Source organism: Pteronotus mesoamericanus, unplaced genomic scaffold (genome assembly GCF_021234165.1).
Source record: "Pteronotus mesoamericanus isolate MK-2021 breed Mesoamerican mustached bat unplaced genomic scaffold, CSHL_Meso_final scaffold_165, whole genome shotgun sequence".
Lineage (NCBI taxonomy): Eukaryota > Metazoa > Chordata > Mammalia > Chiroptera > Mormoopidae > Pteronotus > Pteronotus mesoamericanus.
Window position 1 is genome coordinate 115,670 of NW_026555307.1, and position 143,090 is coordinate 258,759.

The 143,090-nt window shown below is 49.2% G+C and overlaps 1 protein-coding gene across 1 annotated transcript; it reads left to right on the forward strand.

Moving 5' to 3' along the window:
- The first annotated feature begins 33,672 nt into the window (after positions 1–33,672).
- On the forward strand, positions 33,673–95,752 carry CRISPLD2 (cysteine rich secretory protein LCCL domain containing 2). Its single transcript, XM_054588815.1, has 15 exons — positions 33,673–33,798; positions 52,256–52,571; positions 55,657–55,775; positions 58,423–58,555; positions 59,010–59,125; positions 64,840–64,940; positions 70,616–70,750; positions 72,405–72,465; positions 75,268–75,334; positions 75,799–75,929; positions 76,965–77,008; positions 78,492–78,564; positions 80,941–81,016; positions 87,526–87,659; positions 95,698–95,752. The coding sequence occupies exons 2-15, from the start codon at positions 52,332–52,334 to the stop codon at positions 95,750–95,752; spliced, it is 1,485 nt and encodes a 494-aa protein (XP_054444790.1). The 5' UTR covers positions 33,673–33,798; positions 52,256–52,331.
- The last annotated feature ends 47,338 nt before the right edge of the window (positions 95,753–143,090 follow it).

Sequence of the window (143,090 nt, forward strand, 5' to 3'; positions counted from 1 at the left end):
GTTCCAGATGGAATGCCTTCCACGGGGATTGAGCAAGAGGCCAAAGGACACTGCTGTTGGTGCACCAACACAAGGCTTCTAAATCTTAAAACACATCCAGTGTGTTTAGGTGAAAAGTGTTTTCCTCAGGGATCTTTCAGGGGTCTCTACATTATCTTTAAATTGTCACGGCCAAAATACATTGGAAATGACTGAGATATTGAGAAACTTCCTTTGAAAGAGCTCTTAAGTCCCAAACATCATAGAGATTCAATCCAATGGGACGTTCCGGTGTCTTGGTCAATATGTACCTGTAGTAATACTGATCCACCCTTGAGTTGCTGTCACCGGTGGTACGCCTGGACTTTTTAATTCCATCATGCGGTAGCCAGCAGAGGGCTCCACTATTACTCTGCATGTGAGTATGCCAGGTTTGAAAGGTGAAAGCTAGCTTCGTTTGAAAGAGTGCCTGCATAACCCCATACCACCTAACGACTCCAGTTGTATTTATGGCAGATGTAGCTTCCCCATTTTGCTGGATCAGCGCACCCTGATCAGCAGACAGAAGAGCCTGATTGAGGAAGGGACAGACTATATAGCAAGAAGATGCCAGCCTGGGATTAAGAATTACCTGCATTTGGTCCCTGGAGTGAATAACTGGCCCATGGATAGAGAATCAGATCATTCTAGTAAATCCAGCATTTTCTAGGGTCCCAAGTGAATTGGCTTATCTAGGTTATCTGTTCTTGAGATTTTGAACTCACTGTTTAGTATTCTGTGCTGCAGTGTTTAGGGTTTTGTTTGTTTAGGGTTTTGTTTGTTTTTTTGTAAGTTCCATAGACTATTTCTCTGGCTTTCAGTCATTTACACAATAGAACTTTGCCCATTAACAACTTGGTGTTGGTGATACAAATTTAGTGATTTTTCTTCATTAGCATTTGATGTATCTTTATAGATGACTCTTAAACTAATGTGAATGCTGAGTTATTGTCAGAAGTATGTTACAAGGAGATTTTTCTTTAATGTGTCAATTATTTCAAGACTTGGAAGTTCTCTTACAGGGAAGAATGTAATGAGTACAGTATCTTGTTTGCCCGATAGCCAAGAAAGTGCATGAGCCACTATGGATTCTGTTCAGAATTAAAAATGGTGGTCATTTCATTGTCCTATCTGAATAGCCATAGCATTGTGCTTTCATTTCTCAGTGTAGTCACATCACCCTGATCTAATCGGGTGTCCAGCCCGCAGGCAGCTCAGGATGACTGTGAATGCAGCCCAACACAAAATCGCAAATTTACTTAAAACATCATGAGATTTTTTGTGATTAGGTGTTGCAATGTATTTAATGTGTGGCCCAAGACAAATCTCATTCCAGTGTGGCCCAGGGACACCAAAAGGTTAGACACCTCTGAATGTGTGTTGGACATGAGCAGGAACTTTATAATCAGAAAATGCAATTTCATAGGCTCTCATAGGCTACTTGTGCTTGACCAGGCCAACTGGTTAGAAAACTTGAGATTGCTGTCAAAATCGGTTGCTTTGAATGAACCAAATAAACCAGTGAGTTTGATGTTGCACCGCTGTCAGCTAACGTGCATGAATCAGTGGTCATCAGTTAGGCCTGTAGGACTCCCTTAGCCTGATGACGTGTCTTAGTCCATCAAGGGAAGACAGAAGACCCAAGGCTTTTCCAGCATTTCTCTAACCCAACAAAACGATCTAGTTGACTTTCCCAGGGAGGGCAGGGTATCCATTACACCAATTTCCTGAGGGTCGTGGACTTAGAAAACATTAGACAAAATCTGAGTGTTTTAAAAATAGTTCCTATCTGGCAAGGCCACACATTAACAGGCAACTCCACATGCAACGCTGTTTTTCCTTTAAATTCAATCACAGCAAATTGTCAAGCAGGCATGCTTTTTTTCTCAGCAAATTTTCTCTTGCTTCCTGGGATTTTTTTTTTAAAGATTTTATGTATTTATTTTTAGAGAAAGGGGAGGAGAAAGAGAAGGAGAAAAACTCACCGTGCGGTTGACTCTCATGCTCCCCCAACCTGGGACCTGGCTCACAACCCAGGCATGTGCCCTGACTGCGAATCGAACCGGCGACCCTTGGGTTTGCAGGACAGCGCTCCACCCACAGCAAGGGTGGAATTTTTTTTTTTTAAGTGTCGTTATTCATCTGGTTTGCCCATTCCCGTGTTATTTCTACCTTTTGGAGAAGATTTTATTTGCTTGAAAAATGAAATTCACTCCATAGCCAGGCTTCACCTTGTGGTGATGTTTGTTCTTTTACGGAATGAACAAATGCTTGGTCCCCTTTTCTGATCTTTCTCCTTCCTCACCCCCTGCTCCCACCAGAAAGGGTATATTGTTTTGGTTAACAAGTATGGATTTCTTTAATAGAATTTAAATTGTAAATTTATTCCTCAGCTGTACTTGCACTTCGGTTCACACGTTTGGTTGTGTCTCCTGCTGTGCGCTGATCATAATTAGGGGTAATTTGCTAGGTGCGGACTGGCTCCGCATTTTATCAGGTGGTCTTGATGGGAAGTCAGCTTTTAAATCACTGTTTGCATTAAAGGAATGACCCAACCATGGCGATGGCACGTGGGAAGTATTTTTTTTTTTGACTCGGGTTTCACATGGATGCAAGTCTAAGGAGGCTTCCTTTTTTTTTTTTTTTTTGCAAACTCTGTTTTGAAATAGATTCCCACTTAAGTACTTGCTTTTAGTCTTACTATTTATTGGGAAAGTATTGTTTGTTTTCCAATATTCCCAACAAGAAATATTAAGCTAGCTTTGTTTAGTCTACTGCATCAAACCGATAAAATAAACGTGTTTATGCATTTGAAGAGTTCCTGGATAGACTTTCTGTGCATTTGGGAACTGGATACACCTCAACTCTACTTTCTGTTTGTTGTTGTTGTTTCTCTTAACATCTCTCTTCCTCCGGAGTGTGTGTTGTTCTGTTTCATGTTGTCGGCCGTCTGCATGGCTTTCAAAGTGCGGGTGGCCCTGGGATTAAGGGTTTGGGTCTGGTGAACCTGACCTTGGGTGTCCCACCTGCTCTTCAAAGAAAGCAAACCTCTTCACATGTTTTATTTTGGGATTCTCTATTTGATTTAAGAAAAAAATCATTGCTTTAAAAAAAAAGATTGAAAATCTCTTGTGTAAGAAGATATGGATTTATTTCCTGATCTGAGAATTGGCTCTTTATCCTCATTCATTCCCTGTTTTCACCAGTGGGGCTGGCTCTGGACTCTTGGAGCTGTTGATATGTGTGGCTCTTTTATCGGGCAACCCCTTGTTACTGCTGCTTAAGCAGCCTCTGTGGCAGCGCTGGACCCACTCTCCTGCCTGCTTTGTCACGGAGCGGCGCGCTCCCTGCGCCTCTGCTTCCCGGCGATGACCCACCCTCCACATTCGAGGGCAGCAAGGGGGTCCTCCTAGTGGGTAATGCAGGCACATGAGGTTTATTCTGTGTTTGAAAAAAGGTGTTGATTAACTTTGCAGTGAGTGACATTGCCTTTCTAGGAAGACATCCCGTGTCCTGTGGCTTCGGGTGCTCCCTGCCACCGTGGGGGCCCTGCCTCCCGCTGAGAGAAGCACAGACTCCAGTGGCGCCCTCCACGGGGGCTTGTGACCTGGAGCATGTCTATGGGTGCTGGGACCAGCGACTCACAGCAGCGTCCTCAGCGGCCACTCTTAGGGTGCTCCTGCTTGCCACCTCCCTCCCCTCCCCGGGACAGAGGGACATAGTTCTTGCTGTGGCTTAGCACTCGGCATGTATTCTTTTTAAGGTGTTCACAGTGGCTAAGACATAGGGCTTCCTACAGACCAGTTCTAGAGGCTTTTGGCCCTGGACAGCCCTTGAGTACCTTCTCCATACAGCATGCTGCTGGGGAGTTGGCGCCAGCTTTGGTCTGCTCGGAGGCTGGATGCTGCTGTGCGCAGGCGCTCACCCTGCATCCCCGCGGCCTGCCTTCTTGCCGCATTCAGTTACTGGTGCTGGGGAGTAAACTGGAATGGCAGACAGAGGCTGACGGTATTAACAGAGAGCCAGACAGGGAGAATCTGGATGAACTCTCAATGCTTGTAGCACTAAAACAAAAACAACGGAATGGTGAAATGATTAAAAACGGCGTGCAGAAGCCACAGCAGCCGGTGTTCCAAACTCTCCCTGCAGTCATCAGCCACGTGACCTTGGAGAGGTGGCCCAGCGTCCGTGAAATGGCTGGAGGTGGCATTGCCACACTGGATTCAGGACAGGATTAGGCAAGATAACAGGTGTGATCTGTTAGTGCAATGTTGAGGCTCAGTGAGCCCTGGAAACGGGCAGACCCTGCTGTCATCATGGCAGCTGGGGCCTCTTTCCGGGCAACGCGCCTTTTGAATTTCCATCTTTTACCTGCCTTGATCTTTGACCTTGCTTGTCTATCTCCTCATTTGAATCCCTGCCATTTTGTTAGTTCTGGATGTCTCTGTTCAATTCAGACAGCTGGGCTTCGTTTCTGGCCTGGTCAGGGCCCATCAGTAGAGAGCTGTCTGGTGCTGGCCGGACTTCCGCTAAAACGTGGGTGGGTCCGGGCCGTGGGCAACGTCCTCCAGGGCGGCCCCAGGCGCGATCCTGAGTAGCTTGATGGAAAAGTTCACTGCTCCCCCTGTCTTCTTGGTTCAGCACGCAGCCAAGGGCTGTGCGCACACGCCTTGTATTTTCTGTTACTGCTCTTCCTTACAGCTCTAATGGAACTTTTATTAAAAACTAAAATTCACCAGTGCACAGGACAAACCAGTCAAACACTGGTCCAACCTAAGATTTGCATCTAACCTAAGATTTGGAGCAGCCTAAGATTTGTTTTCAAAGAAAGAAAAATATAAATATAACAAACAACTTAAAATTATGCTTTAATTCTGTATCGTGACCAGTTAAGGGCACAGAAGGGGCGAGGCTGTGGGATGGTAAAGGAGATGGAGGAGGAGAGGGAGGGACGTGGCTGGGGAGTGCCCTGGTATAGCCTGGTGCTCGGGCAGCAGTAATACAAAGTACAAACCGAGATGGCGTCCATGCACTAGGCTGGCCTTTCTCGCCTCCCGCCGCTGAATGACTTTGTTAACACTAACTCCCTAATCTCTACAGAGTAGTTGCATCTCTTCTGGAAACAAAGTTTACTCTGCAATTCTGAAGGTCTCAGTTACTTAGATATGGTTTGCATTTCAGAAATTCACTGTGGAAATTTGGGGTTGTCCGTCTGGGCTGTGATGCTCACAGGCTGGCTGGTTGCCTTACTTCTCTGGTTAAGTCCCCAGTGCTTGAAGGCTGCACTGTCCACCCACATTTGCGCTGACTTCTGAGTCTTGTTCTCCTGAAACCAAATCTCTTTCAGTGTTTTGGTTGTGTGAGTCCTAATGGCGGCAGTACATAATATGAATCAAAGGGAAAATAAAATTCCCTGGAAAAAAAAATAGCATAAGTGGGCGGAGGGTTCTTTACGGCTTGGCTCACAGCCTCAGAGCTCACTCTTCCTGGAGCCACAGCCACAGCAAGATGTCCTCGCAGGGTCTGGCCAGGGTAGTCACTTCGACGCAGTCCTGGATGGTATTGTCACCGCTCAGAACTTCAGCACGAGCCAGCTCACCTCCTGGCCCGCTGAGCAGGGGACCCACTGGGTCTTTGAACACCCCGCAGTGCTAACACCCCGGAAGGTTTGTGGCTGATTGAGCAAGAAGCAGTGGGCTGGGGCCTGCCCCTTTTCGCGGAAATGATGAGCTCTCTGAGTTGGAGGTATCAGGGCAATAAAACCTGGGGGTGGGCTGGGACTGTAAATTCTAGATGCCGTGTGCTCTCGCTTGCTGCGACGGCAGTGGTTTGGAAAATATTGTGAAAGAATGAAGTGGCTACCATGAGTCTGCACGTTCATATGGTTCACATTTGACTTGGAATACCCCAAAACCAAACCCTTTAATTTCCCTTGAGTAAAAGTGATACATTGACTAAAATGTCTCGTTCTTAAGTGGGAGTCGCGGCAGGGATGATGATATAAAACACTTAGTTGGGAGCCATGTGCTGAAGTGCAGGGCTGGATTTGGATTCAGGGGTGGAGGTGTAACTTGACGAAGCGCACGAATCGTAAATGTTCAGTGGGTTTTGCGTAGTTACACACCCATGTAAATGTATAGGGCATCTCCAGCACTCGGAGCCCCCCAAGCTGCCTCCCTGTCACTACCCCCATCTCAACACCAGTACCTGGCATCGATTACACATCAGTTTCTCGCCCTCAGCACTGGGGACATCGGGGGCCAGTAATTCTACGTGTTCGGGGGTGTTCTGTGCACTGTGGGATGTTAGGAGCATCCTGGCCTTGACCCACTGGATGCTGGTAGCACTCCCTGTCCAACTGTGACAACCAAAAATGACTCCATACATTGCAAATGTCTTCTGGGAGACAGAGTCACTACTGGTTGAGAACCAGTGCCGTAGGTCATTTTGACTGTTTGCATATAAATGGCACCATACAGGATGCACTCTTATTTTTCACAAAGCATTATTTCTCTGAAGTTCATCCACATGGTGACTTGTCCCCGTAGTTTGTTCTTTTTCATTGCTGAGTAGAATTTTATTATATGAATAGACTGCGGTGTATTGATGCGGCGAGTCTGTCATTTGAGGTGCATAAAGCTATGAAGGTTCTCCTGCTTGTCTTCTGGTGCACGGGTGCACTTGTTTCTCTTGGGTGCACTGTAGCAGACACTCACACACTTGTCCAAAGTAGCTGTACCGGTTTCCACTCCCGCCAGCCAGGGGCGGGGATGCCAGCCGTGGGGCTCTGGCCGGGACTTTAAATGCACTGCAGGATGAATGCCGTCCTGATGTGTCCAAGTGACTTTGTATTGGAATTCACAAGAGTGGGATTCAAGCTCACAGAAACTCACCTAGAGTTTGACAGTTGTAATAACAGTGTATCTACAAATAAATTATTCTCAAAATGATAAATCTCACCAGCTGGTCAGTCTCACGGCTCCACTTGTCATAGTTCAGAATGATTTAAAGCCCTTTTCTTCCTGATTACCATTTATTAAATGTCAGGCAGGTAGCATTGAGTCTTTGCGCAATATCTTCCTAATCCTCGCCAGAATCTTAGGAGGGACAGGCTTGGTCCCATTTATAAACAAGGAAAGTGAAGCTTAGCTAGTAGTTGTTGGCAAAATCCCCATGTTTTATCCACCGTGGCACAATCCTCTCTCCCCTAATTTCCTCCCATCTTCACAAACTCTGTGAGATACACAGGACCTGCTGCCCATGTTTTCTGGAGGCGGCCGGCGTGCGTGACAGGTGCATCGGGTAGGAATCCCCATCCTGGCCTCCAGGTCCCGCCCTCTGGCTTGCCGCCGCCCCTCACCTGCTGCCCAGCAGGAAGGCTACTCAGTGCATCTCAGGCCTGAAGCTTTATCCGAGCTGCCAGCTGCTGATTCATCCCGCGGCTCCCCGTTCATTTCAGTCACACACGTGCCCCCTTGAGTCCAGTTCCCAGAGCCCAGGGCAGAAAAAGCTGAAAGCAAATACCGTTATCCAAAATACCACCTGGGGTTGCCTCTGTAGGTTGTTTATTTTTTTTTCTTTCAGTCTTTCTATTTGTGTATTTCAATTTTTCCTACCATGGGCATTTTTTATTTTCTAACTCTAGAAATATGTTCTCCCCTGTGACTCCCAGGCTTGGTACTGCTACCCCAGGGTCGCTGCTGGCACCTCTCCCACTCCCTACCAAGGGTCCCAGGGTCTCAAGGCCCACAGCGTGGTCATGTTGAAACTCAAGGAAGGGGCCTATCTTGATTCCAGTAACTGGGGGACTTATCTGCCAAGTCTGTTCCCTCTTGGCTTCAAGTACTGGTTTGAGAATGTGAGATTCAGTTGCATGCACCCAAAATGCAAGTATCTGATTCCATTTTTAAAATACAGAGAGTGCAAGCTGCTGTGGCATCGTGCGCCATTCTATTGGGATGAGTTCATCACAGACAGATCCTAAACCTTAGGATTAAATTCTCTTAAATATGTACGGGTTTCCAACTTCTGGGAAAATACGCCTGGGAAAAATGTCTTTGGGGTTTCATCAAACACTTGGCAAATAATCTGAAAACATTTTCCTAAACCTTGACTGGTTCCAGCCTGAATCCTAATGGATACTTAATAACTATGTCTATAGGGACATTCTCAGTCTGTTTTTATTGCCGTAAATAACGAAGGAGACCCCTCTCTGTGCTGAGAATTTATACTGTGCAAGTGGGGATCTCCAGTAACACTGCTCCGGCCAATCTGGCTCCACCATCACCTTTTTCCCCCCTTTCAGAAATACTTGCCCCAAGTTTGCTATTAATGTTCACCAGAATCAGAGCATGGGTCAAATTCAAAGTGTATTTATTCATTCCTTAGACCGTTATTGAGCGTCGACTCAGTGCCAGGTTTTTCTTATAGTTGCAGGGAGATCAAAAATGAAAGGAGATGAGGATTTTGACAACCTCAGTGGAGTCCACGTCAGTGGGAGAAAGCAGGACCCGGGTACAGGAATAATGTGAGTGCTTGAGGTACAGAACATACCAAATAATACATACAATTCACACACAAGTTTTGTTAGATTTATACTTAAGTATTTTATTTGGTGGGAGCTATTGTAACCAGCATTTTTTAAAAAAAGATTTTGTTTATTTACTTTTAGAGAGGGGGGAAGGGAGAGAGACAAAGAGAAGGAGAGACATCAATGTGTGAGAGATACATGGATTGGTTGCCTCTCACACACCCCCAACCAGGGATCTGGCCCACAACCCAAGCATGTGCCCTGACTGGGAATCGAACCTTCAGCCCTTTGGTTTGCAGGCCGTCACTCAGTCCACTGAGCCACACCAGCCAGGGATGAAACCGGTATGATTTTTAAATTTTCAGTTATTAATTATTTATTGCTAGTAGATAAAAATATGATTGATTTTTATACGTTGACCTTGTATTCTGAGACCTTGTTAAACTCATTATTTCTGTAAGCTGCTTTTATAGGTTCCTTAAGATTTTCTACATAGACAGTGATGTATGCAAATAGGGACAGTACTATTTCAGTCCTGCTGCCTATAATTTCTTTTTCTTGCAACATTTCACTCTCAGTAAAATATGGTGTTGGAATGGTAAGAGTGTATATATTTGCATAGTTTCTGATCCTAAGGGAAGGCATTCGGTCTCGCACCATTAAATAGAATGCTAGCTGTGGAATTTTTATAGATATGCTTTATCAGATTAAAGAAGTTCCCTTCTCTCACTTTTTGAGAGTTTTTATCATGAATGGATACTGACTTTTGTCAAATGTTTTTTCTGTACCAATTAACATGATCTTTTTTTTTTTGGTGGGTGACACTGATTCATTTTTTTTTTAATACTCCGTCAGCCTTACATTCCTGGGATAGACTCCATTTAGACATGGTATAATGGTTTTAAAATAGTGCTGGACTCAATTTGCTAACATTTGTTGACAATTTTTGGGTCCGTGTTTGTGATGCACTCTGGTCTGTACAACTTTCTTGTACTATCTTCGTGTGGTTTGGATCTCAGAAGGACACCGGCCTCAGAAAATGAATCGGCAAGTGCTCCCTTCTCTTTAATTTTCTGAGAGACACTGTGTGGAATTGGTGTTATTTCTTCTTTAAAGTATTTGGTAGAATTCACTAGTGAAACCACCTGGGCCTGAGGATTTGGGGGGTACAGGAGGGTGATGTTTAATTGTAAATTCAATTTCTTTAATAGTTAGAGGACTCTAGGACAGTCTTGTTCATCTAAATTACAGAGTTTGTGTGCACAGAGCTGCTCAAGTGTTCCCTCATTGCCCTTTCATGTTTGTGTGGGCTCTCTCTGGTGACAACTCCTTTTTATTCCAGATAGTGGTCATTTGTGTCCTCTCTGTCAGTTTGCTAGAGGTTTGTCAAATTATATTGGTCTTTTTTGGAGTACAGGATGATGCTCCAGCCAACTGAGCCACCTGGCCAGGGCTTATATTGGTCTTTTTAAAGGACCACCTTCTGGTTTCATTGATTTCCTTTATTTTTCTGTTTTCAGTGTCACTGATTTTTGTTTTTTATTATTTCCTTTCTTCTCCCTGCTTTGGGTTTATTTTGCTCTTATTTTTCTTGGTTCTCAAAGTGGGATTGTGGATTAAGATTTAATTGGAGGCCCCGTCTGGGTGGCTTAGTTGGTTGGAGCATCATCCCATATACCAACAGGTTGCGGGTTTGATCCCTGGTCAGGGCTCGTCCGAGAGACAACCAATTGATGTTTCTCTGTCACAACAACATGTCTCTCTCTCTCTCTCTCTCTCTCTCTCAAGCACTCAAGCTTGTACAAGGATTTGAACCCAGGCTCACGTTTATGGTGTGTTTTAACCAGAATAAATTGAAAAATAAAATTCCAAAGACACAGCATCCAGGTAAACACTGGGGCCTGGCTTATCTTTCAATGATGTGCTTTTGGAATCTCAGTCTTCTGCTGATCGCAACTTTCCTAATGAGGAAGCAGCAGATCAGCCAGTGTGTCAGCCAAGATTCTTCGCAGAGACACATGAAGAGGCTAATAGTCAGTGCTCTCCCAGATGACTTTAATTTATTGGTGGGAAATGTTAGCAAAGAACAGTAACCCTTGAAAACTTTGTATGTTTGTGGTGTTCTGTTTTGATTAAGAATTCTGGGAAGCCGGAGAGGTCTTTCTGCGTAGAGAGCTGCCATTTCCCTGCCAAAGTTGGCTCCGTCTACAAATGGAGCAAGAGCACGTCACTCACGGGGACTTTATGACCTTCTCTTCCGCTGACCTGTTCCCGTCCCGGTCAGCAGGCCTGACTCAGAAGTCCGAATTCCTGTCCCTTCCTTAGGGCTTGTGAGTGGAGTCCCCCAGCTCCCCAGCATTTTGATGAATCTCAGAAACAGGCCACAGTGGGGCTGCCCTACGGCCCCGTTCAGGCCGTGGGGGGACGCCCAAAACACGTCATCCCTGTCAGTTGCTGGCACAGCTGCAAGAGGTAGACTCGGTGGTGGTTTTCAGTTAAGAAACAGTTACCAACACGCCTCTGTCGGCCCTCAGTTCATATTGAGGACAGACCATTTGGCTACAGGTGTGGACTATTTAACAGGTACTTTTCTCCTGCTCCAAGTTCAGGATGTCCTGTTCTTTCAAGTCCCCTGGCGGCCACTGTCCCTCACTTAACAGTGCCTTAGAGGTTGGGAGAAGCTGCTGGCTTACAAGTGCTGGGCAGCCCCTCCTCTCTGCTCAACAGGAGTCTCCGCCAGTGGCTTTTCCTTCCTCCCTACTGCCCTTCCTCCTTCCTTTTTGCCTTCCTCTTCCCTCTCATATTTCTTTTCATTTTCTTGTTTTGCACATTTTCCCCTAACATCATACATGCTCACTCGAAACATTTTTGTTAGGCAAAAAACAGGGGGAAAAAACCCATCATCTCATCACTCACATTTGTGCATATTTCTCTTTGGCCTCTTAATATTTTTTCTTCATATGTTTAGGATTGTATCTTTGGAATGATGCTGCTTGCCTCGGTTTTTGCTCAGTATATTTCCCCAGGCCATGGGAAACATCATCACTTTTAGTGGTTGATCTAGAGATTTCCATGTGCATCTTTAACTTAGCACAACCTACTTAGAGTGAATATTCAATTATTTCAGGAAAATTAAGGGCCCTTGCAACATATATGCCCATTTACCCCTCCCCATACTTAATGCTGTTATAGTCACATATGTCATTCCTATGCACATTGTAATCCCAGCAACTCAGTATTACGCTATTTGCTTTTAAAAAAATCCAATTTATCAATTTGTCCTTTTACAGAGTGTGCTTTTGACATTGTTTTCTTTTTTAAGCCTCACCCGAGGACATGCTTACTGATTTTACAGAGAGGGGAAGGGAGGGAGAAAGAGAGGGAGAAAAACATCAGTTGGTTGCCTCTTTCCCGTGCCCCCACAGGAGACTGGACCCACAACCCACACATGTGCCCTGACCGGGAATTGAACCGGTGACACTTTGCCTTGTGGCATGATGCCCAGCCGGTTGAACCATACCAGTCAGAACAGATGTAGACTTTTATAAGTGCTCATTATTATGTTGAGGTTGTTTTCTTTTATTTCTAGTTTACTGAGAGTTTTTATTGTGTTTGAATGTTGAAGTTTGTCAAATGCTTAATCTATTGAAATGATCATGTGATTTTTCTTCTTTAGTCTATTGTTGTCATGAATTACATTGATTGACTTTAATAAGTCTTTAACTTGGAATGATTTTAGATTTTACAGAAAAATTGGAAGATAGTCCAGAGAGTCCCACTATGCTCTTTGGATTATAATCCAATGCTGTATAATTTTGTTGTTCATACCATTGCAGCTTCGGTCATGAAGTCTTTGCGATTGCTTCTGCGCGCCTTGTGGACACGCCCCTGTCCTTTTTTCTCCTTCCTGACACTACAGCATGTTCCAGGCTCAGCTTCTTTTTCCCTCTCCCAGCCACAGAATCCACCATTTCTCCAAGGAGCCCTGATTCCTTTCATTGGAGAATGGGATATGGAATGCTAGGTCTGGGCGCTAGGAGGGCTCTTTTTCCATATTGCTGGATTTGGTTCGCTAATATTTTGCTAAGGATTTTCACAGCTATTATGTAAGTTACTGGTCTGTAGTATGCTTTTTTCCTTGTAATCCCTTTACCTGGTTTTGGTATCAGGTAATACTGGCTTCATAAATTAGTTGAGAAATGTTTCTTCCTCTTGTGTCTTCTGGAAGGGTTGGTGTTAGAATTTGTATGATTTCTTCCCTACAGGTTTTGTTGAATTTATCAGTGAGCCCTGACTTTTCTTTATAGAAATGGTTTTAATTGCAAACTCAATTGCTCTAAGTGCCACAGGACTATTTAGATTATCTGTTTCTTAAGTGAGCTTTGGTAGTTTGGTCTTTCAGGGAATTTGTTCATTTCATCTAAGCTGTCACATTTATTGTCATAAAATTGTTCACATTATTTTCTTAGTATCCTTTTAATGTTTTTAGGCTCTCTGGTAATATTCTGTCTTTCACTACATCGGTCTGTCTTTTCACTTTTTACCTTGATTAGGCTAGGTAGAAATGTATCCATTTTATTGAGATTTTCAAAGAACCAGCTTTTCGCTCTTTTGGTTTTCCCTATTATAATTTTGTTTTCAATTTCATTCAACTTCATGAATATTATTTCCTTTTTTTCTTACTCTAAATTTAATTTGCTCTTCTTTTCCTAGTTTTATAAGGTTGAAGTTTAGATAATTTACTCCAGACCTTTTTCTCAAAATATAAGCATTTAATGTCAGTTTCTTCCTAAGTGCTGCTTTAGTTGCTTGTCACAAATTTTTACATGTTGTTTTAATTTTCATTCAGTTAAAATAATTTACATTGTCCTTTATGATTTCTTCATTGACCCATGAATTAATTTTCAAGTGTTGGGAGATTTTAAAGATTTTTAACCTGATTTTTTAAAAAATTTTAATTCCATTGTGGTCAAAGAACATATTTTATAAAATTTCAATCTTTTAATATTTGTTGAGATACAGATTTTGAGATAGATTATGATCTACTTCAGTGAATATTTTATGTTCTCAATGACGTGTGTCTGCTGTGTTTGGGTGGAGTATTCTCAAAACGTTAATTAGATTGGTTGCGTGGTAACTTTGTTCAAGCTTTTTATACCTTTCTGTTTTCTGTCTACTTCGTCTATCAGTTAGTGCAAGAGGAGTATTGAAATTCTAACTATGATTTGGATTTATCTATTTTACCTTTTAGTTCTGTAAGTTTTTGCTTTATGTGTTTTAAAGGTCTATTATTTGGCACATACACATTTAGGAATTTTATATATTCTTGATGAATTGGCCTTTTTATCATTATGGTAAGTTTCTCTTTATCTTTGGAAATATTCCTTGTTTTGAAGTCTACTTTTTCTGGTACTAATATCACCACTACAGCTTTCTTTTGATCCGTGTATGTTGGATGGTATATGTTTTCCCACCCTTTTACTTTTAACATATCTATACCTTTGTATCTAAGATAGTTGGGCTTTGCTTTTTTATACCATCTGACAATCTCTGCATTTTAATTGGAGTTTTTAGACCATTAACATTTAATATGAACATCAGGATAGCTGGGTTAAGATCTATTATTTTGCTAGTTGTTTTTAATTTTCCTTATCTCTTCTTTGTTTTCCCCCATTTTGCTTGTCTTCTTTTAGATTAATTACACAGCTTGCCTTGTCACTGGAAAGGGACGGGGACCAAGGTGGATCTGACCTGGCACTGTCTAGGATGTGTGGGTTCTTGACTTCATGCAGGAAGGATGTCATGACATGAGTCCAGGTGATTTTGAGAGGATGTTTATCAAAGCTGGGGACAGGGAAACAAAGGAAGGTCTTAGGAGGGAAGAAGCAAGATCAGAGCAACAGAGGTGAGCCAAGGCAGAGCAGCCTCGGCCCTGTGGAGACATGAGGAAGAGTCAAGCTCAGGCAAGGCTGCCTTGCCCTTTAGAAAAAAAGTCACAGAGGCAGAGAAGTGAGTCAGCAGGGCTGCGTGGACTCAGGAAACAAGGGAGGGCCCTCGGAGACAAGTTCAGGGGGTTATCCCCAGACGAGCTGCTGCTGCCCATTGCTCCCCTGGTTGCAAGTCTCCTGAGAACCTCTAAAGCTTAGGAGAACGAATGCAAAGATACATGCCCGAGGAAAGAAGGAGGTCAAAGATGTGGGCATACTCAAGAGAGTGTACATCCTTTATCTTAGGGTTTTTATGTTTTCTAAAAGCAAGAATTTTAGGGGAGGTTTCAGGGGAGGATCTCAGTACAATGTCCATCAGCTTTCCAGGTGAGTTTTTTAATATGATGACTCACCAAAATAAACGTATAGGGTCAGGGTCATTACCTGGTCAGTTTCACCTGCCAAGAATGTTACTGAAGAGGGACTGGAACCAAGGTGGGTCAGCCCCAGCACGGTCTGGAATGTGTAAACCACTTGCTCCTAATGCTCTTGGTTAGGGAAGATATGACCTTGTGGTTCATTTTCTGGCTGTAAATTGCTCAGCTTTTTAAACATGTCTGTCTTCCTCATTCCGCTTGTCAAGGAATTTTCCTAGCTTTTTATTCTCCTGCCTCAGTCTGATTCCAGTTTATCTTTATTATTTGCTTGCAGGTATTTAAAACATGAAAATTTCATTAGGGATGTATAGAAAGTAGAGGTTTTTCCTAAAATAATGGCAGCAATCATGAGACGACTGGTTAAGGAAAAGGTCAAGAATAATAATGCATCTGAATGTTCCTCTGTTTACCATTAGGAGACAGAATAAACCTACACCAGAGACCAAGTACAGTTCATTTCCTAAGATCATAATTGTGTTGTCTATGATTTGAATCATCAAAGGAGTAAAGTAGCAAGTTCTAGAAATTTGGGAGGAATGAGGTAATGGGCGTCAAGCCCAGCCATCTGGAATGATGCGCTCACCTCTACTCCCCTTTCCTATGGCTCTCCTTCCTTCTCTCATGCTAAGCCTCTCGCTCCGGAGCTGCATGTTTCACGCTCCAAAACTTTCCTAGCCAAAGGACACCTCCCTTTAGTGTTTTCCAGTTTAGTGTTTTCCGGGGAGTGAGACATGGCTTCTGTCTTATAGATGCTTGTCATAAAAAGAAGTGATGAAACCATTGTAACAGTTAACTATTGCCACAGCGATACTGAGTCATGCACCACCTATAACTTGTTCCCGTGTCTGCAAGTCAGCTGGGGGTGAGGGGAGTGGGAATACCTGGTCTATGCCAGGTCCAGCTGGGCTGGCCTCCAAGCTGCAGCTTGTTTCCAATTCTACTCCCCGCATCTTCATTCTGTGCCCAGTCTTCTAAGTATGACCTGGCCATGGCAGAAGCTTATTGGTCAATGCCAGTCACATGTCTAAAGTCAAGAGGTAGGAAGTATTCTCTGTGCACCATGAGGCCATGGGAAGCCCCAAGGCCATTGAGCATAGAGTGGTCTTCTAGCAGAGCACCAGTCCAGCAGCACTGGGAACAATAATTCAATTTACCTCATTCATTTTGACAGGTGAATAAAGTAATTTGCATGATAAATGCAAAAAGTAAGGAAGCAAATGATGCAGCTAAGGAAGACAGAGATATAAGCAAACATGACCAGGAAACCACACATCTCATAGGGGGCAGCATTTGTTCTGGGTCTTGAAAAGTGGGGGTGCAGTTCCCCAGATAGAGGAGGTAGAGCATGTGCAAAGGCCCAGGGGCACAGAAGGCCCCTGTGAGCTCAGGGGACAGTGAGGCCAACACACAGGGTTGGGGGGGCAAGAGTTGGGGGCAAAAGAGGAACTGACCCCAGAAAGTAGCCTGTAATGAAGCTAATGAGGTGTCTTGGTGAGGCTTGTGTTTTCACATGATAATTTTGGCTTCAAAGTGGAAAACAGAGAGTAGGCACAACAATGACTATCATTTGTAGGTTTTTAAGTAGGCACTTGTCCCTTAATACGACTAATTACATTTGAATCTCACAAGAACCTCTTGAGATAGGTATTGTTTTTTAACATAAAAATAAGTGCGTTTTTATGTATTTTGAGACATTTCTCCACTGGTGGAGCTTGTTGAGCTGGAGGCTTGAATGTGCTCTCCTGTAGGGGAAGGGAGGGTCAAGAGCAACCCTAAGCATGCTGGGCGATTCTAATAATGTGAGATCCTAGAACTGGCAAGGCAGAGCAGGCGCGGGGAGCTGCATGGGAAGGAGCGCGGGCTGACCCGGGAGGGGTATGAGGAGGTGGAAACATTCTATAGAGTGACTGTGGTTAAGCTGGTGCAGATGTTTGTCAGAGCTCACAAGGCTGTGTGTACTTTATTGTATATAAAGTCGACCAACCACGATAAGGTTGATTTAAAAAAAAAACCTCTGAAGCCTCCTGCTGGTGAGAGTGGGTCAGTGGGGGTGCCGTTAGTCAATGGAAGAGGGTTGTGTTTTTACAACACATGTATATGTTTTCCTCTTGTATTTTGGGGTATGTGACCTTTCCCTTATTTGCCTGGCGGGGACTAGGAGCGCTTAGCAAAAGCTAAGCAAGAATGAAGGAGTTCACCCTGGCTGGTGTGGTGGTGTTGGTTGGAGCATTGTCCCATAAACCAAAAAGTCACAGATCGATTCCCAGTCAGGGCATGTGCCTAGATTGAAGGTTTGGTCCCCAGTTAGGGCTTGTATGAGAGGCAACCTATCGATATTTCTCTTCCTCTCTCTCTCCTTTCCCCTCTCTCTCAAATTAATGAGCATGTCCTTGGGTAAGGGCTAAAAAGAAGAATAAGAAGCAGGAGTTCAATTTTGGCTCTGAGAGTTCATATTGAGATGATAGTCCAAAAGATAAAAAGGGTTCTCTAAATTCCCTTAGCTCTCAGGTATGCATCAAAAGTCAGGCCTGTTGTACTTGACCTTCGAACTGATTATCAGCCAGAGGGGAAATAAAATGTGGTACTTCATGAAAGGGGCATCCGTGCAACACAAGAAGGCAGGAAATGCTTTCGTCCCAGCTCCAGCCGGGTAAGGGAGAGATGGACATTAAAGAGAGATGGGGAGGGGCAATTTGCCCTGAGCTGACCCCACCGCCATCCTGGAGGGAGCGGAAGGCTGAAACGAAGGGGCTAAGAGCCACCCCCGAGTGCAATATGGAGGGAAGACCCATGCACGGTGCTCCAGTTCCAATGTGGGTGGCACGGAAGCCCAGGCTGCTGGCGTGGCCTGGTTAGGAGACAATGACCCGAGGGAGCCCAAGCTTGATGTAGAGTGTTGGATGGGAGCCACTAAAATGACATGTCCAAGTGCTGACGCCCAGAAGCGGTGACTGTGACCTTGTCAGGGAAAACATTCTGTAGATGTGATCGGGTAGCAGATCTCAAGACAAATCATCTTGGGTGACCTGGGTGGGTTCTAAATGCAATGCCAAGCATCCTTACACGAAGAGGAGAAGGTCATACAGGGACGGAGGCAGAGATTGGGGTGACACAGCCGCAAGGAACGCCTGGAGCCCCCAGCAGCTGGAAGAGGCAGGAAGGATTTTGCCCTAGGCCCTTTGGAGGGGAGCGGCCCTGCTGACACTTTAATGTCAGATTTCAGGTCTCCAGAACCGGGAGAAAGTAAGTTCCTGTTGTCTTAAAACCCCGGTTTGTGGTCATTTGTTACGGCAGCCCTAGGAAACTAACTTTGGCTCCTGTGTCTTGTAAAAGGATCTGGGGAGTGGGGTGGGCTCCCCTCCGTAGCAAAGCCACGCAGATCCTAAACTTTCCTCCATGCCAGATGGCATCTTAGGAAGGAGAGAGTAGAGGAAGACACAGCTGTGAGAGGCTCCAGAGGGACATCCGGGGACTAGCGACCTGAGACTTTTCAAATGTACAGAGATGATGTCAAGAGAGAAACCAAGACACTGCTTATTGTCAAGTTTTAGTGAAGTATGGCTCCCCACACCACCTTCCAACCACCCAGTTACAGAAAACCAACGCACATCCCCAAGTAGGCATGGGAGGAAAGGTAGCTGCAGTCTGTGCAAATGAGACATGCTCGCAGGAGGAGCCCGGGAAGCGCTAGGATGCCCTGGGCTCTCTGCCCGCGGCCTCAGCCACTTTCGAGTGTGGCCTGGTCAGATACTCTGCAGGCGTCTCTGGGATCCCCGGATCGGTGGCGGGACAGCTGCTGCCCACCAGGGCGCGGCAGGCTCTGAGGGCACTGGGGATGCTGTGACGGCCACTCGGGCTGAAATATCCACCGAAAGGGCCCTGCGTGGACCCCCAGACCTCACAGTCTGAGACTGGCCACTGTCCAGATTTGTGCATCTGGAAAGTGTTACTTGATCACTCGAAAAATAATCAGAGCGAACCCAGGGCAATTCTGGTAAAGAGGTTCGAATGAGGGGCCTCTCGAAGCCAGATGACTCAGGGCTGTGCTGAGAGCTGTGTGGTCTGTGAGCCGGCGGCTGCTTGGAAGTATTCATGCGCTCTGTCTGATTCACAGTGGTTTCCCTGTGAGGGGCAGTGCCGGGGCCTTTTCGCAAACACAGCTAGTCATGGATCCTTGGTAGTGTCCTGTGGCTGCTATAACAAGTGACCACAACCTTAGCGGCTTAACATAAATTTACTATCTTACCGTGCTGGAGGTGAGAAGTCCAAAAATGGGTCTCACTGGGTTAAAATCAAGGTGTCAGCAGGGCTAGTTCTGTCTAGAGGTTCCAGGAGAGAATAAAGGCATTTCTTTGTCTTTTTCAGCTTCTAGAGCAGGGGTCCCCGACCCCTGGGCCACAGATCAGCACCAGTCTGCGGCCTGTTAGGAACCCCGCCAAGAGCAGAGCTCACCTGAGCTCTGCCTCGCATCTGCCTCCCACCCAGCCCCATCCACAGTGGGTGGGCGAATCTCTGCCCTCCGTCCCCAGTGAGCGAGGGAAGCTCACCTGGGCTCTGCCTCCCGTCCACCCCCCGGCCCAACACCATAACCTTCCACAAAACCGGCCCCTGGTGCCAAAAATGTCAGGGACCACTGTCCTGGAGGCCATCTGCTTTCCTTGGCTCACACCCCCTTCCTCTGTCTCCAGTGTGCGTCACTCCAGCCTCTGCTTCCATTGTCACATCTCCTGACTCTGACCCCTTTGTCTCCCTTTTTTAAGGACCCTTGTGATCACATTGGCCCCTCGGATAATTCAGGATCATAGCCTCATTTCAAGATCCTTAAACACATTAGCAAAGTCCCTTTTACAATGTATAGTGGATTGAATAGTGTCCCCCCAAAACTCATGTCCACTTGGACCCTCAGAATGTGACCTTATTTGGAAATAGGGTCTTGCCCTGGCTGCTGTGGCTCAGTGGATTGAGTGCTGGCCTGCCAACCAAATGGTCACTGGTTCGATTCCCAGCCAGAGCACATGCCTGGGTTGTGGGCCCGGTCCCCACTGCGGGGCTCATGAGAGGCAACCACACATTGATGTTTCCCTCCCTCTCTTTCTCCCTCTCTTCCCCTCTAAAAATAAATAAATCACATCTTTTTTTAAAAAGGATAGAGGTCTTTGTAGATGTAATAAAGCTGATGTCACGCTGGATTGGTTTGGGCCGTAATCTAATCACTGGTGTCTTTGTGAGGAGAGGGAAATTTGGGCACAGAGACACAGGGAGGAGGGCCATGCAAAGGCAGAGGCAGAGACTGAAGTGATCCGGCCACAATCCAAGAAATGCCAATGATTGCCAGCAGCTCCTGGGAACTGAGAGGCAGACATGGATCCAATTCTTTCCTACAGCCTTCAGAGGGAGTGAGGCCCTGTCGCCTCCCTGATTTTGCACTTCTGGCTCCCAGAACTGTAAGAATATAAGTCTCTGTCGTGTTAAGCCACCCCATTTGTGATCCTTCGTTACAGCTTCCCTAGGCAGCTAATGTACCAAATGCCGTTGTAGGCATTAGGACGGGGGGACATTGTTCAGCTGACTTCCCTGGGGGAAAATGTCCATGCTGGGAGGACCTGGAGTGCTGGAGACTGGGATGTGGGAGGAGGCCTGGCTGGGGCTCCGAATCCCAGCTCACCTCTTAGCTGTGCGCACATGGGGAGGTAGGGCAGCCCCTCTGGGCCTCAGCTCCTTCCCCATGGAGAGAGGGACAAAAAGAACACACACCCCTGCGGAAAGGATTGCCCGAGGATTGCCCGCAAGACCATGTGGGCTTGGCATTCTGTAAGTTCTTATTCAATAACTATGGAGTGAGCGCCAGGAGTGTCTGGTGGGCTCGGGGCTGGAGGCTCATTGTGGTCCTCGGGGAAAGGAAACAGTTCCCTGTCCTGAGATGACAAAGCAGGAGCTGAGTAAGGTCAGTGCAGATTTCCAGCTCTGGGTGCGGAGCGCGGAGGCAGCCCTCAGCCTGAGCTGCTGGGAAGCTGCACCTGCTTGCTCGGGTTGCCATGACACATACCGCGGACCGCAGGCCTTGACGGAGAGAGAGTTTTCTTACTGTTCTAGAGATTACAAGTCCAGGATCAAAATGTCAGCAGGGTTGGTTTCTTCTGAGGCTTCTGTCTGTAGGCAGACGTTTTGTCCCTGTGTCCCCACATGGTCTTCCCTCTGTGCATATCTGCGTCCCAATCTCTTATAAGGATTAGAACTCACCTTGATGACTTCATTTTCCCTTAATCACCTTTTGAAACACCTATCTCCAACTATAGCCACATTCTGAGGTGCTGATGGTTAGGACTTCAACACAGGGCTTTGGGGGACGCCATTTAGCCCATGACAGCAGTATGAAGTGTTCTCAGAATTTTTCACTGGACTGTTGGCTGTTTGGAGGGAAATGTATGGCTTTCTCTCTCTGACAAGATTTATTGTTACACGATATGATCTGTTAGTCTTTGCTGTGGAACAAAGCACCCCGAACTGTAGCGGCTTCAAACAGTGACAATGTACTATTCTCATGGTCTCCGGGAGGCGATCTGGGGGGTCCCTCTGTGGTCTCGCCAGGGCTCACTCATGCAGCTGCGGGTGACTGACAGCTTTACTGGGGCTGAGGGTGCAAGGCTGCTCGCTCATGCCTGGCAGCTGGTGCTGGCTGTCAGCTCAGGCGCCATGGTTTGCCCCCAGGCGTCCCCTCGTCCTCCAGGAGGGTGGACTTGGTTTCTCTACAGCGTCTCGTCTCTGGGTCTGAGAGAATGAGGGAAGAAGCTGCAGACCTCTTGAGTCCCAAGCTTGGAACAGGTCACTTCCACCATCATCTGTTGGCCAAAGCAACTCACATGGCCAACCCAGGGACACAGGGGCGGAGAAATAGACTCCACCTCTTGATAAGATGAGGGGCAGAGTCACAATAGGGACTTGCAATAGGGCAAGAACAGAGAGGCAGGATTCACTGGGAGCCGTCATCATGATTTACCATGTTGTCATTACTCTGTTGAAGAGACATTTTTAGCTTTGGCTTAGGTTGAAAGCAGGACCCAGTGAACAATAGATCCCAATTATTCAATGGATGACAATGCTCTGGAGTATGTGCACACAAGATGAGATCATTCTTGCAATTGTTCCCAGGTCAAAGCACCCGCTAGGACTTGCATGTCTACAGGTCTCATGAATTCACTTGCTCACCCAACCAAAGCCTGCCAATGATTCCAGCAGGCCTGTCTTCCATTAGGGGCCAATATTGCCTATTTAACAGGAACACTGATGTTACCCCATCATTTGAAAATTAACATCTCTGTTTTTCTTGGTTTACTCAAGAAGAAAGACAGAGCCCTGGCATGTTCTACTTAACAGATCACTAGGTATCAATGACTTTTGTTGTCGCCACTGTTGAGCAGTTTCTTGGGGGTCAGAGAGGACTTTTCCCCAGTCAGCAAACACTTGGTGAGCACCTGCTGTGTGCCCAGCACTGACATAAAAACAAGGAACTGGTTGATCGTACCTCTTCCGGTTACCTTTTGCTGCCCAAGAAGCCACCCCAAAATTTAGTGGCTTAGAACAGTAGCAATGATTTCTTTTGCTCACGTATCAGCTGGGTCTGGAGGACCCATTCTGGGTGGCTCGCTCTCATAACTGCAGACTGCTGCTGGCTGTTGACTCCTCTCCACAGGGCATCTTGGGCTTCCTCCCGGCATGGTGGTGGGCTTCCAAGAACAAGTGTTCAAGAGGAAGAAGTGGAAGCTGCCAGTATCTTAAGGCCTAGCACAGTGTCACTTCCGCTATATTCTTGGTCGTGCAGTTCAAAGTCAAGAGAATAGCGTCTTCCCAAAATTCATGTCCACCTGGAACCTCCGAATGTGTCCTTATTTGAAAATAGTGCCTTGTAGATAAAATATATTAAGATGAAGTCACATGGGATTAGGGGCCATCCTGATTCAACATGACTGGTGTCCCTATAATGAGGAGGACTCAGGAACAGATCAGAAGCGGCAAGAGACAGCAAGGATCCTCCCCTGAAGCTGCAGAGGGTACTGTGAAGGAACAGATTTCTGTTGTGTTAGCCCCGCAGTTTGTGGTCAATGGTTCCGGCAACCCCAGGACACTGATACTTTCATTTGCTCTGCTTTTCCAACTTTGACCACAGACTACTTATTTGATAGCTTGCTGGGGTGGAGGTCATAAGGGAGGGTGTGCCCCCTCACCACCACCGTCATGTTTATCAGGGACAGTATTTACAGAAAGAGGAGAGGTGACAACTTGGAGAACAAAGGTAGAAGGGATGATACCGACTAAGAATTCTCAACACTTAACTTGTCTACTACAACAGCACTACGAGATGGGTCTGCTATTATCCCCATTCTACAGAGGAAGAGCCTGAGGGGCAGAGAAGTCAAGGCACCTGTCCAAAGTCTCAAGCCAGGAAGTGATGGAGCTTAGATTCAAGGCCCAGCAGGGGACCTGGAAGCTCAGTGACAAGAGGAGATGCGTGAGGGCCCCTCCACAGCCGGAGGGGGGTTGGTGCTGTGATGCCCTTGCTGGGGGTTAGGAGGGGGCCAGTTTCCATCCTGCAAGTCTTCCTCTCCTCCAGGCTGGCCTGGAAGGGTCTGGCTCACACCCAGGGGAACACCACCTGGCGGAGAGGCTTGGTTTCTTCCCAGGCTGACAGAAGGTTTAGAATCTTTTGGAAAAACCACACCCTGGGTGTGAAACCCGAGGCCCTGCCTTGTCTGGAAAAGCCCAGTTATCACCCAGGGAGAAAGCAATCACCCTGGTAGCATTTGCCAAAAGAGCTGAATTTTCTGAGGAATTCCCAGTCATGACCATCAGCGTTCTGACTCTTCTGCTTCGTTATGGGAGAGCGGCGAGGGGGCAGAAGACCTGGCGAGAGCGGGAACGCAGGCATGTTTCAGACATGGGTTTGGCTGTTCCGGGCTCATGACTTCAAAGAGTGAGAGCAAGGAGTCTCATGAAATTGTGAAATGGAATCTCTCCGTTTTTGTAAAGATACAATCATACTTCCATTTTATTATCTCCCCCCCCCCCCCGCCAAAATGAAGAGGTGCCAGATGGATGATTCAAAGGAAAGAAAAAATTTTTAATCTAACATCAGACTTCTTTTCACTTTTAAAGATGTCATCAGGATTAGCTACTATGAAGAGCAAAGACTACACCTGTTGTTTCCACATAAATAGGGGTAGAAATTTACTTCTCTTTTATGTAAAAGAAGTCTGATCTGGGTAGTGGGCCTGCTATAGAGACCTACAGTGTCATGGACTTGGGTGCCAACATTTATGCCTTCTCTTCCCAACCTCATGGTTCTAGATGGCTGCTGTACCCCAGCCATCACACCTATATTGCAGGCAGGAATGAAGAAGGAGAACGATGAAAGGCAAATATCCCCCATCCTTTAGGGTGACTTCCTTGAACCTAAACCTAGCTCCCTGGCTGACATGTAGTTCTATGGACAGGAGAAGCTACAAAGCAGGCTGGGGAGTATAATGTTTTAGCTGAGTGACACATACTCAATTAGAATTCAAGGATCTTTCTGTTTTTAAGAAAGATAAGAGATAAGGTATCAGGAGGCAACTTGAACAACCGGTGCCACTGCTGGAGAATTTTGTGGCAAAAGGAATCTAGAACTGAGATGGGGAATTGGAAAGCTGACATTATTGTCCCGGGGTGGCCACAAACTGTGTCACCCCAGGTGTTGATGATTTGACATCACTTTTTATAAACTTTCCCTTGGCTGAGGAGGAAGGATTTGTCAGAGCATTCCAGGATAATTGTTTACATTTCAAAGCCATAAAAGCATTTTCATCCCAAGTCTTGTGACAACCAGCTCCCTGAATGTTCTAGTATTTCATAACCAAAGAATTCAGTAGGATACCCTCCTGACCACCCCGTCCCCTCTGCAGGTGTCCCTCACTAGGCAAAAGCTCACAATTAGAATCCAAGACTTGAACAGATTCAGAGAGAGGAGGGGAGAGAGAGAGAGAGAGGTGCATTGGACCTATTATCATTTAAAAAACAAATAACAATATTGTTCAAATCTCAGGTTTTGGAGTCTGCTGGGATCACATCCTCTTGCTGTACCTCTTGCTGTGCAACCAATCCTTGCTTATCTGTGTGGACCTCAGTTTTCTTCTTGGTGTAATGGGGATACAATAGATCCCACCTCACAGCATTGGCATAAGGCTGGAATGCAGGATTCTTGAGTGCTCAATAGATAATGTTCCTAATTCCCTCCGGAGAGCGCAGGGCTCACCCAGGTGCCAAGAAGAAGGGAGCTGTTCTGGGGCTATGACCGACCATTCTTTTTTGGTGCCAGGAGCTCTCCCCCCAAAAGCTGGGTGAGCAAAGCTGGGCATGCATTCCAGCTCCCCACCTCAGGCCACCCTCCCCGTGGATGCCCACTATTTGGAAGGCTTGCCTTTTGGGAGCCCCCAACTCTCATCCTCCAGGTTAAAGTCTGCCTTGCTTCGCAGGCTTCACTCAAGGCTCTCACCTCTCCACTATGGCCCCTGCTTGCACACAACCGCGGTTGACGCTTCTGGTCTTTGCATGTGCTGCCCCCTGCCTAGAGAGCCCTGACCTGCCCCCCGCTCTTTCATTCTTTTGTCTACCCCCCCTTGGATGTCTAGGTCCATCCATCTTGGCTGTCTCTCTGCCTACCCCACTTTCCTCGGGGCATCTGCCACCGTTCTGATCACAGGCTCCTGCTGCCCTGGCCACTCGTGAGCCAGGCTAGCCCATCCTGAGGTCCCATTTCCCACCCACAGGTCTGTGGCAATGGCTGGGTGTTTTGCTTTGGGTTCCCCCCAACAGCCTCTGAGATAGGATGCGAGTGCAGGTAGTTTCTTGGAGGAGATGATCCCAGGAAATACCAGGAGGAGTGTGAGGAAGTGAGACGGAGACAGGAAGGAGTCTAACGAATGGCTCTTGGCCAGCTAACGTTGTGACCCATGGAGCATAATCCTGGGGGTCTCTGGGAGCCAGAGCTGTCCTGCCTGAGAGGTGAGGCAGCTGGGGTGTCTGTACTGCGGTTCTTACTAAGTTATTGGTGGGTGCTGCTCTGAGGGGTGGAATTCCACATCGACTTTGGCCTGCCATGAACCCTTGTGCCCAGAATAAACTCTGAGGCAAAGGAGTGCGCCTGCTGGCAGCTGAAGCCCAGCTGGCACATACCATGGCCATCATGGTCACACGACCAGGACGGGGCATGATGACATCTGCCAGAGTGGGTATGTGGCCTCTCAGGCCAATCATGTCTTTCCCTGGGATTTTATTTCTGTTTGCAGCCAGGTGGAAGGTGCCGGCCTGTTGGGTCAGAGTTGGACAGGGTTGATTTGTAGCTGCCGGCTGCCACCTTCTCTACCTCGTGGAGTAACAGGAGGGAGCCGGGCCAAGCCAGAGAGGAGCAGGGAAGTCAGGGGAGAGGGAGGAGGAAGACATGACAATCTTGCTTGAGGTCCTGGACCCAGGTGTGCCTCAAGTTCCTCTCTCGACTTCCCACTTATAGAAACTGATGCATTACCTTTTTTTTTTTTCCTTCAGTCCATCCTAGTTAAGTTTCTGTAACAAGCAACAAAAGAGTCCTAGTTAATGCACTGGCCCTGCATCACATCATCTGTGACGTCTCTGTCACCCCTGGGTCCAGACCCCCGCCCATCCCCTGGGCTCCTTGGAACCCTCTAGATGCCTCCATTATTGCACTCGGCACAGAGGCCTGCCCTGATCATTCACCCAGGGCTCCTGCATTACGAGCCTTGTCTCCTGTCTGCCTTATTCATCTCTTTTTCCCTGAATGCCTGGTCCAAACAAAGTCCTCAGTAAATGTCATCAAATAAAATAATAAATGAACTCCAGCATTCATTTATTTAAAAAAGAAATCTATTTGCATTTGTTGCTTGTGTAATTTCTTGTAGGGTGGCTCAAGTGGGACAAATTTGCTATTCAGTGTTGAATGAAGAATTCCTTTCATTTGCCCTGAACTACCCCTCTCAAACTTTAAGGGGATGCCCATCATATTCTGGGATTCGGTGTCCAGTTTTCCTGCATGAGTTAGCGCTTTTATATAGCTAAATGACCCCACAGCTAAGCCTTGGCTTTTCAAACTCTTCTTGTAAAAAGCCCTCCTGTCTTCATGTGGCTATTTAGACTTCATCAGTTCTTTCTTAATATTCTCCTATGATTGTGAGCATGTTCCGTGACATGTAGTAGATAATCAATAAATATTCAATGGACAGATGAATGAATGCACAGGTATCCCAGGGGAATAGAGGGACTCGGGGGACCCTCTCCTCAAACTTCAGGGCCCTTGTCTTAGTTTTGATTCCCAGAAACAGACCCTGACCCGAGGATTTGAGGGCGGGCAGTACGTTTGAGAGATGCAAGGAACAGAGAAAAGAGGTGGGTTTGTGAGACTGACTAGAATGGAGAAGGAACTTGATAAATTTGCATCATTAAGCCAGCTACCCTGTGGGCAGCTAGAGAATTCTGGGGGGGTGGAGGTAGAGGGAAACACCCACCTCTGAAGCTTTTCCGCTGAGAGAATGGGACCTGGGATATTTATATCTCCAACCCTATTAGCCATTGTTAGCCAATGGCCCAGGGGCTATTACATTCTAGGCACTTTAGGGCCTCCATGCTTGTGGGCTAAATGGGCTCAGACAGCTCCGGGGCAGCCCTCCTCGGATGCCGGTGGGGCTTTTGGAAGTCAAGTGGGCGTGCACCAAAATGGTTGGGGATTCCAGGGACAGGAGCGGGACACTGGTAAAGTCGGCTTCAGCCTTTTAAGTGGAGTTTTTTACCCCAAGCTACTGTCCCCCTGAATCCTAGGTCTTTTTCTGGCTTTATCCACACTCTTTGCTGTGCATCATCCCCAATCCTCTGACCTTTGGCTGTCCCTCTGCCCAGCTTACAGTGCCTCACTGTCAAGTTCACGTTGCCTCGCAGTGTCCCCTCGGGCTCCTTTGATTGACCACGGGTAGACATCTGCTCCTTACAGGGCCAATTAGATTCTCTTGTTAGGAAGTTGGAACTGGGATACGGTTGGGCACAGCTTGAACTGGTCCCAGCAACAAGGGAGATGTGAACTCCAGTTTGTTGGAATGGTCACGTGTTCCGCAGGGAATGAGGCCTGGCTGCGGAGTTCTCCGGAAGGGACCCCTGTACTGAGTGGGGAAAAAATACGTGGTCCCGCCAGGATGCCTGGCGCCCTTCCAGGACTAATTCTAGTTCTCTGAGGGTCTTGACTGTTCTTAGGTTCCACAATAACCCAGTATCCTACCAAGAAGCCCCCTCCTCTGCTTGCACTAACTTGCGTGTATTTTTGTTTCTCGCAACTTCAGTCCATCAATATCTCGCCCCAGATCTGCCCTCCAGCAGGTCCTGCACTGCCCCCAAGAGTTGCCCTCCGGTAGAAGATGTGGAACACACTCCCGTACGGGACAGGGGCCCGACCCTGAGCGGGCCTGCCCAGGGCCTGCTGTAGTATGTGGGTTCTTGACTTTGTGTGGGAAAGATTTCACAACATGAGTCCAGGTGACTGTGAGGATCCATTTATTAAAGCTGGGGACAGTGACACAAGGACAGGCTTAGCATAGAGGAAGCAACAGGAGAGCCTAGGCTGGGCTGCTTTCGCTCACTGGGAAGTCAGAGAAAAGGGGACTCTGGGGACAGGTCCAGGGGATCAGCCTGGGACAAGCTGCCAGCTGCCATTGCCTTAGAGTTTAGGAGACATGTGCCTGTGGGGAAGGAAGTGGGGGGAGAAGAAGGGAAAGGGAATGGCAGCTGCTCCCAGACGGAGAGCACGAGAGCTGTGTCCTTTGTCTTGAGGCTTTTCTCTCTGTGGGCAGGAATGTTAGAGGAGGTCTCAGGGGAGGGTTGCCTCATTTTTCCAGGTGTGCCCTTTCAGGGTTGTGGTCTCCACTGATTGGTCAGTGACAGGAAAGGGTTTTTTTTTTTAATCATTGCAATTGGTTCTGGCTTTACCCACTTGGTTTTGCTGCTTTTCTGAGCCTGGAGCTGAGATACAGCTGAGGCCTAGATGTTACCTCAAGGAAGGAAAGGCCACAGGAGAAAAGGTTACCCTGGGGGTGCGGCCTTTGTTTTCCGCATTTCCCCCGCTGTCAGGCTCTCCGCGCCTTCCGCCTGGTGACCATCTGCCACCTGGCTGTAAACTGCTCGGCCAGCGGTTCGCCTATCTGTCTCAGTTTTTCTACTCCACTTGCCAAGGAATTTTCCTAGCTTCTTACTATCCTGTCTCAACCCTTATACCCTTCCTTTCCAATAAGTTAAGCAAATCCATCCCACTGAGACCCTGAAGGACCACACGGGTTGGCATCTGTCAACTCAGAGTTGTCACCATCTTTCTTTTCCTTTTGGTTCTTTCTAAGCCATGCCCATCACGAAATGGTGTCCCCATGTCTCCTTGGCTCAAATTGTTAGTGGTCTTTAATGCTGATTTGAGTCTTAGTGACATTCTGCAGCTGCTGAATGGGTGTGTCAGGAGCAATCGAGAAGCTGAAACTCCCCGGCCTTGGCTCTTGATGTCCATCCAGCTCAAGACTCCAATGAAAACAAGTGGTGTGAGTTCAAGACCCATCAGCCCTATGACAACCACATTGAGATAGGAAAGAAAGACCTTGGTCTTTGCTTTGAATGATTAGACCTTCAGACCAGCTGGTGCCACCGCACCATTCTGCACTCGTGTGTGGTCCTGCTGTCAGCCCGCCTCGGCCCCGAGAGAGCAGTTGGGCAGAGGTGTGGAGCGTCTCCAGGATATAGTGACCAGGCCCATGAGTTCCATTGTTCAGGTTGGGCTTCATTAACGTTCTTCAGAAGGACCTTTTCCTTTGTCTCAAACTCTCCATTACTTAACTTCTGCCTGGGTATCCAACAGGGTCCTTTGCTGGGATTTCTAAGTATATCATGGCCGGTGCCTTCCCACAAGGACTCTGGCTCCATCTTGGTCCTTTCCTATCCAGGACCTCCCAGAAGCCGATGTTGCCCACGACACACCATCTTATTCAAAGTCAAGTGTTAATTCTTGGAAAAGTTTTGGAAATCTGAGATTACACAATGATGGAAAAGTTGATCAAAGTTAAGCTTTTCTGTCTGTTGTCTCTACTAGCAATAATATTCACTAATACTTGCTATGTGCAAGTATTATTCTAATTATTTCATATATATTAACCACTTACTATTTTAATAATAGTAAAACTATTACTATTTTTTCTGCCCCAGGGGAGAGAGAGGCCACTGTCCTCACTTCCATGTTATGGATGGGGAGCGGAACAGAAGGCCAACAGCTTGGGAGCGGAGGAGCCAGGACTGGAATCCCGCCTGACTGGTTCCAGGCAATGGCACCAACCAGCAAGCCGCTGGCTCAGTCTCTCCCTTGGGTGGTCCAGCCCGGGAGGCAGTCGTAGCTCAGAGAGGTCAGGTCACTGAACAAAGACACACAGCTGGTGCCTGGTGGCCTTAGGATTCAAACTCACCTGCCTAGATGCAAACGGGGTTCTCCTTCCACTGGGGTAACTTAGCCACCTATGAAGGACAAATTGTTTTCTACTGAGTACTCAGTACCAGACACTGACCTATGTGTTTTTACATATCTTGTCTGCAAATTCTTTGGTCTCCACTGTTGAGAAGTGTGCTCCATGTCCTCTCTCCTTGACCCTAGGTAGACTCTGTGATTTGACCAAGAGTATGGCAGAGTGATGCTCCATGACTTCCAATGACAGTCTATAAAAGGTCATGCACCTTCTGCCTGTTCTTTTGGGAGGCCTGCTCTGGGGGAAATAACAAGTCTGGCTGCCCTGAAACTGTCTTCCTTGAAAGGCCACGTGGAGGCTCTTGAGCCAACAGCCCCAGAGAGCTCCCACCACGTGGGTGAACCCGCTTGGATGTCCGGCTCAGTCCAGCCTACAGATGTCTGCAGCCCCAGCCAACATCTGACTGTATCCACGTGACAGACCCCCAGGGAGGAACCATCCAACTGGACCTGTTGCAGATGCCTGACCTACAAAATTATGAGCAAAATAGAGTGGTTGGTTGAAGCCACTGTGTTTTGGGATACTGTCTTACACAGTAGTTAGTAACTGTAACATTCCATTTGAGAAATGTTAGCCGAACTGGGCTACTGAAGAGAAATATGAAATAGCTCAGAAATGCCCAATGGGTTCACATTGTGGCAAAGCTGAACTCCCTAATCCCTTCTGGTCAGCTGGTTTAGAGACCAAGGTCATAAGCTCTGGGCTTGGACTGCCTGAGTTGGAGTCTCAGCCCCATCGCTTAGTAGCTGAGTGACCCCGGACAAGTACTTTCACTTACCTGAGCCTCAGTTTCCCCATCTGTGAAACAAGGTCAACAATAGCCCCTTCCCTCATTGGGTTCCCTGGGAGGTTCACAGGCTGATGCCAGTGAAGCCTGAGGTACAGCACCTGGCACCTGTACGTGTTTGCTGGAAGTCAGCAGGCAGGGGGGTGGGACACAGATGCCAGGCAAGGGAGGCTCAGTGAGGTAGACAAGAAGCAGTGGGGCAGGTGAGGAGAAAAGCACAGATGGAAGGAAAGGAGAAACTGAGGGAGAAGAGAGGGTGAGGGTTTGGGAGTTTCTGTTGTGTGCAGGGTGCTGGGGCAGTGGCTGCCAGGCCAGACAGTAGTTGGGAGCCCGGATGGGGAATGACATTGTTAAGGTGCCCTCAAGTGGCAGCTCTGCCAACGATGCCCCTGGAATGCTTGGGCTCGGAAGAGTGTCCGCAGAGCTATCCTGGATCAGCAAGGAGCCTCAAGAGTTGCCATAAAAAGCATCATTAAGGAGGTGGAGTTCTGAGTTAGAGCTGTGAGTGTTTTAATGTTAACCACGGCCACCCCCACTCACATGCTGGGCCAGGAGAAATTCCTTCCTGTGCAGCTTTCCTTCCCCTCTGCCAGGCTGGGCACCCAGTTTATTCCACTGTACCCAAGGTGTAATGGTACACAAGGTGGTGGCCGCTGAGTGGGCAAGAGCATGAGTTCAAATCCCAGTTCCTCCACTCAGGAGCTGTGTGGCCTGGAGAAAGCTACTTACACTCTCTCTGCCCTGTTTCCTAATGGTTACAGCATCAGTCCCAGAGGATTATGGCAGGTGAACAGGATGATGCGTGTGAGGCTGGGTACCCGAGAGGCATCTGTTAATAATTACAAGTCTTCTCCATTTGGGTTTGTCCTTTGTCAAAGTGAGGACTGTTGTTCTGGAACAAATTGGTTCACCTTTGAATACCTCTGTGCTTGGAACAGAGCCCACTACATAGGTGCTTAATAATATTGAACATGAATGAATGTTGAGCTGAGAATGATACTTCAAAAACAGAGAGGAGAGAAAAGCAAAATAAATGAAAAAAGGTAAAAGAGAATGTCTACAGTTGAGCTGCACCAAAATCTTGGGAAAGAGTTTCTGGCTTTCTGAATCCATGCTCCACTCCACTGAGGGATCATCTTCTCTCACCCCTGCCCTATGGCTTCTCCATCTTTATTCCCTCCTGTGTTCTTACGGGTCTGGGTATCCCAGGCCCTGAGATCCCAGAGGGGGCTTGTCCCAGCCTGCTCACCACTGCATAGCACAGGGTCTGATGCAGAGTGATTCAGTGGGAGTGTGTGAAGGAATAAGGGATGAATGAGCTGACTCCTATGTCTTCATGCAGTGGGAAGACAGGCTCCTCCTGCAAGTGCAGGCACATAGTAGGTCCACATTATGTGATTGGATGGGGAGCACAGGGAGTCCTTTAGCTCCTCCAGCCTTGGTTTCTTCACCTACCGACATGGTCCTTGGGCTTACATGTTTCAAAGGCTATTTTTTCTGGCTCTTAATTGATTTGTCGTGGATGCTAAATGCCTGCGGGCAAAATGTAGTAAAAGCAAGGTTTGAACCTCTGCTGCTGCCCACTGGCTATGGGGACTCTCTTCTACAGGCCTTAGTTCTCCAGTCTGTGAAATGGGATTATTTCCATCTCATTGGATTGGATGGTGAAGGTAAAGACACTTAGCCTGGATCCTGGGGGGTTTTACGGCCCTCATCCAGTATCATCTCCTAGTCTTCATTTCTTCATTTGCACATTGGGAAAAGAAAAAGAGGGAGGAAAGGAGGGGGAGAGAAAGGGAGGGGAAAGAGAAAGAGGAGAAGAAGCAGAAGGAGGAGGAGGAGGAAGAGGAGGAAGAGGAAGGGGAGAGATTAAGTCAGGTGACAAGAGTGAAGTTTTCTACCCATGTGCCGAGGGTGAAAATAAATTTAGCAAGTGCGTATTCTGTGCCACAGTTTACTTAGCCCACACTCCCTTCCCGATTTTATTTCCTTCAATCCCCGGAGGACACCTCCCTATTCCCATTTTCCAGTTGAACCTCAGAGAGACAGGGTGTTTGCTAAGTTTGCAAACCCCTGGTGGAAAGTACTTGGCACCACGCTACTTGCCTAGTAAGCGCTCAATGGAACTGATACTTTTATGGTCACGATGAGGAAACTGAGTGCGTCTTCTGCTCAAACTGAGTCAGTAGGAAGCGGGTGGTCCTGGCCGCTCGCGGGGCTCGCAGACCGGGGCAGGGAGGGGCGAGCCTGAGAGGGGCGGGTCCTGAGGGGCGGGGCGGAACGAGGGCCTTGACTGAGCGGCCCTATCAGCTCCGCCGGCCCCGGGGGGGCGTGGCCTCTGGGCTGAGGGGGGAGCGTACAAGAAGAGGCGCACCAAGCCCCGGGATCCACTGCTTCCTTGGGCGGCACGGTTGTCTTGTGTCCTGCGATCGTCCTGTCCCACTGAGCTCGCGCTGCCGTTGCCACCGCCGCCACCGCTGCACAACGCGGGAGACACCAGCGAGCTGGTGATTGGAGCTCTGTAAGTGTGACTTAGATTCCTTTACTCTCTCCGAGCTTTGATCCTTTCCCGTAATCTCCGAGGAGTTGAAGTAACCAGGGCTGATGCCAGCTCTTAGGGCTTACTGTGTGCAAGCACTAAACCGAGAGCTACCTGCTCCTCAGAACCTGGCTCAGCGGCTGACCAATTCACAGCTGGAGAAACTGAGGCTCATCGAGGGCAAGTGAATTGCTCAGGACCACAGCAAGGGAGGAAGGGTGCCGGGACTCAAAGCCAGTCTGACTGCAGATCCGTGCTCTTGGAGGCTGTGTACTTTTGCCTTCCTGTGCAGTTTGCTAGCGTCTGTTGTGTGGATGTGGCATGAGTTTCAATGTGTCTACCCGCATGTGGATGGTGGTTCATTTGCAACAAACCTGTAAGGTAGCCTTCCTCTTCCCATATTTCAGATGAAGACACTGGGAGTTAGGCAGGTGAAGTGAGTTGTCCAGGCAGAACTCGGGCTGGACCCAGCTCTGTCTGTCTCCAAACCTCCAGATGGCCAGGGATTTGTCCAGGCTTGGGGCACCAGCGTTCTTAAAGGTTCGGGAATATGTTCCTGGTATCTTCAACCAGAGTGGACATCTGTATAAATTCCTTGTGTGGAAAGAGTTGTGCTGGGAGCTGAGGGCTTGGTTCTGCAGTCCTGGCGAGATGGGCTGCCCTTGTATGGGGCAGACCCAGAATCTCCCTTGCCAAGTGCTAGGAGGGTGGACAGGCTGGAAAGAGCTTAGCTGATACTTGCTGATTGAAGTCTGTCCTGAATTGGACATCTTTTAGCCAAAAGGTGAGTTGCTGCTCAAGAGAAGCAGCTGGAGGCCTGTGCAAATGCCCGGCTTGCCTTGCAACCTAGAATAGGTTTCTGAGTTTTCACTGTGAGCATTTCGGCCCATTATTCTGTCAGAATAGGGTGGGCTGCTGTTCCCAGCTGAGTCAGGGCATTTAGGGTCTAGAGTCTGACAGGTGAAAGACTAGGGTCCTGTGGAAAAAGACGAGGGGCAGCCCCCTTTCCCAAATAGACTGAGAAGAGACGTTCCAAGGGTTCTTTGTGTTTTGTGCACCTGCTTTTCTGCTTCTAATTCTGGCTGTTTCTACATGGGGGAAGAGCAGAAATTGTGGGAGTTGTACTGCTGGTATGGCAGGTATGAGGCCTCTGCCATGCACTTTACCTACATTATTATCCCTAAAACACACCTGGGCAGCAGGCCTCTTGATCCCCATTTCAAAGAGGTGACGTGCATGTCAAGGCCCCCTAACTGGTGTGCCATGCTGTCACCCCCGGTCTGTCTGGCTGCAGACCCTGCATTTAACCGCTAAGCCCTTTAGACAATTCTCTGACAAATACTAACTTCACCTCTGGAACTGACCTTTGCGCAAGGTGTTGTTTTGTCTGAGAGGGGCTCCGGGTAAAACTGCTGTCCACTGAGTTGATCCCAAGCCCCAAGTCCCGGACCGTGTACCCTGGGACGAGGGTAAATAGGGCCCGTTTCATTTTTACAGAGTCTCTTAAGATGTAGGGGTTGGGATAGTAATAATAACATTTATAATCACACCAGCCTGACATTTACCCAGCACTTCCTACGGGCAGTGATGCCCAGGGTTTTACATGGATGACTTCACTGACGTTTTTTATGGGACGGGTACTAGCCCGTCCTTCTTTTTACAAGGAGGAAATTTGAGGCTTGGAGTGATGAAGGCATGTACCCGGCATGACAGCCAGGGCCGGGGAGAGCTGCCCTCCTGGCAGGGTCCTGTCCCAGATCCTGGAAGAAAGTGCTCATGCAATGGCAAGCCACTTAACTGTCACGGCAGAGCTTGCTACTCGTCTCATACCACATGGGAATCTAGGTCCCTGGCCTGGGTTAGGGGTGGATCTGGAAAGGGGAGGCACTGACCGGGGGCTTGGGCTCCACTCTGCCGGCAGGTAGTGGTATTAAGGCAGGGAGCCCTGGCCCAGGACCCAGGCTAATGCTGGCTCCCAAAACCCTGCTTGCAGCCTGGAGAGAGGGCTGGCTGGCTGGGGGCAGGAACGGAGCCCCTGCAGAAGAGCACGGGGCCTCTGAGGGACCCCACACTTCATCTCCCGCAAAGACCCCACGTTGGCTGTTGGGTGTCTGGCCTTAAGTCAGTTGCCTTTAGTCAGTTGCATTTCAAAACTGGCTTTCGGAGGCAGGACCCCCAACACTGACCTCTTCAGCCTTGTGGGAGCTGGAACATTTCTCTTCCCTGTCACCAGTGTAATTTACTACGTAGGGGAGGTGCCTCTGTGTCTGCTTACTCCCGACCTAGGAGGCTTTTTTCCCCCTCTTTTTTCTTTTGCAAACTCACTGGTTTTTGATCAGTCCCAGATGTGCAAACCCAGCATCACTCAAAGGGGCTGATGGCTTGTCAAGAAAGGAAACTACAACACAGGCACCATTTTGTTTCCTTTTCAGTTCATTGAGCTGACTGCTTCTCAGGCCTTCATGGGGTGGCTGTTCAGGGCCCCTCGTAAGGTCCTAGATGGGGCACACTCTGTTCTGGGCCAGGGAGGGTTGGGTGGTGGGTAGGGCCGGCCATGGCCCCCGTTTTTTTCTTGGATAAAAAAGGTTTTCTGTGGTAAAATATGCATTAACATAACACTGATCATTTTAACCATTTAAACGTGTACAGTTCAGTGGTGTTTAGCACATTCACAGTGTTATGCACCCGTCACCACCATCTAAGTCCAGGACGTTTCATCCTCCCAAAAGGAAGCTCCAGCCCCGTTGTAAGTCACTCTCCTTTTTCTCCTCCCCCAGCCTCTGGCAACTATGAATCCACCTTCTGTCTCTATGGATTCACTATTCTTGACACTTCATAAGAACAGAATCATACATATATGGCCTTTTGCACCGGCTTCTTCCATTTGGTGCAATGTTTGCCAGGTTCATCCGTGTTGTAGCGTGTGTCAGTGCTTCATTCCTTTTGATGGTTCTGTAATATTCTGTTGTGTGGATGGACCACATTTCACTTATCCATTCTTCCCTTGATGGAAGTTTGGATGTTTCCGCATTCTGGCTATTGTGAATAATGCTGCCATTAACATTTGTGTACACATTTTGGGTCTGTACCAGGAGTAGAATTACCAGGTCACATTAAGGTATTAAGGAACCGTGTGCTCTTCTCTTGACTTCCTCCTTAAAGAAGCATCAAGTCGGGTCATCTCATTGCAGAATTGGCCAAGGCCCTCTGCCATGCACGCAGGGAAATCTGGCATCTGAGTGTTTGGGGGGAGGTGTTGGCATTCCACCCAGGGTCACAGCAGCAACTGACAGAATCCTGTCTGAGACATTGCCCTGGGGGAGCTGTGCTTTGTACCCCCGTCTGTGCGACTGTGGGCACTCACAGGCAGACACCCCTCTTTCAAGGTTGTGAGGACAGTTTCTCGTGGTTCAGCCTGAAGCTGTCTCAAGTGCTATGTCAGCTCAGACAGAACCACAGGTTCAGGGGGAAAAGGAGAGGATTATGCAACTCCTGGGCCATCATTTAAAAAATATTATAAATTATGAAACATTTCAGTCTGATTTTCTGGAATGTGCCCCATTATGAGCGCAGAGTGACACCATCTCAGCAGGAAAAAGAATCGAGTTTCTGTTTCACTCGCCGTCCAGTGGCCCTGGAATTGACCCTGGCCCCAACAAGTTCTCTGGGGTTGGACAAAACCCACCCGGAGCTCTCTAGGAGTGGCTGCTGGCATCCAGCTGGCGTCCGCTGGGACTGACTTGAGAAGAGCCTGAGGAATCTTCCTAGGGCAAAGAGGCAGCATTCTCTGGCAGGGAAAGGGGATGGGGGTGGGGCGTTGGTGAGGGTGCACAAAGCGGAGGCACCATGTGTGTGTGCAAAGGCCCAGAGGTAGGAAGGGGCCTGGCACTCAGTGGAGAAAGGCAAGAAAGTCCTGTGTGGGGGGAGCTTAAGGGTCAGATGCAGGAAGAACAAGGGTCTGCCGTGCAGATGGGGTGACTGTACTGAGTTTGGCTTCCCTGCTACGGGCTGCGGGGCATAGGAGTGTAACAGGGTGGTGTTTTTGCTTGAGAACAGGTCACTGTGGAATGAGCAGTGGCCCCCGAATTGTGGGGAGCCCTTCCCTGCTGGGCTCATAGGTGACTGAGTGGCAGCACAGACCCAGCAGCAAAGCTCACCAATCCAGAAGCTGTTCCTTCCTGCCTCTGCCTACAGCAAGGCCAGCGTTTCAGGTGGTACGGTCAGTCCCTAATGCTTCTCCTGCACCCCACCCCCGGCTCCCTCACAACAAAGAGAGCACTTTCTACAACAAAGTCTCTGCCTAGTTTCAGGGCCCAGCTGGGAGGTCCTCGCTTGGTTCTGTTTTCATTGTGTTTAATTCTATTCAGGTTTCTGTTCAAGGTGGAAATGATCAAGTTCTCAAATGGTGGTGATGGAAAGTTATCCCTTATAAGTAAATTTCTTTGAATCCTCAGACTGGGCCAACTTGACCAAAAATACAAAATATGTGCTAATACAAGTAGATGGTGAAGCTGGACAACATTGGGAGGGGAGGGTGCCAAGGACTGAAGTTTGGGAAATGCTGGGTTAAGGTGGGGAATGAGGAGATTTGAGCGGCTGTTACAGTCTGGAGCAGTGGTTCTCCAAGTGGGGCTTCACTCAGACTGGGGAGGGTGCACAGCAGCGCCTGGGAACTCAGTAGAAATGCGGACTCTCAGGCCCCTTCCCAGACTTCCAGAATCAGAAGCTGTGGGAGCGGGGCTGGCGATCTGTTTTAGTGAGGCTTCCCGCACTTTCTGGTACAGACTCAAGCATGAGACCTACTGCCTTAGAAAGCCAATGAAGACTTGCCCTGGGGCCCGGTGCAGGTGGGTGGGTAGATGGGAAGCTGTGTAGAAGGTTTTGTTTACAGGACCTGGTGTGACCAGAGAGAGGCCAAAGGGCAAGAATGAGGTGAGAGGCTCAGGAGCCAACATGACTGCAAGAGTCAGAAGCCACTTGAGAAAAAGCTGTTGGCATGTCCATGAGTCTGTCTTCTGGAAGAATGTCCAGCTTGTTGACACCCATGCCCTGGGCCAGAGCAAGTGTCCGGAGGATTCCAGCACCTTCCTTCAGAGCACGTTGAGTGTCCCCGTATGCCCGGGAGCTCGTGAAGGACATCTGTGTGTGACCCTGAAACATCCCCTTGGAAAAAAATGAGTTGTTTTCAGGATAACATTTAAAATATATCTGCATGTATGTGTATTATCTGCTACCATCCCCTGTCTCCCTCCTGCCCCAAACTGGCTCCCAACACAGCCAGTCTGTTCTCTGGGGGAGAAGCTCTGGGCTGCTGAAAACGCTGTTTTATTCCCAAAAACCTTCAAGACCTGGGCTTCCCTGGGACTGGAGATATTTTCAGCCTTGGCATCGTTGGACAAAGTGCCCTCTCAGACGTGGGATGAACTGGGCCCTGTCTGGGAGAGCCGGTGTCTGGTCCAAGTGGGAGGCCCCAGCCAGCCGCAGGGCTTTATCTGGGCTCCGACGCGAAAGTTCACTTTGAAGCGCTGTCCGCGGCCAGGCTCCTGGCTTGTCTTAGTCCTGAGGCTGCTGGGGAGAGCCCTGGAGGGTTTTCTCTTGCCCGATGGGGCTCTCTTGCAGCCACTCATGCTTCTCCTGGTCTATCCTTCAAACAGAAGCCAGAGAGCTTTCAAAAGATTTGTTGCTTTTTGTTTTTTTACATTTTATTAAAGTTTTACACACTAGAAGGGACTGATCACTCATTCGTGTACTGGCAGGTAAATTTTTCCCGAATGCATAGGTGCATGCTAGGACCCCCAGGTCAAGCTGCAGGGCCTGACCAGTCTCCCCTGGGGCCTCTCTCTCCCATTCCCCACCCCCAAAATGGGCAACCATTTCCGGACTTCTGATAGCATAGATTGCTCTTTTCTGGTTTTGAACTTTACATAAACACCACCGTGCATGTTCAGTCCCTGGAGTCTGGCTTCTCTAGTTGAGTGTTGCGTCTGTGAGCTTTGTCTACCCCTTGCACGCAGACGGGCTTTCAAAGCATCAGCCACCTACTGCCACTAGTTTCATCCCCCGCACACATGCTTGTTTTCTCTTTTAGAATAAAATCACGACTCTGCCGTGGCCTCCAAGGCCCCTCACCACCTCGTCCTACCTGCCTCTGTGACCCTATTTCTCCCTCTTTCTACCGGCTTTGCGCCTGTTGGGGGTCATGCTGGGACAGTGACTCCCTCTAAGCCTTTGTCCTTACTGGTCCTGCTGCCTCGCGCTTCCTTCCCTTGCCATCTCAGCGGGACTCCGCTGCCCACCCTGGCCACAGCGGTCCCTCCCCCGACCTCTGCTCAACTTCCCCATCCTATTCCCAGGGCTGCTTTCCTCCTGCCTTTTGTCTTTACCCAGTTGCTGCTATGTCTCGTCCCCTTCCCAAGATCGGACTGTCTTGTTCCCTTGCATGTCCCAAGGACTCCGTGGCCACTCGAGGATTTGCCCTGGGGATTTTCATCGGCAAAGCAGTGTGGAGATTCCATAGCCTGGGTCTATAGAATTTCTGATCTGGTGTCTTTGAGCTTGATTCAAAACTAGGGGTTGTCATGCATCCTAACAGATACCTCCCAGTACCAGTAAATCATGCAATTCAGGCAGGAGGCTGGCCCAGGTGCTGCCAGCCGTGAAGCCTGGAGCAGAGATGACCTGGGATGCCTGAATTCACCCAGGAGGACGAGGGAAAGAAACAGCCATTAAACACCGCTAGGTCCTAGGACTCTGCTGCTGGGCTTTTTAGAACCACTAATTTTGTAATCTTCACATATTCCCTCCTTCATCCCTGGGAGAAATTCAAGGCTTCATTGTGCCCATTAGGAATTGGACACCCTGAGGGGTAAAGTGTCCTGTGCACCTTTACATGGTGGTGTCAGGATTTGAACCCTGGTCTGACCCAATGCCCATGCTTTTCCACACGCCTTCTGGCAGTCCTTGATGTCTTGGCCTTTGGAGATGGCAGTTTCCTGCCGTTCATCTAAAGCTTTGCTGAGAGCATTGTTCCCGAGGAGACATCCATACATTTGTAAGAAAAGAGAAAAGGGGCCCCAGGAGTTATGTGCTGGGTATTTTTTTTAAATTAAAAAAAAATATATCCTTGCCTGAGGATAGGTTTATTGATTTTAGAGAGAGAGAGAGAGAGAGAGAGAAACATCATTCGGTTGCCTCTCATACCTGCCCTGATCAGGGTCAAACCCGAAACCTAGGTATGTGCCCTGACCAGTGATCAAACCTGCAATCTTTTGGTGTATGAGACGGTGCTCCAGCCAACTGAGCGAAACTGGCCAGGGCTGTGCTGGGAATTCTAAGCCCAAATTAATTTATTATCCAGTTACTTAAGAGAAGCTTCTTCGATATGTTCTCTTGGCTTGCAGTGAATGCATCTGGTTTTAGTTCTTTTTATTGCACAAAGTAAATTAAGTATCTGTTGAATGAGCTTTCTTCTTTTTGTCCGGAATTTTGTATATTCTTCATGCAGTATTTAAAAAATTGAATGAGTTTGTATATTATCCTTGTTCAGTATATATCCTGTAAGGGCACACCTTCTGCCAAGGCCACAGGAGGACGGAAGGTGCCATGGGGAGGGTGTTTCTCGTAAGCCGAGTGGACTGCTGGGCGGCTGTCCTTGGTTGCGGGGAATCCAAGGTACCTGTTTCCTCCCTGTCCAGCCCTAATCCCGCAGAGAAGGGTTTAAGGAAAACCGAGGAGATCGCCTGCCACCCCACCCCCGGGTGTCTGGTACTGAACCAGACGCTCTTCCTGAGAGGTTCTCCCCAGTCCTGGGATCTGCCCAAAACATGCCTGCTGGGGAGTCCTCTTCCCTCCTCCCATCCGCCACTCCATTCCTGGAATTTCTGGGTGGTTTGTGGGTATGTCTCTGATCTGTGCTTGGCCTTACTCATACGTCGACTTCTTCTTTGTGCTTCTGAGGAAGGGCAGAGCTCAAGGCACACTCATCTTAGCTGCTGTCCTGTGGGTGGGGTGTCTCCCTGAGCAAGCCTGGCTGACATGGGGCTGGAAGCCAGAAAAGCCCTGACGTTTTGAGGAGCCATGGCCTGGACGAGCCAGGATCGCTAAGCAGACGGAGTGTGGCAGATGCACCGGCACTGTCCACAGGCCTTCTGTGTGACTATGAGCAAGTTGCTTATCCATTTTGAGCCTCAGTCTCCTCATCTGTACAATAGGGCTCATAACTGCAGTGGCCCCATTAGTCTGTGGAGAGGATGAAGGTGGGACGCCGGCAGTAGAGGCCAGCTGTTTCGTCCACACTCATCGTGCTTTGGACGGGTTATTGGTGACGGTGGAAAGTGCCAGCCAGTGGTGTGCCGGAGTCAGCTCCCTAGTTAAAGTTTCAGAAAGATCGTGAGCCAGTTAAATACACCCAAAATTAAACATTGAATTATATAAATTTACAGTTAAATAAGTCATATTTAAAACATTCAAGACTTATCATACCGTAATTTTTTACTACCCTTTCTATTATTTCTGCTCTTGAGGTTATTAGTGTGCTAGTACAAGACTTCCCAGAAACCCCATGTTCAGTACCTCATGTTGCACGCTTAAAATTGGCCACGGTGGGAATATTTATACCAGGGCAATTGGCAAATGTTATGAATAAGGATGGGTTTAAAAAAAATTTTTTTTTAGTGTTGGTTGTTAAACATTTACCAGCACACCGCTGATTCTGGCCCTCAAGAGGCACATGGTATAGCTGGCAAGGCAAATGGTATGAACAGATGCAGTGCAGGCTGGTGAGTTCTAGGACATCCAGGGGCCAGTTTGTTCAGCTGAGACTGAGTTCTGGAAGGAGATAGTGCTCCATGAGCCGTGGCATCTGAGCTGGGTCATTGTCAGCACTGTGAATTACCACATACATCTGTACAGATTGTTCCTGGCCTGTAGTCAGCAGACATGACATCTTGGCACCTTCTTCCCTATAAGGTGGGAAAAAGTGGCCACGGTTCAAGCTATGTGCTGAATGAAGTGTGTTTTATTTTATTTTTTAATACATTTTATTGATTATGCTATTACAGTTGCCCTAATTTATCCCCTTTTGCCCCTCTCCACCCGGAACCCCCCATTCCCTCCAGAAATCCCCCCCTTGGTTTATGTCCATAGGTTATGCATGTAAGTACTTTGGCTACCCCATTTCCTATACTTTTATTAGGATCCCCCAGTCTTCTGTGTCTACCAATTTGCACTTCTTAATCCCTGCACGTTTTCTCCCCTCTCCTCCTTCCTCCTCCCAACTGATAACCCTCCAAATGCTCTCCATATCTATAATTCTGTTTCTGTTCTACTTGTTTGCTTGATTTGTTTTTTAGATTTAGTTGTTGATAGTTGTGAATTTGTCATCATTTTAATGTTCATAGTTTTGATCTCTCTCTTTTTTAAAAAAAAAAATAAGTCCCTTTAGCATTTCATGTAATAATGGCTTGGTGATGATGAGCTCCTTTAGCTTTACCTTGTCTGGGAAGCACTTTATCTGCCCTTTGATTCTAAATGATAGCTTTGCTGGGTAGAGTTACCTTGGTTGTAGGTCCTTGCTTTTCATCACTGTGAATACTTCTTGCCAGTCTCTTCTTGCCTGCAAAGTTTCTTTTAAGAAATCAGCTGACAGTCTTATGGGGACTGCTTTGTAGTTAACTCTCTGTTTTTCTGTTGCTGCTTTTAAAATTCTCCCTTTATCTTTAACCTTTGGCATTTTAATTATGATGTGTCATGATGGGGTCCTCTTTGCGTCTATCTTGTTTGGGACTCTGTGCTTCCTGGACTTGTATGTCTATTTCCTTCACCAAATTAGGGAAGTTTTCTTTCATTATTTTTTCAAATAAATTTTCAATATCCATGTCTCCCTGGCTCTGCATCTCCATCCCTGCTACCTGTCTGCATGAATGTGACTTCTTTAATTCCTTGGTTGTTGGATTTCCACACAGCTCAATTTTCTGACAATTCTGGGTGGTAGTTGTTTTGCAGTTTAGTTGTAATTTTTGCTGTGGTTGTGCAAGGAGGCAAACCATGTTTACCTATGCCTCCATCTTCTCTTCTCCTTCTGGCATCCCTATGATTCAAAACTCTATGCTTGAAGTTGTCCCAGAAGTTCCTTAGCCTATCCTTAATTTTTTGGATTCTTTTTTCTTGTTGCTGTTCTGATTCAATCTGTTTTCTTCCTTATGTTCCAAATCATTGATTTGATTCTAGCTTCATCCCCTTCACTGTTGATTCCCTGTAAATTTTCTTCTTTTCACTTAGTGTAACCTTCACTTCTGCCTGGGTCTTTTTTATGTTGTTGAAGTACCCCATGAGTTGCTTGGGCATCCTAATAACCAGTGTTTTGAACTCTGCATCTGACAGACTGCTTATCTCCATTTTGTTTAGTTCTTTTTCTGGAGTTCTGTTCTGTTCTTTCATTTGGGCCATATTTCTTTGTCTCCTAATTTTGGCAGCTTCCCTGTGTTTATTTCTATGTATTTGGTAGAACTGTTTTGACTCCCTGTCTTAGTAGCGTGGCCTATTGCAGAAAAGCACATGGGTAAGTTGGGTGGGGCAGAGCCTTAGGTGATCAATCACCAGGGTGGGGCAACCTGTGTGAACTAGCATGATGAAGTCTCTGATATGGTGTCACCACTCTGTGGCTCCCTGTAGGGGAGGGCTCAGAAAAGGAATTATGGCTGCTGCCTGACCTCTGGAGTTTTTTTAGGAAGGAAGCTGTCTCCTAGCACTTGCCCTGATGCCAGACACTTCAGTTTCTCCCCATATGCCATTGGTGTCCTTTCAGCTGTTGCTCCTGTGCTGGAGCCCAGACGGAGTGAGTCTGTGTAAGTTCTAAGTCCATTATGGGCCCTTTGGGAGGAGATGCCTGAGAATCCCACAGTTTCTTCCATTGCCCTACCTCCACTGATTTTCACAGCCAGAAGTTATGGGGGCTTACCTTCCTAGCACTGGAACCCTAAGCGGTGTGGTCTGGTGTGGGGCTGGGATACCTCACTCCCAAGATATCCCTTGCTCCCCAGGTATCCCTCCCAATTCTTATCTACCACACATGGGTGTGGGACCACCCATTCCATGCCTCCCTGTCTCCACATCTCCACCCCTCCTACCCCTCTACATGAATGTGACTTCTTTAATTCCTTGGTTGTCGGATTTCCACACAGCTCAATTTTCTGACAATTCTGGGTGGTAGTTGTTTTGTAGTTTAGTTGTAATTTTTGCTGTGGTTGTGCAAGGGGGCAAGCTGTGTCTACCTATGCCTCCATCTTGACCAGAATTCCCTAAAGTGTGTTTTAAATTTAGGAGCGGGTTCTTCCTTCTCCTCTCAAGAATTAGACATTTATTAGGAATTTTAAAAGTTAGGTCTCATCTCAAGGCAGAGTTGGGACTTTGAAATAATGTGGTGAAGAGAGAAGAGTCTTTTCCACTTCATTCCCCATTATTAATGCCAGCCTTCTAAAAATCTCTTGAAACAATACATCTTTGGGCCAGTTAGCAGCAGCAACATTATATAATAACTAATACTATTTAGCTGTACACTACATAGCTAACATGGTCACGTTTATTCCCTCCTTCATTCCTCACTTCACAGGCCATCCCTGGACCCTCATGTGCCCCGCCCCTGGCCCAGACTGGGCAGATTAATCCTGCCTCATTGGAGGTGAAGACTCAGCTGAAGAGTCACTACCTCCCTGAAGCCTTCTGGGGCTTCATCATGCCTTTAGCTCTGCTGGTCTTATTTGCCAATGTCTGACAAGTGCTATAATTCCCCTCTACCTTATAGATGCTTACATTGGAGCCCAGAAGAAGCTACATGCCATGTCCAAGGTCATACAGCGGTCATAAGTGCGGGGCAGTGTCAGAAATTGAACCCAGGTTTCTGTTCCCTGAGAGCCCAAGCTTCAGGCCGTAATGAAGAAGCCAACATCACGTGTATTCTTTATACTGCTCTTCTGATCTAGGGAGGCGGAGGAAAGCCACACATCCATTCCATAAATATTTATTGAACACCAACTTGGCAGACACTGGTGATTCAGCTGTGAATGAGCCCGACAGGTCTGCAGGTGTGGATAAGCACTGCCCCAGAGTTGAGTCTTAAGCAAGGAGAGGGAATTAATCTGCCTAGCCTGAGCCAGCAGGGGGGCGGGATGGGGTAAGTCGGGTTCATAGGATGAGCTGTGGGAACAGCATGTGCAAAAGCAGATAGTTTGGCACAGTCTCGAAGCCGATGGCTGACAGGCTCAGTCCTAAGATTCATCTTTCTGGCAGACTTTCCTAAACACAGGCAAAGGCAAGCCGGGCGAGGTGACGCATCGAACTTAAACAAACCGTGTTCCCTTTCTCTCCCTTGCTCCTGAGGGTTGAGTTTGGTGGTGACATTGCCCAGGAGGTGACCATCAGGGAGACCCCTTGTTAGATTGGGAACAGGAAGATCTGCTGACCCCCTATGGACCCACAGAGCCTTGGCCAGGGGAGGGGGTGGTTACAGCAGATTGAAAGTTCCTCAAGCTTTCAGAGAGCTTGATGTCAAATGTTGGTTCCACAAGCTGCACAAACTCATAAATACCAGGCAGTGTCTCCTGGACTGAGTTTTATTCTCTGTAAAATGGGGCTGAAAGCAACCACCTCCCTGGCAGAGATCGACGCCCCTGGAAGCTTCGGCCATGCTGCAGGCATGGGACTCCTGTGATCTTCACTCGCCAGGCTTGGGTTCCCCTGCTGACCCCGCGGTTTGAAAGCCTTGTTGGTCCCTTCCCACCTCTCCTGTGGCCTGGTGTAAGACCTCTCTGGCTTTACTGTATCTGTGGTCTGCCTAATCATGCCCGCAGATCTGTTGGGCTTGGTTTTGCAACTTTGGCAAAGAAGAACATCTTTCAGAGAGCATTTCTCCCATATTGTAGAGACGTTCACGGCAGATGTTTCAAGCTGTTGGTAAGAGGCCAGGGGTGGCAGAGAGCTGAAGAGGGCTTCTCTAGAAAATGCCTTTGGGGGTGCCTGCCTCTTAAACTACTTTAGGAACCCTAGGAGAATTGAGGGGTAAGAGCGTAGAGACAAAGAGTGTGGCCCTCACTGTCTGGGCGTGAAGTGTGAGCTTCTCCAAGATGTTGGGAAAACAGCCAGGACCCCAGCAGCTGGAGGATGCTCTGCAGAGAGCTCCCATCAACGCCAGGGGTCAGAGGTTAGCTGGTCACATTTGAGTCAAAGGCACATTGGCAGAGGGGGATTGGAGGGGTGTCAAGCCCAATAACAGGGGTGCATTTTGGTGAAATGTCACCATGATGTAAAGGTTTCAGTCCTCTAGGGCTGGCACATTGGTGCCTTTTCATCAACAGAGCCACCATCTGACCCCAGGAGGCCAGTGCCTCAGCTCCACCAAGCCCAGCAGTCTTACCAGGAGGCAGAGCAGGGCAAAGAGGATTGCAGAGAGAGATGGGGTTGTTGGTGGCCGAAGCTTCCAGGGGCGTTGATCTCTGCCAGGGAGGTGGTTGCTTTCAGCCCCATTTTACAGAGAATAAAACTCAGTCCAGGAGACACTGCCTGGTATTTGTGAGTTTGTGCAGCTAGTGGAACCAACATTTGACATCCCTCCCCTGCACAGGTGGTGACAGGAAATCCATGGGGTGGCAGTAAAAAAGGGCTGTTAGGTCAGATAAAGCTGTATTCTATCGCCGGGTGGAACCTTGTGTGGGTTTCTTAAACAACAGAGGCCTCAGTATCCTCATCTGTAAAATGGGTTAGTGAAACCCGAACCTCTGCGTCATTGGGAGGTGAATTGAGAAATGCAGTGACTGGTACACAGTAGGCTTCCCACAGAATAAGCCCCCTGCCAGCCTTCCTGGAGGGAGCATGTACTTGTCATTGGAAATCTCTAGGCAGCCTTGGACAGTGTGTATGTCTCATTTGCAAAAATTTTTTTTTAATTGTAAATAGAAAAATGACTGAAGTCCTTTCGTCCTGAATTCTGATTGAGCTGTTTGGACGGCAGAGGCTGAATGGTTGAAACAGGCCCGGGGTGCTGGTATTGCCCATGAGGTGGGCCCCGGCCAGCGGGCTTGTTGCTTTGACGGAGCACCAACTGCCACTGCCGGAGGAGCCGTATCCTTGCCTCAGCCTCCTAATTTGCCTCTCTGTTTCCACCTCGCCTCCTTCCAGGTAGTGCCCAGAGGGATATTTGAAACAGATCCTCTTCACCCACTTATCTGATGCACATATCAGTGTGGTAGGGCTACCATAACCAAGGACCACAGACTGGGTGGCTTAAAGAAGAAACAGTTCCTGCCTCGCGGCTATGGAGACTGACAGTCTGAGATCGAGGTGTCTGCAGGGCTGGTTCCTTCTAAGGCCTCTCTCCTTGGCTTGCAGACAGCTGTCTGTCCCTGTGTCCTCACATGGTGTTCCTTCTGTGTGTGTCTCTGTCCTAATCTCTGCTTCTTATAAGGACACCAGTTGTATTGGATTAGGGCCCACCCCAATGACCTCGTTTAACTTATTCACACCCTTAAAAGCCTGATCTCCAAATACAGTCACATTCTGGGATGCTTGGGGTTGGGGCTTCCACATATGAATTTGGGAGAGACTCAAGCCAGCCCAGAACCCTGTGCTGGTTCCCCTGTGCCAGTACCATGCTGGGCTCTGGGAGCGCAGACGGGAGTGAGATGCAAGCCCTGCTATCACTCTGATTATACTGAAATCTTCAGTGCTCCCCTGCTGCCTAAACTTAGCAGGAGCATCAAGATCTGGGCCTTACCCTGCTCCAGCACGGATCCCCAGGCACCCTGAGTGCCAGTCAGGCCAACCCACCTTCAGACCTAACGGTACACTGGACATGCCACCCAGCATGGTGCCACAAATGGCGTGACCCAGGGCACGTCTGCGTTTCCCAGGCCAGCGACCGGCGCAGAGCGGAAGAGGCTTGAAGAAACTCTTTCTCTTCTCTCCTTTCACCATTTTCTTCCAATGGGAAGTTCCAGGAAACCCCATAGTTCTCCCAACTCTAAAACTCTTGCCAAGACTTTAGCAGTTCTCTTTGGAACCTTCCAGGGAAGGCATTGCCCTGGAGTGTGGGGCCCCTTTCATACTCAAAGTGAAGGTGGCTTCAGTTCGGAATAAGGTCACACTTGTTCAGGGGAGCATGCCAGAGAATGCACTTGGGACGTGCAGTTGTTTCATTGTCCTTTCACATGTTGGCATTTTGCTTTGTTTTAAAGTGGGCAAGTCCAAAGGACAGGCTGCCTCTACCACGTAGGTCCAGTCTTGGAGGGCGCCCTCTTTGGCTGCAACTTTGAAGTTTCTGCCAACTCAGCCTGTCTATCTACCTAAAGTGAACAGAAGCAGACACTTGCATATTCGTTTGAGATTTTAGTAGAAGTAACATGTTAAAGATAAAGATGAAGTCCCTCACTTTCTCCTTCCCAGTTCCAATGCCCTCACCCCGGAGGTTCTGATTCAGTCCTGGGTTTACCATGCAAACAACACACACACACACACACACACACACACACGTATTCTAACACAAAGATACAGACATGTGTATATGTATGTGTATATAATATATGTATATATCATATACATATAGATGTTTGTATATGTACATATACATGGTTGTATGATGGTTGTAAGATGGTTGTATGTACATATACATGCATATCTAAAATATGATTTATATGTTAAAAAGTTTATGTAAATAATACAATTAGCATAATATTCTACAACTTGCTTTTTAACCCAACGTGGTATTTGAGTTTTATACTGACACTCACATAGCCCTAGCTCATTCCTTTTTACCTGCTGTATAATATTCTACCTCATGGCTACCCCACAATTTATTTACTGATTACCACTATTGATAGCCATTTGAGCTGTGCCCATTGGCAGTTTAAACCAAACTCAGGTCTTAGTCTAGCTGAGCCAAAGTTGAGTTATATAAGCAATTCACGTTTCCTGTTTGCGGGTGCCCTGCCCTGCCAGCTGCTTTAACGTAGAGCAAAGCAAATCGAGCGTGGTCATGATGCCAGAGAGGATGCTTGGTGATGTCGGTCACCGCTTACTTTGTCTCAAATCTCAATGCAGCGTCAGTGCGTTTTGGCATCTCCTTCAGCCTGGCCTTCTGCAGCTGGGAAATGTTCTTATATGGTGGTGTGACTAACCTGAGAGAGAAGTCAGGGACCCTGAGGAGTTCTGCTTGACTGGTTTGATTCCCAGTGGGGCAAGTAGCACGCACAAGTCCTCCCTGCAGTGCCTGGGGCTCTGCCCCAAAGGAAACTCCTTGGGAGGGAAGCCACATGGGGCTCATGCCAAAGGGAGCCTGCTCTCCCCCCTCTGGGTGGCGGTTATTTTTATCTGAAGCTCGGGCTCGGTCAGGACCCTGGAGAGTTTCCAGGGTCGGAGATGGAAACTGCCTCTTTCCCATAGCTCCTAGGCTCTGCCCTGCCTCCTGGGACTCCCAGCTCTGCTTGTTCAGGCGGCTCATCCCCTCCTTGTCGCACTCTGTGTCTTGCCCCTGATGGTACCCTCCCCTGCTGCCATCTTTTGGTCCCAGCCAGCTTGACTGGCGAGCACTAGGTATCACTAATGTGGGTGAAGACCAGAGAAGCCTTGTTGAAAGGATCAAGCCTCTCAGGGTTCTGAGGGGGTCAGCACACAGGCATGGCTGCCGCCCTTCCCACCCAGAGAGCCCCCTCCTCCAGCTCCCTGGGATGTCTTAAGTCATCCCTGTCCCACTGGGTGGGGGGCTGTGGCTTTTCTTACCTGTCTCCCCAGAGTCTAACACAAAACCAGTGCCCAATAAAGGCCAACGGGTGACTCACCAACTCTCCCTTGGGAGAAAAGCAGAGCTGAGAGATGTAAATGAACACACACAAGCCCTGCCAGGTGACAACCAGGAGGAGGGCCACAGTGGGTGGCGCTTTCGTGGAGCTGAGACCCCCCGTCACAGCCAGGTTCCAGTCCCAGCATCTGTACTCACTCGTCCCGCAGCCTCAGGCCTGTGGCAGCACCGCTCCAGGCCTCGGCTCCCGCATGTGTAAAGCGGGAGAGATGACAAACAGGCCCCGGGGTTGTCCTGGGATTCGAAATGATGTGAACGATGTGACTGGTCCACGGAGATGCCTAGGAAGGATTTTTAGAAAGAACAAAAGGCGCAATGGAAATTCACCTAATATCAGCCCTTGGAAATCTCAAGTTAGTTTGTGTATTCGAAGACTAACGCAGCTCTTCCTCAGATGGGTGCCCGGGAAGAACGTTGAGTGAGAGGATTATTTGGGGAAAGGACTTGTAGAGCAAAGGCAAGGAAGGGCCATCAGGATCCTTGACAGGTAATGCAAGTGGGAGAGCTTTCTTTCCTGCAGTCGGCACCAGGGGGGTCTCTGAGATGGGGAATCCCCACTGATACGACCCCACAGCTCTGACAAGTGGCAGAGCTGGGGTTCCAGAAATGCACTAGGGGAAGTGCGGCTCCAAGGTGAGGCTGTGAAGGTCTAGGAGTCTCAGCCCGCCCTCTTCTGTCCCCTCGCACTGCTGCTGGCTTTGTCAACCAACAGTAAGTAACCATCCTGATGTGTCCCTTGGGTGCTGATTGCCCATGTGAACCACTGACTAAGTAGCCAAAATGGTAACCCCTGCCGGTGTCTGGGGCAGGCTCGCCATCAGACAGAAGCTGGGGAAGCGGGGTCACGTGCTTGGTTGTTGAGTGTGTTTGCCAGGCAGGCTCGAGGACGAGGCTGGGGTACACAGCACCCTTAGGAGGTCTTCCTTCTTTCCACTGTCACTTCTCCGAGGATCAAGTGGACAGGGCTGAGCATGCAGCTGGGTCCCTGGCTGGGTCTGGTGACACGCTGGAGTATGTGACGACTGTGTGGGCGGTGCCGATGGCAGGGCGGTGCCGATGGCAGGGCTGTGAGGAGAGGGGCATTGTGCAGCGATGGGTCTGGGGAAGGATGCCTGTTGACCACACGGGGTACCCTGGGTCTTATTTCAAGGGGACAAGGAAGTTGGCTACTAACGTTTGTTCAGGGCACATCCTTCGGTGATGTGAAATGACCTTATCAATCTCCTTTGGGAGCAGGAGACAGAACTTAACTCAGGCCGTGGACCCACCTGAGTCCTGAATGAGTAGAAATACTGACTCAAAATGACAAAACCAGTCATGAGAGACTGGTGATGAGAGAACGTGGGTCCAGGAGAGACCGTGCCAGGATGTCCTATGCGGAGTCCGGGCAGTTTGCCTCACTGGAAACGCTTCACTTGAATCCCAGCTCCCCTTCTTCCTGTCTGTGGGACTTTGGTTACTGAGCCCCTGTGAGCCTCAGTTTCCACGTCTGCAGAGTGGGGAAAATGTTACCTATTCTGTTCACTGCCCAAGCCGACTTTGGAGCTGGTTTAACGCTGGCTGACATTTCCCCCGCTGCCCTCTGCTTCTTTTCAGAGCGCCCGAGCACCCAGCTCTGCCCCAGGAGCCCAGGCTGCCGCGTCACTCCAATTCTTGCTGCCAGAGAGGAGCCATGAGCTGTGTCCTGAATGGCCTCATCCCCTTGGGGCTGGTGCTGCTGGTCTGTGAGGCCCAAGGCTTTTTCCTGCCCAACGTCACACACTTAGAGAAGCTGCTCAGCAAATACCAGCAAGACGAGCCCCACTCCCGGGCCCGCAGGGCGATCCCCAGGTCGGACCAGGAGGAGATCCTCATGCTTCACAATAAACTGCGGGGCCAAGTGTACCCCCCGGCCTCCAACATGGAGTCCATGGTGAGTGCTGGCATCCCCACCCGGGGGCAGGAGGCCTGCGCTCCGCCTGTTCTGTCCCCCGTCGCTGGGTGTGCGGCAGGCCTGGGGTCTTGGATAGCGGAGGGCCCCTTGCCTCTATTCCCGATCCCCCATTAAAACAGCCCCCATGAGCTCCCCAGCAGAAGCTGCCTCGTGGCCAGCCCCACGTGGCACTTCTCTGGAGGTCAGCTCACGAAGCCGCCCTGGGCTTCCACCAGGCCCCCCGGAAGGCGGAGGGGGAGGGTCCCAGGGCTGGGCTCTGCCGCCTCCTAGCTGTGCGACCTGGACATCAGGCAATCTGAGCCTCAGACTTGAGAATCCCGTCCTGTCATGGTTCCCGTGACAATTGAGCACAGACCTCACATCTGGGGCTGTGGTGTTACTATGGTTACTGTGCCAGCTTGGTCTTCATCCAGCCCTTCAACTGCACCTTCTCTGTCTGTGAAGCGAGTATGGCTGAATCTGTGAGACAAGGTGTGTCTGTTGGAAAGGAAAAGGCACAGAAGGGACAGTGGCAGGTGGGGTCCCCTCTGAATCCGGAGGAATCCCTCTTAGGAACAGAGGATTTCCCAGCCCTGATTAATGTGACAGCCTCAGCCCTGGGGGGAGGGGTTGCCCCCCACCTTGCCCTTATCCGGCTCCTTCTGAATCCTGCTGTCATGTTATGCTTCCTAACTCTCCACTTTCTTCCAGCCTTTCCGCTGCTCAGGAGCCTCCAGGGCCCTCTGTGCCCAGGACGACGCCCAGGTGCTGCTTGCCTGGCATCCGAGGCTTCTAGCAGGAGCCCTGCCTGTCTTCGCGCTTGTTTCCTTCCCTCCCCTTGGCCAGACAGGTCTGCTGGGTGTCCCCTGAAGATGCCGTGTGTGGACAGCCACCTCCCCCTTGGCCCTGAGAGCACTTTCCCGCTGCCGCTTTCCTCGTCCAGCTCCCCTGCAGCCCTGCCCCCGGGGCCACGCTCCTCTCCGTCCCCCGGATTCAGCTGTCGCTTTTCCTGTTGTCCTGGCATGGGTAGCGCTCATGGCTGGGGACCGCCCCATGTGTCTCCAAACCCTTCGCTGTCCCTGTCTGTGCCCACACTGGGTGGCCTGTCACCAGCTGTAGGGCAGATGAATGGGCCACCCACCTGGGCAGAGTCCTGCGAGTTAGGCTTTGGGAATTTGTGACAAAATGTTCCTTTTTCCCCTCAAGAAAATTGTCCAGGCATCTATTCTAAAGGGGCTGTGCTAATTCTAGGACGAATAACGGGCAGCCTTCCAAAATGCATGGGGCAGCTTATGGAGACCTTTTCAGGGTTAAAGTTGTAGGCAATTAGGGCAGATTTCTTTGCAACTTTGGAAACAGGCTTCTTCCTCATCTTCCCCTGGACCTGTTGGTTTGGCCTCGGGAAAGGACGCTCCGTACCTCCCTCTGCACGGTCACCCTCACCCTGTGCCCTTCCCACCCCGAGGCCTGAGTGGTGCCCACCAGGGAGCAGGTATTTTGCTCAGCCTGAAGCTTACGGAACCCCAAACCCCCAGGGGTCTGGCTGCCCCCACCTCTGTTGGAACAGGCTGGGTTTCTGCTGGGCTATTCCTGGTGGCACTGAACTTATTTAGTGGTTGTATGAAAGGCTTGGGGCAAGTGAAGGGAGCTTAGATAGGCAGCTGGCAAGCTGGGGCCTCATGAACAGCCTGCGACAAACCTGTGGACTTCTCTTTGTTTACTTCATGGTATTTCAGGATTAGAGTTGGGATCTGGGTCCTTAGGTCTAAATAACCTGCCTGTCAGGGAAACAAGCCTTCAGGGCCATTGCCAGGGACGCCTCCATGCAGGGCCATTCGGTAGGGGGGGCGGTCAAGGCTCAGCCCCTCCACCCCAGCATCTGAGGCCCAGTGTGGACCCCTCCTCACCCAGTTCAGGCTGTGCTCAGACCTTGGAGAGAGATCCTAGGCAGCAGTAGCCCAGGGCTTGGTGGCTACTGAAGGTGGGGTGCCGTCCGCGGGGGCATGAGTCTGAGCACACCCACCAGGTCCACTGCGACTCAGTGGGAGGTCATGAGGGGTGTGGAGCAAGTCCCCAGGGGCTCTGCCCTTGGGCAGGACTTGCCCAGGGATGTCGAGGAATCTTGGTTATCTTGGCTGGAAGGAGGCAGCAGGACAGGAGGAGGAGAAGGAAGCAGGCAGCGTCGTGACAGTCCGTACTGGGGTCTCACAGTTGGTTTAAGCAGCCTCCTGTCCCGGACAGGTCTCAGGGCCCTGCCCAGGCAGCCTGTCACTGGGCACCTGCTGTGTGCCAGGGGCTGGGCTACTCAGAGCGGGGGACGGCCCCTGCCTGCCTGTGAGCCGGAGCATCTGCCCGATGACTCTGGGAGGAGGCGTCGCAGCAGCTGGTTTGCAGGCAGCTCCGCGGGCTGCTTGGCGTCTGTTCCTCCGCAGAAGAGAAATGACCCCGCTTGCTTTGTTCTCTCTCTGTGTTCTTTCCTGAGGAGTTACGTGTGTTCCCCAGGCCAGCTGGGAGGCAGGACCGGCTGCAGAGCCTGTCTTCAGGTTCTTTGGCCAGGCCCCCTGCCCGGCCCCTGATTTAGCGTGAGCCTGACGCCACTGGGGAGCAGGGCTGGGCAAGTCGAAAGCATTTCTTGCTACCTTTAAAAAAAAAAATAATGGTAAAATATACACAACATAAAATGTACCATCCTAACCATTTTTAAATACACAGTTCAGTCGCATTAAGTGCACGCACAGTGGTGTGTCACCATTGCCACCATCCGTCTCCAGGACCTATTTACCCTCCCATCTCACAGGTGAAGAGACTGAGGCTGAGGGACGAGGGGCTTGCCCATGGTCACCGGCAAGTCAGAGGTGGAGCAGGAGCTCTGAGGGCAGCCTTGGAACCAGGCTCCTCCGAGTTCTTCGCTGACCTGCCACTTCCCACTTGCTGAGTTAGGGACTCAGTCGTGGCATGCACCGATGTGCTGCAGAAGCTGAAACCAGCCCCTGGGTTTACCAGGAGCCACAGTGGGAGGCGACAGCATTTTGGTTCTTTGACCCATCCTTGACGCTGAAGGTGCTCGTTTCTCCGCCCCCTGCAGACCTGGGATGAAGAGCTGGCGAGGTCGGCGGCAGCCTGGGCCCACGAGTGCATCTGGGAGCATGGACCCACCAACCTGCTGGTGTCCATTGGGCAGAACCTGGGCGTCCACTGGGGCAGGTAAGAGCTGCGTGGTTTCCCCACTCCCCACCCCCCACTTTCTTGTGAACTGGCCACCAAGGCTGAGCACCTACTGTGTGCCGGACTTGGTGCTTGCTGCCCATTATCGCATTTAGCCCTCATGATCACCCACTAAGAAAGAGAAACCTCCCATGTCGTTTACGGGTGGGGAAACTGAGGCCCTGTGCCCAAGAACACTTCTGAGTAATTGGCAAAATGGATGTGAGCCTGGCTGTCAACTCCAGACACTGATGATCGGACTCGGGGGTTTCTAGGCTATGAGTTTTCCATTCCGTCTCCTTGAAAGGGTCCATGAGCCAGTTGCAGCTGGCCGGGAGGGAGGTGGCTGGGCGAGCCAGGAACATGGGAACGTTTGCTCCTGTAGTGGCGGATCAGTACTCTCTTCTCCGTCCCAGTACATCTGGGTTCTGTTCCTTTAAGGCATAGCTAGGTTCCACCTCGTGGGCTGGTACCTGTCACTTCCCCTTCTTGCCTGGCTGTGGAGGGCTCGTGCACATGACTAAACCTCCGAGGCTTCCCGGCCTGGCAGCGCCTTTGTCCCCTTGTTCATAGGAGGCACTTGACAATGGTCAGTTAAATGTCATTCCCTGGCCTTCCCCAAAGGAAACTGGGCCGCATACCCATGCAGCCAGCCTGGCTGAAAGTCCTCTCCATCCTGGGGGCTGGTTTCATCAGAGGAAGTAGAGAAGATGTCTTTTGACCAATTAAGACTAACTGAATCTCAGTCAACGTGCTGTGCCTACAACTCCTCTGAATCTGGATCCAGGGGTGTCTCGGGGTCAACTTTCATCTTGTCCTTTCCATCGAAAAGTTGGACTGGACTTGAAATATCCCGTCGAAATACAGGTCAGGCTTTGCTTGACTCTAACCCAGATATCTCCCCGCTCTTAACATTCTGGAGCTGAATTTAGCCACAGGCAGCTACACCTCCCTTTAGGACAGTTCCTTTTCAGGACCAAACCTGAGCAGGCGTCACAATGGATCTAGAGAGACATGAATTCATGGAAGTAAATCAACACAATATTGTTTTCCTCTGATGAATTCTACTTTTTATAAAATCAGTCTACGACAGCATGAAATAGAACTGTCTACGGGGGAAGAAATCCATCATTCCACTGTCCTAGTTCCCTCCTTCCATTTTCTGGGCTCCTGTGTAGCATTTGGCTGTAGGCCGGCATATTTTTACGTAGTTGTAACTGTGGCCAGCACAGCTTTTAATTCATTTTTCTCCTTCTCATACAATACCAGATAATTTTTCTATTACATAGTCATCATGGTCATCATCTCGTAAAGGCTGCTTATGGGCTATGAAGTGGACAGGCCAAAATGTAGTCATTCCATTCTTGTAGCTTTCTTTTCCTGTTGTTGTTGGCTCGTTTGAATTATTTTATTAGGATAACTCTGAGGAGTGGCATTGATAGGACACCGAGGTGAACACTTCTAACTTGCTCTCCCAAAGAGCCCCCTACTCACAAGGCCACGGCGGCTTCCACCTGGCCCAAGGCTCTGGAGACAGACCGGGTGATGGGGGTCCTTCTGCTCTGGAGCTCGGTGGCTGTGTGTTTCTTTCACCAGGCCGGCTCCAGGAAAACAGGCCATTTCCCTGGCCACGTCACTGACCACTGCCATTCGCTCTGGCTCTGACAGTAATTGTTACAAGACCTCTAAGTGCCCATCTCACCGCAGCGCTCTTAGAAATGGCCAGTCCCCTGCGCCTCCTTTCTCTTTATTGAAACCGCTTTGTTTACACTTACTGGTGATGGCGACCTGGGATTTGCATTCAGTTTATTTTCTTTCCTAAGAAAATAACCAGCGCCAGCCTGGCGGATGCGGCCCAAGCGAGGGGCCGCGGCCACCAACGATGATGACCGGGGGCCCTCCTCACTGCTGGGGCAAGGGAGGCTCAGTAAGAAATCCTGAATAGGAAGTTTTCAAAAGGGCTTGCATACCTGACTGCAGAGCTCTGCACACCTACAGGTTTCTGTGTCCTGAATGAGTTTTCTGCACTGCATTCCAGTCTCTGGGTTCCCCCAGGCAGCCCAGGGACAAAGCCAGTCCTAACCACTTATTGGTGGGTGATGGGGGCCCATCTGCCTGGCCCCCTTAGCCAGCTGCTTCCCAGCTTCCAGATCCTCCCCTGCCACTGGAGGGGGGAGCGGGTGTCCCGTCTGTGCATCACCAGTTCAACTATTTACTCAATATTTTTTCCTACATTGACTGTAAATGAATTCATGTCTTAAATCATTTTGTCTTAAACAATAATAACACCTTTGAAATATGGGGCTCCTGAGCTGCATATATTTTCCTAAATGTATATGAAAATAAACATGTAATTCTTAACATAAAAAATGAGTCATTGGGGGTCAGGTAAAAGTTTCCTGAACACACAGGTGGCACGTGGGCCACCAAAGGGACACTCCTGGAACCCAGGACTCCAGGGATGCCCAGGAAAGCTCCTCACCAATTTGGGTCATAAGCATTTTTAATAGGCATTAGGTGGGATTTGGGGCTATTGTCTCAGAGGGAGCCCCTCCTCCAGTCTATCCCCTTGATGGTAGCGCCAGCTGTGGTCTCCATCGCTGGGTGTGTGGTGGCCAGAACATAACAAGCCGATCTGTCCCTACAGGTATCGCTCTCCCGGGTTCCACGTGCAGTCCTGGTATGACGAGGTGAAGGACTACACCTACCCCTATCCCCATGAGTGCAACCCCTGGTGTCCAGAGAGGTGCTCCGGGACCATGTGCACCCACTACACACAGGTACACTGGCGGAATGGGCCTTGAACTCAGTCCAGCACCCCCACACCCAGTCCCTCACTGGCCCTGCAGGATTGTTGCCTGATAGGAAAACCTCTACTGCCATTGCCTTAATTTTTTTTTCTTTAACTTGGTGCTATTCAAAGTATAGCTGGTGGATCAAGTGGCTTTGTGACTGATTCACAACTAGAACACTGAGACTAATCTCTAGAAACTTATATGGCACTTGTACACACTGGGGCATTTTCCTAGTGTGTAGTTTGTTTGTTCAGTTTTTTTTTGTTTTGTTTATTTTTAAACAAATGTATAGATCTTCAGTGGGTTGGGAGAAAATCTGGCCCTTCAGCCCTTTACCACATACGCCTTTAACACCAGCACCGGAAAGATCCAGGCCAGATGATGTCACCCTGATGTGCCTTGCCCCTTGAGTTCTGACGCAGGAATGTTGTCTTTTCAGATAGTTTGGGCCACCACCAACAAGGTTGGCTGTGCTGTGAACACCTGCCAGAGGATGAACGTCTGGGGAGACATTTGGGAGAATGCTGTCTATCTTGTCTGCAATTACTCTCCAAAGTAAGAACAAGTTGCCATGGTTGTATGGGTTGGGATGTTTTTGCCAGCTGTGGAGGACCCAACTAAACCTGTCTGAAACAGTGAGTCTCTTCATTATTCACATAACAAGGAGTCTAGAGGTTGGTGCATCTGGGTGGGTTTACTAGATCAGTAGTGTCAACCTGGACTCAGGTTCCTTTCATCTTCCTGCTGTACTATCCTCTCCTCATGGTCTCAAGATGGCTGCCAAGCACTGCGTGTCATGTCTTCCCAAGCAGCAGGAAAGAGAATGGTAGAAAAGAGCTCTCTCCTTAGGTCTTTCTCACCCCTGGACCACTTTCTCCTTATGTCATTGGCTAGAACAAGACCACTTGCAGACACAGGATTGCCCCGTTTGGTTTTGACCAATGGAATTTCCCCGGTTGCCTTTGCAAATCTCCTCTGGGACCACCCGAACAAATCAGGAGTAGCAATAGCGGTTGACTGGGCAACAAGTGAAGTCTGTCATAGTGATATTATTTTTTTCTCTCTGAAAATATGCAGCAGATAGCATTCTAGAAAACAAGTATTCACATTAGACTGAGTTTTTGCATCTTTATATGTCCCTCTCTCCGAAGGGATCACATCAAGTCTTTAGGGCATAGCCCCCTCTTCCTCCTTACACAGCCTGGTGCCCTCAGTGCATCCCTTATCCCTTTACTCACTCACCCCCGTTGCTCTTCAGACAAACGCGTGCCCGTTCTCGCAGAACTGCTCATTGGATTTGTGGCCTGTGGTTTGCACGAAGGCTTTCATCCGAGCACCATGCCCTGCACGTTGCGGGCCCTTGAGGTGTATTTGCTCAGTGACTGAATAAAATGGGAATGACCTCATTTATTTGGTTTGGGTCATGAGTGGCTGTGAGAAGGCCCGATGAAGGGGAATTGCTGAGCTTGGGAGGAAAATGCAACTCTCCATCCACCGTCTGGCATGCCTGTGGCGGCAGAGTCTCAGCAGCCCGCAGAGAGGAGGGGGATCACGTCACTGATGGGGAGAGACACAGCCCGTGGAAGAGCAATAAACTGGCCCGTCGTTGGTGGACTTCCTGGCAGAGTGGCAGGTGGGGAGTAAGGAATAATTCAATTTGACTCTTTGTATAAAAAATGCACTAGAGCCCTGGCTAGTGCGGCTCAGTGGATTGAGTCCTGGCCTGGGGACCCAAAGGCCACAAGTTTGATTCTCAGTCAGGGCACATGTCTGGGTTGCAGGCTAGGTCCCCAGTTGGGACAATGCGAGAGAGGCCACCAATCAATGTTATCTCTTGCACAGTGCTGTTTCTCTCCTGCTCTTTCCCCATCCCTTCCCCTCTCTCTAAAAGTAAATCAATAAAATCTTTAGAAAAATACACGAGAAGACCCTATCAAAAATACAATCCTTCCTTTCTATAGCCCCGACTGCCTTTCTTGAAAAAGGAATAACCTATGACAGTAAAATACACTAATCTTAAGTATACAGCTTGATAAATTTTCACATCTCTATACATGTATTTGTCTGCTCAGGCTGCCATAACAAAATATCAGAAACTGGGCACTTAAACAACAGACATTTATTTCTCACAGTTCTAGAGGCTGGAAGTCACAGGTTAAGTTTCAGCAGGGCCCGTTTCTAATGAGGACTCTCTTCCTGGCTTGTAGATGGCTGCCTTTTCCTTGTATCCTTACCTGGTACATGCACTCAGTGGGGGTGGGGAGGGCAAGTGAGAGAGAGACAGAGAGAGCTCATTAGTGTCTCTTCTTATAAAGGCACTAATCCCATCCAGGGCCCCACCCTTTTGGCCACATTCAACCTACATTAATTACATCCTTAGAGGTCCTATCCCCACGTATAGCCATAAAGGGGGTTAGGGCTTTAGCATATGAATTTTAGGGCACACACAATTCAGTCCGTACAGTATATATATATACCCACATAACTACCACTGAGGTCAAGATAAGAATGTTTCCAGTGCCCCAGGACACCCCTCAGAAATGGCCAGTATTCTGACATCTCTCCTCATCTACCAGTCTGTCTGTTTTAGACCCTCATATGAACGGACCGGACAGATATGCCCTCCTATGCCCAACATCTTCCCCTCAACACTGTGCCTATGAGACTTATCTGCAGTACTGTGTGTTTGATGGGCCTTGTATTCTATTGTGTGTGTACCATGGCCTCATCTTCAAATGCCTGAGCCCCTGGCCTGGCAGCAGGCAGAGGCTGAGAGGGTGGGTCCCAGGGCAGTGTCTGGGCTCACATCCTTTTGGGTGGGTCTTGTACCTTGAAGACCTTGTGCATTAGGAGAGGACACTTACTTCAAGGGGCTGTTGAGGGAGTAAAGGGACTGTTTGTGTACAGGACTTGGGTGCAGAGCCCGCCCCCCAGCGGGCCCTGCGCACCCACTAACCTGAGTGTTGTTATTCCCGGACCGTCAGAGGTGCGGTTGGCCTTTGAGGAAATACGGAACCCCTGACAGGCCGGCGAGCTCAGCGTGGGGGCGCTGATGAACCCCGCTGGGGGCCCAAATTGTCTGAAGAAAATTACTGAGTCCAACCCAGCAACAGGACAGGCCCTGAGGCCCTCAGTCTGCCTGGCGGTGGGCCATCTGGGAGAGTCATTCCAAAGGCCCCCGTGAGGCCTCTGTGAGGCCCTCTCTGACCTTGCACGTCCAAGCGGAGGTGGTCCGCTGAGCGGGGTCTGCGGCAGGGTTAGGACGCTGTCATTTGTCATCCGTGGTGGGCGAGGGTCGAAGTGATGAACATATTATAATGGGCCGCCGCCCTCCATTGCCAAGCCCGACACCCATACAGCCCCGGGAGATGCCATCCTGCTATTTTGAGCCAGAGGTTACACAGAGAGGGCGTTTTTTGCAGTTTGTCTTCTGGCCAACACTAGCAGGGCCCCTCCCAGGCCTTCCTGGAAAGCTGTCAGAAGCATCACCCAGACACGCTTCTTGGTTTAGGAGGTGCTCAGAGTGTGTGACCTCCACCCTGGGCTGGGCCCTGGCCTGGGGCGTCCACACAGTCACTCACTCACTTCATCCTTACAGCAGCCTCCTGTCGTTACCCCCGTTACAGAGCAACGGGCTCAGGGCTGGGGATGTTGGGGTCCCCCAGCTGGCAGGGCTGGGGTCCACTCAGCTGGAGGAGGCAGGGCCAAAGGTGGCCCAGCAGAGAGGCCCAGAAACCTTTCCTGGGTGAACAAGTGAGTGACTGGGTGACCATGAAGGAAATTTCGTTTTGTTTCCTTCCATTCTTCCCTCCCTCCCTCCCTCCCTCCTTTTTTCTTTCTTTCGACTTGTTCTTTATTTTAAAAGACATTTGTCAATTTTCAGTATCTAAATAGTTGCACCGTGGGTTTCTTTCTCCCAATCGGCCTTCAAAGAGACCACACTAAAGGAGAGCGCATCTGAAGGCAGTAAGTGGCAGGACCCGCACCTAACAGACATCACAGGCACCTCACCAGTAGGGGGGCACCGGGAAAGGAGAGAGACTCAGAGACCAGTGCCCCCGCCAGCCCAGGCTGCAGGGAGCTGTCACAGCCAGGCAGGGCGGCCGGTGTGCCCCAACCCCTAAGAAGCAAAGTTTCAAAATAATATACAATTTGAAAGCAGTTTTGTACATGAACTATTCCAGATTTCTCCAGCACTAACTGAAACAGCACAATGAGATGGCACTTTCAGAGACAGCAGCTTCCGACCCAGAAAAGGGTGACGAGATGATTTCCTATGGCGAAATCAGTGGCAAAAACACAATCTTCGTTCTCTCAAGGAGGCAGGAGAGCAAATAACTGGTCACTTCAGCAAGGGGCACATGATCCATTCTGTGAACCAGAGAGAAAGGGGTTAGAGATGGGACAGGGATTTGGCCTCAGGCAGAGATGCCTCACCATTTTAATTTGTTCAGTCACTTTAAAAAAAAAATTATAGTATTGTTTATGCTATTAGAGTTGTCCCAATTCTCCCCCCGTGCCCCCTTTCACCTGGTACCCCGCTTCCCTTCAGCAATTCCCCGGACCTTAGTTCGTTTCCGTGGGTGCATATAAGTTCTTTGGCTTCTCCATCTCCTGGACCATTCTTAACCTCCCCCTGTCTGTTTTGTTCCTACCAAGTGTGCTTCTTAGTCCCTGCACCTTTCCCCCATCCCCCTCCCCACTCCCAGCCGGCAACCCTCCAAATGATCTCCATACCTATGATTCTGTTCCTGTTCTCGTTGTTTGCTTAGTTTGTTTTTATTTTTTTAGACTCAGTTGTTGATAGTTGTGAGTTTATTGTCATTTTAATGTTCATAGTTTTGATCTTTTTCTTGGATAAGTCTCTTTCACATTTCATGTAATAAGGGCTTGGTAATGGTGAACTCTTTTAGCTTTACCTTGTCTGAGAAGCACTTTATCTGCCCTTTCATTCTAAATGATAATTTTGCCGGATAGCGTAATCTTGGTTGTAAGTCCTTGTTTTTCATCACTTTGAATATTTCTTGTCAGTCTCTCCTTGCCTGAAAAGTTTCTTTTGAGAAAGCAGCGGACAGTCTTACGGGAACTCCTTTGTAGTTAGCTCTCTGCTTTTCTCTTGCTGCTTTTAAGATTTTCTCTTTATCTTTAATCTCTCACATTCTAATCATGATGTGTCTTGGTGTTTGGTCCCTTCTGATTTTAAAAAAATTACATAAAAATATACCTTAAAGCTGAAACCCGAACACCTTTTTTTTTTTTTTTTTTTTTTTTGCACTAACTCCTCCTGTAATTGCCTTTCTGGTTTGACTGGTACTCTGCACAGAGTAATAGTTCCCCATCATGGAGCCTTTCCCTGGCTCTGTTTGGGTCTCAGCGAGGCAGGCCCGCACCTCCTTCCCTCCTCTATGGAGAAAGCAATATAGATCAAGCTGAACAATTACCTCATGAAGGAAGTTTCTAGAACAAATTACAGAGCCTGGTCCTTGGTCACTGATGGCTCCAGTTTGTGTTGCTAAAGACCCAGGTGCTGGGAGGACTTGGGGATTCCACTCACCACCTGCTCCCTAGCCCCTGGGGAAATCTCGCCGAGTAGCCTCCAGTGTTCCTGCGCTGGGAACATCAGAGGGAGGCGGATGGTGCCCGGGGTGCCTGAAGGGACCTTAGTCCCAGCCCTAAGGGCAGAATGTGGTCAGGGGCCTTGAGCCCCACAGCGGGGGTTCAGATCTCACAGTGTGACCTCAGGCAAGCCGCGCAGGCTCTCAGAGCCTCAGTTTCTTCTTGTGCAAACAGATTGCATTCCAGCACGTCCGTCCTGGGGTGTTGGAAAGGTAGAGTGAGCTGGGCGGGTATGTGGGCCACACTTTCTAAACATGAGGTGCTCCCTGAACACACTGACTCTTACTCATTGGAGAAGCTTAAAAGGGGGATCCTGGGAGCTTTCCACACAAAGGCATTGGGGCCGGGGAGGAGGTGGACCGTATCCAGGGCCGTGCGACGGGGCAGCAGGAGGAAATGTGGGGCCAGTGGGGTGTTGCACATGCACGAGAGTGACGGGAGTGGACGCGCAGCTCTCAGTGGGGTTCGCCTCAAATCCTTTAGCCTCTCAGTGCTCAGGAGGCGCCCCGGGCAGCTCCTCTTTCCCTTCACGTGACACCCACCTTCCCCCACTCCATGACTGTGTTTGGCCCTGAGTGGGACCTGGAGAGGCATGACCCTGGGCCCCTGAGTGGCGGCCCATCCTGACAGTGGCGTTTCTGGTCTGTCTTCAGGGGGAACTGGATTGGAGAGGCCCCGTACAAAACCGGCCGGCCCTGCTCCGAGTGCCCGCCCAGCTACGGAGGTGGCTGCAGGAACAACTTGTGTTACCGAGGTAGGAAATGACTTCACAGAACAGCTTACACAAACCACAGACTGGGAGACGTGAACGAGGGAGTCCACGGGCCCCTCCCCAGCCCTGCTCCAGTCACCCTGAAGCTCCCCGCCTCCCTCCCTCCTTCTCTCCACCTGCGCATGAGGAGACTTGGGTCCAACCCCCAGTTCCCTGGGGGCCCGCGACCCCCCTGCGATGTCCCCTCAGTGAGCATCTCCCGTGGTCAGATTCGGAGCCCGACTGTGACCACAGCATCCACTCAGACCTGTGCCTGTCCCTGTTGGTTGGTGCTCACAGTTGGATATAAAACAGGCAACAAACAAGGAATTAAAAACCGACGACTGAACTGTGATGTTCAGGTGAGCTCCAGCATAGGCAGGGTTGTTTCCCAAGGGTGTCCTTCCCATCCTTGTCCCCCCACTGGCCACCCACGCACATTCCCATCTTGTCCATCCTTCGCCTGGCTTGCCATAAACATTTATGTTTCCCTTCCGGCAAACCTGGAGCCTTCAAAAGCTGTGCAATTTCCAGCTCCTCCCCCATTTGTTTATCATGGCCACTCAGACTGTTTCCACTCTCCCGCTACTATAAACAATGCACGTTTTTCGTGCCTAAAGCATTTCTCACATTTTAATATTTCTTCGGGCTCCGTCCCAGAAGAGGCACAGCTGGGCCAAAGGGACCATCTGTGCTTTGCAGTTAAGATGAGTTTTTTTCACGTGGCTCCATCCACAGGCCTTGTGATGGCTCAGAGGGGCCTTTCAGGAGGGCTGGGCACACAGGAGAGAGCCACCCTCTGTGCCGGGCCCTCCTGAAGGAAGGGGCGTGGGGTCAGTCCCATGGGCTCTGGGGCGAAGAAGGAGGTGGGTGAGGGGGGGTTCCCCGACCCTCTCAGGGGCCCAGGTGCTCTGTTGCTCTGGCCGGCTCTTCACTGCTGATTCTGCCCATTGGGGAAGGTGGGGGGGCAGGAAAGTGACAAACGAGGTTTCGAGGCTGGCACTCAAACCGCAAGTTCGCTCTACCCATCAGCAAAGTGGGCATGGTAACACCATTCTTTCACAACACCTCTCAGGCTGAAATGAGAGTCCATGCATTGGGTACGAATGTATTGAGCACCTACTGTGTGCTGGGATGTTGCTGGGTGATATCAGTGGGGATAACTTCGGGAGCCAGACAGCAATGGACCTGCCCCCATGAAACTGAGGTCCAGCCAGTGGGGTCCTGGCCACGGGGATTGATGTGCATCTTCCAAGGGAGGTGACTGGGTGCCACAGAGTTTATGGCAGGAACATTGGCTGCTGTCTAACGGGGTCAGAGAAGGGCTCCCTGAGTAGTTGCCCTTAAGGAAGAAGACGTAGCCTAGTAATGGGAGAAGGGAAAGGTGTTCCTGGCGGGGGAACAGCATGTGCCAAGGCCTGGAGGCATGAGGCAGCATGGTCGTGGAAGGAAGACAGAAAACCCTGCACGGATGTGGGGACGCTGGCAGTGCCTGCCATGCGGTGGGGCTCTGTAAGTGTTTGTTAAACAGAATTTCTCCCGCTTCCCCATTTCCTCTCAGCCACGCCCCTCCCCCCTCCCCACATGCCTGTCTTGTGTGAACTGTTCCCTGATGTGCCCCCTCTGATTCCTGGATTTGTGAGACAAGCGTGGGTCTTAGAGGCTGACACAGCTGCTTTGAGAATATCGGCCCTGCCACATTCCAGCAGCGGGACCCTGAGCAGGTCACTGCATCTCCCTGAGCCTCAGCCTTCCTGTCTGAGAAGAGGAGTAATTGTGACAACCCTCGGAGGCGTGGAGGGACTAAGAGAAGAATGTGCCCCGGCAGATGTGGCTCGGCTGTTTGGAGCATCGTCCCACAACTGAAAGTTGGCGGGTTGATTCCTGTCAGGGCACATGCATGGGTTGCAGGTTCAATCCCCAGCTGGGGTGCATACGGGAGGCAACTGATCACTGTTTCTCTCTCACATCCATGTTTTTCTCCCTCCCTCCTTCCCTTCCCCTCTCTCTTAAATCAATAAGCATGATTTTAAAGTTACAATAAAAAAGAGATGAAAGCAGGTTGAGGTCAAACTCAGGCAGGTCCCATCTTCATCGTCCTATTCAGACATGTCCTGTGGCTGCATCCTGCCACCCAGAGGAGTCACATCTCTGTCAGACCTGGAGACTCTGAGGGAAGGATGCCCACGAGGGTTCCTGTGGAGTCTCCTGTCGTGAAGGGTCTCTGCGCACGCGTGGCCCAGAGCCGCCCGATTCAAGCAGAACAGGGTTATCTTCACCGTCCGTCACGGGCTGTGTCCGCAGGCACGGCACTTGCCTTCTTTGAGCTTCAGTTTTCCCATCTGTAGCAGTGGTAGCATAGTCCTGTAAATTTCAGTCAAAGCAAAGCAGAGAGATGCTATTTGCATTTGCTTCTCAAAGATGAATTGATGCACACCTCTGCAAGGGGACCCCTTTGTACCTTTACAGCATGTACGCCCATCCCCCTCCAAAGTCTGTGGACCAGAGGCGGAAACCCCTGCCTCCCGCTCTCCCACAGGGAAAGCAATGAGAAGGGTGTAAGTTGCTAGCACAGCAACCTACGTGCACATAGTCAGTGCTTTGTAAACACAGCTGGTTAGCTCCTTGAAGTGGGTGGTATGGTTGCATTCATATCTGCATGGGGTCCTTCATCACCTGGTAGGGAATGTTGGCCCTCTCCCAGCCTGGGGGTCTCACACATCTCCAGATGCCCTCTCCTCCTTGGAAACACAGCTCTTGTGCCACATCTCCTCCAGGAAGCCTTCCCTGACTACACAGACAGGCAGCGAACCTGCCTTCCTGCTCTTACTGCAACCAAACTCTCCTTGTACCTTGACCACCTGTAGTTAACAACTGCTGGTTCACTCCAGGGCCTCCAGGGGCATGGAGCAAGTGTGCCCTGCTGGAGGCAGATGTCATCTCAGTACGCATACCCCCGAAACCCACAGAGTCGTTTTCCAAGAACAAATGCAGGCAAAGATACCTTTGATTCTGGTTTACCCACACCAATGAAGCCTCTGTACTTGTTTCTTTATTTTTGGTGGAAAATATCCAGCTTCACTTGGCAGGCGTGCCAATTTTCTTAGCTAACCAGGAAGAAAGTCTCCCGCAAAGTGACTGATCTACATAAACTACTTACTGGGCATGCATAGTGGGGCCTAAACCTATAATGGAGATGGAGCAGGGGTAAGATAGGCTACGGGAGAGGTTTGCGTCCCTGCAGCCAGGCCAGGTGTGGTGATAAAGGGCATGGGCTTCGGGGAAAGGCAATTTGACTCTCAGCTCTGTGACCTTGGGCAAGTCGCATAGCCTCTCTGAGCCTTAGTTTCTCTGTCTGAAATGAGGTTTATGTTGTCTTAAGGGACCTCAGGGCAATAAGAGGATATTGCGGGAGTGTGCTGGGGGAGGTCCGTGTTCAGAAAACATTGGCTGTGAACTCTGCTACCTCTTATAGACCAGATGGGAATCTGCAGAATGGTGTAAGCAATGCTCTGTGCTCCAAGACCCCTAGTTCGGCACCGGGTGGTACACGCAGTAACCTTGCTGTGAACTCGGGCATGGAATTTCCCCAGGCCTGCACCGGTCCGCACAGGGGATCTTAATTAGGATGTGCTCAAACAGAGCCGGTCCTCTGAGCAAGCATTCCACTTTTCATGTGTGTGTCTGAGGGCGAGGACTGTCTGCCCATTTTCTTAAATAGTGAGCCCTCAAATGCTTTAGACTGCTTCACCAAACTATATTCGGCTAAATAAAGCCACGATTATGAGGTATAAAAATCCTAAAGGCCAGTGGAAGAAAACCCGGCTTATTCCAGAGACAGCTCTGGCTTTCAGCGAAGGGCAAACCTGAGTAGCCACACTGACGGGAAGGCAGACCAGAGGCGGCTCCTCATGCCAAATGGCATTGCAAACCTGGTGTCTTCATAAAGATTTCACCTAATGGTGTTTGGCTACAGATGATGCTTTCAGAATTACCTTCCTAAATGTCTTTAAACTGCACTGGGAATATGTACTTTTTTCCCCCAAAGAAATCCAAAGTCGGGATTCTGTGGGGGTTTTGATTCTCTTTCATTCAGCAAATTTTGTTGAGCAACTAGTACGTGCTGGGAGCTGGGTGTCCAGCGAGCTGTGAAACAGTCTGACTCCGGGGCGCGGGGAACAGGCGATGGGCGGGAGAGGCAGGTGCTCATGAAATCACAGCTGTGAGCGAGCTGCCCAGAAGCGGCGCCGGAGTCCGTGAGCTCTGGTAGACCAGACCTGGGGGCTCAAGACTGCAGCTCATCTCCCAGCTCAAAGCTCATCCTTTCTCTCGGGACTGGGTTCGCCTGGGGTGGTGGCTATGCAGAAGGGAATTGGCCCCATGAAACAGAGGCAAAGAATTCTAGCCTCGAAAAGCACTGGAGAACCACTTATCTGCCCTTCATTTGGATGTTTGTCGTGTATAGACAAGACAAACTTGGTCTGCCCTTTGGAGAAAAGAGATCATTGCTCTTAAAGAGAAGCTGAAAAAAGGCTGCGGGATTGGTAAACACTTGATGGGACTTGAATTTTAATCCAATGACACAGAGAGGACAAGATAGTGCTTCATTCCTCCTCCTTGAAGCCATGCTTACCCAAACGCATCTGTCGTTTCTCTCATTGAGGACGAGCGGGCGGCAGGGATTTCCAGGTCTGGCCCACAGATATCTGCGGGGTGCGGGGGTGCGGGCTGTCAAGGCGCCAAGGCGACCCCCGCGGAGGTGTGCTTTAATTCATCTTTGAGAAGGCCACTCAAGCCAATGAAAATAGCAGCTCTCTGCTTTGCTTTGGCTGAAATTTATAGTTTGGTATCCTAGTGGCCTGATTACAGATTCTGGTCAGCAGTTAAAAGTTGTCTTGTGTGATGAAAGCTGGAAGATAAATGAACTGATGTTTATAAGAAATGCCATTTGTTTGGTTAATTAAAGTATTTTTAAATATGGAGGTCATGATGTCATGATCGTTGGAGAAATAATAATATTTGGGTAGGGAAAAGATTAGGACCCAATGAACATTTTTTTAAAACCAGGAGTTGGGTCTCTCTGGCTCATTCTACATGATGGGTCCAGCGTTACTGGGTAGCAAAACTTCAGTGCAGAGAAAGGAGCTGAATTTGGCTAAGTGATCATGACTCACAGGGGTAGAGAAGGGAGCAGGATGTGCTGGTGATGAGGGGCTGTGTGACTCGAGGCCATTGACGTGAGTCTTTGTGTGTCACGTTGGGCATGTAAATGAGGAAGACCCCTCTCCCAGTGAAAACTCAGGGCCAGAGAGACCTCGGGGAGGCAGCTGTGGTTTGGGGTCAGAGGATGTACTTCCTTGGGCAACTGACGGTGCAGGAGGACGTGGAACAAGGAAACATTATGATAACCTGGGTGTGGGGGTGCTGGGCCTTCTCGCCCTGGCCGGCCCAGCTGCTCCTGGGTCCAGAGCACACAGAGCCAGCAGAGCCCGTCCCTCTCATCTTGGCTGGTAGAATTCCACCTGGCCAGGTCCGTTCTGAAATACCGCTGAAATGATTCTTTGTCAAACTAAACCTCAAACAGGCTTAGTTTCCAAGATTTTCTTTTTTTTTTTGCAAAGTACATTTTTGTTGAATCTCAGCATTTATTTATTTTTTCCTCCGTCTTCACTATGAAGAAGAGACTTATGACCAAAAACCTGAGACGGACGAGATGAATGAGGTGGAGACAGCTCTGGTTCCTGAAGAGAAACATGACTGGGTCCAGCCCAGGGTGGTCAGACCGAAGAAAACGTCTGCTGTGAACTACATGAGTGAGTCGGGCTCCGTCTCTGCCCTCGGTCACCCAGACAGCCACCCCTGAAAGGGGCAGTTTTCTTTGGGGTAGGTGGAGGAGGGGAGCCGGTGGGTCGAGAGGTCTCCAAATCCACAGACAGCAGGAGCAGGCTGGTTTGCAGCTCGCAAGAGCGCAACTCTAAGACATTTCTTTTAAAAAGTGATATTTTTGAGTCACTTTAAAAGTGAGATTTATGAGCTGTGCTTGAGTGACACTTTACCCTGAGACAGGTATTTTAAGGTCAGACCTTATCCTTTCAAAGAAAACCGGGGCTGAAATTGGGTTGCACTTGGGAGCACTGAGCTGCCCAAGGGAGAGGACAGAACATGCAGGGTGCGGGCTGTCTCCTGTGAGCTGCAGTCCTTCTTCACCACGTCACTTGACTCTCTGAGACGTGATTTGCTCATCCATTAAATGGGACAATCATACGACCTTGCTCTGGGGATTATTTGCGGTGCTGTGGGCCCCCTGTGTCAGCGGAGGGCTCCCTGTGCTTTGAGATCGTTGGGCTGCCTCAAACAGCCCCCTTGGGCGGGGGCTGAATGTTTTCCCCAGACATCTGGAAGTCCCCAGAAGATGCTCAAGCTAACCTGTTGTGCTTTCCCCTCCCCTGGTTCCCAGGGCCCCTCACCTCCCAAGGCTTTTCTTCTTTCTTCTCTCTCCGCCCTGGCTAGAGCCCAGCGTTCTGATTTCCCCGACACTGCGGCTGGGCACTTGTGTACACGGCGCCTTCACTGCAAGTTTGGGGCCCTTTCTTACAGACATGGCAACAGGCGCGGCTGACTGCCTGCGGTTCTGGTTCTCTTTGATTCTCCCCTGAGCCTTAAACAGCGTGAAACTGGACTCACCCCTGAGTAGGCCCTCCTTGTGCCTGTTTTGCTCAGAAACCATCCCCTATTTTTTCAGCTACTCTCTCCCCCAGCCCCACCAGTCACTCTATCTTCTTGGGCTTCAAGTGCCTTTTCCCCAGTCTTTCTGCCCGTTTAACCATCCTGTGGCTTCTTGGACCAGGAAATATGGTGGTGCTCTTTTCTGTCCAGAAGTTTGAAACAGTTCCAGTGGGTTTTTTTTAATAATGTAAAATTATAATAGAAGTCTTTTTTGTCGAACCGTAATTCTACTCCAAGATTTCGATATGTCCCTATAAAATAAACAGTGAAAACAAAAGCTCAGTAAAGTCACCTTGGCTATGGGGTGGACCACACAGGTGGAAATACCTGGGTCCTCACTTCCCAGGCTGGATAAGGCTTCTGAGGCCTGTTCTCTAGATCCCTGAGGGTCTAGAGGGCACTTAGTGTGTGCCAGACTCCTTTCCAAGGTTACATGTACTTTCTCATTTAATGCTCACAGGAACAGTACTCACTATATTTATGTCCATTATTCACATGAAGAAATTAAACTTCAGAGGGGAAGTAACATGTCCAATGCCACATGACTATTATAAAGTGGCAGACGTGGAATTCGAACCTTAACCCCTGAAGCCTGCAGCCATTGGGCAGTGTTTCTGCTCTTATATGGAATGGGTTCCAGAATGTTCCAGAAAGTTCCTCAGAGTGGGGGGTGAGGTTTTCTACTGCATGTTCATCCTCTGGATTCTTGCAGTGATGTACATTTCTGCATTTCTCTCCTAGCCCAAGTTGTCAGGTGTGACACCAAGATGAAGGACAAATGCAAAGGGTCCACGTGCAACAGGTAAGGCCTGGGCTGGATCCCTCCCTCACCACTCCCGACAGCCCTTTGAAGCACCTGCTGGGGGTTTTGGGTCACGTCATGATCAGTCAGTTCATGGCCACCAAAGCAAGCTGGGTAGAAACTCAGAAAAAAAAAATGATATTCTCTACTTTTAGCAACAACAGTGTGCACCAAAGTTAGAGTGGGGAGGTAACTCATCTTGCTGTGTGCCATAAATTAGACTGACCAGAGTTCCCACTGAATGCCACCCTTTATTAAGATCTTGGTACAGACAGATGACCCATTTCTGTCAACCTAGACCAGAGTTTCTCAGCCTTGGCACGGCTGACACTTGGGGCCAGGCAGTCCTTTGTTGTGGATCACTGTTCTGTACAGTGTAGGAAGTTGAACAGCATCCCTGGCCTCTACCCATTAGGTGCCAGGAGCATCTCCCTAGTTGTAATCACCAAAAATGTCCAGAAATTGCCAATGTCCCCTCAGGGTTAAGATCACCCCTAAATGATAACCTTTGACCTAGAGGGTTGGCCCTGGGTCTTCTCCTGCCTGGATATATATTGCTGTTAAGTGTTTCATCCCTTGTGGGGAGGAAATGTTCAGATTACAGATGCTCTGTGTTATTGTTTCAAAAGGAATTTCCAAGTGGTAGAAGTGCCACATGGACACACAGCAGAAGTGCTGCAGATGTGAAGATCTCCACCAATGTTTTTGTGCAGCTGGGGACTCCACTCCACCCTCTGCGTGGGAGTCCCGGGGTGGCCCGGAGCTCTGTGCAGGGAGGACTACGGCCAGGGCGCTGTTAGGACACATGTGGGCCGGCCACGCCCTGGCCACGGGGGGACACAGCGAGCCTGCTGCGGAATCTGAGTACATCAGCTTCCTGATGGGCCCCGTGGAGGGAGAGCCTCTGCCAGTGTAGCCCATGTAGTTGAATGAATTCATCTAGCTGATGGAGCCATTGGGTATTGTCCACTGGGATGTTGAAGAATGTCTGCCAAGAAGGAGTTTGGTTTTGGCAATGCAGCTGCTGGGCTGCGCTTTCTGGCAGTGAATGGCCAACAGGTGCAGCAGCCTCATGCAGAACCTCAGGCTCATGGTAGGAAAACCACTGTCATTGGTAGAGGAATCCTTACTAGTCTTCCTATGGACTCTGGCACTCATTCATCAAACGCTGAATCGCATCATCTAAAGCACATGCTAAAAAGAGAAGGTAGCGGGTCCTATTTTACACCACAGGGATTTGGAATTGGGTTTGCTAAAGTGTTCAGCTCAGCCTTTGGCAGGAGTGTTAGGAAATGGACTCGGTGCAACCCAGGATGAGGTCGTTCAAGAGTCTCAGACATCATCCCATGTGCAGCTGGAAACAGGCCAGCAAGTACTGCAAAGTAAACAGTGATTTTGTTGGTGAGATAAACAAGATGTGGCAGTGATGAGTGGTGCAATAACTGTCACCTGCACAATGTTGGGGACATTTGCACATCTCTGTGTGTGCTGGGTGAATTGGGCAGAAAACACTCAAGAGTCTGAAGGGATATCTACTCGGCAAGCTCGTGGTTCTAGGATTTTGGGGACGCTCCTGAGTTGTCCCTTTGTGATGATGTGACTTTCTGTCCCACAAACTCATTACGATAGCATCATGCCTGAGTACTCAGTGGAAAAGAATGACAAGGCTTAAAGATTATCCCTTGTGAGACAGCATCAAGAGTGTTCCAGAGTCAGGAGCAGATGCGACCTTGCCCAGGCAGGGAAAAGGCAAGGGCCCGTCTATGCCAAGATTGTTAGAGGCCTCTGGTCAAGGAACATAACTCACCGTGACCTGCAAATGCCGGAGTGTGCACAGCAACTCACCTAGAAGCTGTGTCACTACCTGGCACATGCCTTTTCTGTACCAAGTATTTGTACAAAAATAATATTTACTGGGCTTATGTTCTGACTTTAAAAAATATTCTTGTTTATTGTAACTCAGGAAAACAAGCACCACAACAAAATATAAAGGAAAAAAAGTGTCTAGAAACTTCTCAATATCAGCAGCAATTTAGTGTAGTTCCAATCTTTTTTTAAAGCACTGATTGGGCTAATATTGCTTATGTGATCTTATGTGTCATTGTTTTCACTTACGATTTTCCAAAGTCAGAAAATATTCCTGAAAAACTTCATCTCTGGTGGTTGCATAACACCCTGACATACGGCCATACAAACATGTTTGGCCATTTTTTTGGCACTTGCTGGCTTACTTCCACTTTTTCACAATTATAAACAGTTGGAATAACATGTGGTTCTGGCTTTCTGACTTTTTTCTTTGGATATACACTTACAGGGAAATTCAAGAATCAACAGATTTCAGGCTTTCTGCAAAGATTAATTTATACCTTTTTATGAACATGAACAACATCATTGTTTTATTCTATTTAAAAACAAACAAACAAACAAACACAAACCCTTTCAATTTGACACCTTGAAATGGCACTTTCTTTCAGTTTGCCTTCTTTGATGACAATGTTTGAGGAATTTTTTTTCAGTGTTTGGGTGCCACTTGTCTTTCTTCTGTGAATTGCTCATCTATTCATGTCTCTGCCTTAAACCCAAATCTTAAGCCCATGAAAGTCAATTCAATCTTGTGATTGTATTCATGTGACTATAAACTTCAGCCTGGGTGACGTGGGACTTGCCAGAAAATGATGGATTCTACCTCACTGAAGCTTTTCTGTGTGTAATAATAAAGCTGTTGAAGAAAAAAAAATGATAATGTCAAGATGATATTGAATCATGTTTATCTGTGAAAGTCATTTCTTTCTTTTCCATCAGGTACCAGTGCCCAGCAGGCTGTCTGAACAACAAAGCAAAAGTGTTTGGAACTCTCTTTTATGAAAGTGTAAGTGTGGCTCGTGTTCCTTTAAATGGCTGTGTGGAATGCTGTCATGTGTTTTTAAAGATTTCCTTTCTCCTCCCTCGCCCAGCCTTAAAGTTCATAGAGATGATCTGTGAGCATTCACGGGCTCACAAACTTGGGAAGCCACTTTCGGGCCCTGGGGCCAGCCCTCAAAGCTCAGTCTCCAGTTTAGACAGAGCTTTAACATGCTCCACTGCCTGGGGAGAAAGGGCCATTTGTCACTGCTCTCAGTTTGTAAAGCACCTCTGATGGATTTTTGTAAAGATAAGCAACCCCAGGAACAAAGATGTGTTCTAGAGAGAAGCAGAGTCAGAGGTGGGGTGAACTTTGGCCCCACTTTTTGGCTTTTTGTGGGTTGAAGACAAATACCTTGGGTATTGCTGATGATTGCTGACAAAGACAACTTCAGATCTACTTATGGTCTTCCCCCCCATCCGTGCCCCCAGGCGTCCAGCATATGCCGTGCTGCCATTCATTATGGGATCCTAGACAACAGAGGAGGCCTGGTGGACATCACCAGGAACGGGAGGGTCCCCTTTTTCGTCAAGTCTGAGAGAAACGGCATGGAGTCTTTGAGGTAACTATTCTGTGATCGGGGTTCCTTAAAATTTTTTCTACTTATAAAAATATCTGGAAACCTTGAAAAGTATTGAACAATGTAAAGAGCAAGGAAAAAAAAATAGACATGATCTTAATCCTGTAACTCAGAAATGGCCCCATAGATAGTTCAGCATATTTCATTCTGGTGGTTCTCTGTCATCCATCTCTCTCTCTCTCTCTCTCTCTCTCTCTCTCTCCCCCCCGCCTTTATCTCTCTCCCTCCCCACCTCATGCTCCCCCTCTCTAATTTGGTTCAGTTTCAACTTCTGCTTTATCTTCCTTCCTAGTCTGCAAGAACTCATCAGACATGTTATCATTAACAGTTGATGGTATCTTTGAGTTTATAGGCTAATTCTGGATTAGCACTTTTTATTACTTTCTAAGAATGAGGCTTTTCATTTTTTAAACATACTTATGTTTTTGTGCAAGATAATGTTTTTCACATAAGGTATGTGGCTGGTTGATGGGCCAGACGGTTCTTGCCATTCCGATTTCTTGGGGAGCTGTGAATAGGCTATGTCTTGGGCTGTCTATGGAAACTGAGGCCAAAGTGACCTGGGATCATACAGCCCAATGGGGGTCCTGGGGTCAGACAGACCTGTCTCTGTTCTTCCTTGTGCATGACCTTGGGCCAGTTTCTCTGCCTTAGTAAAGAAGCGTGACTATTACTCAAATGCTTCTTTGTTTTAATACTCTGATAGTGATATGAATAGTAACTGATTTTATTTTAATCTTTCCAATTTATCATATGCATTTTAAAATTGCCACTCTGAGAAGGGGGCCATAAGCTTCATCAGGCTGCCTGAGGGGGCCTTGGCACAAAGAAGTTAGTGCGCTGAGCCCTAGAAAGTTCTCATTCTGGATTCTGCTCTAGATGTTCTAAAGGCTGTCCGGCTGGTGGGAGACGAGTAGGAAAATGTTAAATTGAGGCTGTAAATAAAGTAAATGTAGGAACAAGTGTGCCCTCGTGGAAGCCATTCTGTTTACATCTACCTAATGTTTCCTTTCATAGCAAATACAAGGCGTCCAGCTCATTCACGGTGTCAAAAGTAAAAGGTAAGCTGGCAGTCTTTCATTGTGCGTGTGTGTGACCATAATACATGGGCTATCTCGGGCTTCCTTGGAAATTTCATTCCCCTTAGTTGTTGATTTAATGTTTCTCTTGCCTGCCTACATTGCTGTTCTAGGCATTATAAAGGCTTTCATAAGAGGTTTCTGAGGAGGCCGATTGTCTAATAGTTCCTAAACATATCCGAACTTGGCATTGGCCCTAGAGTGCTAAATCAGAAACACAGGCCTGGCGTTCCAGCTGAATGTCACAGAAATACCAACGCCTGGGTCTACAGTACCCAGTAGGTGGCACAGGGAGTGACAATTTCTATCGATTGATAGTGGCCACCTGGAACATTGTGTTGAGATGGGTGCTGAGGCCTCGCTCTGGGCTCAGCAGGAAATAGAACTTGATAGATTACTAATGTCTGCCATGGACAAGGGGCAATAGGTGTGTCCGTTTGGTAGGTAGGGTGGAATGCACCCATGGGAGAGCATGCTATAGTCACTACTTCCTTAGACCAAATCCTTCCTTCCTGCGGCTGTTTATGTAAACGAAGTTTTATTGGCACACAGCGATGCCCATTCATTTATGCATCGTCTATGGCCAGTTTCTTTGCAGCATAGACCATAGGGCCCACAAAACTGGAAATATTTACTCTCCGTGTGTTTTTTTTTAATAGATTTTATTTATTTTTAGAGAAAGGACAAGGGAGGGAGAAAGAGAGGGAGATAAACATGGATGTGCGAGAGAAACATTGATCAGTTGCCTCTCACACGTCCCCACCTGGGGACCTGGCCTGCAACCCAGGCATGTGCCCTGACTGGGAATCGAACCAGTAACCTTTCGGTTCGCAGGCCAGTGCTCAATCAGCTGAGCACACCAACCAGGACATACTCTCTATTCTTTTAAGAAAGAGTTTGCCCAGCTCTGGACTAGATGAGGGCATGCTGTCAGAGACAACAGGTGGTCAGTATTAGAACCGCTTTCTTACATCTGTTGTTTAAACAGAACACGTGACTTTTAAGAAAAGCATCGCTGGCCTCCTTTGAAAGAGCTCTAGGTTGGGAATTGTAAACCTGGGTTCTCACCCATGTCCTGTGAGATCTCAGCTCCTCTGAGCCTCAGTCTTCTCATCTGTATAATTAGAATAATACCTGCCATGAGGCTCTAACATGATGAAGTAGGAGAAAGGTTTCAAAATCAAAAAGCACCATGCAAATGAACGTATTCTCAATCCACAGAGAAGCTGTTGTGGCTGGTAGCACCCTTGACCAGTAAACACACTCAGACATGGGTTTTGTCTCATCCGCTGAGTGGTCTTCAGTGGAGTGGCTAGAGAACTGGGCAGAGTTCTTACCCCAGCTCTGTTGGAGGGCTCAGTGAACCCCCAGGACCCAGTTGTCTAACAGCCCATTGCATGGGCCAGCAGCCCAAGGCCCAGGCTTGCACATCACCTGACCCTTTCCTGATGGTTCCTGTTCACAGTGCAAGACCTGGACTGCTACACCACCGTCGCTCAGCTCTGCCCATATGAGAAGCCAGGGACCCACTGCCCAAGGTAAGTCTCATGGGCACCAGGCTTTGCAAACATGGGGGCTGAGAGAAGAAGGTGCCACGCTGGGTTGGGGGTCATCTCCTGGCAGTGAAGTACAATGGAATTCCAGGAATGGCCCTTGTATGTGTATACCCAGGAAGTCAGTCAATTCATGTTCAAAGTCAAGGGTCCATTAGACCTTCCCCAAGTCCGCTGGTTCACAACCCTGGTTGTGCATTGCAGTAGCCCAGGGGGCGTTAAAAGCACAAATTCCTGGGGATCACTGAAAGGTGAATTTTTGGGAGTGGGGCAGAGGCAGGGGGCCAGCTGGTTTAGATGCTACTGGGTGAGCCCAGTGGGCAACTGATCCCGGGAACCCTGCTCTGGGAACTTAGCTGAGAAATGACTCTGTCCACTTGAGGTTGCCTCCACTCACAGGACAACACTGGACCAAGCCCCGTCAGGCAGACCTAAAGATTTGTCAGTTTTTGATCTCTTAGATCAATCTAGAACTCTGAAAGCTGTGCGCTGCTTGTCCCATTTAAATCAGCTCGTTCATTCTTCTACTGGATCTGTGACATTTTCTAATGGCTCACTTTAGGAAGAGCTTATTAAAACCCAGTTTTTGAGGTATAATTTGCACACAAAATTCACCCACTATACACCTAAGTGTACAAATCAATGTGTTTTGACGTCTGCGCACAATTGTGCAACCACGGCCACAATCAAGATGGAGAGCATTTTCATCACCCCAGGATGTTCCCTGCGATCAGTCCCTCCCCTCCATCCCCTACCCACATCCCCACCAACCACTGATCTACTTTCTGTCCCTCTGATTTTGCCTTTTCTAGAATTTTATATAAATGGAGCCGTCACAGTATGTAGACTTTCGTGTTGGTCTCCTTTCTCTCTGCATGCTTTTGAGATTCATTCATGTTGTGGAGCATATCTGGTTTATTCTTTCATGTCACTGTGTGGTGTTCCATTCTGTGGATATACCACAATTTGTTTAGGGACTTAAGTTTCACGTGCATCTTTCAAAACTTACTTGACTGATTTTAAAGAATGATGCATTATAACATAAAATAAAGAGTGTCCTTGTAGCAATTGTCTCTGAAGTAGCCATTAGGGCCCCTCAGAAGCTGGGTAGTATATGTAGCATCCTATGAACTCTAATCCTGGGCCGGGAAGCTTCTAGATTCTCCAAGGGAAAGACTGATCTTAAAACTAATAGATGGAGACCCCTGAGGTGAGAGCAGATAATAGCCCCAGGAGGGAGCCCATGAAGGGGAGGAGACTGGACATGGGGTCCCTGACTCCCCTTTGCTACTCGCCTTCACCTGGAGGCTTTCTAACTGGCTCTGCCCCTACCCCGGCCACAACCACCACCACCGCCTCGCTGACCCCGCCCCAAACGTTCAGGTGGGGATAATAACCTTTCAGTAGATTTCCCCAAATATTAAAGAGAAGCTGAAGGAAATGATTTCAACAAAAACAAACAAAAAGAAAAACTTGACATAGTACTAGTACCCAAAATCTAGCTCTTTGACCTGCCATTCTAGAAGATTTAGGAACCTACGTTCATTCTTACCTAAATTCTGTTTTCTTTTTTTTTTTTAAATCTCTCACACACATGCATTCTCTTTCGCTCTGCCCACCCCCACCCCCTTCTGGCATCATTTCCATTTTTTAATCCTCTTGCCTGGTTTTCTTTCCTCCCCAAATCCTGCCTGTCTTGGGGCCAGATGGCTTCCGGGTGCCATTTTGGTTTCTTGATCCCTGGGCTCCAGCCCTTGGTGTACTGTTCCAGATAAAGACAACAGACCTTTTCTTCAGTAAAGTTCATGTCTTTTCTGGGCCCACCCATTTCCAGTTTGAGGCATTCTTCTCATCTCCATTATGCCAATGGCAGGGATGTGGTGACTGGTATCGCGGTGACCTAACCCCTGCCTCAGGTTATCAGCGCCATCTCCCTGGAATATTCTGTGACTCATTGAGGTGAGGGCCCTCCACCCTTTCCTCCCCCACACAGGGAAGTGGCCTTTCAAAAAGTCTATTGATTATAATCTCCATAATGTATCCACAGGATGAACTGGCCAACACCCAAGAATGGGAGGTACAACATTTCACGATCCCATACTCGCCTCTCTTAGATATTTATTCCCTTTCATCTTATTGTTTGCTTGTGTCTTTTTGTATAGCATTTAAAAATTCTATATGAACTACTTAAGAAGAGGAAAAATATCTTTACTACTGCTAGAATGGGAGAAGTGTTTTTTTTTCCTTAAAGAGTTAGCAGTGTGGTAGTTTCCTTTCATCTAAGAATTTAAATCTTGAAATTCAAATAAAGAGGGCCAGCTGCTTCTCATAACCATCACACAAATGCTTCTGATTTTTCAGAGTTCATTGTCCAGCACACTGCAAAGACGAGCCGTCCTACTGGGCTCCTGTGTTTGGAACCAACATCTACGCAGACGTGAGTATGCTGGCATTTTCAATGACCACCTCTCAAAGCCTGTTAAGACCTCAGAAACCACGTCCCAAGGTCTGGATACCAGAAACCCAAGATCTCATTCCTGTACCTCCAACTAAATTTAGACCAGTTATTTCTGAAACTATTGCCCTAGTTTCCCATTTATAGAGATATTTGTACTACTACCTATGCATGCTTATGAATACGGATGCAGGTGTGCCTCATCTTACGCAAACATTTTCATAGTTCGGTAAATTGAATCCTGTTTCCCTATTGACACACATTTTTAATATGAAAACTGTCTTGCATAATTTCCCCAGATATTTAATGACCTTTCCAGCTCTCCTGATGCATTTAGAGATATTGGTCCACTCGACTCATTGCATTTCTTTTAGGCCATATATATACTTAGCTATTAGCACACAGAAGAAAATACAAATTACACTAATTTTCTTCTTGTTAACAACCATTCTTATTATATGGGAGCCTGTTTTTCCATATTTCCCTCCTAACTTTAGCAAGGAAGCTCTAGCCTGATTTTCCTTAAGTAAATCCTCAAGAACATAGTCTGTTCCCTTCAGCTGCCAGGGTTTAGCAACATGGAGACCCAGAAGATATGAACTTGGTCACTGCTCTCCCCAACAAGCTATGTGATCTTGCCAAGCTATTTACTTCACTGTTAAATGAGTCAGCTGGGATTTTCTAATTTTCTAATTCAGGGAACCTTCTAGATCTAAATTTCCATAATTAGATTAGCATCACTCATCCCTAGCTGGCATTTTTACTCCACCTTTTCTCATCTTTATTTTTGTGGCTTATCTCACTCACCATCACCACCTTTGCCTCCATCTGCCTTCATTTGTTCCAGATTCCTGTAAATGTGAGAACACTAAGTTCTGTAAGGTCAAAGCACCCTCATGGCTAACCTTTTTCTCATCTTTTTTTCCCCTCTTTAAATGAGTCATTTTTTCCCCCTCAGAAGCTGTTCATCCAAAATTGAGTTCTAAAAGTTTAATAAAGGAGTAAAATTATATATATCTCAATTGTAACACTATATGTTTGAACTAAAGTCTGCTATTAAAAGACAGAGACTTGGATTTTTAAATTATTTAAAAATAAAGAGATGGGACAAGTGATTCCAGCCAAATATAAGGAAACAAACAAATGAAGTAGGAATGGCAATATTTCTCTTATAAAGTGGAATTGAAGGTTAAGTATACTGAGTGGGACAATACAATTAATTATGCAATGAGACAAAGGTATCATATCTATGAAGATATGAAAACTAAATCTATATGCACTAAACAACAAAGCAATTAAACATATAAAACGACTCCCCCAAAAGGTTAGAAATGCAAGAACTTGATGGAAATTTAGTAATAACATAAAGCTCCCTTTCACTATGTTTTAGGTTCTTTAAAAATGCCATTTCTAGGTTTTGTTATCCCCATCTTACAGAAAAGGAAAGTAAGGCTCAGAATAACCTGCCCCAAATCACACAGGCTAGTACATGGCGGAGGTGAGATGCCAATGAAGGTGTGTCTTGCCTTAGGCTCTGTTCATTCCATACTCTGTTCTGCTTTGCTTGAATGTGCCTGTGTTCATAATTACATTGCTGTTAAATGGCATGTCAGCGAAAAGCTGTATGAAGTCTTTAACTAACTCATTCTCTTGAGTTTTGAGATTTTGGAACCACAGTGCTCATGGCAGGGCCTGGCACACAAGTGTTCAATTAACATTTGTTGAAGGAATAAATAAATGAAGATACTACAGTAGTCAATGCTTAAACAGTTCTTCAGAAAGTAAAAGAAGGAAGGAGAAAAGGGAGAAAGAAAAAGAGAAGAGGAGACAGGGAGGGAAGAAGGAAGGAGGGAAAGAAGAAAGCTACCCTCATTTCAGAGGTTCTTTTCTGGCTTTGGTTTCTAGGTCACTCTGTATTCTGGGAAATGATGATGCCTTTTGGAAAATGTCTGTTTAGCTAAGAGATTTATTTTGGGAGAGTTGTCTCCAGATCTTCGAAGGGCCTAATAGTGCTGTAGTCCTTGCTTGCTCACCCAGAGTGCATTACTTGGCAGACCCCTCTCTTTGTGGTGAGTTGCACGCAGGGGAATCATCAGGGTGTAGCCCAAAGAGCAAAGTCTGGGTCAGAAGACACGAGTTCAAGCCCCACCTGTGACATTTACCAGTCCAAGGATGGTAGGCAAGCCCCACCTCCCCCAAACCTCAGTTTTCTTATCTGTCCTTCCTATCTCCCTTGGTGGCTGGATTAATTCTCATACTTGGACGTGCATCAGAATCCCCCAGAGCGCTTGTTCAAACAGATTTCCGCGCCCCACCTCCAGCATTTCTGACTCAGTAGGCCTGGTGTAGAGCCAGACTATCTGCATTTCCAACAAGGTCCGTGGTGATGCTCCTGTTGCTGGTCTGGGACGACTCTTTTAGGATGATTGGCTTAGAGATGACAGTTCCTTGAGAATTTTCAATGATGGTGACAGTGACAGTAATGATTATGGTGGTGGTATTTGTTTTGTTAACTAACATCTCTTGATGTTAGTATGTTACTGTGTACAAGCCCACATTCAGCCGTTGATTTTACTTCATCTTCACAATAGCCCTTTTATGTAGTGTACCGCTTGCTGGTTCGGGGTGGCAGTCGGGGCTCTGCTCTTTGCCAGCAGAGTATTTTTGGGCAGGCTGCTTAACCTCCCTGAACCTCAGCCTGCACATTTGTTAAGAGGGAATAATAATAATTCCTACTTTGCAAGGTTATTGGGAGATTACTATATTAATGCATATGAAACACTTAGAACAGGGCCTGCTTGGTAACACTCAAAAATGTTAGCTATGATGAGCCTCATTTTATATTAAAAAATAGATGCCATGGCTGGTGTGGCTCCATGGATTGGGTGCCAGCCTGCGAATCAAAGGGTTGCCGGTTTGATTCCCAGTCAGGGCACATGCCTGGGTTATGGGCCAGGTCCCTGGTTGGGGGCGTGCAAGAGACAACTGGTCCGATGTTTCTCTCCCTCTCTCTCCCTCCTTTTCTCTCTCTCTAAAAATAAATAAATAAAATCTTAAAATAAAAAAGAAAGAAAATAGAGACCCTGGGGCTTAGAATAGTCATCCAAGGCCACACGGGCAACAAGTGGTGGAGGCAGGATTGGTTTCCAGCCTCACTGAGACCAGATCTCTGCTGATAACAGTTATTAATAAATATTCAGATATTCATGTTACGTGGGGCCCTGAGGAGAGAAAATGGGCACCCTACACCTTTATGGAGGCTCAGTGAGAAGAGAGGTGTGGGAGAAAGGGGGGCACAACAGGAAGAAAAATGTTTGCCCGATATCAGGGTTGAAGATGTGTGTAACGCTAACGGATGAACACCGGGCCCATCCTGTGAGAAAGATCGGGCCCGGTGGGAAGTTTGCACAGGGATGACCCATGGCTTGATGTTATCGCAAAAAACTCCAGTGCCACTGGTATCCAGACACATTCTGGGAGCCGGAGGCAAAGGACCGTCACAGAGGGTGCAGCACTTCTTGGCGACAATCAGAAGTATATAGCTCCCTGGACAGGGCCTGGGACTGGGCAGGGGGTGGGGGGGCGGTTCCTGTGTGAACACTAACCCCCCTCCCCGCAGGAAAGTTCTTGCTGACGCTATAGGCTCCCGGAGTTCTGCCTGCAACTTCAAGGCCTCACAGATCCCTTGGAGTCCACTTTGGGCTAAGGAACCCTGACCTCATTTGTTTATTTATTGAAGAAGATGAGATGTGTTCATGCAGGATTTAAAAAACTGACCTCCAGGGTAATCGAAAGAGAGGGAGAGAAACATCGATCAGTTGCCTCTCATATGTGTCCCAGCCAGGACCGAACCCGCGTGTGCCCTGGCCTGGAATCGAGTTGGCAAACCTTTCACTTTGCGGACGATGCCCAACCAACCGAACCACATGAGTCAGGGCAGAGGCTCTCCACCTTTTTCACAGCAGTGTCAACCTCCCAGGGAACAGTCAGGAGGGCGGCCTTCTGCTACGAAGCATTTTTCTTCTTGCGCAAAATCAGCAACTTCCTCGAATGGCCTGGTGTTTGAAGGCCGGGGCAGTAGCCGAAGGGCACGGCCCTTGAGAGAGCGTGTTTCGGTCTTCGAGTGGGCTGCGGGTACTGAGCAGTAACGCGCTCAGTGATATCTCGAATTTTCAGAGAACCCACTCTGATCCATTTTCTCCTGTCCGGTGTTAGGACCCCCTGCTAGATGGGTTGCTTGTCCCATTCAAAGGGCAGTTAAGGGCATATCTTCGAAACACAGATGGATCAGGGACAGTGGTAAGGACAGGGGGACAAAGGAACTTGGAGGACTGTGCCAGGGGTCAGGGGCCTGCTGACCACTTCTGGGGGTGCACTGATTACTTCTAGAAAACATCCTTCTCTAGGCTTGGGTATAGCGTTCTCTGCCTCTGTCTCTGTCTCCCTTTCCCTTTCCTCCCTCTCTCCCTCCCTCCCTTTTTCCTTATCTCTTTCTCTTCTTGTGGTATAAACTATACAAAACATGCAACTTCCCTCTTTTCCATATTTAAGTGCACAGTTTCAGTAGTGTTGCGTACATTTACATTGTTGGGTAACAGACCCCTGGTTTTTCATCTTGCAGATCTGAAACTCTGCACCCACTGAACAGCAACTCCCCCTCCCCTCCCCCAGCCCCTGGTAACCTCTGTTCTGCTCTCTGTTTCTGTGAAGTTGATTCTTCTTTATACCTCCTGTAAGTGGAATCCTGCAGGATCTGACTTCTCTGTCTTGCCCTCCTCACGAAGGAGGTGCTAGCTTGGCTAACCAGCTGTCGGGACCGTAGTTGCCCCACAGGTGATGATTGGGTGACTACTGTGCAGGTGGGGGACGTGAAGAGACAGCAAAGCCCAGACCCACCCTCCTGCTGAGTGACCCGTGCGTTGGCGGGGTTTAAGTCTTCCCAGTCAGGACATGGTTGGCAGAGGCCTCTGTCCTCGCCGCCATGCATCACACAGGATGGCATAAAGCACAGCTAACCTGCCCCGTCCCCCCGCCTACCCTCGACACACACGGAGTCCACAGGCAAAGCCCCTGTGGTGGCCACAGGTCACTAGGCCGCGAGCGAAGGCAGGACAGGAGTCAGCCCTCCTGCCCTGCACATACCAGGTCTGACTTTTTATCTTTAAGTTGGCAAATTGCTGAACTAGACTGAGTGGTGACTCAATGAGCCTGGCTGAGCACATCATTAGATGTCACTGGGGCCATTCTGTGGGCTACTCTATTTCCTGTAAACAAGTATCCCCGACTTTCTAAAAATTTACGCAGTTTAAAATAACTGAGAGTTGAGCTTCAGCCCAGAGCAACTGAATTCGGTGGGATTGGGAGGGGTGGGTAGGGGGACCTAGGCATTGTCATCAGGCGCTGCAGGTGGCTCTGAGTCACAGTGAAGATAGGGACCCACTGCCAAGGCTGGTGTGGGGCTTTAGCACAGGCCAGAAGAAAGGGTCGTGGAAGAAGCACAAGGGTGTTACCTACCTGGGTCTTAACCTTAAGTGTACACTGGACTCGCACGGCCCCTGTCTGGGGAGACTCTGAGTCTGTAGGTCAGAGTGAGGCCCAGGAGCCTGCATCTTTAGCAAACACCGGCCACCCCACCCCTGAATGAATGCAAGAAATGTTGATTTGTTACTCTCAGATAACCCAGCCCATTTTTCTATTGGATAAGTTAAGGTCCTAATGAATGTTTGACTCAAAGGTTTTATTACCCAGGACCTGGACTACGTGATAACTTTAGAAAACAGCGCACCCTGCCCCTGCTTGCAACCCAGCAGCTCCCTTGGCACCTAGAATAAATTCAGACCCCTGCTGTGGTCCTCACAGCCCTGCACGACTGGCCCCTGGTCACATCTCCCATGCCTCCTGCCACATTCTGCCTGACTCAGCCACCCTGGCTCGCTTTCTGTTCCTTGGGCAGGGCCCCAGGGCCTTTGCACAAGCTGCCTCCTTGGCCTAGGATGCTCCCCTACCCAGAGATATTCCATGGCTGTGGCTGGTTCCTTTTTGTAACTCAGGTCTAAATTCAAATATTATTATCAAGAACAGTCTTCCCTGGTTAACTGTTCTAAAATTGCCCCCTCCATTCAGTCATGTTATCTCATGATCTGATTTTGTGTTTTCATAGCCTGAGTTACTTGTTTTGGTGTCTCTTTACTTGTCTGTCTCCCTCCACTCTGTGAAGACAAGGTCTTTATTTTGTTTCCTGTGGAATACGCCTGCATCTAGGACAGTGCTCAGCACATAGTGGGTGCTCAGAAAATATTTGTGGAAGGAAGGAAGGGAGGGAGGAAGATCTGTCTCTCTGGAGACACCAGTAAGCACTCAAGGTGGCGATGGTCATTTCCTTGTGACTGATGTGGCCAACATCCACCAGCCTGGCCACCAAGTAGGGGGCTGATCTTCATCCAGGAACCTGATTTCCTTGACATTGATCGCAGCTCTTCCTGTGCTTTCAGACATCGAGCATCTGTAAGACCGCCGTGCACGCGGGAGTCATCAGGAACGAGAGTGGGGGCTATGTGGATGTGATGCCCATTGATAAAAAGAAGACGTACGCGGGCTCGCTCAGGAATGGGGTCCAGTCTGAAAGGTAGGGCTGTGTTTTCCAACTCTTGACCCTCAAGGCCCGCAGGGGTGGCGCCTGGGGGGCCTGGCAGGAGGGCCCAAGGTGGTGCCCTTTAAAATGAAACTTGGGCAGACTTGCAGGAATTCCTACCAAAACACCTAGGCGAAGCCTGCTCTCTCTTCTTCCTTTATTTTTTCAAAATATGAACTTTTATCTTTCTGTTGCCAATGCATGATTTTTTAGAAAAATTAGGAACATCAGATGAGTCCATAGAAAAACAGACATCCATAACCTATCAACTGGGAGAGTTATTATTAGATTTGTGTTGCGTGTCCCTCTGATCCCTTTTCTACATGTGTGGGTGCCTGCCTCCCTCTATTTCCCGCACACCCTCCTCCATCCTCCCCCAGAAAACGGTGGGATCAAATTATAGTTAATAGTGGTTATATGTGGCTATATAATAATGTAGTTGCATAGTGTTGCATAAATAAGGGCAGAGAGTGTGGAGTCCAACAGATCTAGGCTCTGCTTCTTACCAGCCTCGTGACCTTGAGTGAGCAGCCTGATTTCTTCGAGCCTCTGTTTTCTCACCTGTGGTATGGGGATAATAATAGTCTCTACCTCATAGCGTGGTTGGGGGAATTAATTGAGATGATGCCCAGCTCCTTGTATAAGGACACCAGTCATATTGGGTCAGGACCTACTATAGTGACCTCATCTCAATGAGTTCTTTAGAGGCCCTATCTCCAAATACCATCACACTCTGTGGGTATTGGGGGGTGGGGACTTCAGTGTGTGAGCTGGGGAGGGGGCACCATTCAGCCCGTAACAGAGGGGAGTGCTGAAGATGTTACATTTGAGGGGCCCTCTTTAGAAAAGCCATAGAGACAGGGACATAAAACGTGCTAAGGCCCCTTGAAGCTTAAGCTTTCATGACTACATGGAGCTTGGTGCCTGTCCCCGCCTTCCCGTCCTCCTGGGGCACTTTGGAGCCTCTGGAAGGTGCCGTATGTGAAGACCTGGCAAAATCTAAGGACACTCATCGCACACATTGCTTCCCAGGGGGCCCTGCGCAGTCGCTGCCATCAGCCCCGTACAGCTAGAGCTGACTGCTCATGCAATTTCTCCCTCAGCATTTGCAACCTTTGTTTGGGAAATGCTTAATGAAGGGAAATTCCATTGATTTAATGGGAGGGAAATGAAGCAGCTGATGAGGTGGAATTTCCTGGCTGGGGCTGGAAAGAAATCCCAGGACACCAATCTACTGAGCGTTCTAAGGGAAACAGTCGTGGTAGGTCGGCCTTTGTTCTCTGCCTGTGCTATCCTTGAGGATAGAACAGCGGCCCCCAGGGCTGCAACAAGGGCTTATTGTGCAGCCCCCACAGGTGGGTGTTTGGGGAGGGCAGGCCACAGAGAGGGTGTCCCGGAATTGGCTTCTTTCCCACTGTTACGCGCCCCCCTGCCCCAGGGAGGCCCGTCATTCTTTCTCTGTTCCCAAGAGACCCACTGAGCCGCCACTGTCATTGTGAATATCTTCCAGGCAGCCCTTCCCAGGCACAATATGGCTGCAGCCTGCCGCTCTGTTCAGAAAGGTGTTAGCTTCTGCTGCGTTAGTGGGTGCCGCTTGAGAGGGCTACTCCACCTTTCTGTGCCTCCGTTTCCTCAACTACAAAGGGGGAAATGATAGCCTCTACCCACCAAGGGGCGGTAAGGTTTGGGGGATCTCAGCATGGGCTCTCCAGACCAGCAGCATCCCAACCCACCAGGGGCTTGTTAGGAAAGCAGACCCGGGGCCCACCTCGGCCCTGCTGAGTCAGGGACTCCAGGAGTGGGCTCAGCCGGCTCTGTGTGTGACCGCGCCCCGGGGTCCTGACGCACACGGAAGGATGACAGCCACTAGGCAAGGGTGAGGGAAGGTGACCGTGTCCCTGGCACACATAGTCAATCCTGCACATGATTTGATATTTTGCCACTAAGAGTCATTCCTGTACCGCGTACAGTGTGGCAGAATGTGTGCCGGGGCCCACGGCCCCAAGATGACAGTCCACTGCACACATATGGGGTTGGGGGTGGGGGAGGGCCAGGCCTGGAGGGCACGTGGGGCCGATGGCGTCTGGGACCCTGCTGCACTCTTTGTCCTTGGGAAGGCAGTCTCCTCGAGCCTCGCGGTCCCTCCTCTATCAAATGGCTGCCATGACATTGCAATGAGACAGTACGTGGAAAGCGGATAAGCTTGGTGGCCCTTCCTTCTGTGACATAACTTCTAAGGCCTGTTACAAACCACGTAGGGTCAAGTGACTTGATCCTAAGAAATGGCCTACACGGATTGTCCTTCAGTGCAAGGAAGAAGGCATCTCGCAGGAATTCACTCTTTCCTCCTGGCATCCACCCTTCCCACGTGCGCTCACCCACTGGACATGTCGCTCTTGGCGAGGCCTTACCATGTGCCGGGCACCGGGACCCCGCGGGAAACGCAGCCTGACCTCTGTCCTCTAGTCGGGGGTCAGACGTTGTAGAAATGACTCTAGTGGCAGGGCACAGGGTGTTCCTGTTATAGAGGGAGGTGCAGGGAGCGGAGCACATCAAGCAGGACCCTGCTTACTGTCCAAAGGCACCTCCTTGGTGACATGGCAGCAGCAGACGTGTAGACACCTCCAGCCTGGCTGTGCCCCATCCTCCCCTTGCTTAGATGGGACCCAGCCCCCTCTGCACAGAGCCCAGGGCTGAGAAATGTCCCCAGAGCCTGTTCCCTTGAGGGATTGTGGGAAGCAACTGAGGGCTGGAGGGTGGCTCTGTCCCCATTGTCTGCCGGGACCCTAGAGTGGTCACAGTCAGTCTCACGGGAGGGGGGGCCCTGGCCATACTGCTACCCGTTCGCAGCAAACTGCATTTTGAATTCAGGGATCTTCAGGGAAAGATTGATCTTTCAGTCAATCAAACAAACCGACAGAACTCTCCTGAACAGAATTGTCAGCATTTGGCCCAAAGTTTGCTCTGCTTCAAAGTGGTATTGTTTAGGCAATGATCTTTTTCTGTAGTAGAAGAGGATTTCCTGGAAATTTTGAAAGGTGACCATGCATAACTGAGACAACGTCAGAGGACAGGCCCCTTCCCTCTCCCACACGGGCGCACGAAGGACTGCAGAGGAAGGAAGGGGCATCAGAAAGAGCTTTTGATGTTGGGGACTGGGCTTTGTCCAAATGGTCTCAGGCAGAAGCTGGACATCTGTATGAATATCAGTTCTGGATTTTTCTTAGACCAGAGCCATTTTTTAAGACAGATTTCACATGGAGGTTGGGAAATACACCAACAATGACGTGGACAACTGCTCGGTCTCTCCCAGGACAGGTCACCCTGCCCCGGGAGCTGCCAGCTGTCCTCTCTCTTTAAGCCAGCCTGTGTTATGCGGCAGCCAGTGGTGATCGGTTCCTCCCTGAGTACTTTGCACTGGCAGGGGCTGAGCCCCACCACGCAGCCTTAGCTCTGCCTCTCCCTGTGGACCTGCAGGCTCCTGCCTGCCAAGGGACTCCCAGCATCCGCGCCACACCTCCCACTGTGATCTGGGTTAGCCAATGGCATCTTCAGGATGGTGTGGCCACAACCCGTCCCATTCAGGATAATGGTTAGAAAGGGGCCCCAGAGCTTTCACAGACCTGAGTCTATATCCCCGCTGCATCTGAACAGGCGTTGCATTTGAAGTAATTTATGTCACCTCTCAGCACCTGGGTTCCCTTCTGTAAGTGGGAAGAACCTTTGAGATCTCATAGGGTGACTGCAAGGTTGGATGGGTAGGATGACATCTTAAAGGACTGAGGCAGCATCTGTTTTGTAGCGAGCACATGTGCTGGGCAGAGCCGCGGGCACAGAGGTGTTAGCGCCTGCAGTGCGGAGTGCTGAGTGGCCATCAGAAGGTGAGGTTACAGACATGGCATTTCCCAGGGCGCCCCTGTCACGGCTCACCAAGTAGATCAGAGATTCCTCCTGAACTAAGTCAACCAAAGGGAACTTCCCAGAAGCTTCCCAGGCCAATTCAGTTTCTTCCCAAGTTATACAGGGGAATTTTTATGTCAGTTTCCCCTCCCTCTTTCTCCTTTTCCTTCCTTCCTTCCTTCGTTCCTTCCTTCCTTCATTCCTTCCTTCCTTCCTTCCTCTCTCTTCCTCCCCCTTCTTTCTTTTTTTCCTTCTTTTTAAAATAAGATTAGAGAAATTTCAAAAATACTGCAATTAATTTTAATAAATTACTATCCCCGAAACTCCAATACCCAGAAAGGACAACTATACGCATTCTGCTAAGTTTCCGTTTCCTTCCAATTTTTTTCTTATTACACAGAAACACCTTACTTTTAATTTTTTTATATAATGGGATCATACTACCCATATCACTCTGTAATTATTTTTTTCAGTCAGCCACAGGGTGTGAATGTCTTTCCAAGTCCTGCCCGATGTGGCCACACCATTGTTTCAGGGGCTACATACACACTGCTCCCTTGTGTGGCTAGACCATCATTTCTTTGCCCTCTTGTTGTTTCCTCTTTTATTTATGGTAATAAACAACACTGCAAAGAACATCTTTGCACAAGCCCATGTACTTTATTGACACTTTCGTTAGGCAACTTCCTTTTGGTAGACTAGTCACAGCTGCCAAATTGATCTCTTTATATAATGCACAGTATGTCTCTCTCCTGTTAAACCTTACCCTCAACAGCTTTCCATTGCAATGAGAACAAAATTCCTCCCCCATACCACACAAGGCCACACGTGATGCTGGCCCCGCCCACTTCTGCACCCTCTCCTGGGGTTTTGCTCCTCTTCGTTGCTGCACTCCACCTCACTAGCCTTCTTTCTGGTCCTCGAGCATGCCAAGGCCATTCTCACCTCGGGACATTTGCATGTGCTTTATCCAACCCTGGATGTTCCCAGCTCCTATATATCCCCATGGCTGAGTCCCCCTTGTCACTCAGACCCACACACAAACGCCACCTCCCTGAGGAAGCATTCTCCTACCACTGAGTCTCCAGTCGCCTTCCTCCTCCTGACCTGATGCGATCCCATTGCCCTGGATTTTATTTTCCTCCCAGGACTCACCACTCTCTGAAATTATTGCATCTGCATTATTTGGCTGTTTATCTCCCACACCCCAGGCTGTAAGCTCCATGGAGGCAAGAACCCCATTAGTTTTGTTAACCTCGTATCTCTAATACCAAACCCAGTGCCCAGCACATGGTAGCCACTCAGTAAATGCTGGCTTAGCGACAGACAAATTGCTGAGTTTGTTCGTAACTGAGGGAGGGATTTTTAATACTATTTATGAAAATTATTTAATGTTCTTTATTAAAATTGTTCAATGCCTTTCAATGAAAATTGCCCAGAAATGCTGTGCCAATTTACACTCCCTTCACATGTGCATGGGAGTTATAATCTAATCCAAAAACAGAATCAGAGGGCAAGATTTAGAAAAATTGGTTATGTTATAATTTTTCAAATCACATTCATTTCAAACATGCACAACTGTCAATTCCCTGGGAGGGACCGACGCTCGCTTAGTAAACATCTGAGGCGTGAGCAAATGGGCCCTCTAAAGGGTCTGCAAACAACACAGGCGTGAGGGAATTCTCTGCCTAAGGCAGTGCACGGGACCAACACCTGGCACTGTCACACCGACAGCGCTGGCCGCCTCGGCACACTGCTTGGTGTGTCAGGAAACCCACACACCCAGGGCAGTGGGCCTGCTCTTGCCTCCGAGGGGGGCGAGTTGTTCAGTGGCGCTGCTTCATAGGTCCAGGCGAGACAAACCTTGAGGTACCTGTCGGGACAGCAGCCTGAATGGTCCCTTGTCCCTGCATTGTTTGGGGCCCTGGGAATGGGAGAACCCCCCACCCCACCCATAGAATTTGCAGTAGTAAGTCAGGGGAGGCACAAAACATGGTGATTTTCCCCAGTGTGGTTGGCCCACCATGCGGAAGAGCCAAGCGCCTTGGGGCTCTGGGTGGTTCTCCCAGACTATTCATCTGGGCAAAGCGTCCAGGGAAATCTTGCAGCCTGGCAGGCTGAGGAGGCCCTGGGACCTGAGCTTTCCAGAAACCAGCAGGGCGGCTGTGGTAAACCCAGGCCCTGCGCGGCCACTCTCCCCCCATGGGGTCCGGCAAGGACAGCTGACACTAAGGCCATCGGGCCAAGCATTCTGCTGTTTCTGGGCCCCTGGCCTTTCCTCACAGCTCCATCTCGCCAAGAGCTCCTATCTGATCCACATTTCAAAAGTTCAGTCCCAGGGTAGCCAAAAGCCTGAGGTTGTCATGGGAAAGGGGGGGAAATAGGAATTCCCAGAAGCGTGTTCCCCAAGGATTTCTGACCTTACCAAGCAGCCTGAGAGGGCAAGGCCATCTGTCTAGCTCAGCAATGTCCAGTCCGGGTCCTCTCATCTGGACAGGGAGCTCTAAGGGAATCATGCCTCAGGTGCAACCAGGCTTTCGTCTTGTCCTCCAACTCATTCTTAATGAACAAAATGCAAATTAGAAGTCTATTTGGATGCCATTCCTAATTTAGATCGGCTAAGAACAAAAAGCTAGGGGGCACGCTGTGCTGGCAAGCCTGCGGGTTCCTCGGGCTGCCTCGCATGCCGTTGATGGGAGTTGTCAGTTGGCGCGACCTTTGTGGAGGGTAACTTGGTGGGCTGCGCAAACTGCAAGTTACGATGCATCGTCTCATCCAGCACGTGCGCCTCCGGGAGCCCGTCCTCACGCATTTCCGTACATTGGCAAAAAGTCAGGGACAAGCTTGTTCTCTGCAGCATTGTTTGCGGAAACAAAAGGTTAGAAATAACTAAATATCTATTAAAAAGGACTCAGTTAACTATATTATAAAACTTTGCACAATAGAATACTATGCAGTTGAATAAAAAGCCTGAGAAAGGCCTCTGTGCACTGAAAGCCACTACCAATGGCCATGAGACACAGGAACAGACGCCGGCAAGGTGTGAAGACACAGGAGCCCCTCGCGTATCGCCGGTGGGGATGACAAATGGTGCAGCCGCTGTGGAAAACAGCTTGGCAGTTTAAAAAAAATTAAACAGTCATTTAACACACAACCCAGCAATTCTGCCCCTAGGTATCCACCCAAAAGAATTGAAAGCGAATGCCCATACAAACACTTGCACACAAATGTTCATAGCAGCATTACTTATAATAGCCGATGGTGGGAAGAGTCTAAATGCCTATCAGCTGAAGAATGGATAAATAAAACGTGGTATATCCTTATAAAAGAATGTCACTTGGCAGTAAAAAGAAATGAAGTAACAGTCATGCTACAACGCTGAACCTCAAAAACTTTATGCTAGGTGAAACAAGCCAGCCACAAAAGGCCACACCGTGCAGGATTCTGCTTACATAAAAGGCCCAGAATAAGCAAATCTGTAGAGACAGAAGTTGCCAGGGCCCATTTTAATAACAGCCCTGTTATTAAAAGGAGAGGGATTGATTATAAATGGGCATGAAAGATCTTTCGGGGGTGATTGCGATGATTTAAAGCTATATTGTGGGCATGACTGCACAATCTCCTTGCCTATAAAACGGGAAGCTTAACAGCATCTACCTGGAGAGGAAGGTAAAAGGCATATACAAAGTACTTTGCACAGCGCTCGGCATACAATCTGAGCGCCGTCGCAGTGCCCGCTGTAGTAACAGCAGCACCTGCATTAGTGTTACAATGCCATCCTACTAATCGGTCCGCCAGATGGCCACTATTGGGGTTGACAGGTGTTAGCAAAAATCAGGCAGAAGTCTGGGAGGGCGAATTCAATTCAGACAGACTGGGGCCAGTAAATCCCAGAGTTTAAAGAAAATAACTTAACAACCCTGACCTAGATTCAGACCCAGGCAGAGAGAATGGAATTTGCCAGCTGTTCCTGGCTGGGGTAGACTCCGTTTCCAGCAGCTGTGGGGAAGTGTCCCTTGGCCATGGTTCTTCCTCCACGGGGAAGGGGGACACCCAGCGCTCTCTTCCCAGCTGAACTCCCTATAGAAAGCCTTCCTTCTACAGGTAACGTCCCCTCTCCCTTCTTTTGCAGCCTGAGGACCCCTCGAGATGGAAAGGCCTTCCGGATCTTTGCTGTCAGGCCGTGAGCTTCCAGTGCTGGGGAGAAGGGGGGTCTTCCAGAGGGCTTCTGGGTTTTGCTTTTTATTTTTATTTTATCATTTGGGGGTGGGCTGGGGGTGTGGAGTGGCAGGAAACTTCCTCTGAGTGGCGTTCAGTGTCACATCCTCCGTGCCTTGTCTCACCTCTGCCCCGTGGAGAGGCAGCATCCTCCGGGGCCTGGCCGGACAACGGGCGACTGGTGCTGCTGAGGCCTGGGGTCTCCCCTTGGTGCCCCCTCTACACAGACAGTCACCCAAGCTGGCCTTCCCCGTGTGTTCTTCTGTGGGGGGAGAGAGGATTCCAAACCCATGGAGGGAGCGCCAGGCGTGGAGCTCGCCATGCGAGGCCTTCAGGGACACGGGAGGCGGCATACTGAGCACACACAGGGGAGTTTCAGGAATGGGGTAGAAGGCAGTTATTTAAAAAATGTAAAAGCACAGTCCGTCCCTGCCAATGGAGAAAAATGAGTTTAATGTTTGCTGGTCAGACAAATGGGCTGAACAGGGGGCCGGGGGAGAGAGGCTCAGGCTCTGCCCCCGCCCCCATCCTGCCCCACGCAGGCCAGTCCTCTATACAGCAGTGCTGGTTTATTTAGAGTTCGGTAGTAACTCAAGAGATTTATCTTGTCTTTGTCCTTCCTTTCGTCCATGTGGCCCGTCTGTTTGCTGCCGTGACATTTGGTCTCATTGAGGACTAATGAACCAGGATCCTTCCTTTACCCTCTACCCATCGTGGCTCACATCCAGCCCAGACTAGTTTTTGTGTCATAGTTCACACCAGGGGCTTTGCTTTGCAAGTGATTGTGTTTGAAGCCCATTTTAAAAAAGAAAACAAACAAACAAAAAAACTCTTAGCCTCTGATGTTTTCACTGAGATGTCTAAGAACATTCCAAGAAGGGCTGTTCAGTTGCTGCTTTTTTAAAAATGACAATTAAACGTGCAGATTCACCTTCTGTTGGATGACCTATTTTTTTTTAGCAGTGGGAGGAATGGATTCCTTAGATCTTCTTCTCCGAGGTTAGCAGCTCTGGGAAGAGGAACAGCCTGTGGTTATGAAATCGTCCTGCGGCGTAATAACCCGCAAGAGAGGGTAACACTCTAGAAGGACTTCTCTTCCTGTTTTTGTGGAACAACTCTTGCCAAATGTTCCTGAGGCTCCGAGGAGTGTGGTGCTCTCTGGCTTCCATCACTTTATAAAAGTTCTTCATAAGCCCAGACCAAAACCCACAGTGAAATAAAATACCCTTTTGTAAATAGCGTTTCTTTACAGAAGGTAAAATTCCACCCTCCGGCACCAGGCTGGCTGATAGATCACTTTTGTGAATGCCAGTTTCAAATTCGATTTTATTTGAAAGGCAAAGAAATCAGGAGGAGGGGGAAAGCTGGTGCATCCTTGAGTGCATTCCTATTAGTGCAAAAACTGAAGGTAAAAAGCTTCTCCCCTCCCCACTTTAGGGAGTTTGTATAAGCAATGAAGCTCTTTGCTGGACAGAGCTGAAATGAGTGGGCCCGTGTTTTTGCTGTGTGCATTGTGGGCTTGTAGTAATTCATAGCTTCTGATTATTCAACCCCAAATGCCAGAGCGAAGGAATCCGGGCAGCCTGTCAGATACTGTGTCTACTTACCTTCAAAGATCTGAGGTACTTGGAAACTTCCAGATATTATGTGTTATGCTGCTGGACTTCTGCTTGTCACAGTCTTTTGTGGCTGTGGCTGTGGCTCTGTCGAGTCTGGAAAGTGGGGTTTTGGGAATTAGTCTGGGGGAACGTCAGTGGGTTTGCTTTTGCTGCCTCCCGCCCATGGCAGAATCTGAAATTTCCAGAATGAGTAGACTCCCCTCATTTTAAATTACGTCCCTGGACTCCTGCATGCCTTGGTGAGCGGGCCCATCTAACGGAGCAGAAATTCCCTGCCCAGAGCCAGATCTTGTGTCTCCTTCATCCTCATGAACATTTTGAAACTGGAACCATTTTTCTCCTGCAAACGAAAACTAAGACAACAAGTCATAAGGCCTGTAGTCAGGGACCACCTCTAGTTTTGTGGTTAGCGAGACCCATTGCACCATCAGCACTTAACCCATCAAAAGACAGTCCATCAGGCCAGCAGAGTTTCTGGGTCTCCTGCCCCGAAAATGAAGAGTGTCGGTTTCCTTCAGATTTTTGTCCCATGTGTTCTGACGTTTCATACTGTCTGTAGGCTCACTCAGCCCGCAGTTTACATGTGTGTGCTTTTTTTTCTATGAAAAATGATGTATTTTACTAATTCCTATGTACAAACGTTTATTGTAAAAAAAAAAATTGTGCTTTGCATGAACAGGGACCACCTTGCTATTGTTTCAATAAAACTGGTTTGATTTCTAAAACATTTCTGTGATGTATCTTTTATGGACAAATCTGAACAGTTTGTGCAATAAAACCTTTGACACCTCCATGCAGGCTGTTATTTTGTTTATACCACTTCTACTAGGAAGGACCATGGCTCATAGGCACAGAGACGCTAATTACTGCTGGACTTTCCGGAGCCTTTTGGGGACCTCCACCTGATAAACAGGAAAAGATGTCGCTTAAAGTGCGTGAGTCACACGGGGTGGAGGAGACTTGTCAAAATGCAGATTCTGGTCCAGCAAGTCTGCCATGGGGACTGAGAGCCCACATTTCCCAGGAGCTCCTGGTGATGCTGACATTGCTGGTCCCCACGTCCTATCGCAGTGGTACATGGTGACAGCCTCCACCTCATTCTGTCACTGTCTTAATCAGCTTGGGCTGTCATAACAGAAGACTACAGAGACAGGGGCTTAAACAACAGAATTTTATTTCTCCCAGTTCTGGAGTCTGGAAGTCCAAGACCAAGATGGCGGTAGGGCTGGTTTCCCCTGAGGCCTCTCTCCTTGGCATCTGGATGGCCACCTTCTCGATTGCATTCCTTTCCTCTGTGTGTGCATCTCCAGTGGCTCTTCTTCTTATAAGGCCACCAGTCCTGCTGGGTCAGGGCCCCACGTTTATGACCCCATTTAACCTCAATTACCTCCTTAAAGGCCCCATTTGCAAATACAGTCAAATTGGGGGGTCAGGGCTTTAACATGTGAACTTGAGGAGAAGGGACACAATTCAATCTATAACGGTCACCTTCTTCCCAGTTATCATCAGCCCCGCTTCCATGGATTTGCAGTCACGTGTCCCCACCTCTTCTAATGTACCGTAGCCCACAAGTGATTTGGGGGGCACCTGGTTGACCTTTTACCTCATACAGTCCCTCTATTTATGACCAGCGCTGCTCTTTTTCGTTGATGGTGGGGAGAACTTTCCTCTATAGTAAATATGGCTCAGGCTTTTTAGATGGTCATTTTAAAACATTAAGTAAGCAATTGTGTAGCTGGGTTGCCAAAAATCACAGAGATACGATAATATTGCCTGATCTTTGGGAAACATTGATTTCTGACAAAAGCATCATCAAGTTCATAGAAAGGCCCCCCATGGGCAGCACCCCCACCTGGAGAGCTGGAAAGCCTCTCCTCCCAGTCCTCCTCCCTCAGAATCTGCAGCCTTCCTCAGCCTTCCTGTGTCCTGATGTCCCAGGATGCCACCGTCCCTTACCTCAGCCCCTCAGCCCCTAACCTCCAGCAGGGAAAAGCTGCAGTGGCCCCCAGGGGAGGCTGTGGTGACGAAGGAAGGGGCTGCTGCTCCCTTTCTACAGAACTCATCTGAGATGAGGCAAAAACCTGTGGAAGCCGTGTGACTTCAGGCCGGGTGCGGAGGTGCCTTGAGCCCAAGCCACGCTGCCTGGGGACCCACTGACAGAGTGTGCTCTGACACACAGTGACACGGGGACAGAGCACTGGACCTGGGAGCCCTCTTACCAGCTGTGGGACCTCAGGCTGGTCAGCTTGCCTCTTTGGGCCTCGAGCTGGTCATCCGGAAGATGGAAGTTGACCACCGCCACCTCATAGCCATGTGAAAATGGAATGAGGTGAGCTGCAGATCAGAAAGTGCTCAAGGCGCGTGCTCGGAGGATGGTGACTAATTGCCCCAGTTGGAATGCTTTTGGCTGCAGGTAACAGAGACCACCTCTAATGGCCCCAGGACTTGTTCAAAATGCATATTCTCAGGCCCTGGACCAGACACATTGAGTCAGAACCTCTGGAGGGCATCCGGCACGCACGTGTTCACGAGCCTCTGGAGGATTCTGGAACTTGTTGTGGTGGGAGAATTGTCACTCTAAAGACATCCGAATATCTCAGCGTAGGGGTCACGGGGAGGTGATACAGGAACATCCACGTGGTGATGTCAGGACACCCGGGCAGCATCTCTACAAACTTTCCTCCGCTCCCCTGTGGTCATGACAGTGCCGTGCCGCAGGCTGTCCCCACACTCTGAGTTTAAGACAGGAGGAAGGACGGGAGGGGAAGGCCTTCTTCCCACGACGTTCTCGCTTTTATCGGGGAAGAAAATCTGGTGTCACGCAGTAGGCCTGTTTTCAAGTCCCTTTCATCTTACATGCCAGAATTCCAGATCTATCACAAGCACTTGCTGAAAGAACAGGGAAGTTTTAAGTGGAAAGAGGAAGACCAGGGGACCGTGAGATCTGCCTTTAATCCATAAAGACGTGCTGCCGCAGGAGGTCGTGTGATGTAAGAGTTAAGAGACAGAACCAGACAAGCCTCCATTTGAACCCCAGCTCAGCTCTTTATCAGCTGTGTGACGCTGGGCAGGTTGCTGGACCTCTCTGAGCACCAGCAGCCTCCTCCACAAAAGGGTGATAATAACAGTGTCTACTCCACAGGGTGGTTATGGGGATTAAATGAGGTCAAACTAGAGACATGCTTGGCGCTTGGCATGCGCACGCAGCCGCCACAGATGGTTATTCTCATTGTTTTGCAGTGCAGAACTAATGCCAGGGGGAGCATGTCACAGGGAGACAGGTTTCTACCAAATACGATTCAATGACCTTATTGTACTAGGCAGTTAGATGGGAGCTAGCAGAACAGGAGCGGTGGGCCAGGTGCAGAGGGTCCCCAGGGCGGAGAGCCCCAGGTGCCTAGCAACGGGCAAAACTACGAGCCCTCGCAGGACCACTTCCTTAGGCACTAACCCCTGGAGAGGACATGTAGGCCTCAGCCGTGTTTCAGCTCCAAGCCCAGAACAGCAGCCAAACCAGGCAGAGTGACGCTGTGGCTGACATTAGGAACTGCTGCACTGACTGGCGACCCCCTGCGCTGGTGCCCGCCAGGCAGTGGAGACCACGACTCTGAGGAGACCCACCTGGAAAAGCTGATGAATATTCTATTGAGATCCTCCTCAGACACCTCTAGGTAAAAGCCCTCAGGCCGGAGGACCCAGTGTGGCTCTCTATGGGGCAAGCCTGTGCCTTTCCCCACCCCCTTCTTTCCCCAGGGTGTCCCCTTCCCTCCCCTCCTCTCCCTATCTCTCTCCTCTCCTCCCCTCTCCTGTCTTCTCTCTCTCTCCCCGAAGCTCCAAGGGCTCTTTTGCTGTAACTTGTTTCTTGAGCCCATTTCTTCCACGGCTCACTTCTTCCACCTCTGTGACTTTCTAAATAAGCTCTCTCTTATAACTTGAGTCTTGGCTCTGGATTCTCCTCTTAGCCGGAACTCAAGAACTGGGCTTGTTGAACCGAGGTTGACACCTGGTGCCGTTTCTCCACCGCCAACATTATAATTGGCAGAACTGTCCAAAGATGAAATGGCCCACGCGAATAGGGAGTGAGCTCTCCGTCTCTGGAAGAATACAAGCAGAAAGTGAAAGAAACTTGGACTAGGTTGACTTTGAGGCTTCCTTTCATCAGCCCTGCACAGAGGGGCCTGGGAACACAGGGAAGAGGTGACACAGAACTGTTGAATCCTGGATTCTCCAGTCATGGCCACTTCATTCTATAAAAGAAAAAATAACCCCGCAGCCATGTAGGTGGTCCCCAAATCATTATGTTTTATTGGGTTAATTTTTGTTTGTTCGTTTACCCACCTTCCTTCCAATTTTTCACACCAAGCCAAAACCTGTCCTAGACTGCCACTCGGGCTTTAAAAATCTTTTAGACCCTTAAAATAATAAATTTGGTGCCAAAGGCGCAGGTTTTGAAAACCTCATGACATTCCTTTCACTCTTTCATCTTGGCCAACTGAACTGGTAGCAGCCTTCAGCCAAGAACCAGGAAGACAGGCCCTTAAACCAATTCCCTCTGTCAGCGCCTGGCCCGGCCCCGCAGTGGGCAGGAGGCCTCCCTCTGCGCCCTGGCTGCCACCACGCTGGACGGAAACGGGCCGGGTCGTCCGCAGGCACGCTCTCAGTTCCCCTGCTTTCACCTTCGTTCCCCCCTAATGCTGTGGTCCCGGGGAAGTTTCCTCTGCATCCCACTGCCTCCCCCAGCCCGTGTCCGGCACAGGAAGATGGCAGACATTCACCTGTGCCAAGGCGCCTACCCTGCACCAGGACGGGCACCAAGCATATGTTATCTCATTTAATAAGCACACATCTCTTTCAAGGACTTGCTTATTTAATTATATTTGTCGAATACAATTCAGGTGCTATTTGGTTTTATTCGTCAAAGTGTCAGTTAGAAAAGCATTTAGCTGCAGGTAACAGAGCCCCACCCACAGTGGGAGTTAGGAGGCCGGGGGACAGCGCTCGGGAAGTCCCTGGTGACCAGATTTCTTCCTACTTCCTGCTCTGCCATCCTCCGTGTGCCCTGTGTCCTCATGGCTGAAAGACGACTGATTGCTTCACCTCCCGTCTATCATACATTCTGGGAAAGAAGAGGAACAATGGTCAAAGGCAAAAGCAATATGGCAGCTCCTTCTGTCCCTTTGATTTCAGAAAATTTGTCAAGTGTAGACTATCGAGTTGGTTCTTTTTCTAATTTTCTGCAATACTTCTAATTTATTTTGAAGATATTTCCCTCTGAGACTTCAGCATAGATGTGTATGAACTCATTCCTGTGCCTGGGCCGCCATGGGGCCTCACTGTTGATGGTCTTTTTCCTCGAGCAAGAGTTGGTAAACTTTTCCCCTTCCCGCTTTGGAATTGGGCCCAGAGCCTCTTCTTAGTGCCTTATCCAATTTTCCCCTTTCAGTCTCTCACGGTTTGAACCTTCGAAATCTTCCCTATGTGACCCTCTGAGGAGCAGGAGAGAAATCTGGAGCCAGCAGGTCTGAGTTCAAATCCCGGCTCTACCACTTATGATCTGGAAAACCGTGGACGGGTTGCTGAACCTCTCTGTGCCTCAATTTCCTCATATGTAAAATAGGGATAGCAGTAGCAGCTACCTCATAGGGTTGTTATGAGGCTCAAACAAGTGAGTGTGTTTTTGAAAAAGCACTTGGAAGCCTGGCACATAATAAATGCCACACATATGGGAGTTGCTACAGCTACTCACGCCACCATTCTGGCTCCGCCCTTGGACCAGGGACACCACAGCAGAACAGCAGGAACAAAGGGGTCCGTGTTCGCTTTTGAGTTTCTAAACCGACTTTTTTGTTTGTTTTAACTTTTTATTTTGACATAATTTCAGACTCGGCAGAAGAGTTTCAAGAATAAAGAATCCCCGTATACCCTTTATTCAGGTTCCCCAGATAGTAACATTTCTGGCCTTTGGTTATTTTCTTTTCTAAATTACTTAAGAGGAAGTTGCAGACAAGAGACCCCCTTTATCTCTAAATACTTTAGGGTATATTTTTCTAAGGGGAAGGACATTCTCTTAGTAATAAGGAGACATTTCTTCCGTTTTCTGGTATAATTCTCTAAATCGGGTAATTAACATGGATGCATTATGTGATCTCATCTGCGCACTTATTCAGATTCTGCCGATTGTCCTCGGAATGTCTCTTATGGCAAAAGAAAAATCTCAGATGGTGAATCACATTAAGTGTTCAGGCTTTTGGGGTGTCCTTACATCTGAACAAGCTCCTCACTTTATGTTCTTCTTTTATGGTGTTGACATTTTCTAAAAACATTATTGGCCAAATATTTTGTAAATTGAGTTTATCCAGTGTTTCTTCCTTATTAGATCCAGGTGATACATTTTGGGTGCGTCTCACAGAAGTGCCGTGGCGCGCTCCCCAGTGCACCCTGGCGGGAGGCGCCTGCCTGTTCGCCCTATTGACGCTGATCCTGACCACTTGGGGAAGGTGTTACCCGCCAGGTTTCTCCACTGTGAAGCCCCTGTCTTTCTTGTAATAAATAATTACCTTATGGAGAGACATATTCAATACCCCGTAAAATTTTGCTCACAAGTTTAAGCCTCTTGGATGACTCTGGCTGAAACAAATTATTTTATCATGGCTGCCATGTGGTGACTTCTCTAATTTCATTATGCCTCCCACATTTATTAATCACTGTCCTATAAGAAAAGGTTTTCCTTTCTCCAATGTTTATTTGTTTTTATGAATATATGTTATATATTTATATGCAATTTATATATTATATCACATATATGTATATATACATGCAAGTGATTATAGCTTCATTAATTCTTCTATGCAGTGGATTGCAATGCTTTACTATTATTTTTTATCTTGATTCTCAAGTCATCCTAGATCTGAGGTCTTTTGTGTGCTTTAATAGGGCCCCAGCCATTTTGGCACCCCTTTCTGGCACAACAATATGTTCCAGCCCATCTTGTACTTTCCTCGTCCCGGTCTTGGAGAATCAACCATTTCCCCAAGGAGCCCTAGTTCCTTTTAGTGGAAATGATAGCTAAAGAGACCTAAAACTCTCTGGCAGAGGAAAATAAATTGAGGGAAAAGAGGCATGTATCTCAGAAACCAAATCTCATGCAGCACCCAGCTGATTTTGGAGGAGTCTGATTCCTCACCCAGCCCAGACTCTCTGGGCAGTAGGAGAGCAGAGGCCTAAAACCAGATGCTGTCAACAGTCAGAGGGGACTCCCCAGTTTCATGAGACGGGGCCTTTTCTACTGTAGAAGCTTAGAGTGGCTGACACTTGCTTTCTCAGATTCCCTTGCAGCTACGGTGTATGCATGTGACGCATTTTTCTGATGTTGAATTGCGAGCCCCCGGTGCAAGGACGTTTGTGTCCAGAGACATCTCTCAGAGGAGCAGTGGGGCGTTCAGGGCTACCACATAGCCCTCATCCCAGACCTGCCTTCCCCGTGGAGCACCTTTGCTGTCAAGGTTCCTTCCCACTCGAGTTGCCTCTGGCTTGGCTGTGGGACTTTGAAAATCAAGACGGAAATTACCAAAAGCCCAGCCTGCCCTTCCTTCCATCTGCCTGTACGGCCCCGCCTCCCCTGTTGGGATTGGTCTGGACCACCCACTCTGTCCAAATGGGTTGATTGAAACGGAAATACGTGTTGATGGGCGTAGACACGTGCTAAGTGGTTTTGTCCCAAAATAAGATGGCCTTGTCATGCAGGGGTGTGTGTGAGCATAAGTGTGCAAGGACAGTCGGAAAGCCACAGACAGGCCCCTGGCCGGGGTCTGTGAGGAGTGTCTTCCTCCCCTGGCTGGTCTGGTGGCCCAGGCAGGCGTGGAGCCAGTGTGATAGTCAAGAACTACCTTCCCTGGCTCTGAAGGCTGCTGGGATGACCTGCCCACTTCCGGAGGAGGCTGGCCAAGCCATGAGACGTCTGATCCTAAATGGAAAATTGAAACCGCGCTTCTCCGTCACTAGAGCCATTTGTCCCTGGATGAGGACACATATAAACAGCTTAATTTGAACCATACCGCCACCCCCACCCCCTGACTCTTTCCCGGCCTGCTTTAGGAAGGTAACACACAAAGTGCGATGTCAAAATGAAGGGATGTCAAATGAAGTTTGCTGCCCCCAGTTGAATTGAGCCTGCTAAAACCTTGTACCTTCCTTTACAACAACCCCATGACACCAGAACTGTTATTGTGCCCGTTTGTCAGATGAGGAAACTGAAGCTTGAATTAAATCATTTAGCCATGGTAATGCAGACCAGAGGCAGAGCCAAATCCTGGCCAAGGCTTCCCACAGACCTAGCAGCCCTTTGTGAGCTTGGTCCTTATGCTGAGGACACAGAGCTCCAGCTTGCATAGCACCCAGATGCACAGCAAGGACATCAAAACCTGCGCTGTGGCCCAGTTCCTCCCCGGACTTGCTAAGTGTGGTCAGTCATTGAGTTCCCTCTCTGAATCCCAGGGGGCAACCTACCTCTCAGAAGTTTGGCGCACACCGACAGGTGCTAGAGATGGCTCCCCCCGACCTCCCAGACAGTGCGACCTCTCTGATACTTCCCTCACCATCTCGCAAATCCCTGCACCTCCGTCTTCTGCGGATGTCATACCCAGGTCCTTCAGCTTTTATCATCAGCCCCACCCTGGACTCTTTTTCATCCCCAGCATCATCCCCAGGAGCCAGGTTAGAGCCCTGGTCCGGTCCCTTCTAGCTGTGTGACCTTGAGCAAGTGCCTTAACCTCTCTGTGCTTCCATTTCCTTATCTATGCAAGGGAGACAATTGGAGCACCTATCTCAGAGAGTAGTTACGGGAATCAATGAGATAGTGTGTATAAAGTGGTTAAAACAGCACCTGGACTGCTTACTGAAGACTGATTAATTGTATAATAAAGAAAGCACTGCGAATGTGTTTGCTAACATCACAGTAAAGGACGAACAGTTATCAAAATAACTAAGCAACAAAGAGTGCTTGTACAGTATCACTTGGATGAATGAACGAGGGAGTGAATGAACACAAGACTGACTCAACTAAGTGTAGAGACACAGATGCGGAAGCCTGGCCCTGTTCCCCCTGTGTCAAGAGCTCCGGACTGCAGGTCAGGATGTGTGTGCTTGTAAACCCAGGCCCACACGATGGAAGGGAGAGAAGGGTGACTTCCTGGGCAGGAAACCCGCGAGCCAGGATGGCAGGCAGCTTCCTGTTCTGCTTTCTCAGCCCTGTGAGAAGAGGATTTATTTCTGTGACTCCCTACTTCCCAAGTTTCCCCCTGGCCTCCCCTGGTCAACGATGGGGGCTAAAATAGGGAAGGATGTCGGAGGGACCATTTCTCCTGGTGAGCTGTCAGGCACACGGTGACCAAGCCCTTTTGGGCCAGGGTCTCAGAAGTGCTGGGATCCCTCACCTGGCATTCTGGGCTTAGGAAATCAGTGGAGGAAAGGTGCTCTTGTGTTTCCTCCTGTTTTGAGTGCATGTGTACACGCATGTGCACACGTGTGCTTGTGTGACAGGAGAGCCCAAGGGAAGGGAAAGGCGGGGCTGTTGGGGGGAGAGAAGCATAATTATGTTTCATGTGACTGAGCCACTCTGCCCAGAATTAGTGTGATGCAAGCTCCATCTTTAAAAAAAAATTTTTTTTTATTCTCACCCGAGGATTTTTTTCATTGCTTTTAGGAAGAGAGGAAGGGGGAGAGAGAGACATTGATGCAAGAGAGAAGCACCGATTGGTTGCCTCCAGTATGTGCCTGGACCAGGGGTCATACACATCCAGATGGGGGCTCGAACCTGCACCCTAGGCATGTGCCCTGATGGGGAACCGAATCCACAACCTCTCAGTTATAGGACGACACTCTAACCAACTGAGCCACACCAGCCAGGGTGTAAGCTGCATCTGTAAGATTGTGTGATGGAAACCAGACAGCCACCGTATTCCAAAAATCTGTCTTGTTTTCCAGTGCCAGGCACTGTTTTCGACTCTTTATAAATTAAAATAAACAACTCCCATCAGGTAGGTGCCGTTATTGTCCCCATCTCACAGATGAGGAAGCTGAGACAGAGAGAGGGTGATTTACCCAAGGTCACACAGGCTGGACAGAACAGGGCCAGGACCGGAGCCTGAGCAGTTGGGTCAGACTCCACGCTCCTAAACAATAGGCCACGTCACCCTCAGAGGGAGTCCCCGACCTAGAAAAAAGTGTAGGTCACAGCCACACTTTGGGGCCACGTGACAGGATGTGATCACACATGGGGGCATCTTGTTGCACAATACACATAATTCTCCAAAGGTGGCTCAGAATGGCTTTCGTAGTTCCCAACTCACGGGTCAAAATGAGAAGCACGCTCTTCAAAAACAAGTCAAGAAAGGCAAAGGCTGAGAAGCTGTTCTAAATTAGAGACCAAAGGGATATGATAACGACATCAGCTGGATGCTGGGCCCAGGGAAACGAGAACGGCCGAGCGGCGCCTCGCTGGGATGAGAGAGAAAGCTTGAAAACGGACTGGAGTTAGATAATAGTACCATAGTATATTAAATGCTAAATACTATAATACGGTAATGGTAGTCATCTGTACCAAATGGTATAATACAGCAATGGCAGTTATCTAGGTAAAATACAAATTTCCCAATTTGGGTCATTTTGCTATAGTTTGGTAAAAGAACTTTCTGTTCTTGGGAAATAAATGCTGATGTGTTGAGGGATAAAGGGGCTGAGGTCTGTAATTTACATTCATAGATTTATATACAATATATTACCTGCATAGAGGAAGAATGATAAAGCAAATGGGGCAAAATGTAAAAGACCGGTGCATCTGGGTGAGAGGTACACAGGGATTCTTTATTGTCTTCTTGTAGCTTTTCTGTAAGTGTGAAATTATGCCAAAATTAAAAGTTACAAAAACAACAACAAACAAACGAAAAGTAAGTAGCGGCGAATCCGGGGCATTGCCAGTGCCGCCTTCGCCGGCGTTGAGGCGCGCTTGGCCTACTCCGTCCGCCCAGGGGCCGCTGCAGGCGCTCACGGTCAGGCGGGCACGCACTGCTCAGACTGCTTGAGAGGCCACAGGTGCCCTGACTGCTTTCACCTGCGTCTCCCAGCTCCAGTGATAACAAAAACATCTGCTGGATGACAAAGGCCAGGCGCTGGAGTCGGCCCTGGCAGCTCGATGGCCCACGGGCCTGCCCCTGCCCTCAGGGAACCCACAGACACGGAGCAGGAATTGCAAAGGTGAAGGGGAGGGGAGCTGAGGCAGAGGCACTGTGCTATGGGAACCCACTTGATCCGGGGCAAGAGTCGGAGGGAGGGTTGGGAAGGTGTCCAGGTGCAAATAGTTTATGCCGAGGCTGGAAGGAAAGGGGAGAAAAGCTAAGGAAAGAGGAATAGGAGGCAAAATGGCTTCCAGCAAATCTGCGAGTTAGGTCATATTAGCCCATTTTATAGGTGGAAAAACTGAGAGGCTGTGCGTGTGTGATCAACTTCTCAGTCTTCTACCAGCTGGAGCGCCTGGCTGTGCAGGACACAGCGGGCCACTGTGGGTGTCCGCCAGCAGGTAAGGAATTGGCGTGAGGCCCAGCTCTGTCGTTTACGAGCCCTGTGACCTCGAGTCTAAAGCTCCATGTTCTTGTCTTTGAAATACAGATATTAACGATGCTCAAGGCTTTGACTCCGTGCTGGACAAACTTTATACAATGATGCTGATTGGAATGACGATCATTTGGAGGGTAAAATACTTCAATATTCTTTCAATTCGAGGTCCAGCTGCTAAGGAACTGGGTCCAAATCTTACTATTTGGCCAACTCCTTTCCTTCCAGACTGTGTGGGTTTGTTTCTCCTCTCGTTGTTTGCCAAAAGCCTGAGAAGCTAACTCCACTGCCTCCCGCTTTAGTAAGAGAATTATTATTTTAACCAAAAGGACACTGATTGCAGCAGGAAAGCCCTGAGGTGTCAGCTGCAATGGCCGCCAACTTGGGGTGATCTCAGACTCCGCATTTCATCCTGTGTCATCTCTGCATTGGCTCCAGGGGCTCGGGGAACCAACTCTAAAGTATAGTCCAGGAGACGGACCTCAAATGCTGGTACCATGCAGCTGTCTTTCCAAATGGCTGCAGGAGGTAGTCAGCAATCAGTGCAGTCATGTGACAGCTGCGTCCCCACACCCTAGGGAGCAAGGAGAGAATACGTCTGCTCCGTGGACCTCCCACTCCCAGGAGGCCAGCAGGGCGGATAACCAACAAGACTTTCAGAGACTGCTGTCTCCAGTCTCTCCTTTGTGCTAAACTATTTTCCCAGAAATTCTTTAAACCTACAACTAGATCGGGTTCCCTGACAAAAATCAGAGTGATCATGCCATCTCAGCATTAGGACAGTGGGTGCCAAAACGTTGCGGATGTATAAATTGGCATTGCGCTGGGCGATTGCATATCTGAGTTCCAGCAACAAGGCGAGGCTTAAGGGAACTGTGATGGCTCCACAGCGCGGCTCCAATGCTGTGTTTATGGACCTGCGGTGGCAGCTTTCTCATTCGTTCCATCCACAAATGTGGTTTCAGAGCGCATCTCTCAGCCGAGTACCGGGCAGAGCGGCTCCCCGAGGCGCCAGGATTCAGGGGAGGGCAGACGGTGGAACCACAAACACCTGCGAGCATGGTGGCAGTGGCACGCGGTGCCCTGGGGCGGGGGTTCGTGTGGGCAGTCGGGGGGGCTTCCTGAAGGGGGAGCTGGTCTTGATCCTAGGAGCCGTGGGCTACGGCCCTGGAGGTTTTGAGAAGGCGTGGTGTGATCAGACTTGCATTTTGAGAACTGATTCCAGTGGCACTGTGAAAATGGATCGAAGGGGTCCAGGGCAGAAGGTGGAAACCAGGGCATCACAGCCTAGGCCTGTGAGAGGCCTTCAGCCAATTATGTCTCAAGGGCTTCCCTCTGCCCTGGCCGGTGTGGCTCAGTGGGTTGGACTAACAGAAGGGCTGTGGTTCGATTCCCAGTGCAGGCGCGTGTGAAAGGCAATCGATCGATGTTCCTTTCACACCATTGTTTCTCTCTCCCTTCCTCTCTCTCTAAAAGCAATGAAAAAAATGTCCTTGGGTGAGGGTTAAAAAACAAAAATTTTTTTAAGTGCTTCCGTGTGCATCTGACCTGGCAGCAGCTTGGGGTGGCGGCCATGGGCGTGGAGGGAAGTGGGTGGGTTGAGAACACTGAGGCGGCACCTCAGACGGGTCTGGGGGTGCATGGGCTTCGGGGAGGGGGAGGCGGCAGGGTCAGAGTTGTCTCCTGGGTGTGTCTGGCCCAGTAAAACTGGACCAGGTAGTAGTACTTATAAGGGAACTTGAGCGTTAAAGATCGCAGTTATAGCCGACAGGCCTAAGTGATTAATGCTATGGAAAGCTGTTATTCCAGGAATGGGGACACAAGGCCTGCGTGACTCCAGGAGGTCACAAGCAATTTCACCTTTGTGCCCCGGGGGGTCTGCAAGCCCTCGGGATGGTGTCTGAGCCGCTGGGTTCCAGGGAGGGAACACCCAGGGAACATCGGTGATGCAGATAAAGAATTGTTGGATCAGCAGATAAAGAAATACTAGGAAAATCGCAGGCTGCAGCTCTTATCTGATTAACCTTTTTTTCCCAAACCCCTTACACTTTTCTTCTCAAAAAAGTCAGCTTGAGATGAGATGTTAAGACAGTTTTTGAGGGTATGAAAGCTTCTGCCTTCTCAGATCGCCAGCATCTGAATAAAGTGCCCCAAAAGATTCAAGCTTTGTCTCTACTTTTGGTTCTGGTAGTGACAGGCAGCAGGAAGACCGACTTTCCTGGTTTCAGTACTGTCAGCCCAGCTAACTCTAGGTCAGGGAGAGAGGGAGAAAGAAACGCCTTTGTCATAGTAAATAAAAAAATGCAAAATGTAATCTACAGTGTGGTATTACCTGTGTTTTAAAATACACAGAGAGAAGACTAGAAGAAAATTCACTAAAGGGTAACAGAAGTCCTCTCTGAACATGGCATTTTCCTCTTTCTCCTTTTCTCCATTTCACTAATGTTCCTTAATGATCATGTACTAGTACTATGGTTAGGGAAAACCACACTTGGAAAAAAATGCATGTTTGACCATGCCTCTTATGGAGACATTTTTTCATTTTGTTTTGTTTGGGTTTTTTGTTTTTTTTTTTTTTTCCAGAGAGTTACTCTGGCTGGTCTGAGTAGGGAGAGGGAACTCCAGGCCCGGGGCCTCCGTGGCCCCGGGCTTAACTCCACCCATTTTCACTAGGATTTGCAAGCCAGGCCCAGCCCTCACTATTGAAAGCCTCTCTGAAGGCGATTTTTCTCTATTTACTAAATCTAGGTGTGGGAATTACGTTCTGAACTCTACGAGCTCATTATAAACGTCTTTTGTAAAGTCCCCTGTTATGTGTTCTCACCTTCTCTGAAATAAACATGCATTGCACTTGGGGCAGCTTGATGTGGTCCACCTTTCCTGCAGCACTTGGGCCTCTCAAAGACTAAGGCGCTGCCCTGCCTGGCTTCTAATGCCGGGAAACGCTCTGCTTTGTTTCGTTTCTGGCCCCAAGAAGATAGGGTCTGCGCAGGGAAGAACTACTTTGAAGAAACCTCCACCATCAATCCCATCTGTTTTCTTGGGAAGGACAAAAGATTGGCTGAGGTCCTTTTAAAATGAGAGCCTGAAAAGCCGGGCACGGCCTGGTGGAACCCTGATGCCCAGGAGCCCGCTGGGAGGAAGGCAACTGCTTTCAGAGGAGGTGGACCGCGGGAGGGGAACGGGCCGGGCCTCTGCACCCTCCTGCCAGCGGTCGCTGCAGACCTCCCTCTGCCGTGAGCGGGCTCGGCCCTGCTGCGGCCCCGGGAGACTCCCACCCCGTCCGGTCATGGTTTGCAGAAGAGTTTACTGCCAAGTGTGGGGCTTTTAGTTGAGTTCCTGCTCTACTAGCCCAGAAACCAGTCAGCAGGCACAAGAGATGGCTGTTCCTCCCTGGAGAAACCTGGAGGACAAAGTCCTGCCTTGACGAAAATAGTAATAGTAGTAATAACAATGACAGTACTAACACTAACAATAATAGTAATACTGATAGAAATTGTAATAATAGTAATATAGCAATAATAGTAGCAATAATGGTAATAGTAGTGACAGTACCAGTAATAACAGTAGTAATACTGTTAGCAGTGCGAATCACAGTAATGATGATATAGTATTAATAGTGGTAAAAATAACAGTAATAGTAGTGGCAGTAGCGATCACAGTAATAATGGTTAGTAGTATTAATAGTGGTAGTAATAGTAATAGCAGTAGTAATGATAGTACTGGCAATGATGGTGGTGGTAGTATTAATTATAGTAGTAATATTAATCGTAGTGGTAATAGTAATCACAATAATGATAGTAATAGTAATAGCAATGTTTCCTCTACCAGTAATAGCAGCTGCCATTTGTTATTCACTGTGTCCCAAACCCCGTCATAAGCACTTTATAGAAATGACCACATGAATTCCCACAACACCTAAGGGTCAGGTACTGTTATTACAATACTATCCTCAGTTTGCAGATGAAGAAACTGAGGCACAGGGCTCTAAGTGACTTGCCCAAAGCTGCCCAGCTATTCAGAGGCAGGCCAGGGTCTGAACCCAAACCCACGTCACTTCACACGCCCAGCGCGCCCCTTCATCCAAACCAGCCTGTCTGTACCCAGCCGCCCAGAAGAATCACTAGGAACATCTAAACGCCTGCCCACCTCCGGGGACTCGGATCCAATCTGTCTGCAGTGGACATGGGTTTGGTTTGCTTTGGTTTTATACTCGGGGCTCCGTGCGCGATTCTAATACACAGCCAGGCTGAAAGTCACGCGCCACACAGTGGTCCTCGCACTTGAGGGGCATCAGGACCCTGAAGGGCTGGCACAGGTCTCCACCAACCCAGGAGATGGGGCCCATGAAGCTGCGCTTCTGCTAAGTTCCTAGTGATACTCATGCTGCTGGTCCAGGGAACCCATGTTGAACCCTCTGCTAGGTACAGACCCTTCTTCCTGGTAGAAACGCGCTCATGCACGTGTTCATTTAACAAAACAATTGAGTACCTACTATGTGCTGAGTGCTAGGGTCTAGAGTGAGCACTGTGGGCGATAAAGCAGACAGGCAGCCCTGCCCTAGTAGAGATAACATTATCCTCCTCTTCCCTTCCTCCCTTGACCATATGGAGCACTTTGGGGGACTCGAGAAATAAGGGAAGGTTCTAGCTGCCAAGACTGGTCTGGAGGTGCCACCCCAGGCCCACCCTCCAGCCCAGTGTGTGGAACATTCAAGTTTGTTCTTGGCCCTGAGCTAATCCCTCATCGGAACGTCCCCCCGAAACAGTTACATAAGTGTTCCTTGAAGTCCGGAAACTTCCAGATGGCCCTGCGGCCCGCCCCATCCCACTCCTGGGATGTGAGCCCCTGCCACTTTCCTGGGCCCCGGAATCCCCGGAGCAGCCCAGCACGAAGCAGCGGCTGAAGCTGCAGGAAAGCCCGGCTGCCAGTGCAAGTGTCAGCCCGCAGCAGGCTGCGTGTGTCCCAGGCTCTCCCACAGAGCAGCTGCTCAGGGCGGAGCTGCGTGTCCTGGACCCCCAGCATCTGGCTCACAGCCCCAAACAGCCTCTGCCACACTGCTGACCTGCCCTCAGCCTGCCCTCCAGTCACCCTCACAGCTGGATCCAGGGACCACCGGGTCCCAGACCTCCAGGTCCCTCCAAGTTATCTGGAAATCTGGTTTAAAATTCCCAATTTGGAGTCCCCACCCAGAGAGTTGAATTCCATGGATCTGGGAGTGGGTCCAAGGATCTTTATTTTTTTATAGGGTCCCTAGGCATTTTGGTGCAGGGGTTCCTCAGACCACACTTTGAGAAACACTAAGCTGGTATATTCTCATTATATCACAATACTAAGATGGTATTATGATATATACATAAGGGAGACTATTTTATATCTATATATGGATACATAGATATCTTTATGTAGACAGACATAGATGGAGATGATTTAGATATAGTTATAAATGTATTGATATATCTTATATGAGTTTCCTAGGGCTGCCATATCAAATTGCTACAAACTGGAGGGCTTAAAACAGTGGAAGTCTATTCTTCCATAGTCTGAAGGTTCTAGACAGAAACCGTCCCTGCCTCTTCCAGCTCCTGATGGCCTGGGTGGTCCGTGACTTGTGGCCACCTCACTCCGATCGCAGCCTCTGGTGCCCAGCGGCCTCTCCTCTGTGCCTGTCCCTTCTCCTTGTCTGTCTTGAATAAGCACACATGTCCTTAGATTTAGGGCCCACCTGGATGATTCAGGATGACCTCCCTTTGAGATCTTTAATTATATCTGCAAAGACTCTGTTTCCAGATCAGGCCACATTCACAGGTTCAGGAGGTTCGGACGGGGACATACCTTTTTACAGTTCACCATTCACCCCACTACATCTTTTTCTTCTCTTGCAAACTGGCCTTCAAGCAAAAAGACAGAGAAGGAAGCTGAGTTCAATTTCAGCCCAGGTATAGGCCTTGCCTGTGTCCCTGGGACCCTCTCTAAAGCGGGCGGGCTGTACACTATAGCCAGCAAAGCAGTTGATCAAATGAATTTTTCTTAGAGACCACACACTTCCAGTTGGCATCTGCCTGTCAGCACCTACAGTCTGCACCCCTCAGTCTCCCTCCCTCCCAGCCTCTCCTTTCCTGTCCCTTCTGACAGCTGAACCTGGGCCTCTTTCCTTCTCATTACACCCATCCTCCCTAGGAGAGGTCGCCCCATCCCTGGTTCTAGGTACCTTCATGTGCAGTAACTCCACACCCAGCTTCAGCTCTTGCCTCTTCTGAGTTCCAGGTCTACGGGGCCAACTGGCCACTGTCCTCTCCACTGGACGTCTCCCAGTCACTTCAGCTTACCAGCTGTGAAGAGAGCAAGCCCTTAGCCTGCCTGAGCCCATCACCTTGTCCGTAAAATAAGGGCAACAGTAACTGACATTCAAGGGCTGCTATAAACGTGCCGGAGGCTACAGCACTAACGCTTAGCACAGGGTGTGTGCCCAGAGTCAGAGGTTAACGTCTTACAAAGTGGATGCCAAGGGCACCCAGGACCGGAAGCAGGGCTTCTGCCAGGTTGTCCCACTTTCCACATCAGGGGAGACAGCTACTCCCCAAGGTTCTCGGAAGGACACCCCCACCACTGCTTTCTTGTCTGGTGCGTAAAACAAACCCAAGGGCAAAACCTTCTGGCCCTTCAGTGATGAGCTTTGGGATTTAAATGGAAATCTCTCTTGGAGAGAAGAATCAAGGACTTGAACTTACTCTTGCTAAGGTACAAATGACTGATAGCAGACCAGTTCCCAAGCCAGAATTAGTATGCGGATCCTGGCCTGGAGTCCCTGGTGTAGTAACTCCCGCTTTGGGCAGCAATCAAGGGGAGCCTCCCAAAGGAGGTGGTGCAGAATTGCCCACCACTAGGGGGCAGCAGAGCACCAGGGATCAATTTCTAAATTGAGGGGTCTGTATTTATACCTTGATAGGTTGTAAAACTCCTCCCCCACCCCATCTAGGCAGCCCCTCTTTTTTCCAAGGGAATGACTGCTCCATCCGTGCATCCTACATAGACCGCTAGGGGGAGGTTCCGAAAGGTCCCACATGAAGCAGCAATGATTTCTTACACATAGCAGTTTTGCCGGAGTAGAGGCTGAAGCCCTTGATGCGTTATTCAAGAAGTGTCCTGCGGACCAGGCTTGATACCACAGACTTCTTGATGAACCTTGAGAACGTTAGGCAGAGAGAAGTAAGCCATCCACAAAGATCTCATACTGGAAGATTCCATGTATATGAAATACGTAGAATAGTAAATCTATAGAGACAGAAAGTAGATTAGTGGTTTTCAAGGCTGGGCTGGGGTTGGGGTTTGGGCTGATGAATGAGGGTACAGGGTTTCTTGGGGGGCGTGATTAAATGTTTCAAAATTGATTATACTGAAACTGCACAATTCTGAATATGATAAAAACAGCAACAGCAGCATTGAATTGTGCGCTTTAAACAGGTGAGTTGTGTGGTGTGTGAATTAGATCTCAAAAAGCTGCTAAAGGAAAAAAAAAAAAGACATGTTTTCCCATTAGATGCCCTGTGGTTATTTTTATTGTTAATGGGAAGAAAAAAGGATAACCTATGAATATTTTAAGTTCCAAAATCGACCCCTAAGCAAAAAAAATGTTAGAATACGTACTTGAGTTCAACTACATCTCTCAGCTGTCCTAGGGCCCCTTGCTCAAGGCCAGGCCTTTTTAGCACAGCAAAACAAAGCAGCCCATCAAATCGTGGGTTGTGTGTTTTTTAAAGGCTGCAGACTTCCAGCTGGATTTTGTTTGTAAACACCATACAGACTTTGAGGTGGGTTAAGGCCCCAGGATCTTCAGGAGCTTGAGGCTAATTTATCATCAGAAAAACCCCAGCACTCCACGTGCAGAGAGCCAGGCTCTGAATCTACAGCCACCCCTGAAGGCAACAGCCAGGGAGGCCCACCCAGGCCTCCTCTCTGGCGGGGGGCGGGGGCGGGGGGATGTCCCTGCTGTGCTCTGTTTGTCCAGAAGAAGAGGGCTCAGGCAGAGTTTCAGTGGGCAAAGTGGCCCCACGTCCCCAACTAGAGGAAGGTCACCCTCCCCTCCTTGTTGGAACAGAGCCATGCAGGGAACGGATGGGGCTTCTGGCACATCCCCAGGGCTGAAGGATTCTGCATCCTCAGACCTTCCCTCTTCATCCCATCTCCCTTACATGGCCTTCAGGCTTGCGGGTGGGAGTCCTTGGGTCCCATGGCCAGCCCCCTGGCTACTTGTACAGACTATAGATTCCTTGACAGCCCTGCCACTTCTCCCAGCTCCTCTTTACACCCCTGGGCCTTTGCACAAGCTGCCATCAAAAGGTTCCACCAGGTTCCAGCTTCACACCCTTGGGCAAGTCACTCCCTCCAGGGCCTGGAATCCCCAGCTGCAGTTTAGCAGCTCCCTGGGTCGCTCGCGCAGACCCATGGGAGAGAGCACCCGACCAGAGTCCAAGGCTCCGGACTGGGTGAGCCGACATGCAGAGCGGCTCCCCCCTCCAGATGGCTGCTTCTCCAAGTGAGCCTGCCAAAGGTCTGTTCATCCTTCCAGCTGTGCCTCCCCCCGCTACCCTTCCCCAGAACCTTCCAGAATGCCCAGGCACCCCTGCGCTGTAATGGTCTGGTGGCCTATTTGCTTCTTGGCCACACCAACTCCTGGACAGCTGGGCTTGCTTTGCGGTCGCCTCTGCACACCCCCTCCCCAGCAGGGCCCCTTGCAGGCTCTCTACCCGTGTTCGGTGGAGTAAGTTAGTTTCCATAATGGCTTCTCTTCCATTACCTCATTTGATCCTCACTGGTAGGTGCAGGTGCTTGCTTATGTCTAGAAAAACAAAAATGCAATATCTCAAACAAAAAGTTGCAAAAATTATAATCACCCTCAGTTCATTCAGCCCCATACATTTAATCCTTGTTTATCTTGATCATTTGCCAGTATTTTAAAAATCCAGTTATTCCCTAGGGTTCTATAAATCTTCATCCAATTTAAAGGTACGATCTGAAACCATATTCTCAGAAAACTCTTATTTTAGAATAAATCAGAGTCCTACCCTTGGATCTTTCCTAAGATGAAGCATATTTGCAAAAGCATCAGAGTATAACAATGACTATCTATAAATGACCAAAAAAAAACAAAAACAAAAACAACCCTTAAAATGACATGGTTAAGGATCTCATTATAATGCAATTGACAAAGAACTTTGCTTTTCTATAACACATAGACTTTTAAGCTAACAATTAGAATGACAAATGAAATTATCAGAACTTTGTAGACTCTTGGAGATTCTTATAAAATCTCTGGAACATTTGCTGTAGTAATAATAATAATACATATATAGAAATATAATATATTCATTTCTGTGTTTGACAAAGCTTCCCAAATTTTAGTATATCAAATGGGCCTAATTGGCTTAAAATCCCTCTTTTATAAAGAGAAAACAAATCTTTGAGGTATTCCAGGGGCCCATTAGAATAACTCAAAGCCATTTTCAATTAAGAAAAATATTTCCTTTTAAAATTTAAACCCTGGGATGTTCATCAAACATACTTGACCAAAAAGATCATATATCATTATGAAACAATATTAAATTATTCATTTACCTAAAGTGACAGTAAAAAATATCAAACATAGATATAGGTGAGTTCTTAGGAATGAGAAGATTGTTTTCTTAATTTATCAAGGACCCAATAAAGACAATATTGCACAGAACTATTTTAATGAAACAGAATCTTTGCTTTCTAGTCAGATACAGGAACAACTTTTCCCCTAGAGACTGAAAAAGTAAATTCTGGTTTTGCATTCGCTTACTTTTGATATTTAAACCCATTTAATTAATTATATTTATCCCAACCTTATTCAGCTCAACCATATATAAAATTTCCTTGAGATTTCTCTTCACAAACGTTCTCCAACTTTCCCTGTCCCTTGCAGTTTGCTGCTTACTCTCTCAGAAAAAACCAACTTCAGGACAAAACTATTAGTTCTTAATGACTTTATGAGATTTCATAGTCAATTATTACCCAAGCTATTTTCCTGACAAATTTTGTAGCAGCGAGAACATGAACTTACTCCATAAACCCAGGTAAAACAAAATTACCATATTTAATGTTAATAACTCTAGAAGACATGCCTATTTGATCAAACCAAACTTAAAATAGCGTTAATATCAAATATTTTCCTAGATCATTTGGTCCTGAAAAGCATTTGTGTTAATTTCTATTATATTTCCTAATTTATAGAGTCATTTAATTCCTTTAAGCCAGCCAAATGTTATAAACCAGCACTACCAGGCAGAGGTACAGAACACCACACCACAGGTAAGCACAGGCAAACACAGATCACACAGACAGAAGTCACACACCTAAGCAGAACTACTAGTAACTATAGAGAAGACAAGTTTTTTCATTTGCCCTTTACAATTTTTAAGGAGCCTGGAGAAGGGTGTCAGGCCAAAAAGGGGTCTTTTAAGACCATAAAGGGCCTGGTAGAAGTCAGGGCTCAGCTCCCACACTCCGAGCAGCACCTGTGGGACCAAAAGGCGCCCTGGGCATCGTGAACGTGTTTTCCAATGAGAAGGCCCCACCTAAGCTAAATGGGGTGTTTACTCCTGAGTACATTGTGTTAGTTCTCCCTGGCTGCTGTAACAAACCTAACAGATTAAGACAACCTAAGTGCATTATCTTCTGGAGGCCAGAAGTCCAAAATGAGTCTTCCAGGCTAAAGTTGACGTGTTGACAGGGCTGTGTTCCTTCTGGAGACTTCAGGGGAGAATCTGTTTCCTTGCCTTTTCCAGTTTCTAGAGGCCATCTGCTTTCCTTGGCTCGTGGCCCCTCTCCCTCTGTCTTCAATGTGCTTCACTCCAGCTGCGGCTTCTGCCATCGCCTCTCCTTCTCTGCCTCTGACCCCCCTGCCCACTTCTTAAAAGGACCCTTCTGAGGACACTGGGCCCACCCAGGTCACCCAGAATAGCCCCCCCATCTCAAGGTCCTTAACTGAATTACATCTGCGGAGTCCCTTTTGTCATGTAAAATAACATATTGACAACATCTGTGGATTGCTACATGGACGTCTTTAGGGGCCATTGTTCCACCTACCACATGGTCTATAGCTGCACAGATGGGGCAGGCAAGCCTCTGTCTAATGCAGTTGTTGGCATATTATTTAAACACATTTAATTTTAGAGTTTTAATATAGTAATAACTTCTCTTCCTATAGATGTGTGGCCATACCCCGCCTCCCTCCTTTAGTAATAGAAGGCCTCAGCTTTCATTGACCTACCACTGCTCATTTCCTAGCCTCCTTTGCAGCTAGGAATGACCACACAATTGTGTCTGGCCAATGGAGTGTGCACAGAAGCCACTGCTAGATTATGCCTTTTAAAAAAGAATGGGCATCAGCTCTCCTTGTCTTTCCTTCCTTCCCACTCTGTGGGATGTAGAACATGATGGCAGATGCTGCAGCATCCACTTTGGATTTAGAGATAAAAACCAGGTGTTAGAGCTAGCAAAGCTTTCCTACTGGTAGTCACCTCCTCCTGGACTGTGAGAGAAATAAATGTCTATGTCGCCTAAGCCAGTATATTAAGGGGCCTCTTTGTCATAGCAGTGTACACAGTACCCTAACTCAGACACGTGGGCTATGTATATGAGAGGCTGCCTCATTCCTCACATTGCCAGCGACTCCGAAGGCCTCCGCTGCCTCTCTCCGACACCTCACCACTGCTGAGCACTGCGGGCAAGATCATCATCTTCCTGAATTGGAGAAGGGAGACTTTCCCAAGTGAGCGTGCTTAAAGCCTCAGTCACAGACCATTGGCATCACCTGGAGCTGGTTAGCAATGCACGGGCTACCATGGCCAGTGTGGCTCAATTGTTTAGAGCATCATCCCATAACTGAAAGGTTATATGTTTGATTCCTGGCCAGTGCGCATACTGAGTTTGTGGGTTTGATCCCTGGTCTGGGCATGTGCGATCCCAGCCCAAGCGCATATGATCCCTAGTTTGGGGATGTACAGGAGGCAACCAGTCACTCTTTCTCTCTCACCCTTCCTCTCCTTCCTCTCGCTTTAAAAAGCAATGAAAAAACAATGTCCTCAGGTGAGCGTAAAAAAAACAATTTTTTTTTTTTAAGAAAAAAAATGCACAGGCTCTGGCTCCAGTCCAAACATTCTGCACCAAACTGCATTTAAGAAGACTGGCCGCCGACTGGTGCACATGTCACCGTTGGAGAAGTTCTGGTCTCAGCTCTTCAGAGCTTTGTATCTGTCCAGAGGCTAAGCTGCCCCCAAATTCCTAGGCTGTCCTTTGGGACGCTCATGAGGGAAACAAGGAACAGGTTTTATTTAGCCTGTTGAATGGAGGCAACACCGCATTTTTTATTTGCTGGGATTCTACATAGATTCATTTGTAAAGTGGAGATGCCTGAAAGCACCAATCCAGATCCAGGGTCGTGCCTCCCCTGAGGACGATCTCAGGGTTGCGGGAGGCTGGCAGGAGGCGAGAGTCCGAAACCCCAGCTCCCTCCCCATTTCCTTTGGATAAACCAGCTGCCGTGGATGGAAGGCCCTGGAGTCTCATCTTCAGGTACATTTGAGACCATTATTTCTACTTTTGTGTGGTTTTTTAAAAAATCATTTTTATGGATTTATTTGGATGTTTACTGTGTGCCGGGAACACCGCACTAATCATGCCCAACAAACTGCCCTCACAAGGGCTGTTACACTGTGGCTGCGTCCCGGTAAGAGAGGTCCAGGCAAAGGGAAACAGCTCCGGGTGCAGAGGCCCCAAGGTCAGAGGTGCTGGCGCAAGTGTCTGTAGACCATCGTGGCTGGTAAGTAAGAGGAGGCAACAGGCAGGGTGCTGGGGGTGGGACAGTCACAGGTTAAAGGAGGTGACTGGTCTGGTGTCACAGATGCTGCTGGATGTCCCTTGCCCATGTCTCCTCTGAACTTGCCATTGCAGTTCGTGTCAACAGATTCCCAGGGCCCTTTCTGAGGGCGCTCGTGACCGCAGGAGCAAACTCAGCATATGTCAGGGGCCCCCGGAAGGACCAGAGACTACAGTGACCAACTTGTGCCAGTTTGCTCAGGACATTCCTGGCTTTCGTCCTTGAAAGTCTTGCTGTCCAGAAAACCACTCAGTCCCAGGCATATGGAGATGGCTGGTCACCTTAGGGAGCAGTAACGTCCCAGAAGCAGCCTTCAAGCAAGGAAGGACAAGAATGGGCGTACAAACCCCAGGTCCTGCCCCTCACGTGGGCCAACTCTGAGGAATGTTCCAAGCCCCCGCCCTGGTGTCCCCAGCAGGCCCCACTCAGGACTGCTTTCTTTGTCATCTTCCCCCACCGCCCCGCCTCCCTCATTTGTGTTTCCTGGGACCATCTCTCCCATGAGCTATTTGAACCAAATCCTTGTCTCAGGTTCCGTGTCTGGAAGACCCAGCCTGAAACACAAGGCAGAGGAGCTTATGAATATTATGGGGGAGGGGAGACTAAGCCACCCCTCTGAGCTGTTCCTGACTTCCTGGGAAGATTCTTGGAATTTGGGGGGTGTCCCTGTCCTGAACTGCCGCCCCACCCCCGCTCTGCCTCCAGGCTTGGCCTGGAGCTAAGAAGCCAGAGCCACGGGTGCCTCCCCAGACACTTAGGTCATCCCAGCTGCTCTGCTATGGCTGCCTCCCCCTCTAACCCTTCATCCGCCAAGGTCATAGCCAAGGGGGAGCGGTCTGTGTCCTCAGGCAGCAGCCTGGGTCACTGCCGGGAACCGCTGGGCTGGGCGGCGACTCCCTGCCCATTGCCGGGCTCTCCGAGGCCCAGTCAGCATCCCGGTGCTGACTCTGGCCTCCTGCTTGGCCGTGGCTTGGTATGGGGCCCAGGGGCTGACATTGCCTGCTGGCCCGGCCTGCACTTGCTCCCTCTTTCCTTCGCTTGGCTCTGCCGATGCTGACCTCAAATCATTTTCTTGGCCTCCAGCCTCTGGCCTCTCTCACCCTCTTGCCACCGGGTGCCCAGTTGGGCTGATGAACTTACCAGGGCAGCAGCCGCCCTTCCTGGTGTTCTGACCCTCGGGAGCCAGGGCCAAGCTGGCTGCCTTGGGCCAGGGCAGACTTCTCGGGCCAGCCTGGGCGCCCCGGCTGCTCTGGGCTAAGGCCGGGGGGCTCTACTTACATCAAGCCCCGCAGAAATGGCGGCCACTGGAGCCCAAGCCCGCTGAACAGAGCGCCGACAAGCCTCGAGATGGGTAAGGGGCCCTGCCCTCCGGCGGCCCCCTCCTCAGACTCATGGCAGAATCCAGACCTTCTCCCAGACTCTGCCCAGGCCCCAGCGCGCGCTGCCAGAAAACCTGCGCTTTTCTAACCCTGACGAGCTTTCCAGAACCCCCTTGCCCGACACCTGAATTTCATCCTGCCTCAATATCAGCTCATGAAAAGTCTTTTTTTCCCCTCCAACTAGCTTCACAGAATTGGCTAAATTAATTTTTTTTTTTTTTTTTTTTTTTTTTTTGGTCAAGGCCATAAAAGAATGACTCAGTTGTGAAGTTGGAAAACCACTTTTTTTCTAAAGGAAGGTCCCTCTTCTTTCAGATGAAAAGATTCTTTTAGATTTAAAAGACAACTATAGTAGACTGTGAGCCCTTGAACAAATGAACTCCTATCCTTTCTTGAACCTGATTTGTGTCCTCTGTAATAAGTCACTTCCATGTCTAAAGCTTGAACCTAGGTGTTATCGGATCCTTTTGGAGTCCTTGCAGTAGGAACAGATGAAAGTCCTTTACGCTTCAGAAAGTTTCTGTTTTATCAGAACACTACCTGTTGCCATTTTCAGTGTCTGCAATGTGCCATGCCCGATCTCAGTTAATGCTCACAGCCCTCCTGTGAGGTGGTCCAACTACTGTCTCTATTTTATAGGTCAGGAAACAGGCTCAGAAAGGTTAAGCAATTTGCCCAGGGACACACGGCAAGACTCAAGCCTCGGTCTCTCAGAGAGCCAAGGTGCCCTGGTGACTCATTCGGCAATGTCTGAAGAGCCTTCTGGTATCAGCATTTATTTTACTCTTGCATCTTGTGGGTTTTGTTGTTCCAAAGCAAACCCAGTTGTTGTTGTTTTTGATTTAACTGGGTCCTAGTAAGACCTCCCCCAAGCAGGAGAAGATGCTTTTCCAGAATAAATGGAAACCATTTACACAATAGTTGTCAAGTGCTTCAGCAGGAAATAAATCATATAGAATAACGCTCAAAAAGCTGAAATGAATCTGTGTGGGCAGATGGGTTGAACCCCCAAATTGGATCCAGCCTTTTAAAAACATTTTTCTTCTTTTTTTTCATATTTGTTTGTTTCAACTTTTATTTTTTTGCTCAAATTTCCAGACCTGGCTTTCTGAGAGGCTGCTGATGAGTCAAACCATTCTGTTTACCTAAATGCCAATAAGGGCCCTCTGCTCCCCAGTTATCTTCATTTAGGCAAAGTCACCACAATGGGGGCTATCTAAATGTGTCACGGCTCATTGGGGCCCTCTCATAGGGAGGACACAGGCCAGTCCAGTCCATCAGCCTGAGCTCCTCCAAGCCCCTCCCTAGTAGGGGTCCCACCTACTCCCGAGTCAGCAGTGCCCAGGAATCTGCCTTCTGACGCACCCTTGTGTTTTCGATCCCCCGCTCTCTTGAAGAAAACCTAGCCGGGCAGAATCTTATCCTACAGTTCCCAGAACACAAGGAGGCTTCAGCTTAAGTTTATTCACCCAAGAAAAGAGTCCTCTCGAATGATGCAGGATTCTAGCAAACGCCCAGCCCAGTCCGATGGACAGCAAGGCCTACGTCGGGTGCACACCTCGGAAGGTTGAAGAGCTGTGAAGAGTAACCCACTACAACTTTCACAGTGGCTTCAACTTTGACAAGTAGCTGTTGCCTGTTTCGACATCCTTTCTCTGCAACACATCTCAGCAAAGTTAGGAATTCCGTCATCCGTGTGTTTCTAATACACTGGCAACAGGAGAAAACAGTTGGAGTTGAGGGAAACCCTTTATCAGGGGTTTTCAATGGTCCATCCATTTATTCGACAAATTCTTTACTGAACTTCTACCATGTATGAGGCACAGACACAGACGTGAGCCAGACAGACACTCCCCTCCCTGCCCTGGGCTGACAGCCGGGGAAACAAACCATGTGATTTATTACTTAATTGGGGGCTCCGAGAGCCCCCACTAGGCTCTGACCCAGTTTAGGGTGGTGGGGAATGTGTCCGTGAACTCAGAAAGCGGGGGAGGGCAGCGGGGACGGAAGGGGGCCGGGTGAACATTCCCGACAAAGGCACAGCACCGCAGGGAAGGCCGGGCAGTGGGAAGGGGCTTGGGGTGAACTAGGACATGAAGCCAGCCCGGGGGGCCCGCGAGAAAACCTGAGATAAGGCCTCTTGCAGCACACTGAAGATTCCGGAACACCCTGCTCACCCTCTCCACGTCTCGCCTCACATCAGATAAGACCCGAGTGAGCTCTGCCTCTTAGCTACCCCCTCAAATGTGACATTCCGAAGGTGCTCTGGCCGCTGTCAGCTCAGCCTGCAGGGAAGGCCTCTCCTCCGCACACTCATCCGCCCCGGGCAGCGCTCCCGCAGCCCTGAGGGCAGTCAGCAGCGATTGGGAAATAGGGTAACGTTTTCCAGATGTCTATGGCAAATCGGGCCTGGCTCCTGAGGGGGACTGTTTGTTTGGCTTTCTGAGATTTACAAACAGCAGGATAAGATTCCCTGCCTCCCCCTCATGAGGTCACGTGCATGCCAGAGTCGGCCAGGGTGCCAGGGATGCCCACTCAGCCTCACCTGCTATCCATATGGCAGCCCCCAGGGCTCCCGATGGGGGCCCTTCCCGGCCTGAGAACGCAGGCCTCGGAGGCTTGTCTATGGCTGCCGCCGCTCGGCTAGGTCCACTTTCCGCCCTCAGGCCCACTGCCCGCTGCCCACCGCCCGTCCGCTGCCCTCACAAGCCCAGGGAGCAGCCTGCCCACCCTCCCCGCCCATACCTGGGCACACACATGTCTCCTCACCTTTCCCGCGGTTGTCCTGACGTGATCAGCTCATGGGCCTGCTCTGCCCCCTCCCCTTTCTCAATACGAGGCTTTCCCGCGACCTTGAAGGTTCTGAAGCAAACAGGGAGATCTCATTCCGTGGCCACCCTGGTTCCACTCGGAGCTCGTGCAAGGAGCTGTGCCCACAGCTGAGGCTTAGCTCTGCAGGTTCCCAAACCCTGGGGCTGCTCCAGAAGGGGGCCTTCTAAAATGGATTTCCGAACAGGACGCACATAGGTTGTGAGGGGCTCATGAAGTAAAGAAAAGCAGGTGACTTTTGAAATCAGGCAGAAGTGATCTACCCCCTATTTCTTTACCCCTGAATTGAACTTCTCTGTCTTCTAATAAAATGGGGGAAATTGCTGCTACACCAGATGGCTGTTGGGAGGGAGATTAGGCAGAGCTCTGTCAACACCCAGGCACATCCCACTAATGGAGAGACCATCACCAGTAATCACTGCCGCTGGTGCACAGAACCCAGCGTATCTCAGGCGGGTACCATGGGCCCTAAGCTACAGAAGACGAAGTCAGGCCTGGTGCTAGTGAGTGGCACAGAGAGCTAAGTCCATCTGACCCTAAGCCCAAGTTCATAACCCTGCAATGTCCCTCAGAATGTGACACAGCGGTTCCCATTGTCTACTCCCCCACCTTCTTAAATGGGGGTTCACATAATAATAAATGTCCCCCAGGCTAATGCCATCCTGGGGACCGGTGTTGATCAACATGGCATCCACTCTGATCCCCAATGGTCTCTTTACCTTTTGGATACTTTCCAGAGCGGGGATGGGCCCTGCTGGACACACAAGGGGCCAGATTCCAGCCCCAAAAGAGAAACGACGGAGGCAAACCCTACAAACTTGAGGGAGGCTGCCCCTCAGCTGGAGTGAGCGCAGGGACCCCAGGGCACGCCTTTGGCATGAGCACAGCCCCCATCTCCCACGAGAACCCCCAACCCCACCTGGTCCCCATCCCGCGTCCCGCACAGAGACATTCAGCAGCCTCCTGCCGGGCCAGGCTAACCCACCAGCCATTTGACACTGGCTCCCAGAGCATGGTGGGGAGGGATGGTTTCAGATCACAGACACGTCGCCTGTTTTTCCAGATACATGTTGTTAGCACACCCTCCCTCTGACTCATCTGTGGAAGATCCTCACGTGAGCGTCCCCGGGAGGCTCCCCAGCACTACAAACCCAACACACAAACAGCTTCTTGCTCTCCTTCCAGAAGCTTCTGGGGGCTTTGTTCCAGACCCTGAGGAGTCTCACCGCTCACCCATGCTCCAGACGCTGGGACATCTCTGTCATTTCCTCTCCTGCTGACCTCCCCATCCAGGCAGTGCCCGCAGTCTGAGCTCCCCCTGCACACCCCAAGCTCCTCTCTGGCCCCCGTCCGCCTCCAGCATCCCTTCTCCCCTGATCCACTGAGGCAGCTCCAGCTGGTCTCTCAGAGTTCAGTCTTGCCCACTGTGGTGTTTTTTGCTTTTGTTTTTTTAAAAATAATTCATTGAGGTGAACTCACATAACATAAACTTAACCATCTTGAAGTGATCAGTTAGTTCAGTGGCATTTAGCACATTCACGTTATTGTACAAACACCACAACATTGTCCTGAAACATTTCCACGGCTCCAAAGTCAAACCCTGTACCCGTTAAGCTCCCTATTTCCATCTCCCCCAGCCCCCGGCAGCCACCAATCTACTTTCTGTCTCCATGGATTTTTCTGTGCTGGACAGTTCATATAAATGGAGTCACACAATATGTGACCTTTTGTGCCTGGCTTCTTTCACACAGCATGAGGTTTTCCAGGTTGATCCATGCTGTAGCATGTGTCGGCGCTGTGTTCCTCTTACTATCAGATAGTATTCCATTGTATAAATAGAAAACATTTGGGTTATATATTCATCAGATGATGGACACTTGGGTTATTTTCATCTTTTTGCTGTTGTGAATGGTGCTGCCATGAACATGTATGTAGGTACCAGTACTTGTTTGAGTGAGTCCCTGTTTCAATTTTCTGGATTTATGCTTGGCAGGGGCATCAGGTGATTCTGTGTGTAACTTTCTGAGGAATCCACAAATGTTTGCACGTTCTTTGACCTCCTCATTTCAAAAGGTGGAGGCTAACTCCCTACCCCTACAGGCTGGGCCAGACTCACAAAGTCTCACTTATAACCCATAGAATGTGCTGGGAAGGACAACCTCTGCCTGGCTCTCCCTCTCTTGGGCCAGTTGCTCTAGGTGGAGCCAGTCACCATGCCGTGAGGACACACAAGCAGCCTGTGAAGAGAGACTGAGGCCTCCCGCCAAAAACCAGCACCAATACGGCAGCCATGGGAGTGGATCCTCTATCTGCAATGGAGCCTTCAGGCCTGCATTTTGACCCCAAAAAACCCCACATCAGAACAACCCTTCTGGGCCATTCCCAAATACCTTGTCCACAGGGACCATAAGAGATAATAAATCTATACAAGTTAGGGTTGGGATGGTTTGTTACACAGCAAGAGCTGACTAATACACTGACTACCACCTCCATCCATTCTCTTCACAGCAGCTAGAATGGTCCTTTTTTTTTTAATGTTTATTGATTTTAGAGAAGAAGGGGGTGGGAGCAGGGGTGGGGGCAGAGAAAGAGAGAGAAACATTGATTGGTTGCCTCCCATATACATCCTGACCAGGAATAAACTCACAACTTTTTGGTGTATGGAATGATGCTCCAACTAACTGAGCCACCAGCCAGGGCAAATGGTCCTTTCATGTATGAAACATTCACATCACATTGACAGAAAGAATGAACAAATAAATAAATAAATGAGAGAGAAGAGAAAGCTGTCTTTGAAACAAAGCTTCTCTTTGCCAACTATCTATCTGCCAACTGATCTGTTTGCCAACTAACAAATATGTTCAGAATGATGGAGTTAGATCATCAATGGATGCTGAAAGCTAGTGAGTGATGATCTTTTTTGGAGGAACATGATATTTATGGTCCCAAAGTATTTCTCCACAAATTATTTATTAGTGACAAGGGGGAAAATAGTAACTTTTCAGTGGAGAAAACAGGCAGGCACAAGCATATCAAATGATCAGCACTAACATTCACGACTTCCCAGCCACCCTCTTCAGGCCCTGCCACCGTCTGGCACGTGTGGCCCCGCCTCCAGTGGCCCCTGACTCAGGCTCCTCAGGGTGCTGTCCTAGCAGACCAGGGGCTGCTCTCCGGGGACAAGGACAATTTTCTGCCCAGAACAAGGAGTACAAGCCACCAGACGACTTCAGCGGGCACTGGGGCAACATGGGGACCCTACACAGAAGGTCCACCTGGACCCAGGTGGGCCAGTTGCCTGGCTGGTGGTAAGTGTTCTCATCACATCTGCATTCACGTTGCACGTTTGGGGCAATAACACTCATTCATAGATGAAGTTACACCCATCTGCCTGTTACCTGTAGAAGAAGGGGGAAAAAATCAACATATCTTGGACCAAAAGCCTAGTGATTTTCTTTCTTTTTTTTTTTTTTTGTGGTTAAACATTTAAAAATCATAATGATTTTCTGTTCATGAGAGAGAAATTTTCTGAATGCTCACTGTTTTACGGGAAACTTAACAAGAATTGATTTTAAGGAATCAATTTTTTTTCTAGGACTAATAAACTTTTAAATTAAAAAAACATTAACATCATGCATATCGAAACAAACCAACACCATGTGTCTCTGGATAAGATGCACTCAAAAGGACATAACATCACTTCTGTGCTATTTCCATCCAAAATGCAGAAACGAAGTCTAATTGTGAGGCAGACACAAAGGAGGGACATTCTACCAAATAACTGGCCCATACTCCTAAAAAATGTCAACATCATGGAAGACAAAATGAAGGAGGAAAAGGCCAAGTAGCTATTCCAATGAAAGAAGACTAAACAGACACGACTAATGCACTTCATGATCCTGAACCAGATTTTAGATGAGGGGAAAAAATACAGCTATAAAAGACATTACTGGGGTAGTTGATGAACTTGGAATATGAACTAGATTAGATTACAAACTAAAACTAGAATGAATTAGGTCCTAGAATTGTATCAATGTTTCCTGAGTTTGAGCTTTCCGCTGTGGTTATGTGAGAGGATGTAACTTGTCCTCAGGAACTGCACACCCAAGTATTGTTTTTTAACCACTTTATTGAGTACTGTTGACATTCAGAAAGCCGTCCACGTCCAATATGTACAACTTGAAGAGTCTGGGAGATAAGTATTTATTTTTTATTTTTTATTTGTGTGTGTGATAAGAATACCTAACATAAGATCTATCCTCTTAGAAAACTGTTAAATACACAATACACTATTGTTAATTAACTAGAAGCCCTATGCTGTGCAGTAACTCTATGCCCTTCAATTGCTCTCTGCTTCTATGCGTTTGACTGTTTGGGATTCATCCCGTAAGAGGTGTGATGGCGTATTTGTCCTTCTAGGTCTGGCTTATTTAACTTAGCATAGTGTCCTTCAGGTTCACCCATGCTGTTACAATGGTAGGATTCCTTCTTTCTTAAGGCTGAAGGCTGAATAGTAGTCCATTGTGGGGGTAGACCACATTTTCTTTATCTACTCACCCACCATGGACATTTAAGTTGCTTCCGCCCCACGGAAGTATTTACAAGCAAAAGGGTCTGGTGGCTATGACTCTGTCTCAGATGGTGCAGCGAAGGCACCAGCATATAAATCTACATTGAGAGAGAATGCACAGGTGATGAAGCACTGCAAATGGGGCGAAACTGAAACAATTGGTGAGTCTGCAAAAAGAATATATGGGAGCTTTGTGTACTGTTCTTGCAAATTCTCTGTATGAAATTATATCAAAATTAAAAGTTACCAATTTTTAAAACAAAACATTTATTGCTCGTCAAACCAAACAAGCCTTTTAGTCAAGGTGAGCCGATGAGCTGCCGATGTTCAGCTTCTGGACTAGACTGTAACCTCCCTGAGGGCAGACCCTGCATCAGTTTTTCCCCCCTGAGTGCCCCCAGCAGGGAGCACAGCATCCATCTGGCACCACGTAAATACTCATAACCCATCTGTGGTTTAGAGAGATAGAACCTGGAAGCAGGTGGGGCAAAGAGGAGGCTTCTGCAGCACTCTAGAGAGTGGAACTGGGTAAATCTGAGCCTTCTTCATGTTCCTCGAGCACACCAGGCACAGCGCTGCCCCAGGCCCTTTGCACCTGCCGTGCCCGCTGCCTGGACTGCCCTGCCCCAGGGACCTTACTTCCTTACCACCTTCTCAGTGAGACCTTTCTTCCCTGGCAACCTGAGCCGTGAGTTCTGCAGCCCCTCCCCGCTTCTTATGTGTTCTCTTCTGCATGTTCTTAAAACTTATTTTTACTTATTTTCTTGTCTATCTCCCCCGTGAAAATGTAAGGTCCACAAAGGCAGGATGTTTTTTGTTCTTTTTTTTTTCACTGCATAATCCCCAGTGCCTAGTAGAGTATCTAGGACATAGTAGGCATTTAACAAATATTTGGCAAAAGAAAAGAAACGGGGGGGGGGAGAGAAGGAGAGAAAGAGGAAGGAAAGAGGAAGGAGGGAGGGAGGGAGGGAGGAAGGAAGGAAGGAAAGAAGGGAGGGAGGGAGGGAAGGGAGAAGAAAGGAAGGAAGGAAGGGAGGAACGCCCCTTCACTGCCGCAGCTTCCTACCGCCATGCGGGGCCAGTCTCCAATTTGGGTCAGCTTGTGCACAGCCCGCAGCTGTTGTCCTGGAAAAGACTTGACGTCTCTCCAAGGACTGAGTCTCCTTCTCCAAGTCGACTGACATTTCCGCTTAAAAGGACATTGTCCAACCCAAAAAGTCCAGAGCATGCTTCCGGGCCTGATGCTTGCTCAGCTGCAGCCTGGCCTGGACCAGCTCTGGCTTTTCATCCTACGCGAGCGAGCGTTTCATTGACCCCTGCTCCGGCCCCTTTTAGCTGCCTTCGGCCCACCTGCCATCTGTAAGACGTTTCCTGCCCGCAGCCCGCCACTCACCTCTCATTAACTAGAAGCAGAGTGGGGAGGCCCAGCTACCAGACTGGGTAGCGGATGGGCTCGGCCAGAGGCTGGCACTTTGACTTGATCAAGTTCAGTTCTATCTCATTGTGGTCAGAAAGCAATGTGGTTAGTTTAACATTGTGGATGGGCCCCCAAACCAACAGAAAGAAACTCCTCCCATGGCAGCCTTGTGTGCCGGCCGTGGGATGAGGATAACGGCTGATGATTTGCCTCTCATCCACTTGAAGCTGATGGCAGGCCCGGCAGGCCCGGCCTTGGGGTCATCATGCATTTACAAAGGGGGAAACTGAGGCTTCCAGGGCCCTTGCCTGATGCAAACAGAGGCAGCCAAGTCATCCCTCTCCCTTCTCCTTCCATATCCAGGACAAACCTATTAAGATAGTTTTCCCTCCCAAAGCATTGATGTGTGTATCGTGTGCATCGTGCATGTTGCAGATAACACAGGTTCTGGCTGAGGCAGGGACGGGGCCCGGGGTCGCACACCTGCTGGCTCCACCTGTCCTGCCCCGCTCCCCTGCTGCACGCAGCCTGCTCCCCAAGGGGCGTTTCCATATTGATGCCTATGAATCCTCATTTGGGAGCGTGATTTGGGGGGTTCTCACCTAAGACACTGTTTTGGGGTTTTCCTTCGGCACTAAGCATAGTAAGCACATGGTTGGTTTAGTAACTTATTCATTTACTTAATAGATTTTACTGAGTACTGACTGCGAGCCAGGTACTGTTCTAGGTGCTAGGAATGCCATGAGGTGTGTCTGTGTGTCTCCGCGTGTGTCCGTGTGCATGTGTGCTTGCCGTGCCTCTGTGAGGAGGAGGTGGTGGGCCACATAGGTTGCAAGCGGCAGGACTGGGTTCTAAGCCCCGAGGGTGAGCTGAGGCCTGGGTGGACCGTGCCCCCAGGATGTCCCCCAGAACAAACCGCTTCAGGACAAGCCCTGCTCACAGCAGCCTCAACCTGCAAGCCAGGTGGATGTTGGAGTTTAGGGGCAAGCGGGTGAGTTGTTACGAAAGTGTCCCCTGAACAACACGCTCTGTACAAAATGTAGCTGCCAGGAACGGCCCCACTTGGGAAGAGCCTGGGGGAGGTGGGGGGGTCCATGGGACCAAAGAGGGGGTGGGTGAGGGTTAAGAGCAGAGACTGGGGGACAGGGAGGCTGTTGCATCTCTGCTCCACTTGTCATTAATGCAGTGGCTTGGGGCTCTTTCACAGATCTTCCAAAGCCTCGATTTCCTCACCTGGAAGAATGGAAATGTTGCACTTTGGGTATTTAGACAGCGCCAGGGTCCAGGGGAGCTATTGTATTTCCTCAAGTGTCCACCGCCCCCGTGGCCAGGAGCTTGGCCAGCCCATCCCACTGAGAGAGGAAGCACAAATCCATTGCCCCCAGGACACGGTACCTACCTGTCCTAAAGTTTTTATGCGATGCTTACCAAAAGAGTTTTTTTTGACTCATTTCTATATGGATGCATATTGTGTAACACTTGAGCATACACAAAAAACAATATATAAGTGAAGAAAATGGGTTACAAAGTATCATAAACATCAGGTGCAGAGACCAGCTCTTCCAAATTGCTTCTGGACTCAGTGTGACTGAGGCCCCTGTGTTTTCTGTCTCACCAAGAGCACAGGTGACTAAAGCCACAGAAGTTCTTAAGCCCACCCCACAATGACCATATTTCATCCAATATGAGAGACCATTGAAAGGAAGCTGCACCCTACCTTCAGACAATGGGGAGGAATTTTGGATACACATGCTCCTTAGTCTTGATGAAGAAAGAGAGAAAGTATCCTAGGCTACTTCTGACTTCCACGTCCGGTTCGTCCCCTCCTTCAACCCCTCTGCACAACCATTTGATTTTATTCTCAGCCATTTGCGCCTGTTCTCTGAGCTCTGATGCTGGCGCTGCATCATGACCATTGCCCGTGGGACACTGATGGAAAATTTGGAAACCAATTGCAGACACCCAGGAAGCCCAGCTAAAGGAGCAGCTGCCACCTCAGCTGGGGCCGCGCGCCCTGGCAGCAGGTGTCCACGGCAAGGAAAAGGTCCACCCTGAGCAGCGGCACGTCCCTGCGGCTCTCAGCTGGGTGGCTGGCTGTGCGCAGGACGGGTGCTTCGTCCCACCACCAGGGGCCAAAAGTGCAGTCTTACCAACTGCCCAGGCAATGAGATCCAGGAATATTTGGTGACCAGCACTAACATCTACGACAGGTAGCCTTGTAGTAGCAGTCGACACGCTGTGGGCATTGTGGGGACTGGGGAGTCAGCAACAACAGGCGGGGTCAGGTGGCGCTGGCGGTCTGGCTGGGGAGACGGAGCGCGCACCGTGGCAGAGGTAATGATTTCGTTGCACGCAGGGCAAGTGCAGCGAAGGAGACGTGTGGGGTGCCGCGCAGGAGATGTCAGCGCACCGCGTGTGTGTGGGAGGACTCTCTTTGGGGCTGAGCTGATGTTTACGGTAACACCTAGAGGATGACCAGGAGCTCTCTAGGTGAATGAGCGATGAGTGGACTAGCCTTCTAGGCATGGGCAGAGTCGTGGCAAAAGCCCTGGGGCCGCAGGAAGCGACGAGTTTTCTAGGAACTGTAAGAAAGCCGTCATTACTGGAGCATCGAGAGCAAGACGAAGCTGAGAAGGTCAGATCATTCGTGGCCTTGCCGTCTGGGTTTACCTATCTGGCCTTATCCTAAGAGCCCGTGGGAGCCATGGAAGGTTTTTCACCAGGGCAGTGTTGATGTGACGTTGGACAGTGCCCTCTGGTGGCTGTGTGAAGAATGGCAACTTCGGTTCTCATGGGCAGCACCAGGCTGTAGGAACTGCAACCCGGACCTGTCCTGGGCTTGGTTCTAAGCGTCGCTTGCAGTTCCTGTAGATACTGTCCTTCTGAGACTCCTTGACCCGTGGGTGCTGGAGGACGCAGCTCCTGGGCCCAGCCTCCCAGGTGGCACGCCACCAAGCCACACTCTCTCTCCAGAAGACAGCAGAGGAGACAGGAGGCCAGCGCTGCGTGGAGCTGATCCAGATAGCAAAAGGGCTGGCTTGGCCTGGGTGTTCTCCGAGGGATCTGGTTTGGGTCTGACTTCAGACAGGGCACACAGGGAGGGAAGGGATGCTGATTGCCTTCCCTTAACCCTCGTAGAGGGGCCTTTAATCTCAGATGAGTGTGTGTCTAGTTGACTGTTCAGACAGCCAGCCAGCCAGCCAGCGAGAGGAGACAGAATGACGGCAACCCAAACCCCCCACATTACTGACAGCAGATAAACCCCAGCCCGCCAGGAGAAGGGGATCTGGTGGCCGCTGCCTGGACCCTCCCTCACATGCCTGTGGCCTGTTTCTGCTTGGAACTGCAAATGCTTATCGCAATAACCCTGAGTTATTAGTCACGGCTTGGGTACTTCCTCAAAGTACAGCCTCCAACAAGAGAGTTTTACCAGCTGTTTTTCTTCACTTTCTTCCTCATTTCAGATAGAATGAACCGAACCTTTTGGAGTGAGAGATGTTTCTCCCCTCCTTCGTTTTCAGAAAGTGTGACATGTGCCAGTGCCAGCCAAAGGGGCCAGGGTCTCAAATCTTCCTCTCGCCCCTGAACCCCCATTTATTTTCCCAGTTACCAGTGTCTTCTGTTCCTACAAGGTTTTGCTCCTGTGAATATGCCACATCTTGCTGGCTACGGGATTTATGCCCAGAGGGGAAGAACACTGTGGAAGAGCTCAGTAATTTGGGTCACGCCCACTGCCAGTACCCCTTCCACTACCACACCAGGCCATGACATGCAGCGTAGCACTGAGAGGACGAGACCAGATACACAGGGGTTAACGCATTAGTTTCGAGCATCAAAATAACTTTTTTGACGATTTCTTTTAAAGCCCTTGGTGAGACAGTGGTCTTGAAATCCGGCCTTACAAGTGTGAGTAAAAACTCCTCAAATTTGTGTTCTCTCATGAAGAGCTACATGTAGAGACTGACCTCGGCCTGAATAAGAGAAGGGGGAGATGCAAGAAGCAGCTGAGGGGGGAGACACACAGAGAGGAAGAGCTGGGGGGAGGGGCAAGGGGAAGAGATAGGGCGTGGCTGCAGGCCTCCAGGTACAGACAGCGAGACCTGGGCACCTGGGCGGCCTGTCCCCATTCCCCGACGTGGGCCTGGAAAGATGGCCCAGGGCAGAGAATGTCACTGCAGGTTCACGTGGGATCCAGCCCAGGAAACAGACATCCCTCTGAGCATTTCTACAGAGGAAATTGAATGTAGGGCATGAGTTATGCAGGTGACAGAATGGCTGAGAAGCCACACAGAACTGGAAGTCACCTCTTGAGTTCAGCTATTGCAGGAAACTGCTTCCCATACTGGAGCGAAAGGGACAGAAGTGGGAATTGCAGGGGCCAGACTAGGGGAGGAAGCTCGAACACAGAGTCCTGGCCGGAAAAAGGGGAGCTGTGGAGGACAAGCAGCCACCTGAGGTGTAACCGGAAGGAGCGGAGGGAGAACCCGGTTTCTCTCCCCATGTGTCACTCCTATTGGTCTCGTCCAGTTGGCCCAGGCACCTGGGAAATGCAGCTTCTAGGGGTTGGTCCAACCGTGATGCATAGAAATGGAAGAGCCAATGGGGATCTGAAGCAGAGAGGCCCAGGACCCCACCACCCGATGGCAGGGAGAACAACCCTGCTTCCTGTGGCCTGGGTGCCCCTGTGGGGAATGTGGAATACGGCTGAGGGGACAGATAGGCAATCTCATGCTGAGTGGGGAGGTCACCACCGGAAAGAGTAAGGTGACCCTGATCAAGGATCACAGAACAGCCAAGCTTGGAGTGATCAAAATAATATCTGGGTTCAAAGAGCTCCGCTTCGCAAATAATGTAATGCAATTGGCAGAACACAATGCGGCTCTCAGGGTGGCAAAACCCTGGTGTGAAAGCCAGAGAACCATTTGAATAGAAAGATTTTTGAACAGTGATAGTAAAAATTAGCTATATTTCTAAAGAAATATCTAGTGATTTTAAATATGGTTGTATAAATTAAATATTATATTTAAAGAAATAAATGAGTGTAAAGATGAGTCATTCATTTTTGCACATCTGAGTCGTCTGTAAATTTCGACAGCCCCAGTGCAGTGGGCGAGCAACGCCTGCCCAAGGCCAAGGTTACACGTTACTCAGTGGTCTCTTCAGCACCTGTTTCCCCCTCTCCCCCACAAACTCAGCATCCTTTTCCTCATTCTGCATTTTAAGTTCTTTTTGGAGGGAGGACTCACTTTTTATTTGGAGTGGAGTTAAAATCCCATCCCCCAGTTTGTAGAAACTTGGTGTACTAGTTAAGGACATTTGAGCTGCTGTAACAAGCAAATCTCCATTTTTGAGTGACTTAATTAAAGTTTTTTTTCCCACTCAATAGCGCAAAGCAAATGTTAAGAGTGTGGCTTTTTTAGGGGGCAATTTAGGGACCAGGTTTTTCCTGCCTGTGGCTCTGCCACCCCCCAGGAGCCCTTTTTATCCACTTGGTGGGTAGGGGCAGAGCAGGAGGGAGCAGAGGTGGGAGGCTTTTAAGAGAAGCACATTCCACTGGCCAGAATTCAGTCACATGCCCGCACCTGACTGCAAGGAATGCTGGGAAATATTGGCCAACGGGGTGCCTCAGAGGAAGAGGAAGTGGGTGTGGCGAACAGCCAGCCAATCTCCCAACACGAAGACCCCGCAAACTTGCCTGCACAACACCATTAAACACCCTCCGGCAGGTGGAGTTGGTTGATAGCACTTGGAACATCATTCCCTAGCCCTGAAGTTCTCAGCGACAATGTGACTTCAGCATTCCCTGTACCTGGAACAGGAGGACTGGCTTTGAAGCCCATTTATCCATTCTTTCAGCAAGTGCCTGCAGGGATGGATAAGACAGGGTTTCCATCCTCGGGGGCCTTCTGTGTCCCTGGAGCCAATAGACCCAGGAAGAGAGAACTGCTGAGCGGGGAGGATGCAGGCCGCCCACGCCGTGCACCTGTGGAGCAGGAGGCTGCCTCGGAGCTCCAGCTAAAACCCGCAGATGAGACTGACCCGGGAAAAGCCTCCACGTTCTGGACAGGCAGCCTGCCCTCTCTCTCCGGGGCTCGCCCCGTGGGGCTACATCTCTGACGCTCACCCCCCCGTCAGCACATCCCACCTCCCACAGCAGGGGCCAAGCTCTGTGAGCTGTGACTGGTGTGCAGGTGGGTTAATCGTGTTATTTATGCGTATGGCAACGAGTTTTGGGCATACAGTAGGGTTTCTCAGCCTCAGTCCTTTTGACTGGATAACTCTCCGTGGTGTGTGGGGACGGGCGGGGGCTGCGCTCTGTCCTGTAGGGTGTTTTGCAGCATCCTGACCTCTGCGCACCAGATACTGTTAGTTACCACCCCCCACCCCCCAGGCTGCGACAACCAAAAACGTCTCCAGGCCTTGCCAGATGTCCGCTGGGGTGGGGGGCAGGGGAGCAAAATCATCCCCAGTTGAGAACTGTTGGCCGAGATCAGGGTTCTTGCACTTGATGACACATGTGAATCACCTGGGAAACTACAGAAAATGACCAGTCTGGACCCAGCCAGTCCATTCCTAGGGACGTGCTTCAAATAAGTGAGCGCGTATGTTCACAAAAGACTATAGGACAGTATTCCTATCAGCTTTATTAGCAATAGCTAACAACTGGGATCAGCCCAGATGTCCATCAATAGAAGAACTGATGAGCAAACTACAATATATTTGTATAGCAGAAGAATACTTATCGATAAAGAAAGGAAAAAAAAACAGCATGCGTGAATCTCACTGATACTAAGTTTAGCAAAAGAAGCCTCACACAAGAGCACATGCTGTGTGATTCTACGTCTCTGAAGTTCTGGGACTGGCAAAGAATAGCCTGTCACGACAGAGGTTGGTAGAGAGGTTATCTCCGGGGGAGGGTATTGACTAGAAGCTTGGGGTGCTGGGAATTTCTATCTCAGTCTGTACAGTGGCATACGGGTATATTCACTACAGTTCATCAAGCTGTGCACTTAAGATTTACGCATATAACTGCATGTAAGTTATCCCTTGCTTTAGTTTCCCGTGACTGCTGTAATAAATCGCCATGGACGTGATGGTGTAAAAGAACAGAAATGTATCCTTTCACAGTTCTAAGGCCGGAAGTGCAAGAGCAAGGCCCTGCTCCCTCTGTAGGCTCCGGGGCAGAACCTTCCCCCTCTCTTCCAGCTTCTGGGGCCCCCAGTGTTCCTTGGCTGAAGGCCACGGTCTCTCTGCCTCTGGGGGTGACACTGCTTTCCCCTCGGTGGGGGTCAGGGCTGCCTCTGCCGCCCTAGGAAGGATCCCCATGATGCATTGAGGGCCCGCCAGATAACGCAGGAGCACTTCCCTCTGCAGATCCTTAGTCACACCTGCAAAGTCTTTGCCACATACGGCAATATTTACAGGTTCCAGGGATCAGGACGTGTTATCTTTGGGGGCCATTGTTCAGCCTACTACATGCCTAAATTAAAAGGAAACTTGTAAAATTATCAGAGTGACGGTCCCCCTCCACACGAAGCGAGTGAGAATCACTGTTTTGGTTTGAGTTCCTCGGCGATCAGGTGTGAGGCGGGGTGGGGCCCAGAGCCGCTGACCCGGGGGCTGCGCTCCCTTCTCAGCACGTTCCGGACGGGCAGGGAGAGGCCTTTCCTGTCCATCACCTTATCTCCAGCACAGAGGTGACTTGATGAACTTATAAACATCAAACGTGCTCATGCATGAATAAAAATAGATACTATTAAGATCTGCTTTTTAGCACTTCTGACGCCCAATGCGTGGGTTTTGCGCGCTATGCAATACTTTGATTCTCCGTGGACACAGTTGGGCGCCCTATAATTTAATTCATTCTGAGTGAGCACAGACCCCTCACGTTAAGGGCTCAGGATGGTCCCGTTCCCACCTCAGGCACCAGTCTCAGGTCATGGTTCCCCAGGTTCCCCACACTTCTGCCTGTAAAGCAAGGGCTCCCACAGCGCCCTCTGCAGGTTCAATGATTTGCTACAACAGCTGACAGAACTCAGGGAAACCCTTCCCTTACATTTACTGGTTTGTTATAAAAGATGCAGATGAATGGGTACACAGGGCGAGGTCTGGAGATGCAAGAGCGGAAGTGGCTGTCCCCGTGGAGTTCGGGGTGTACCAGCTTCCGGGCATGTGAACATGTTCACCGACCCAGAAACTCCGAACTCTTTCATTTAAAGTTTTCTATGGAGCTTCCATTACATAGGCATGATTGATTAAATCATCGGTCATTGGTGATTAGCTCCACCTCCAACCCCCGCTCCAAAGCTATCTAGAGGCCACCCAAGTCACCTCATTAGCATAAACTCAGGTGTGGTTGAAGGGGCTTGCTAGGAGTAACCAAAAATGCATGCTCCTCTCACCCCTCTCAGGAAATTATGAGTTTTAGGAGCTCTTATGCCAGGAACCCAGGACAAAGACTAAATATATATTTCTTATTCTGTCACAGTATCACAGTAGAGAATGAGTGTTCCACAGTAACCTGGAACGACTTAAAGTCAGAAGACCCACCTTCAAACCCCAGCCCTGTCACTCACTTATCAGCTAAATGACTGTGACCAGCCCCACCTCCCACCCTGTCCCCCCCTGTCCCCTCATCAGTAAAGTGGGAATGCCAGAACTATTGGGAGAATCCATGAGAATCCATCTGTCCTTGTAAAGTTGGTTGAAACGCAAAACAGATACATTTCTTGCGTGGAAAAGCATCCCACGCCAAGCCCATGTGTGACCAGTGACTTAGTGGACAAATCCAATAAAGTCAAAAGATGCTGGGAGTTAGGCAGGTGGGGTTTACGTGCCTGCCTCCGTGAAGGCACAGCACATGATCCCCGTCCATGCGCCGAGCTTGTGAAGGAGCCGAGCTCTCTTTGAAGGCACTGAGGGGGAACCCTGAGGAAGTGAAGCTGGTGGCGTGACAGGTTAGGCCCTTCTGAGGACGGGAGCTGTAAAACCCTCTCCTAGGACAGAGACGATGTCCTAAACTAGGTTCACCTTGCCTTCGTATCAATATCCAGGTGCTGTTTAATTTGACAGGGAAAAACAAACACACAAAAGAAAATAAACACAAACAACAAAAACCCCCTTCTTGGGATCGCATGAAGACTGATGGCCTTTCTACAAGGTGCCCTGCTTGGTTTGGGATTTCAGGCAGGCTTGTGGGGGAAGAAAAGGGCCTGCTCCCGTGGAAATTTCCTAGCAGGATTTATTTTGAAGCAAAGGTTTGGCAGTGCTGGCCCCGCCTCCTTGGCTAGACAGTGCCTCTTTGAAAAGAGTCAAAAACAGCCGCAGGATGGGAAATGGTCCTTGAATGAGCTGCTTTTAGTGGAATCCTCTTCCAACTCGGCTCACCTGTGGTCGGCGAAGACCGCCCCCCTGAGATGCCCCAACACCCAAGGACTTAGGTGTACGTGACCTGACATGGTAAAAGGGACCCTGCAGATGGGGTTGAATTAAGGACCTTGTGACAGGGAGATGATCCTGGGCTATCCGGGTGGGCCCCTGTCATCACAGGAGTCCTTAAAATCAGAGACCTTTCCCAGCTGTGGCCAGAGAAAGACGTGACAATGGAACAAGGACCGCAGAGATGCAGTGTTGCCTGCTCTGCAGGTGCAGGAAGGGTCTGCGAGCCAGGGAACCAGGGCGGCTGCTAAAAGCGGGAAAGAACAAGGAATGGCTTGTCCCCTAGAACCTCCAGAAGGAAGGCAGTCTTACCAACACCTTGGTTCAGCTCAGGAGACCCGTGTTGGGCTTCTGACCCCCAGATTGTAAGATAATGCCATATTTCACCATGTATATGCGCACCCACATTTTTGTGTGCATTATACACAGGATTATTATACCCATGGTATGTAATCATTATACCCACGTATAATGTGCATCCTCATTTTTCCCTCCAAAATCTGGACAAAAAAGTACACATTATACACAGTAAATGTGTGTTGTTGAAGCTGCTGAATTTGTGAAAATGTATTATAGCAGCAATAAAGAAATCAACACAGCACCTACTGTGTGCCCATTCCTGGCATGGAACCCCTAATTCTCATGACCACCTGTGACGCTGAGCTTGTGATTCCATTTCACAGACGAGGAAGCAGGTTCAGTGAGCTGAAGCGACGTCCACGAGGCCCTGCGTGGGGATCGGAACCAACCCTCAACTGCCCCGGCTGCCCTGAGCCAGCGACCCACAGGTAGGAGGGCGTGGAACTGTTCCGAGGGGTGATGTGGATGGATGCGAGTGGGCATGCAGTGCATGGCAGGTGCTTAGTCCATATTACTTTCTTACCCCTTTTCCCAAACACCAACTGTCCCTGGCTGCTAAGCGGGTGATATTTTCTTCCCGATTGCCACTATAAAGCCATTACGAAATTGGCTCTGGGTTCCCAAGAGCTAACCCCTCCCCACCGACGGATGCTATCTTGGTGGGGAAAAGGCCACAAGGCTCTCATCGGCAGAACCTCGGCCCTGACTGATTGTCACGTGACCTCGGCCTGGTCACGGCACCTCTTTGTGAAGAACTGCGTTGTCTGGGTTGGTGGTGTTCTCAAGTCCCCCTGCGGTGCCAGCCCCCAGGGAGCCTGTGAGCTGACTCTGGGCCCACCCAGAGGACTGCCTGTGCTGCTAGCTATGGTTGTCTGTGCACACGGCCTGAGAGGTCACTCAGAGGCCTCACGCCAACGCCAGGCTCCCCTGCCATCTAAAAGGCAAAGGCGTGGGTTCCTCTCTGCCATGAATGCTTGTTCTCACTTCCCATCTTTGGCTAGGCCTGGCTTCTGGCCTGGGGATGAGACTCTGAGCTCCTTCCCCAGAAGGAACCTCGGGTCATGGGCCAGCCCTGGCCCGGCACTGAAGGCTGTGTCCGGCCTGGCTTTGCCAGAGGGCAGCTGGCTGACCTCAGGCTGGCCGCTCCTTGGAAGGGAAGCATGTGGAGCCCACAGCTGTGAGGGAAG

Coding starts and splice junctions, on each gene's coding strand:
- CRISPLD2 (XM_054588815.1), top strand. CDS start 52,332: ATGAGCTGTGTCCTGAATGGCCTCATCCCCTTGGGGCTGGTGCTGCTG. Junction 55,776..58,422: donor CTGGGCGTCCACTGGGGCAG/GTAAGAGCTGCG, acceptor CTGTCCCTACAG/GTATCGCTCTCCCGGGTTCC. Junction 75,930..76,964: donor AACGGCATGGAGTCTTTGAG/GTAACTATTCTG, acceptor TTCCTTTCATAG/CAAATACAAGGCGTCCAGCT.